The 129,217-nt window shown below is 39.8% G+C and overlaps 2 protein-coding genes across 3 annotated transcripts; one reads left to right on the forward strand and one right to left on the reverse strand.

Annotated features, from left to right (window-relative positions):
• The first annotated feature begins 16,891 nt into the window (after positions 1-16,891).
• On the forward strand, positions 16,892-84,516 carry PDZD8 (PDZ domain containing 8). 2 transcript variants are annotated; one of them, XR_013957151.1, is made up of 6 exons: positions 16,892-17,872; positions 36,259-36,381; positions 42,451-42,553; positions 71,876-72,038; positions 74,273-76,562; positions 84,425-84,516. XR_013957151.1 is itself a non-coding variant. In XM_080620624.1 (5 exons), exons 1-5 carry the CDS (start codon positions 16,992-16,994, stop codon positions 76,465-76,467), a joined length of 3,465 nt encoding a protein of 1,154 aa, XP_080476750.1. In that variant the 5' UTR covers positions 16,892-16,991; the 3' UTR covers positions 76,468-78,864. The 2 variants fall into 2 exon arrangements, 1 of the variants encoding a protein (XP_080476750.1); XM_080620624.1 differs by lacking the exon at positions 84,425-84,516 and having other exon boundaries at positions 74,273-78,864.
• Positions 80,698-109,807, reverse strand: SLC18A2 (solute carrier family 18 member A2). Its single transcript, XM_080620625.1, has 16 exons — positions 109,743-109,807; positions 109,403-109,543; positions 107,182-107,533; positions 100,555-100,613; positions 98,598-98,681; positions 95,740-95,832; positions 95,238-95,327; positions 95,080-95,123; positions 94,944-95,004; positions 90,022-90,117; positions 86,749-86,827; positions 86,468-86,519; positions 85,950-86,013; positions 85,071-85,190; positions 84,405-84,538; positions 80,698-82,317 (listed from the first exon to the last, which is right to left on the reverse strand). Exons 2-16 carry the CDS (start codon positions 109,521-109,523, stop codon positions 82,207-82,209), a joined length of 1,560 nt encoding a protein of 519 aa, XP_080476751.1. The 5' UTR covers positions 109,524-109,543; positions 109,743-109,807; the 3' UTR covers positions 80,698-82,206.
• Between the last annotated feature and the right edge of the window lie 19,410 nt (positions 109,808-129,217).

Here is a 129,217-nt window from a genome sequence, read left to right on the forward strand (position 1 = left end):
TGAACACTTTATACTGAGTAAACGTGCACTAAGAAACGCTCAGCTCTCCCTCAGAGACAATAGGCTTTTTTTAGTAAAGTGCTGACACCGCAACTCCATGAAGTAAATCCTTGGTAAAATATTGTTTCTCACTTGATCTCACTTGCAATTTAAGAAGTTAAATTTACACGCTCTCCGACAGCCTCATGCCTCTCGCTCAATTCTAATCTGAAGTGACTGCTGTGGTTCATTTCAGGGTTGGAAGAGATAATCAAGTTACTGTTGGTTGGAGGGTTACTGTGTGTTCGTTGAGGCTGGAGGGTCAACCACATGCATGCTTCTAGACCCTCACAAACACAAGGCAAAAATGCATTATCTTAAATCTTCTTTTCTTCGCTGACATTTAAATGAACACATTTTTCCTCAAATATCTCAGGGGCCAAGAGCATCTGGCTCCGCTGATGCTCAGTAACTCATTCATTACACTGCAGGGGCTCACTTAGTTTTGAGCTGTGGGCTTTGGTAATGCTCTTGCTTGGTTTATGGCACTGGTGTACTTGATTTGTGTTTGAGCTAGGGTGTTATATTTAGGTGCTTGAGCAACAAATTTTGCACAGCGATCCAAACCTTTCATTCACAGCTATGGGAAGTGCTGGAGTAAACTCCCTGCTCATTACTCATAGTTTACATTTAGAACATGGATGTTTCAAGGACTGACAAAATGCACAGAGTCTAAAAACATACGTATTGAAACTAAAAAGCAGAGGCATGTAAACCAGCCTTTAAGATCCTGCTGATGCTTAATCTGAGATACTAACTGATAAAACATCCTTCTCGTCTGTTTAGAATGCTTGCTGAGGGACATTGTGATGACTGACACTTCTGGCATGCCACTTTTTGTTTTGTGATCATCAGAATGGCTCTCATTTCTCTCCTTCCATCTCTTGTAATGCTTTTTTACTTGGTAATGCTTAGTGCTCTCTGAGGATTGAGAGATGCTAAGGCTACAAATAAGACACAGATGGCAGCAAGTTCCTATTATTTATCAGTAAAGCATCAAACATATACAACTGTTTACACACAGCTAGGACTTACAATCATATGGTAGATAGAATCATAGAATCATAGAATAGTTAGGGTTGGAAAGGACCTTAAGATCATCCATTTCCAACCTCCCTGCCATGGGCAGGGACACCTCACACTAAACCATGTCACCCAAGGCTCTGTCCAACCTGGCCTTGAGCACCGGCAGGGATGGAGCATTTACCACGTCCTTGGGCAATCCATTCCAGTGCCTCACCACCCTCACAGTAAAGAACTTCCTCCTTATATCCAATCTAATCTAAGTTTTAACCCATTACCCCTTGTCCTGTCACTACAGTCCCTGATGAAGAGTCCATCCCCAGCATCCTTGTAGGCCCCTTTCAGATACTGGAAGGCTGCTATGAGGTCTCCACGCAGCCTTCTCTTCTCCAGGCTGAACAGCCCCAACTTTCTCAGCCTGTCTTCATATGAGAGGTGCTCCAGTCCCCTATGATCATGCATAGTGATTTGTAACAGAGATTGGTATCTTCACAAAAACCCAGATTCTGCCCCTTTCAGAAAATTTTGGGATGCCCTCCCAAAAGGACTTAGTAATACTGCAGCAGTAAAACCACCACCCCTCTGCTAATGTGCTGAAGAGACCAAGAAGTTCATCATTATCTAGAAGTTGGATTCCTGCTAAGGAAACAGAAGAGGTAGTATATCTGTCTCCATAGTAGCTCGGAGATACTACCTTTGTATCCCTCTGTCATGGCAGAACGTGAAAGTTCTATGAGCCAGGAGAGAGCAAACAGATTACTACTACTACATGTCAAGATAACATCGGAGAAAAACATTAGTCTGTAAGGGAGGAGTAAAAAATGGAAAGCTTTGTGTCATTGCTGTTGGGCTGGGTGACAGAGCAGGTTAGTTGAAAGGAGAAGGGAGTAAGTGAGAATACTAGTCACTAGCAGAGTCCTTATGAGGCAGTGTGAGTCTAGCAGGGGTTAATAGAAAGTAATAGGATTAAACTTGGCTGAATTCAAAGCAAATACTGAGATTTGTTTTTTCAGAGGTTTGAGATTTGGAGGTTTGGCAGTTCACTAAGAAATGAAACCTTAAAAGGGGTGGTTGGAGGGATTATTATTATTATTATTAACCTTTCAAATCCCTGGCAGGGATATGGTCCTTAGGTGACCCACCTGCAGAAGAGGTAGTTTGTATGGAGGGTGACTGGTCACATAATGTTGCACTGTCCTGGAGTCTGGCACATTTCTGCCTGGGTGCCTTGGTCTTTCTCCAACACTTGAGACTGCCAGCACCATGGTGAAGGATTCATGACAGCTACCTGCTGCTGGAGATACAGGACATACAGATTTTTAATCTTTACTACATGTGGAAGAGGGAACTGTTTTGTTTCTATAGCCAGCAACTGTTAGCTGTGTCTCCGGTTTTATTTTTTTATTTAATTTATATTTTTAATTCCTGTGGCAAGAAATAAAGGAAATAAAGTAATGCTTACTGGCTGTCTTTTCTCTCAGCTGTCCTCTTAGGACCTCACATAGAAAAGAGTTCATTGCAGCTTTACTTATCTACTTACCTACAGGTGAAAGAACCTAACTGTAGGGTGGTAAATGTACTTGTGCTCCTCAAAAATTGTTAAGAAATGAGGGTCATGCTCACTGGTGAAGGTGACAGTTGCATTATTAGCCATAGATGACAAAAAGTAACCCAATGCTGCATAGTTTTATGCATGAGGTCATGTCTCTTTGTGCTGATTGTAGCTCAATAGGGGCTCAATCTGGGGGCAAAAAAAGGAAGAAGCTGAGAACTCTTCATTGTAACAATTCCTTGAAGTTTGCCTACACAACTACAAAGCTTTCCTGTTAACATCAATAAGCAGTACTGGAACCAACCATTTAGGCAAGCTATAATGGTATATTACTGCCTATGAAGGAATTGCACTTAGGTTTTCCAGTATTGCTCTGTTGCTAGATTTAGTATCACATTACAGGAAGCCTGACTGGACAAACCTTGGCAAGATCTAATAGTCTCGTGTTCTTTGCTGTTCTGTTTTACACACCGACGTGCAGATGCTGATCTGTTTCAGAGAAAGTATAGGCTGGCTTTGCATCTTTTGCTATTCAGAAAGAACCAAGTTCTAGAGCCCCATGTCCCAGAAGACCTGTGAGGATGAAGCTTTAGACTGTATTTTGTCTCTTATAGACAAGACTATCTCCAGAAGCAGCTGTACAAAAGATAATGTATTCTGATTGTGCTGCTTAGTCAGTAAGGCTTTTAATGCCACAGGAAACCTGAGGGATGCAGCTATGAGTTTCCATGTGGTTAACTCCTGAAGCACATAAGTAATATCATGGAATAATACATTCCACGCTTAGTTTTAATTCCCAAAACAACCAGCCAAAAAAAAAAACCTTAAAAAATACAAACCCCGGTAGGTTTTCTCCTCTCTTACTACACGAAAATGGATTTTCTTTGATTATAACCATCCTCTACGTGCTTTTTCATCCACTCGGTTGTGTTAGTCTCCAGTCTCTGTTTAGCAATAGCCTGTATGGATCTAAGTGTCCAGCAGAATCTAGCAAGTTACTCTTTGGCATCTTTATTGCGTTTACAAATAACAGGCCACATTTTTCAAGTTCTCCACCTGTTACTTCATCATAGCACACAGGAACATACACACTGTCTGCCAGACCAGTACAGGGCTTAATTTCCTTGGATAAGCTGACCACAAACAGGCTGCAGCTAAAGCAGAATGAACCAAAGCAACAGCAGAAAAGCCACTGGAAGTTTTGTTCTCAGAAAAACAGTAAGGAAAAAAAAATGCATGAGATTTCTTGAGCAAGAAATCTCCAGATGGTAAGGGTCAGATGTTGCAAATTCTCACTATCCTTCACAAACGCTGGACTAAAGAAGCGCTAAGTACATTTGTGGTGAAAGTATTAACAATTGAGTCATAGAATCACAGAATAGTTAGGGTTGGAAAGGACCTTGAGATCATCCAGTTCCAACCCCCCTGCCATGGGCAGGGACACCTCACACTAAACCATGCCACCCAAGGCCTCATCCAACCTGGCCTTGAACACCACCAAGGATGGAGCATTCACATCTTCCCTGGGCAACCCATTCCAGTGCCTCACCACCCTCTCAGTAAAGAATTTCTTCCTTAGATCCAATCTAAACTTCCCCTGTTTCAGTTTGAACCCGTTACCCCTTGTCCTGTCACTACAGTCCCTGATGAATAGTCCCTCCCCAGAGTCCCATGTGTAAGCAGTGGTCTACGGAAAGGAGATGTGTTTGCATAAAGATAAGCCTTCCTCAGAAAAGCTGTGAACCTGAACTCTTAATGGCTACCAAGAGTCATTTTTATATTGTTTACTAAACCCCAGTTCTTCTAAATGCTTCTCTATTAGAAAAGGATTATTTGGGTTGTCGATAAGTGGGATAATAAGGAAGTGTGAATGATGAGTCACCAAGCCACAGCAAAAGAAAAAGTACCATGAGCAACCGCAGCACCCTCTCACTTGCCCTGTGGTCCTTCGATAGAGCAGAACACAGTTTCCTGCAGCCGTGGCTTCCAACAAGAGTTATATTCAGCTCACTGGTGTGGATGAACATTAAGGATACTAATTCCAGCTGCCCAAGATGTGCCTACATGTCCAACTTATCTAAACAGCTTGCAATTTTAGTAAGTACATTTATCCTGATCTTATAGGTGTAACTTTAAGGCTTAAAGAGCTAAGTCCCATCTTCTCATAGGCTTTGGGTGACAACATACCTTTTGAGGACACGGAACTACTCAGCTACTGTCCGTGTTGAGAGTTAGGGTAGGAATCCTGCCATTGCTGCTTACAAGGATGTCCTCTCCATGTTTGGTATCCAAATCAATACAATACCCTTCTTGAACAGCAAGATGGGGCAGATGCAAAGCAAAACCACCCTGGAAGCTGGGCAAAGCTGAGCCCAGACACAGAATAACACAGGAGCAAAATGTTGGGCCAGAATGACAAGTAGGGAGGGAAAACAGGGCTGTGCTGCTGAATTCTGATGAAACCTGTTTCTGTACAGAACACTGGTGCCAAAAAAGCAAACCAACAACAAAATGAATGCAAAATGCAAGCCAACCACAGACCAGGATACTATTGCTAACACTACTAAACGTTGGAAGTGGAAGAAGTAGAAGGGAAAAGTCAATGGTGTGTGGTAGAGCAGCAATATCTTGGTTTTAAATCATTGCATCTGTGACCTCCTCCTTCACCTAAATTTGAGCCTGGTGCTTGCTCTTAATGGCACCTGTCTTGTGTCAAGTGAACAGTCTCCTCTGGCAAATGCATCATTCCAATAAATGATGCTAAAGAGAAAGCTACTTTGGGAAAAGCCGAGCTGACGAGATTAACTGCATGAAGAAAAGAACCTGGCCTTGTAGAAAAGCGGTATTTTCACTGTTCTGACAGGTTTTCACAAATAACTTGGCATATCCTTTGAAAACGTCCTTGGCGGTGCCCTTTTAACCAACGAGAAACCAGGCAGGCTCATGTTACAGCATCAGATATGCTGAGCAACTGGTGCGGAGGAAGTATTAATGCCCACAAATCTCCTGTGCAAAATCAAACGCAGACAATTACCTTGGTTATGAACCACACTGGTGTAACATGCTTCAGCTAGCAGCCTGTCCAGCTGCTCTTTGGCACAGATCCTGAACAGACCTTGCCGTTAGTCCTTAATCTCCAGATCCTTTCCTCTTTCCACTGCCGCTTGGCTAGTAGCTGTACTGATTACATTAAGCATTCACATAGATGCTTATGGTTGCCCTATTCCTAGAGATAGGGGCGACTTGGCCAAATTGCCATAGGGAGTCTCTCTCCCAGGCTTTCCCAGTAAAACAGCATAGAATATAAGTGAAAGGGGGATATAGTCTCGAAGAACTTCACAATCACCCTCCTTACATTCTTAACTAAAGCAATTACAGAGCTGTAATTAGCTGAAGAAATCTGTGCTCCCATCCTAACAGAAGAGAAAGAGAGGAACCCCCAAATATACTACACACCCCATGCAATTCTATTGTACAAAGGCATCTCTTTGTGTATCTCTGTCAAAGACCTTTGCCCTCCCTTGAAGAGATTTAACATGAGACAGAGCTCACTACTTTCACCTTACCCATGCCTGTTCTTGACAAAGCCTGTTGTCAAAACCCCACTCATTTTTGTCCTCGCATCCTTCTTACCATGTAATGTATACATTTACCTGTGATTCCTTTCCCCTGCCTTTGACATCCTTTCTGCCTAAACTGCTCCAGAGACAGAGCAGAGGCGTGTGTATATTAATAGAGTGGATAACAGATGAGTACACTCTCATGCTCTGTGGCTCATGCTCTGAAAACAGATCATTTCTGCATGGTACAAACAGTATTGCCAGACTATGCTTTAAGAATTTAAGGTAATGAAACAAAGATTAGCACCTCAGAAGTCTATTAACAAACCTATGAGGGTTGGTTTGTTACTTAGTAAGTGCATTTATATATTATTAATGAAACCCAAGACTGGCAGTATATCCCTCTATTCCTCCTGTACCACTCCTGTATATGGTAGTGTATAAATTATTCCTATTATTGGTCTTTGCTGCTTGTCTCTTAAGAAGTTAACAGTGAAAGGAAAGAGCTTTCTGTTCCTTCTAGGAATGAAACCCCCCTACCACCCTAAGCACTGGGCTGAGCTTAGCCCGCTTTCTACCTGTTTCAGCTGCCTGAGATCTGCATTCCCCCCTGCAAACTGCTTTAGGGGTGAGAACTCAGGGGCAAGCAACAGGACTACCCTGAGATAATGAAGGAAAATGCTGGGTACAAGGAGGTTTGTGAACCCACACCAGCCTTAACTTAGTCTTTATGCTGGCACCAGCAGGGGATGAAGCTCAGTGGAAACAGGTCTGAAGGAAGGGTATGGCAAGAAAGAAACATGTGCTCCTTCATTTCTCAGAAAAACATTATCGTCCTTCCTGCTCCTCCTCCAGAAGCACCATTTCTGATCCATGAGATAAACACAATCGTTTTCTGCTCTTCCTCTTTTAACCAAGCTCTGCTCCCGCAGTGGCTCCTCCAATGCAGTGCCTGTGGCAGCGCTCATGGGGGTTCAGGGAGATAGCTTTCCGCTTCCTCTTTCTCCTCACCACCTTACCTGCTAACTCTGCCTCCCGCAGCCCCACTCATGCATGACGTGCATCCCCCCAGCCTCTTACTTTCCATCCTTTTCCCATTGCTTCTGTGCTACCAGTTTGGGGGATCTCCAGTCATAACGTTCTCATTAGATCCTTTCTACCCCCATACCTCTTTCTCCTCCTCGCAGGAGGAGAGGGGGCTCCTACAAGTTTATTTTCCAGACCAGCTGCCTGTTGATAAAGAATTATGCAATATTTAGTGGGCATTTACTGACTGCAAAGGAAAGCAAGTGTGCAGTGATCTGCAGGAAGACAAGGCAGGGATCACTGTTTCAAGCCTTGACAAAGGAGTTTTGTTGGACAATTAGCTCACAGCAGCATCTGCAGTGGAAAGAGTTAACAGTTGCACTTAAAAAAACATGAACGTGAGATTAAGGTAGAACATTTAAAAATAACTGTTCTTAATGTTGCTACGGAGACCTTTATTATAGCCATTGTACGTGATGTGCACTGATTATATTCCATGTAGGTAACATTTCTCTCTCAGACTGGTAGATGCTGACAATACTCCCACTTGCAGGAGATGGAACGTAGGAGCATACAGGTTGTGGAACTAAACAACAGCTCAGAGGAGGTTTACTTCATTTTTCAACTCCTAAAAATTTGTAGATGTGCAGTTGTAGTACTCCATGAAGAGTTTTTACGCTTGCGGGTACCCCTCGTTGAGCACATTCTGCCATTCCTAAAGCAGAAGTGCTTAGGATCATTATAATCGGGGTGATAAACTCAGCAATACTATTACAAAAGTAAGGGCTATCATTCCTGTGGCTGGCAGTGCATGCATCTGGAGCTCTTTCAGTTAAATCCAAGTGGTTTCAACACATGGCATTCAAACAAAACCTGTATTGACTGCATTAAAGGTTTTATTTGTCTTTAAGCCTAGCTGATTAGGTCACAGTACTGAGGGCAGAATATGCATTGCTGGTGCTCGTGTAGTTACACGGGCTGCTTTCTTAAGATGCTTTTGAGAAAACTCTGATCAAAAGTGGTCAAGTCAAAATCTTGGCAAAAAACCCCTCCAAGTTTTCATTACCATATTCTAAACTTTACCCATTCCAATAAAAATAACAGTATTGGGAAACGCAGCCCTCACAGAACTTCAGTTTCGCTTTTTATATGACAGTTTTCATCTTCCTGGCTTTATTTGATTTAATACTGATTCGGATTAAATAACCTTGCATGGGTGACAAATTTTAGCAGAAATTCTTCAGGAAGCCAAGCTTCTTTAGGGCTTATTGCAGAGAAGTTTTACATTTCACATTGAAAATATTTACTTCAGTTTTTCCATTTGTTAGATGGAGAGCTCAATAAGTAAATTCAAATAGAAGTGTACGGGCTGCAGTTCAGGAGGCTGCGGTTTTAGAGACACTCTCTGAAAATTATTGGAATAACTGAGAAGCTGTAGGCTGGTAGTGGGAGGAATTCCTGATCTGCTGCAATACTGAGGACAACAGACAAATCCCTTGCTTCTTTCTAGCCTGCAGAGTAGAATTTCACCTTCTCGGTCAGTCCCGTATCCTCAGCATCACTGAGCACCTGGGAAAAAAAGAATGGAAATTGAACAGAACCAAATCTGTATGAACATCCATGAGTTTTGCTTCTGGCTTAACAAAGCTACAAGAGTAGTTTGTCCAAAAATGGGGAAATTAATTGTCCAGTTAAGGAGGATTTCAATTCTCCTCCCTGTCAGTAGTTTGTAAGTAGACATGGAGAACACTGCTTTAAATCACTGCTTCCTACCAGAGATTTGTATTTATTTTTTGTTGATAATCCAAACATTAGAACTTATATATATTTTTAAAATATAATATTTTTTCCTTATTATTTTTCTTTAATTATTTTTTATACTTGTATAGGCAGTTCACTTTACCCATTTCCCTGCAATGTTTTATGCACAAACAAGGCAGAAAGTGAGAAAAACTTATGGCCCAGACTCCTGTCAAAGGATAAGGACACATTTCTCTCTTACTACAGAGATAATACAGTTTTCCAACTTGCAAAACGTTTGTGAAACTGTAAGTTGCTTCTGTCCTTTCAAATGTCACTTTCTGAGTGTGAAACATGAGGTCGTGTTTCTGGGTGAATTTAAATCTGGCTGGTGTTTGTCTTGCTCTGAACAGACTCTGAACAGAAGCAGTACACACAGCAACAGAAGCAGCACACACAGCACAGCATGAAACCAGACTATTAAATAAACTCTAACAGGAGAAAGACAGGAATTGTAATGTTACGCTTTCTCAGCTGAAACCTGTTACTAATGGTATTTACAGAGATTTCAGTAATATAGCTATTTGTCTTACACAGCTGAACAGAGTAACTTATAAATACGTGGCCCAGATTGATATGTATTACATACACATACACATGTATATGTTACTACAAAATATAGTCTAGATATGTGTACAGTGATTATTATTTGTCATTGAACACGGTCTTTGGGCCATCTCCTAAAGAAAAGCTGCTTGAGTTTGTGCAAAAATATGTTGTGAAGGGAATAAAACTAGATGTGTAAAGATTAGCCATGGGAGTCCGCATGCATCTTTTTATTCTCTGAATATAGAAGCATCAAGCATGGAAAAACTGTTCTGAAAACCCGCTAGTAGGAAAGTACAGAAATGAGAATATGCTAGTAAGTGTTTCCATTTACCTTTATTGAGCTTCCTGCCATTACAAAAGATCACACAATGAAAAGCCAATCTACTTTTCCATGCTCAAACGGACTTGACTTTGTACAAGGAATGGAGCTGAAATGGCCAGCTTCCAGCTTTGCAGTGAGAACTGAGAAAACTGTTTCTTTACTCAGTGCTTGTCAGACTCATCTCTAGAATAGATATTTCACCCCCCTGAAGTTTATTTACATCAAGATGCCTGGTTTAGCTTTGCCTGCCTGGAGCATGCTATTTTCATTTAGTTCAAACTGTTAGGCTGGAAGGAAGAATGGCTGAATAAACAGGAGGGAAAATGAAAAGGTCTCTTCAGGCATTTGTGTTCTGCTCTGCAAACGTGTTTACATATGCTTCGAAGGACAGCTTTTATGTACAGCCCCACACAGATGCCTATAGGTACTGAGAAGCCCAAGGAGTCCCAGGACACAGGCAGACCACACTTCCTTAAAGCAAGTAGATGAGCTAACCAGCAGTAATTCCCTTTCTCTCCTTTCAGTGGCTTTATACTGGGTATGAAACTCTGAGGCGATCAGAGAGGCAAAGGTGAATAATGAAACCTCAGAATCTCCATTTTCCAAAAAACTCATGGATCTGGGATACACTTCCTGACATACTTGCTTTGGCTTGGAGAATTGGGGCAGCTTCCCTCAAATCCCCTACTGTGCCCTTATTCTTTCCAGCGGAGCATCAGAATACACAGGAGCTGCAAGCAGCTATAGAAACCCAAGACTGCCACAGCATGTCACTGATCCCAGGACTGTAGCTGGTGAAATAGGATTACTGAGTATTTGCACAAGTAAGCACTCTCCTGAGACCACAACACGGATCTCAGGCTCGGAGTGTTGAAGTGCTAGGCATTTTTTTCCCCACTCCCCCGTGCAGCCCTTTTGGCCTCCCCTTCACGGCCATAGAGACTAATAAAGAGTCTCAGCTCTGCACTGAAATGGCTGCAGCATGGACATGTGTTCAGCCCTGACCTTACCGCAGGGGTGCTAACCTCCAGCAGAAGGAAAGAAGCCTCTCTCCACGGCCTGATTTGGCTGAGCTTATCAGGAGGCTAAGGAGACAGAGCAGACAATCCTCAACCAACTGCTGCCAGAACCTGAGACAGAAATGCCAGCCCAGTAATCAGCTACCTGTGGAGTGACGCAGGGAGTTACACTTTTAATGAAGGGCAAGAGAGGCACAAAGCCTCAAGGGGACCCTCATCTGAAAAATTACATTCAACCCTGAAGTGTGTTTAGCCATTGAATCCTTCTACAAACTCAGAATCACTTTTTAATGCAGGTTCTTGAAGTCTTTCCATCAGCCAGAGGCTGCTTTGGACTAATATAGGAAATGAGCAAAGTATTAAAAAAAATATTATGGGGTGGTGAAACATCTAAACCATATTGATCATAGTGTAATTATACCTGAAATGTATTAGGGGAAGTAGCCAAAACAAACTCCACTCTGAAAAAGATGATTTGGGAGAGTGCAAAAGGGCCTCGGGCAGGCCACCTGCAATTCTTTTGAGAGATGGTAAATCTGCTCCCGAGTATGTAAGGAAAAGGTACTTGAGTGAACACTAGATGACAACTGTGATGATAACTGTCCCAAACATATCCCCTTCTAAAGCTTAAGCAAGCCCACATTTACATTAATACCAGAAATCAGCGAAGCAAATGTAGGAAGAAGCAAAATACGTGTGACAAGCCTCACTTGCGTCTGTGAATTAAAGAACAGTTTCTGCATTTAAGATGTAGCAGCAGCAAGGAATAAAAGAAATTGTCAGTTTGCCTTGGATATTCATGATATAAAAAGACTGAATTTGTTATATTTACAGTTAAAATGTCTTTTTAAATTTTAATTTAAATCTTGGAAAAGCTCTCTGAGAGCTACAGTTCCTTAGTGGAGGATCTTATTTCATGATATAATAAAAGCCAGGGTCTGGGAGAGATAGTAACAGAATCCCTGATTTAGAGGCAGGATACTTTAAGCTTGAATATGAGCCTCTTGAAGTAAGCACCCAAAGCACCTTTACACTCAGAATGTTAAGCTCTTGATTAAACAAGCAGAACACACTTTTGATGCTAATTAAAGATGAGCTTCAGTCAAAATACGGGATTTGTATTTGGGCCAAACTAAACCTTGGATGCAAACTCTCACTCTCTTTTTAACATGTTCTGATCCAAACTATGCTGGCCCTAAGCCATAAACACCAATCAACTCAAGTGCTTTACTTGTTACATGTAAGATTGCAAAGCTGTTCATAAACAATGAGAATATTCCTGTTGTGAGATGTTAGATCACCTAATTGAGGGATGAAGTTAAAAACCTCTTCTTTTTCAGAAGTGAATGTCAATTTGGAGCATCTACATCTTTGAGCAGCCAATGGCATGGGTTTTTTTTAACCCTGATGCACACAGTATTCACAATTCCAAAATAAACTCTAGTTTCTCACTAGCCCTGAAAACTGAGGCTTAGGCGTTTCAGGCAGGACTCAACCAAAGAGCAGTATTTAATATGCACTCCAATCTTGAAAACATGGATCTTAACTCATGCAGTGATTAATTTCTAGGGTAGGAATAAAACTTCCTAAAAGTCTCAGTCACCATCCGTAAAAAAAACTAACAGTTGTGGGGGGGAGGTTGGTCAGATTCTTCAATAGGATAAATGGATGCATTCAACCCAATGGATCCAACAAAGCTGACAATCTGCTGGTAGTTCTCTATGGCACCAATACAGCCTAGAGTATGATTGAGCCACCCAAACTGTATAGTTTTCCCTCCAATGCAGAGTGAAGGAACTTAGCTTGCAACAGTAAAATTTGCTGCAGGGATGTGGCAATACTGAGCCACAAGAGATTGGCCTCTGTGTGAGAAATAGGCTCAGAGGGGTCATGACAGATGAGCTCCTCCAGATGAGTTGAAATCTTCCCAAGGACCAATTGGAGGTGGGGTGAGCCCTTTGCCAGCACTAGGAGCAGACTCCTAGTGCAACCTGTCCCTCCAAAGGCAGAATTAAACCAAAAAGAGTTTAGATAGCATCAAGGGAAATCTCAAATGATCTAAAGCCTCAGTGTTTTTAAAGAGGTTCACTCCAGTAAAATGCAGGATCACATGATAATGACGTGGTGCTTGACAGAGTTCAGAACTACAACTGGAAGCAGTCCAGGTTGCTGCATTCCTTTATTTCCTAACATATCTGCAGAACTGGTCCAGCCGAGCTGCTCTTCATGCAGTGTATCCTGCCTGAAATTGTAGATGCCTGAGGACAGTCAAAAGGCCACCCCCAGCAGACCGCCACCAGTGTGCTCCACCGATCTTTGTATTTAATAGCCTTCGACGGACATTTTTCTTCCTCATGAATTTACCTAATCACTTTCTAAATTCCGTTTCATGCAGCACCATAGGAATGATAATCTAACTTTGGTCTCCAAGAGATGTAATACAAAAACAACAGGAGGCCCAGGAAAGAGCAAAATGATTTTGCCAACACATACTACAAAAGCAGGCAACGACTCCAGTCCAGTGACAAAGAAAATTACTAAAGCCACTCATTACAAAACAACCCAGCACTTCCTGCTGTGAGAAATGATCTATTCAGACTACTTCGCAGTTTGAATAAAACACCTGTAATCGCCATTCTAAGCTTGTGATATGGATGTTTCTTTCCTTGGTGCCACGATATGAACTTTAAACTGTGTCTCTTTGACTGGTCCTACTGTCTGAGGGTAACTAAAAATGCTCCTAACCCAAAAGATCCTTGGATCAGTCACAATCAGCCATTTTGGAGATCTCACAGCAGCCTTCCAATACCTGAAGGATGCCTACAAGGATGCTGGAGATGGACTCTTCATCAGGTACTGTAGTGATAAGTCAAGGGGTGATGGGTTTAAACTTAAACACAGGAAGTTTAGATTGGCTATAAGGAAGCAGTTCTTTACTGTGAGGGTGGTGAGGCACTGGAATGGGGTTGCCCAAAGAAGTGGTAAACACTCCATCCCTGGTGGTGTTCAAGGCCAGGTTGAATGGAGTCTTGGGTGACATGGTCTAGGGTGAGGCAGTCCTGCCCATGGCAGGGGGCTGGAATTAGATGAGCTTTAATTCCTTTCCAGCCCAAACCATTCTGTGATTCTGTGAATGAGGTGAATCCAGACAAATGTTTCCAGGGTTTCACTACTCTTTAGAACAGCAGAATAGGCTCAAACATGTTCCTTCTATGAATTTTTGCTGCGTGCTCTCTGTTGAATTACCTGGCTCTGTGTGTTTTGCAATCTTTGTACATTATCCCTGTTGCAATCTCCTGCAAAACATTGGGAACTGAAGTTCAACACTTACAGGTTTGTTGCCATCATGTCCTAAACTGATTTGCAAAAACAAGGAGTGTTTCCCTTGTTTAAATATAGATGAAAAATCACTTTTAATAAACTCTCCCCTAGTATTTTTAAAAAAATCAAATATAGGTACATGTAAGTGCATACACCTTTCTACTTATCCAGACTTCCAGAAAACACAAATAGCAGCTTCTAAATTGAAGCCAAAGTAAAATATGCTCTTAAAGGCCTTTTTAAATGGTATTAAAAGGAATCTTTTTTTCTCCTCTACCTGGAAAATGTAAGTAATTTTCTTTTCTCTCTTATTTCAATCCTATTTTGTTATATAACATTTTCTCCACATCCTTTGTGTATTCACATTAATGCCTTATTTCTTTTGTTCTTTCATCGTCATTGAAAATGCTAAAACACACCTGATTCTTGCTTCATAACATGTCTTTAATATAACACAGCTCCTGCTGACAACATTCCTGGGAGAGAAGAAAAGCGACTACAGAGCTGAACATTTCAGAGGCCCTGAAGCTGCCATTAGGTGCCCAAAATGTGCCAACTTTCCTCTTCTGCTTGTTTAACAGAAGAAAACACTCAAGACATCTGCACCATGACTTTTTCTCTCCTGCTGTTCCTCCTGACCCAAACCCAAGGCTGCTATTGCCTTTCTGAATATATTACTCCTTATCTGAAAAGCCATTTAGTTGCAAATCCAAACCCTTTCCGTTCTTGCTGCATATGCCTGCATTAGCCATGGTAAAAGCCCGTAACAGAGCAGTTCAAATGTTGGGTTAATGACCTCTCTGGTATTTCTACAGAAATGCTCTGTTAAACACTCAGGCATTTCAACTTTCAGTCACAAGACCTATAAAAAATTCATACTTTGCATCTCTAGTTTCAAACCACAGCACTGCATCATTAAGAGCTTTTCAATCCTCCCACCCCACACACTTTGTGAAGGAGAAGGAAGAAGAGAGCCTTTATCTTCCTACTTTTTAGTTTTCACATTTTCTTCTCCTTGTTTGCATTTCTTAGTTCTGGAGGTTGGCAAAACAAACTCCCAAACAAGCAAGTGCGAGCCTGCTTTTATTTTATTCAAATATAACATTATCTATGTGCCTTTTAGCCAGGTATTTAACCTAAAAGAGATGTAAACTCCAAGCTCCATCATTTCAGTAACTTTTGTCTTAATTGTGGCTGCCTTTCAGAAATTATAAAACTTCCAAACTGAAAGACAAGACTACCCTGACACAGGGAAGCACCTGGAAAAACACTGTGCAGCTGTCATAGTAGATTCTCCCACAGCACATACAGCTTTGATCTGGCCTTTAAAGGAGCTTGCTGGATTAGAATAACATGGCTTTTTTTTTCAAATATGTTTATATTTTGCAGTAAAAATATGGGGTTTTTATATGACCCTTCTGTAAATCAGATTTGAATAGATTGGATCTTGCAGGTTAGCATCTCAAAATGTTTAACATAGAATCATAGAATAGTTAGGTTTGGAAAGGACCTTAAGATCACCTAGTTCTAACTCCCCTGCCATGAGCAGGGACATGACCTTCTGAAGCGCCCCCACGGTGGCCCTGCCTCATGTCATGCTTCTTCTTTCTAAGCTTGTTTTATTACATCCATTCTTACCGTCGTCAGTTTGATCAGCTGCTGCTCACCCTGCTTCCTGCATGGATTAAGCTGCCTCCCCTGCAAGGGTTCTGGGTAGTCTGAAGCCCTCCTCCCCTCACCTTTCTGACTTCAAAGAAGCCACAGTCTGTCCTGCAAAACTGCTGACCGTGACTGTCAAGTGGCTCAGTCCTTCATGCAAAACAGTGATCTTACACACAGCACAGGCTGAAAGACCACGATGTGCATAGCTCTCAGCTTTCTTTTCATCTTCCTTTCCTGCGGACATTTGGTTGGGTTTTTTGTACTTCATTTATCCACTGACAGCTTTTGCTAGTATAGAGTTGGAAGAGGGTAAAAACTGATTCCTGTCTTGACAACAATAGCAGAGCCTGATAAAATGTTACCTATGCGGTATATATATAAGTTGCTAAAAGCATCTCTCACCAACAGAGAAGAGGTTCTAATATATCACAGAACTCCCGCAAATTTGTTTCTCTGCCGCTCTCCAGAGCAATTTTACAACAGTTTTAATTATTTAACAGTGTGTTTTCGAAAGGACTAAGTGTCCTCCCTCCCTCATCACTTCTCGAGCAAGACAGTACCCAACGAAACCAGTCACCACCCCGCGGGTGATGTCTCCACCACCACAACAGGCAACGGCGGCTAAGGCATCACTTACTCTCAGGTAAACCCTCACCCCGGCCTTCTGCTGCCGGAATAGCGAATCGAACCTAACCGAACCGAAGCCGCTCCTTCGGGAGTGCCTGCCTCCCCAGATCCCCGCTCCCGAGCTCCAGATACCCGCACGCTCCGCGTCTATGACCTAACAGTCCCCACTCTCCTCAGTCACCCAGCCACCACAAACCCGGGCGCAGAAACCCCCACCCCACGCATGCGCCGACCACGCGGTGACGCTACGCCGCTCAGCGCAGTGACGTACCCGGCGAAGCCTTCGCTGCTCCGCCAATGGAGACTCGCGGAGGGGAGAACAGCGTCGCTATTGGCTGGCTCCGCCACCGCCCCGCCCTCACGGAGAGGGCGGTGTGCGGACCCGGATGAGGCGGCCTCGGGTGGCCGCGGCCGTTAAACGGCGTCCTGCGGGAGCGACCCCCGGCATGGCGGCGGCGCGGTGAGGGCAGCGTGCCCGGGGTGCGGCGAGGATGCACCTGATCTACGTGATCCTGCTCTCGGCGCTGGCCGGCTGCGTCCTCACGCTCCTGTTCCAGCTGCTGCTCTTCTACTGGGGGAAGCCGGAGCCTGTCGGGGCGGCCGGAGACGCCGACAGCGTCGTCTACGCTCGTGTGGCGGCTGACCACAGCCTCAGGGACTACCTCCAGGGCTCGGAGCCGACCGGCAGCCAGGCGCCTTCAGAGCCGGCCCCTAGCCCAGCGCCGGCCAGCGCCGCGGCTCCTGCCGCCGCCCCGGGCTCGGAGCCCAGCGCCAAGCAGCAGCAGCCAGAGCCCTCTCCGGACCCCTGCCGCGAGGAGACGTGCCACTTCCTCAATGCTATCTTCCTCTTCCTCTTCAGGGAGCTCAGGGACACGGCCCTGGTCAGAAACTGGGTCACCAAGAAGATCAAGGTGGAGTTTGAGGAGCTGCTCCAGGCCAAGATGACGGGGAAGGTGCTGGAGGGGCTCAGCCTCAGGGACGTTTATCTCGGCAACGTCCTGCCTGTGTTCAAAGCTGTCAAGCTCATTCGGCCAGTGCTCTGCAACGAGGAGGGCTGCCCCGAGGAGCTGAGCTTTGAGGTAGACCTGGAGTACAATGGTGGCTTCCACTTGGCCATCGATGCTGACCTGGTCTTTGGCAAGTCGGCCTACCTCTTTGTCAAGATCTCCCGGGTGCTGGGGAAGCTGAAGCTGGTCTTCACGCGCCTGCCCTTCACTCACTGGTCTTTCTCTTTTATGGATGACCCTGTGATACTCTTTGAAGTGAAGTCTCAGTTTGAAGGGAGGCCCATGCCACAGCTCACTTCCATCATAGTGAACCAGTTCAAGAAGGTTATTAAGCGGAAGCACACCCTGCCCAATTATAAAATCAGGTAAGACATCCTGAGTCCTCAGTGTTACGTTGGGTGGCAAGCATTAAAATTGCTGCTTTGCTCATAATAGGTAAAATAGATTTCTCTTGGCACTTCCACAGTAGGGATATTTGTAGGTTGCTTGTCTGATATAAAAATCTTTCCATGAAGGTTAGCATTGTTTTCCATTTATGATAGGTGAAGAAGCCAGTGCATAGTGAGACTGACATGCCCCAAACTACATTTAAGTAAATGGCAGAATTAGTAGGTATCAGATATTTTGGAATCCTGGCAGGTGTCTAAGCATGGGATCATGGTACCTCTCTTTGGAAAAGGTAGAAGGATGGCTCTGTGGACAGCATGTGGGTTTGAGGTGCTCTCCCAGGCTTCTGCCACTGGTGAGCCACCTGGGCAAGCTCTGTCGCTTTACTTATCTATAGAGGCAAAGTGGTTGTTACTTAATGATAGGATAAAGTTCACTCCGGAGGTATGCTTGAGGTGCCAAGATAGGTGCTGGCCTCTTCCTTTTTGGCTTGCTGAATCCCTTCAGTAACTTAAGGGAAATCTAAAAGTTGAGAAAAGTATTGCTCTATTGTGATAAGTAAAACTGTACGGAAACTTTTGTGCTTTTTATTTTTTGTAATATGGCATGTTTTCTTTTATAAATGCAGACTGCATTTTATAGTTAATATGATGGAATGTTCAATGATACTTCTGTAATGGAAGTAGCAGGTGGCATCTTTACTTTGATTCCACCCTCATTTCTGATTAAAAGATACTGAGTGTCTCTTACCGCTGTTCAGGCACCATATTCCTTTTCTGTCATGTGGCTTGCCACTCTTAGGCTAGCATGTTTCCATTCTCTTTTGTTTGTTCTTCATAGGTTGTATTGTGTGTCGAGTAAGGATTTGTGTTTTGTTTACCACATTCTTCTGCAATAAGCCTTTTCCCTGAAATTCATCAGAGATGAGTAACTGAAAATGGCCTTTTGAACTCTGAAGTGTAATTAGCTTTGCAGTGATGTAAATTTTAAATCCTTCCGCAATTGGATTTATGAGTTCTCATGAAAGTGGATGTGTAAAATACCTGAGATTTGGAAAGCCCTGACAGGGCAATAAGCAGTTTCTTTGAGTAATGTGGTAGTCCTTTTAAATTTTGAGGTACTGAATTGCTGTCCAGAAGACAGCAATCCCTGGGCAGCAGGGAAGCTGTCAAAGGCAAATTTGCTTCCATTCTGTTACTGTGTTGGACAGAGTCTGAAACTGTTGACTGTGGAGAAGAGCCCAAAGGAGAGGCACCATCATGGTGTAAAGTGAGCACTCTCAGCATGCCTAGAAAGAGCAAGTAAATTGTTCTTCCCCTGAGAGATCCACCTGGGCAGAAGGATGCTCTCATTATTTAGTTAGAGGTAATGAATTTTCCACATATTTCTCAAACTTTCTGTGCCAGAAGGAATGGATGAAACGTGTGAGCCACTGTTATGCTAAAGGGACTGGAAGGGAAAATAAGGAAAGAAGCAGAGCACAGTATTTGGGACAGAAATGAGTAGAAGTGTGAGGATAGAAGGTAATTGACACTGCACACAATATAGGAAGCATAAATTATTATAGAAACAAGAATGGACTTATTTTAAAATGCTCCCTTGAAGTTCTGAGGGGTTAAGAATTTGTGAATGCTTGAGAGGCAAATAGAGTATCATAGTTGGTTTTCACACTGGATAGTAGGCTGGTAGCACAGGCTGGCAGATGGGAAACAGTGTCCAATCCTGTATATGGTGCTTCTGACCTTTAAATTTCATGCTGTGTTCTGAATATGTCATTCTGAGCCACTGGGTTGTGAAGGGGGATGGCAGGACATTAAGCTTGATGCTCAGTAATGAAACTATCTTAAGGAAGGAAGACTGGGTCACTGGCACCCTGACTGTCTAGAACTTTGCCTTCAAAGCTTCAAGTGGGAACACAGACCCCTGCTTGGAAACCTTTAGCTGTCTTTGAATTTTTAGCTGTCCACAGTGCCCAAGGTTTTGTGGAACACAGACTGAAAACTTTTATTCTCCACCAGTGTCTCAGATGAGTTTATGCAGGTAGATGCCTAGACAGCAAAACTTGGTAAGAGCTGAGTAGTAACAATACACTTTTATGTGGTGGCTTAGTTGAGAATTGAGACATTATAGTTTAGATGGTATGGAGAATTGACTTCGAAAATCAAGCCCCCTGCTGATAAGATGCAAAACAATATTTTTAATTGAATTTTTAAGAATACATTGGCTTGGGGTTATGGTATGTTAATATATTTCTTAGCAATGAATGTATAGGAAGAAGTCAGGAGAGTTGTCACAATTGCATAGTAACCTGTTACCTTACTTAAAGCTGAACAGTTCCTCCTCTACAGGGAATGTGCTTATCCTCTCCCATTTTTTCCCTATGGCCTATGTACCTTTTGTTTAAATACATAGTATTTGCTTCTGTGTATAGTTCAAAACCTTTTTGATGTCTCTTTACTCTTGCTCAAGTAACTTTGTAATTACTGCTATTCAAAGATTTATTAACAATCTTGTACACAAAAGCACTTGGAGTGTGAGGAGTTCTCTTTTCAGTTGGCTAAGAGGTGCACTTTGTTACCCTAGTGGTTTCCAGGCTGAAGTTCACAAAGGAGTTTTATCTTGAAACAGGATGTTAAGTAGCATTAAAAAATAAAATACACTGTTTTATTTGTCTTCTTGTATTAGGCAACTTCTAGAGGTTATTACTTGGTTGTAAATGACATGAGAATTTTTGCAAATAGTTGATTTTGAATGTCCTACAACTAAGTTGCGTAAAGCAGATCCCCCTTTCCTCTCTGATTTAACTAAATACTGCATTAAAAAAGTCTTGTGTGTTCATTCATGCACTACCTGTTGCTGCAGCCAAATTACTACACACATGCTTTCCAGTTATGTATAAAGCTTTATGCAGTGATTAGTAACATCTGCATTTCTTGTATCATCCATTGCTAGGAGTGACTTTGTGCTATGTGTGTAACTATAGCTTCAAAGTGGAAGAAGGCATCTTGCATTCCTGATCCACTCTTAACTGTCTTTGTGGAGAGGCCATGTAGACTAGTAAATGCATTTTAAAGTTTGCCTTGTGTGTTATGTACAGTTTTCTCCATAAAAGCAATTGTCTACTAATTGAAAAAGGAGGGATGCACTTTATGTCTAAAAGAGTAAGTAGTAGTTTGTGTGTTATTCTAATAGTGTGTAATCACTTTTGGCTCTTTAAGAAATGTGTTTGTGCTTGGTAAAACACCCTGTTTTGAAGCTGCTCCACCATTGAATGGTAATTACTATCTCATACAGTAGAATTTGCTTACATCTTTGTAATCAAGGCTGCTGGTAAAATTGAGTGAATGGCAGGTTGATTTTTGTTTTAGTCATCATTGATAAAGGATCTTTGCAATTCGGTTGATAGTAGCCAGAGTTACATTAAGATTCAAGTCAACTATAATCTAGTAGTATTACTGCTTTGTAATAGAAATGCAAACAGCTTTTCTGAAAACATTGTTGTCTGTCAGATTCTTGTTTAGATGTGGGGAAGATCTAAAATAATCCTCTTTTTTTTTTTTTTTTTTTCCCCCTGCTCCAATATACAGGAGTTCTGGTGCACTCTTGAGAAACCAGATAACTGCAAGACAAGATTTGTTTTAATAACTAGCCCTATTCTCACTAAGGTAATAAAGAACTGTAGGTATCATGTAGGTATCTGCATACTCCATAAGTCTATTTTGACTTCAATTAACTGCTTAAATTGCACTTTCTTTACTTCTAAGACAAGCTGGCCAGTGGGTGGAGCTTGAGAAGGAGCACGGAAAGCACTGACTTCCCCATTGTTTGGTTGAAATGTCAACTGTTGATGTTCTGCAGGGCAGCTGCTGACACACCAGCTGTGTCCCCAAATCCTAATGCTGGCACTCTCAGGACTACATGCAGTCAGTCTTTCTCCTTGCCATAGCTTGACTTGACACTATTACATAGGTCTCTTTTACTAGAGCAGGTGGTAGACATTAAATTATCAGCACAAAATGGAATTTATTTAGTTGCCTGAATCCGACCTTTGGTTTTTCGTTGTGTACACTCAAACAGTTCTTTAATAGTACTACTGTAGGCATTGTTCATGTTTGTTTTAACTTTCTGTATCGTGTCCTTTTAATAGTAGGATAAAGTGGTTGACATTAAGCTGTAGTTACTAGTGTTGCCAGAGTGTGTTTAGTATTTAAAGCCATGTAGTAAGGACTATTTCAGGTGTCTGTCTCCTTGCTTGTGCCATTGCAGTGGTCACTGATTCATCTCTTAGTTCTGTAATAAGCTGTGCCTTGTTCATTAATCTTTTGCCTTTGTGTGTATGTAAAGGGTGAGGAGGAAGTACTTGCAGTCTAGTCTCCATCCAGAATTTAACTTCCTGGTATTTAATAATGATGTCAAAAATCTGACAGCTACTGTTTTTTCTAAATTCAAGGTCTTGCAAGTTCATCCCTTTAGGTTCTAAGCAGATTAAGTCTTGCCTAAGCAGTGATTCAGTTCTGTATATTTTAAGAACACTTAGTTCTCAGTTTGTTACATTAAAAAGAGCTAATATTTTTTGATACTGGCCTGTTTAAGAAACTACACTGTGCTTTATTTTAGTGCATGCTACCACAGAGTGGAATAACTTTATTTTCTTTAGAAGTGATCTCACAAAGGGTTGCTTTCAGTATTTCTATTCAGTATTTAGATGACCTCCTGAGGTCCCTTCCAACATGAATTATCCTTGGGACTGATCGTTTGCAATATAGTTAGTCATGTTAAATAGTTTTATGCTGCATTTGGAAGCTGGGGTTATTTTGAATTTCACTGGGAAGAACCATTAAACAAGCCTATTTTAATTTACCATTATAGAATGCAATTTGAGAGTTACACAGCAGTTTCTTATTTTTGGCAAAACTGAAGCTGAGATACAAGTAGCTATTGATTTGAAGTGTGCTTTATAACAGAAATGACTTCATAGTATGGTAATAGAGGTATTGGGAAAAGTATAAAATAAAAAAAAGTATGTATTATTCATATGATGAAGTTATACTTGGAAATACCAGAAATAATTGTAGAGATTGGGATTGTGAGCATGTCTTAACTTCAGAGATCAGCAGCTGGTAGAGATACCTACTTTCTCTAGAGCTGCTGCAAAGGGAGATGATATGGATATTCTTTTCCTGAGTGGATTACTACTGTAGTTGATACAAGTTTCTCTTACTAGTTAAATCTGTAAGGCACATTTTGGGTTGGTTTTTTTTTGGTTTTTTTTTTTTAGTGCAATGCCTATTCTAGGTGCAAAAATCTTCCAGTATACAGAAGTATTAAGAAAGACCCCAGGATCTGAGTCCTTTTGTCTGCAGAGAGGTAAAGCTCTGAATGATGCCAGCATAGATGCTTGTTCTGCTAATGGCAAGGCAGCAGTAATTGGAATCAGTAGATCTGTCTGCAGACAGTAGCTTCATGCTTGGAAGATTATAGCGCAGGAACAAGTAGTTATTTGGACAGGACTTAGATAAATGGATCTGTAGGGAACCTGACACACGGTAAACAAAACCAAACTCTGGAATGTTAAATATTCTCATTTATTTGAGTGCTACATGGATAGAAGGAAGCTTTTTGTAGTGCAGAGGTTTTTTTATTGTCTTTATTTTGGGAATAGTCTATCTCAGACATACGTTGTGTTTGGATGGTCACTAAATACATGTTTCTTCAGATGAAATTAAAGTCTGTGGTACAAAGTATGTATCTGAATCTCCTTATGTAGATATCAAGTTTAAGATCTATTGGTTCTAGGGGTGTTGAAACTTTTTAGTCATCTTCCCCAGCTCCAGCACTTCACAGGCTTTCACACTGGAAAGCTCTAATTCTGAAAGAATGGGAGTTTGAAACTTCTTCATGATAAAGTCAGATTTAATGAATGACACGTTGGACGTTTCCCAGTATACAGATGGCACTCTTCTCAGATTTAAGAGTGAGCCTTTTCCTATGATTAGTCAGCAAATGTTACTTTTTCGTACCTGCAAGAGTGAGGATCTAATACAGCACTTGCTTGAGCTGGACTAATGAAGAAACTGGGAAAGCACAGTTGGGAACAAAAAAATAAACTCAGTTGGAGAAAGAAATGGATGAAGCCAAAAGAATAAGTTTTGATGCTTACTGTTTGCATTTGCTGCATATAGCAATCCAGTAGGGTTTAAGGTTAATTGGTCTGACTGGAAAATAAAACCTCCTTCGACTTCTCTTGCTTGAAACAATATATAAAAGATTCTTTGTCCAATAATAATGAAAATTGCCTCATTTAACACCTTTGGTATTTTGTATTTAATAGTTCCTTGCTCTTAATCCTTCAGTGAATGTCTTTCATGTGGATAGTGAATGAAGGCTCTGAAAAATCAAGATTTATTTGGTACTTCATGATGTTTTATATATACTAACATTGAGACTTCACACTGCTGTTCGTCTCAACTATGGTTTTAAACATTTAAGCCGATCTTGCTGCTCAGTGAGAACAAATACTTTTTATTCAGCTGGCATAATTTGTATAACTTTTCCAATTCTTTTAAATAAAGTATGAATTAAGCAGTAGCACTTTCTATTTTTTGAAGAGCAACTTATTTCCAAATCAGTATAGGACATACAGGAGTTAATCACTTTGCCAGACTGTGGACGTCTAGCAAGTGTTTGAGCTTGACTCTAAGCCTGTCTGGAGCAGGTAGCTGTGTTCAGATGCTAGAGCTGGAATATTCTGAGTCGCCTTCTACAGGATGTATTATAATTTTTGGTGTCTGTTAATATTCCCTGCCTGTCACACAAAGCTGAACACTGAAGTCCCCTTGAAGATTACTTCAAGGAACGGGGTGCAGAATGTACCTGTAAAAATGAGTAGCTAATACAGATGGCAGTTAAGGCTCATATGATGTTAAAACGTGCGAGTTTCTTGTAGAACTTATTTTCTATATGTTAATCATGTGAAATAGTTAATCTTTTTATTAGCAAATGATAGCTGATCAGAAAGCCCTTGAATAAGCAGTCTGGGTAAGGACAGTAGGTTTCAGTAATCAGTGTGGTAGATTGAAGTGGTGCTCCAGTGGCTCTGAGGCTTAGTCTCAGGCTGCCGATTTCACTATTGGAGAAAGTGCTTTCATGTTCCTGGGTTTCTATGGGAAACTGCTTATTCTGCATTCCTGCAGAGATTTCCTGAAGTCACCCGATATGCTCCTGTGTTTACAGTTCATGTTCACACTTGTTTTGATTTAAACCTACTTCAGCATTTGGTTATTCTTGATATTATTGTTCTTTAGAGAACAGTAGAAGACTTTAAAACTTCTTCTAGGATTAATAAGCTGTATTGCACCATTCTCTCCATGCTTATTTTAGACTTACCTATGCAGTTTGCTAATTCAATAGATAATGCCACTGCAGTCTACTAAAATTCATTAATTGTGAAACTACAAAAACCTTTGCAGGATGATCTCGAAACTGTGCTTTTGTCAAAACAAAGCAATATCCAGTATTAAAAGTGTTAGCTGGGAACAATTTGCTTTGAGCAGGTTCCATTCTGTGGCTTACATGAATATCAATATCTTTTATAATGAAGAAAAAATGCTCTGTGGAAAGTGTTTGTTTTGATGCTCAAGGGTTGAAGAGGGCTTGTTTGTAACAGTGAATAAATTCTCATTTTGGAAATGAATGTGAATGCCAGTTTGTGTGAAGGAGTTTTGGGAGTCATCATTTTATAAACATTTGTCAGCTTAATTGTGGCATACTGAGCGGAACACAGACTTTCTAAATAATTTGAGTAGTTCCTGTTTCAGTCACTGAGTTTCTGGTTAAACTGAAGAATTTATTGCTGCTCTGGTGTTCATCTCGGTTGAGAGATGCAAGTCAGAGCCACACAAGTTTTGGATGCTTTTCCTGTTGTTATTTACCTTCACTGCTTAATAAATTGCAGTTGTTTCACAAGCCAATCAAATCTAAGCCAGAATTCAGACCTCCAAAGTGGTCAATGATCCCACACAATGTATCTAGTAAATTAGTGGAAAAAATCCGTAATGAAACCTTCAGTTGACAGATACGCTTGTGTTGCAAAGAAGGTTTCTACGGTACCCTTAAAGTGCCCAATAATAGGGAAATGTTTGTGTATGCGGTTTCATATGTGCTCCTAAATTGCTATACCCAGCAAACGGGGTATGTGCTGTGTTAGGTTTGGTAACTCAGACTTGTGCATCACGTCTGTACAAAGCCATTTGAGTGTATCTGCTTCCTTAAGCACCCTTCCTTCTGGAAGGACTCTTGCTCCATGGAGCCCTGCCTGGTTTTGTAAGCCCTCTTAGGACTTGGTAGTGCATCTCTGTTTACTGCAGGACCCAACTGCAGCCCAGCACCATTTTGGACTTTTCTGTGGCCATATATAGGTAGGAAAACAGCCAAGGAGATGCTGGGTGCAGCAGAGAGGAAAAGGGGGAAAAAGCTTATTTTTTTGTGGGAGGAGAGAAAGGCAGAAAATGTTTTCAGCTCTGAAGAACTGCTTTGGTTACCCCTCTCCAGCTATTGTAATTTATTTTATTTTAGAATTTATTTTGTTTAGAATTGTAATTTATTTTGTCATTTTAGATTTTTAGCTTTAAAACTACATGGGAACAACTTGCCTTTATAATTTCTTAATTCCCCTGTTCAGCTTGTAGCTATGCTGTAGTTCAGCAGAGCAGCCTGTGAGCCCTCTCCATTAAAGCTGTTTCATGTAATGGAAAATGCAGGGATTCTATTAAAGCAGTACAGCTTCACATTTCTGAAGTCTTACCAGATGTCATAAAAAATCTGTCTGCAATGAAGACTGTATTACAGAAATGAGCTGTTGATAGAGTTAATCAGACTGTTCCACATACTCAAAGGCAGCTATTAACTACCAGATATGACTAGCATAAAATTAAATTAGGATCATCATTTGGGAATACTTCTAGCAATTTTGTTATTTAACTGTAAAACTTAGAGACAATTTGACATGTAAATTTGCAAAATTATTTCTGTCCAGTATTTTAAAATGATCTGTGGATATCTAATGGGAATCAGAACACTCATGTACTTTGTTCCTGACTTTCTTAACTTAGTCTTAATGCTAAGCTTTCAGTATATCTTACTGTATCAGTTTTATTGGCACCTGTTTGCCTGAGCTGAAATAGGAAGAGTAGGAATTGGAAGATCATAGTGTTGCAGTGGCATGACAGAAGATTTCATGGTGGTGTTTGAACCACTGCTGTGGGTGATCTGGCTTGGTGAATAATTCCTAAGTAATTAAACAGTGGAAATGGTGCAGTGTAACTTCAACAGTTTATATATATATATTTAAGAGTAACTCTTCATATTTGCTAACAAAACTTAATGCAATATGGTAGAATAAACAAAACAAATTTAATTGTTGCCAAGCTAAGAGCCCAGTGTGTTACAGGGGGAGGTGGGGTGGCAACAGCAATGTTAGTCATTGGTATTGTTTTAAAACAATACTACAGAAATGCAGATTTTTGTTCTTTTCCTGTTCCACTTAAGGGTAAATAAGAGAAAATATTCAAATTCATTGTTGGGATAGTGGAAGAAGATTATGGTAATTTTGAGCAGCTGCTGATTTCCAGTGTAATCATAAGTCGTAACTAACTTGCCATCAGCGATGCAGGATTTGCAAAGTAGAAGAATTTATCTCCTGTATTTGATTGCCAACAGTGGTGCCACAGGTCACATCCAGACTCAGCTTCTGTGTTGCTTGATCCTGTTCCTGTACAGTATGGGCTCAATTAGTGATGCTATGACTCACAAATGGTGACACCGTTGCTTGGGGGGCAAGTATGTGGTGTGTCCCCTGGTCCCCATCAGTACCCTCACCACCACTGCAGTCTGAATTGCTGAGCTGTCTAAGAAACAGATCCTTTATTATTGCTGTTTACAGCTTTAAAGTGAACTGTCAGTCGTCTCAGCTTTGAAAATGGTACTAATCCTGAGCTAGACTATCTTCACCACTTTGGAAGGCTTTAAGGGCATGAACTGGACCATCTTCTGTCTTGTCAGAAGTGACTAGATAAAAGTGGATTGAGGAGAAGGTTCTGTTGTTTGAGCATTTTTAAAACTAACTGGAGGAGTGAGGATAAACCTTGGAAAGCTGTCATGTCTAGAATTGGTATACAGCTGTCTGTTTTCAGCAGTGAGACAGTCATTTTCTGTCTAAGAGGATGTTATTAGTTTTCATATGGACATAGGCTGGTGTTCAGAGCAGAGAATTCAAACTCCTGAGCCCAGTGAATGAGTTGTGTTCAGAATTTAGACTTCTATTGGAACATCAACATCATTTTACATTGACCAGGATTGAAGGTGATGTTTGTAGAGAGATTTGAGACCTCCTTATGGGAGAATATGTTGCTGAACTGAGGAAAAGCTAGCCCTTTGCATCAGTTCCTGGAACCAGTTTCTAATCCAACTGGCTAAAGGTAGATTTTTGAGGTGGCTTGGGTTTATTTGTTTGAGGGTTTGTGGTGGGGTTTTTTTCCCCATTGCTGTTCTCCTTGAATGCCAGAAGATGGTTGCAGAACCACACCTGCCTCTTTTCCAGCTCTGTGTGAACAAGAGCATATTCTGCATCTCTGTCCCATTTGGAGCAGTGCCCCAGCGATTCAGGCTTTCTGGTTAGACAAGGAAATTTTGTCTTCATCCTGAGACTGAACCATAGCAGGATTTTTATCTTTCTCTTAATTTGAACCAATGGTTGGCTTCAGCTAGGTCATATTCAATTTTAAAAAAGGCACAGGAAAACTAGGAATCAATCAGGCATTGACTGCATTAAATAAGCTTTTCCAGTATTTATGGAATTTAAAATTTGGGAAACTAGTATTCTTTAAATGCCAAAAAAAAGTCTGTGCGCGGTTGAATTGATGTTGTTTGTGCTGATAAGAAAGTAGCTTTGATAAGCCTGATTCAAGATCTCTTTAAGAGCTGTATTTACAATGACTTGTGTCATATAAGCAGAAAAAATAAAGGTCTATATTGAAGGAGCTACTTGACTCTTAAAATTTGTTCTTTTATTTGCTTTTCTAAAGAGGTCTGAAGGTTTTAAAAGTATCTTGAGTGTCTGATTCAAGATAGACCTCGGAGGTACTGATATCACCATAAGAAAGACTACTGTAGTTTTAAGAGTCTGGAAGTGTGTGAAACATATTTGAAGGCGGGGGGGGGGGAGGGGGAACCCAACCCTGAATAATAAAATCCTTTATTTTTGTGGAGGTCTTGATTTAAAAAGTGACTGCTCATATGTTGAGAACTTATGCGTATATGAGCCTCCCACATGCCTGTGGCAGAATATCCTGTAAGACAGTGGGTGGAGTACTAAAACTGATTTGCAGTTTTCCATAAAATTTCCTAGAAAATAACACCGCTCTCTTAAAGTTTTTGGGGGTGTTTGTAAGGCAGATTTTCATGGCTGTGGGTAAAACTGAAATTAGTAGATTTCTGTACTGAGGAAGAGTATAATTTGAATTACTAAAGTCCCCTGAATATGAATACTGACACAATTCTGCAGCTCTGTTCCTTGTGAAATCGGTAGAAGCTGGTCAATTGCTTTTGCAAAATCTACAGTAGTGGTACTTTTTAAGCTACTTTAAACCAGACAAAACCCAAAACAACAACTTACGAATTCTTTTCAAAATAAGGATGAGCTCCATTTTTATATCTTCAGTGTGAAGAATAATATAAGCTATTTACATTATAATACCCAACACGAACAAGTTTAAATGTTGGCTGATAAGTCCTTTTAAAATCTTACTAATGTGGTCGTGCTATTTTAGGAGTGGGTTCTAATATTTTACTGTTTTTTTAGAAGTAAACATCTTAAATTGCACACAGAGTAGGAATAGAGGATTTTTTTTTAAATGACTTAAAGTATCTGGTGTCAATCACACTTCTTGAAGTTTATACACTTTACAAGCATATGACTTATTTTCTGTAAATCAGATAATAAAGGCAATGTAAAAATTATGAGTTCTGTTTTGTAATTAATTGAAGCTTTTGAGAACTTGAAATGAAAGTAAATTCAGCAGTTGCTCTTTCAAAAGGATTTTAGATATTAGAACCTTCAAATACAGTAGTATTGACAAAAGTAGATTGCTTTACTAAACACAGTCTGACTTTAGATTTTGATTTAATTTTAACTTAGAGTGGTAAACAAAAGTGTAAGACTTGCAATGTATTCAAAGTAACTTTATGCTAAATATACTTGCACTTTTAGCTGGCAGGCTCTTCTGAGATTTAAGGTCTCTCTCTGCCTTTTTTATTAAGATTTAAATGTTTAGTTAATGTAAATCAGTTAAAACATTCGTAAACCTGACGATGTTTAATCTTTATGACAGCAGAGTAGTGCTGGAATTCATGCAAGTGACTGATGGCCTTAAACAGATATCCAGTAATTTTAAACCACTGTTTTAGATACTAAACTTCCTTGATAAATCCAGAGAATAATTTAAAACTTTTCCCATAATTTATTATTGAAAAATATTCTTGCTTCTTAGCAAAAGCTCTGCAAAATCCGAGCTTCCTACTGCACTTACAAATAAAGCTGTAACCTCCTGCTTCTGCAAGCAGGAGGTAGAGTACAGGCAGCTTTTGAAGTTTGTTTCTGTCCTTAACAATTTGTGCTTCTGGATATTCTTAACTGACACAATGAACAGAAACACGTAAGTGCATGGTTATCTTTGGGCAGATACATTGACATTTTTGTCTCAGTTCTCAATAGATTTCCTCATGCAACTAAAAATACTGTAGTTTAGTAGGTACTAGCGGGAGCAGTTAATTTAGGTTGTAGGGTAATTAAACTAAGGTATAAAAGACTTATGTCCTCTTCTCTGTTAGAAGTTGGCTAGAGGACCAGGACAGAATTATCACAGAATACTGATTACAAATTAATGGGAATAGAGGTCAGACATTTCTAAAACTAAACCACTGAATTACAGTCTTGTTCCAAGTAGGTGAGTTCCTCTCCTACAGACCTGGCAACTGGAAGGAACAATAGCGTTATTCAGGGGCTGAAAGCACCCCAAATGAAAGGAACAAACTGGATTTGTTTGGGGGTTGTTTTTTCAGATGTAATTTTGATCTAGACATCCAGAGCGAGGTGGTGATGAGATGAGAGCAAATGAGCCACTAAAGTGACTCTGTGAAATATGGAACAAACAGAGCGTAGAAGCCTTTCGTGTGAAGGAGACATTCTGACTGCGTGCTGTGTGTCTGGAAACGCTTTTTGCTGTGCTTGGTATGTGGGAAGAGCTCAGTATTAGTCTATCTTAGAGTATAACTTTTTAATCCTGTACATTAATTGAGTAACTTTATCTTAATTATCTTTCAGTATAGTCATTAACCTAATTCCTTATGTGGAATTACTTTTCTTTTTGCTGTTTGTGTCTTGTGGTTTTCTTTGAAAAACATAACTCACTACCCAACAGCTTCTTTTAAATACTATTTCTATAGGGGTGTTTTTTTTGCGCTCACTAAAATTTCACTTGAAGTTTGATTGATGGATATTCCTCTAAGTTAAAATGGTGGCTTTTAAATAACATTTTCTTAATAGTGTGTTATTTGAATTTCAGACTTCTGGACAAATAATATGATAAATTTATGGAGGGAGGCTGATAATTTAGAAGCAAATTGAAAACACGCCATAAGCACCTCAGAGAAGGCACTTTTAAGGACTTTATTTCAATAGCATGTCCTGTCCAAGCACAGTTTTGGGGCAGTGGTATAAGGGGTCTGTTGCTCGAATAGCAATGATGTGCCTATTCTGTTCCTCTTGAGATGATGAAAAGCTTACAAAGGCTTAACAAATATGGTTTAAAGACAGTAAAATCTCTTCCCCCATAAAATCTACCTTACTTCTGGTAGTTCAGTATCACAGGTTTGGAATTGAAAAAGAGGCTTTCGGAGATACAGATTGAGTTGGTGTAATCCTGTTTGTAGGTCAAGGATTTGTGACATGAGCATGAATTTTGCCTTTTGACCTTGCTGAATAAGGAGATGGTAGCATTAGACCCCACTTGAAAGGGGTCAAATATAGATGCAATGAAAATCTGCCTTGAAGAAACTTGTAGCAGCTCAGCAGTGTATAGAATGGTACTGTATTTCTTAAAAGTACCTTTAGTAACGTTTTACTGTCTGCTGTACTGTCAGGAGCAACTCCTACATTTCCCCGCTCCATTGCCATGGCTTAAAACTTTTTTCTCTGGCTGCAGCAGCAATCTGAACAATTGCAAACCATTTGTTAAGGGCTTATTCCCCGCTGATGGGGGTCCACTAACTTTTTTGGTTACCGGTTGAAGTCAGGAAAAGGAGCTGTGAATACTGGATGAGTGCTTAAAGGTCTGGACAGCCAAATAGAAAACATTTTTTCTTGCTCAGAGTTTGCAAAGTGAAAGCCTTGAATTTACTGGAGCAACATACCAGACCTGACCAGATCCTAGGATGACTGCTGTGGGAAGGGCAGAGAGTGGCTCAGATTAACTGAGGAGTTTAGTTTGCTGTTGAAGTTTCTCTATAGACTTTTTGAATAGAGACTTGCTAGTAGGATGCACAGTCTTTTTTCTTTGTCAGTGTGATGAATTTCTCTAAAGCATTTAATGGTGGATTTTTGCTCTTCAGAGATGGATTAAACATTAGAGGGTGGCAAAATACACTGTTAAAGCTATTACGGAAGTTACAGCAAGGTTATTTACACAAGGTATTTAATAAAGCAAGTCCTACATTATTATAAGGATCCCAGGATGATAGGAAACTTACTTCTCCTTACATAGGAAAATCTGGGATAGAAAGATACTGAATCACAAAAGGTACTGTAGCCTGCCGGACTTGGGAATGAAGTTTGTATCTTGTCTCGTTCACTGAATTGTGTTACTGGCACTATCAGCTAAAAGTCTGCTTTAATTAGATGAAATACAGCTTTGCTTTCATATTAAAAGTCTGTTTTGTTTTACCTACTGTAAATGCTTTCTGAAACAAATTCACCGTTGCACTTTGCCTGGCAACATGATTGTTTTCAAGCAGGAAAATTAGATATTGCAGAGGTGGAGAGCCTGGTTTCTCCAGAGAAAACATCCATTGCTGTTCTGCTGCGTTCCTGCTAGACTGAACAAAACTGCAGCAGGGATGGCCCTGTAGGAATGCACTCACCAGAGTGCCCTTTGTTATTGGGGCTGTGTTTTCAAAAGGTAGGGGAGCTCACATGTTTTCCCTACGTGGGGAGAACCTGACTCGGGTGTGTGCGTGAATTGCAGGTTGTGGTTTTAGAACTCAGAGGAATGGAATCTGGCTTCTTACCAACTGTCTCTGTCTGGGTCTGTATTAATTCACCAGTTCCCAGTAGGAAACTCTTTCCAAATAAATTTAAGTTATCTTGTACTTATATATCTTCTGTCAGCAGTTCACTTACCTACCATGTAATTGAAATCTACTTGAAGTAGTAATTTGTTTGATAGCTAATTTTAGAAGTATGCAAGCTCTCAGTAAATTGCCTTAAATAGATAAGTGCTGCTCTGAAACCTTCAAACTTTACAACACAGCATTTAAACAGTAAAATGCATTTAATGTGGGATATTAACACTATGTACATTGCTAATGCCAATGCAAATAGGTAACGTGTAGGGTTTTTTGCAAAGGATTTTGCAAATTAGTTGCAGGGGTAAAAGAATGTGAAAATAAGCACTTGTAAATGAAAAATGTTGTGACTGCTTTTTATTCCCATATTTGTAGAAAAAGCAAGTAGGGCTGCACTAAGTCCAGCAGACACTATTAAGTATTTTGCATATTACTGTATATAACTGCATTAGTGTGCTAGGAGTTTTTCCTCTTTAATTCACTGCATTTTGAAAACAAATCGAAATTACAGTAAACTTTGTCTTAATCCTCAGAACAAGCCATTTTTCTTGGGAGATTATTTCATCTTTCCATGCCGCAGCAAAAGATTGCAGCGTGTGCTGCACTGAACACTTGGCTCTTAAGTTACTTTGATGATGTTTTTTCTTTGACTATATAGGTAGAAATGTCTGCATCCTTACTAGAATGTAATATATTTTAGCCTGTTATTTTGCTCTTTTTGTTTTGTCGTTATTTTTAATACTGAAAATAGATTTGGCTGTGTTTGTGGGTGTTAAGTGGCCTGCAGGCTGTTCTGTGGTGTATATATAAGGGAAAGAATCAGTGCTGACACTTTAAGCTAGGCATTTGCAGAAATTCAGCAAGGTGCTGGAAACCTGTGGGATCCTCTCGCCTCAGTAGCTCACTGAGGCTTCTGATGGTGCTCATAAGTTTGAGGTTCCCATTTTTTAGTAGATTTTGGGAGAAGGTATGCAGGCAGTTGCTGCTGCTAATTGAAAAGCAGTTTATTTGTGCTGGGACAAAACCCAAACCTACAAGTAATTTATTCACTTAAGACTAGGCATTATTTTCCAGTGTGCTTCCCTAAATCTTCCTTTTTTTTTTTTTTTTGCCTTACGAAATCTGAGCTAAGTCTGTATTTTGCTGAGACAAAAAGCATTCGTAAAAGGAACAGGCTCTCCTTGCCCATGCTTAAAGTGAAAAAAGTGTGGGGCGGTGTATGTTGTGGTGTGACCAGGGAGAGGTGGTCAGGCCCTGAAGAGGCAGCAAGTCTTGTAGAGTGAAAATAGCACGCGTATTATCTTGGTGGTGTTTTCCCTACCATTGTGATGCTTACTATTTATTTAATAATAAGGAAGATTGAATAAAATACCGGAGCAGATAGTACATGCACAAGGCATATTTTGAGTTCGTTCTTATAGTATACTCATAAGCCTAAACCAATAGCTTCCTATTTTTTCATACACAGACTTAAAAATAATAGAATAAACTATTTAAAATGGTATTATTTTTACTTGACTGATTTCAAAATGGTTTCCTTCCAGAAAGTTAATGAGGGAGAAACTTGGAACCAAATTAAAGTTAGAACTTGAATTGGATTTCAGGGAAATAGCTGGAGTGTTGAGTTGTATTTATTCACAAGAAGAACAAAAGAAATGTCTTTCTCATGGCTCTGTATGAGGCTGATGCTCATACAGAAACGAAGCGTCCCGAATCAGCATCGAGCTCCCTCCCAAAAAGTGTGCCGACAGTTAAAGGGTGCTTAATTATTTGTTTGAATTTCTGAAACTTCTCAGTTCAGATCCGTGTGACTGTTTCCTGAACATATTGTGATCTCTGAATGTGACAAGCAGATGCCTCTGATGGTTGAGCAAAGAGTACTTATGAAAGACTTCTTTCTCATGAAATGGCAGATACATCCTGCAGGCAGTGGTGCTCATGTCCTGCTATTTCTGTCTTCTCAACAGAAATCATCACTGGGAGGCAGCGCCAGTGACAGGAGGGAAACTGAGGCATGGGGCAGTGCTAGGAAATGAGAGCAATAAGTAAAAGCAGAAAGAAGGAATACCAAATTCAAATAGTGTATATAATGCTAGCGTAGATTCTGTGGTATCTTCCTACTTGCAGGGTTGTGGCCTTTGCTGTTAGGATTGCATGTGTGTGTCAGCCGTGTGATGGGCCAGCAGCCATGCAGCATCTCCCCCTTCTTCCTTCCCTCAGATCTTGGCCGTGTCCAACACTATCACTTAAAAATGAAACCGGTATTTATAACGTAGTATATTCTAACCAAAGAGAATTACGTGGCAAGTTAAAAGTGTGTAAAACATTTGGTATCTTGAACTGCTTTTTGTGTGAATCACATGCTGTGATGGGGGGAAATACAGCTAAAGGACAAATAGTTAGAATACCTGCATCTTTATTTTAATTCAAGAAGATTGGCTGAAAAGAGCAACCAAATGGTTTTCACAGAATGAGAGCAGTTTCATTCTCTATAGCTGTGTTTATTAGGATGCACCAGCCCTCTAAGTACAGCACTAGCATAAAAATTTATGCTTTAGGGTCATAGTGTATTTCTGCCTTTTGATACTGTTATGTTTTATGCAGATAGACTTTAAACTGTAAGATCTGGTAAGATATTTACTGCAAAAAGGCTCTTGTGTTAAATCACATCTGTAATCATGAGCGTATTCTGATTTGATCAGCTTTCCACTTTCATGAAATTATCTGCACCAGTAAACGTAACTCAAATAATCTATTCCTGTGAGGCAGTCTTTGTTTTTATATACTGCAGTTGTCTGCATTCAGAAAGCTTTAGTAGCTTCTTCCTTTGGACCAATGAATATGTAGGAATGGTAGCATTTCTCTTCAGGGGTGTTAGAGATTAAAAGTAAACATGTTAACCTGATTCCTGTGTGTTAGTGTTACTTACATCATTTGGGTTAAGATAAGAATCTTCTTTATTTTTCAGGTTCAAGCCATTTTTTCCAGTTCATGTATTGCCACCTGATGAATGTGAAGATCGAGACCTTTGTATACAGGAGCTTCTGTTGACAGAAGGTCGTCTAAGAGTCACCTTAATTGAATGTTCAAGGTATGTTGTGTGGCCTTTTGCTCATTCTTGACTCAGCAAGTACCCATGTTTCTTAAGGTTGTAGTAATTGTAGCTTAGGCCTGTTTTGATTCACAGAGTAGCAGCTTTGGTGTCATGATTGTACTCTAATCCAGAAGTGTATTTTTTAAGTAAAAAAGGAACAAATGGAAGTTGCAGTAAGTTTCTGAGGCACTTCCGTGTTCTGTGTGGGTGCATGAATTTGCCTTTCTTCTGAATTTTGCCTGGTTACAAACTAATTGTGCCTCCTGACATTTGTTTTTGTGTGTTACTTTGTTTGGTGCACCAAATTATGAATCTCTTTTCATAAATATCGTAATTATCCTATTGTATTGTGTTGTAAGCAAAGGGAAATAATTGTTTCAGTCGGTCTTACTTAGATTAATCCAAGTAACTTTTACAAGGCATTGTTTGTCCTTGTCTTGAACAAAATAATGGGAAGAAATCTACTTCATTCACTGAAGAGAAAATTAATTCTCTTTAAAGCTGGAGAAAAGGTGTGTGGGCTCTTGGTTTGTTTGGGGGTTTTTTTGTCAAACCTCTTAGTTCTTGGTTTATGTTAGATCTTATCCAAGTAGTGCTTAGGCTTTGATCTAGTCATGTGCTGTCCTGCTTTTTATGAACTAAACTCTGTTTTGCAGCAAGACTTTTAACCTGTTCTTTTTATTGCCTGTAGTACCATGTGAGCTCCTCTTTGCGCTTTTTTTTCCCTGTAGCCTTGTACAGCTCTTTGAACTGTATTTGCTGTATTAATGTGGTTTATCAGTGCTGTGAATTGCCAGAAGATATTCCACTGCTTCTAAGGATGGTATGGGCCCCAGCAGTGATTGTTTTTGGCAATACAGTTGCTGCTTACCTGTCTTCCTAGCTTTGTGGTGTTTTCTGTCAGTGATACAGGAATACTAAATGACTCTGTGCACTCCTTGGCTGCTAGGAGCGCTTTCTCTTTACCATACTCAGTCACGGAATTCATGATGTCCCTTTACAGGCAACCTCCAGTTTCAGTCCAGTACTGCATTAATTTTTATTACAAAAGGGCCCAAAATAACTCTCAAGTTGTATGCAGTTGTTACTAGTTTGGAAAGTAATCTCTTAAATAGTATGTCTTTCCTGAATCGGAAACACTGTGTAACATCACAGACATATCAGTAGTGTTGTGTTTCTTTCCATTGTATTTAGAAGCCAGATTGCTCAGTTTGACATCATCATCTCACTATTTTCAGCTGTCACAGATGCTTATCAGATGGCTGGAGAGAGGAGGCAGTTGCTGGCTTGTCAGGTCTTTTCAGCTTCAGGTCTGACTTAATCTGACTGCCTTGGAATTTCTCAACAGACACTTGAAAATGATGTCTCAACAGACACATCTCAATCTTGATGTCTGACTCTTGACACCAGAGTGATTCCCCAGACCTTGCAGGTGTCCCATCCTTTTTTGAACTAAACAAGTACAAATGTTGTCTGAAGAGTCCCCCTGTGAATAAGTACTCTTGCTTACTTTGCACCTGAAGATACTGATGAGACAGAAGCTGAAAAACACATAGAAGATTTTGTTAGTTGAAGAAGAAATGTACCAATATATATGAAAGTAGCAATGACAATATAATATGTAGGGAAGTAACAGTGGCAAAATTTCCCTTTTTTATCGCTACCGTATGCGAGCTGGTGTGAAGGTTGCCTGCTCTCAATGGCTCTTTTACAGTACAGCAGTGCATGCTGAAACACAAAGCTTTTTCACTCATGTCTGCCACTGAGACCTGAAAATTTTTCTTGGCGATCATTTTCATTCCAGAATGAAAGATCACTTTAATTTCTGTGTGTTTCAATTTTGCTCAGTGCCCCAGAAGGTTTTCATACTGTCAGTACAGTAGCTGTTCCCTGACTTCTGTACAGATTTGAAGCAGGATTCTTGACCATTGATGTTGTCCTGTATTTGGGTTTATTTACCTGATGTGCAATAAGCCAGCCTCACAAACAGAGTTTTGAGATACTGTTAAATTCATATTTGCACAAAGATGAGTGCAAGAGTAGAGTTCCACAAAGCTAGCACACTCTGTCAGCCGTCCACTTCTATATGTTTCACACAGTGAAAATTCAGTGTGTTCTCTTACTTTCTCTTGTCCCTGTTTAATGACACTATATATAATATATGTACACGTTTTGTGAGTAAGGGTCTATGTAGGCAAGGGTTTCTTATCGAGAGATACGATTCTTAGTATTACAATGAACCAAGTTCCTCTAGGAACACGGTAATCTTGTGTTTTGTTGAGCTTTTAAAAATTACTTCTGTCTTCCTAATCTTTCTGAAGTTGAGTATTACTCTTCTGATCTCGATGGTATCTCTTATCCGTCTTCTTCCTCTTCTGAGGTCTGTGAGCTTCTAGGGAAACACTGTTTTTCCTTGCTACGTGCAATTCTAAACTCAAGATTTTCAAGCTTTCACACAACAGTCCTTTACAAAACCTTAACTTCTTAATTTCTGGATAGCAGCGTTTGCATTCCATCTCCTTCGATAAGAGAGTTCTGCTGCTTCTCTTGCTTAAGTCTGAAATACAGTGGTAAATCTATAGTGATAAAACATTTAGCAAACTACTTGTACATTGTAAATGTCCAGTTTTAATTTCCCTATATTCACATGACCAAATATCTGCACTTCTTGCACTTTTTCAGTTGCAGGCTTGACCATATTAATTTCCTTGCTGTCATGCTATTGACAGAAAAATTGAATTTTCCTCATCTTTAAAATGAAATGATTCAAAGGATGGGAACTTTGGTGTAAATAATAAGGAACGTTTTGCAAATTTTTGTCTGACTTGCTGAAAATGTAAGTTTTCTTGTACAAATGCAATGCCCTTGCAGACCTGAGTCATTGCAAAAATGCTGTTATCTGTTGTTACCTTAAGGTTTTAAGGAAAAGGGAAAAACAAAGCGACATACTGTTAAATTTTAAAGGTACACTGTGAAGAAAGTCTTAAAGCCTGTAAGCTCCAATTATGTTAGTCAAGAGCACTCTTCCAAAACTGTGCCATCAAGTAGGCTTTGTAACTCAGCATTTGTTTTAATAGATAACGGTTGCAGACAAAGACTTCCCCTAGATAGTTTACTAAAATCCCACAGAGCATACCTGGGGCTGACTTGTCAAATTTGGAGTTTTATGGGTTTGTTTCCTTTTGTCTTCATTGGACTTCTGTGTGCAGCAGTGGCACCTTAAGTATGTGAATATTGAATCTGCTTTTGAGTTTCTTAAAATTTGGGAAATATTATGTTAAAATACTTACAAATTGAAAGGCCACAGTTGAAATTAAAAAATTAGGAAAGGCTTCCTTCTATGTAGCTGGTAATGACATGTTACTAAAGCTTTGTGTGTACTTTGTCCGTACCAGATTCTTTTTAGATTTGCAGTTCAGTACTTTAGCATCATCTTAGAAAAAGCAGGAAAGTTGATAGCCTTCCAGAAGGGCGAATGCCTAACATGGCTATAAAGACTTGAAGTTCTTGGCTTGCCTCAGCTCTCGAGCTGAGGTGACCACAGCCTCCATGCATTTCTGTATCAGAAGACAAACGCTTCATGTCTTGGAGTTCTTGTAGCTTTCACACTGGAAACCAGGACGGCTAGGAGCAGCTGTGTTAACTGTGTTCATATCCATAGCTACTCTGTTGAATCACTTTTGTCTGCCTCATGTTTGCTTGCTGCAGGGAGCCATCTGATTTCCAGTTGGGGAAGGAATAGAAATTCACTTTCTGTATGCATATTTAAATTACTTGGGTGGTAATTTAATCACATTTCTGTATCAATTTAATTATAATTGGGTTATAAACTTTGTTTCAGGATGTCTTTCATATGCCACTTCATAGTGATTTACAAACTTTTAATCTGTAGGGTATATATGTATCCTAACAGATGGGTGTTTTGGGTGTGTTGTGATACAGTGTCAGTCTTTATCTGCAGCTGTTACAGAATACAGAACGGGTATGATTCAGACAAAAACTTCCTTTAGTGTAGGAGCAGTTAAAATTTCCCATTTGTCTTTTTAGAACTGGAAACTGAGTTCCAAACTCCAGCATGAAGAGCTCTTTAGAATTTAAGTATGTAGTTTTGCTGTCTTGTGATATGTTTCTTCAACTTGGGTGTTGGTAACCTAAAGTGAGGTGAAATTTCAGTTCATGTTTTTCCTTGTGACTACTATCTTACAGTTCTAGCTGAAACTTATGGGCAGGAGGGTTGGAGCTAGATGATCTTAAGGTCCTTTCCAACCCTAACTGTTCTATGATGCCTGTGCTGAGCTACCTCCTGGCCTTGTTTTCTTAGTTGCCACCAGTACAGTACAGCTAAATAGCTACTGTGCTGATATTTTAGAGGGGCAGTAAGCACCTCTGGAAAATTCCTTGAGTGTGTGTCTAGGTGAACAAGAAACATACGCACCCAGTGATTAGCTGTGGAAAAGCTTTAATGATCTGAACCAATGAGACACTGAGGAAAACTTGTGATACCCAAAAGCAGCTACTGAAAGCAGAACAAAAATGCCACAGAGGGTTCCTGGTGGCTTTAAAATAAGTAAAGGAAGTTTAAGTTCATCAGTTCCAGTAACCTTTTACAAACTTAGTCTTGTCCAAAGTACCTGATCAGTTGGTTCTGGGGCTGGATTTCTGCTTACAGTAATCATATCAGTAGAGAAATAGAGAAATGAATGCTGAAAGTCAAACTGGAAATCAGATTTTGTGGTGTTTCCCTAGATCATGGGAACTGTCCCTCTGAGAATGGGTTACAGGGTACTGCCACTCTCTCTGATCCAAAACCAGTTGACGCTTGGTAAAACAGGTATGCTCGGTACCATCATCTCCCACACGAATTCATGTACTCAGCTAAAAATGAGTTAAACACCTTCTTCATAGAGAGACCTAGAAAAGAAATATTTATTCAGCTGCCCTTGCTGCAGTGCAGGCTGGAGAGCTGTCATAGCCAGAGAGGTGTTTGCCTTTAGGACTGGCTTAATTTTACCAATTCTCGTTGGTGAAAGTTGGTTTCAGTAGCTTTATTACATTTTGGTAGCGTATTTACTGTATATCTCCACATCTGGAAGGTGAGGCACTTTTTGATTGTAATATTTAACCTAGAAACACTGTTTAACAGCATGAGAATAAACAGAAAATTAACATGTTTTTCTGACAGCTTTTGTATTATCTGAAGAGTTGTATAACGCATCACAATCACAGGTAAGATACTTTGGATGAAAGCTTAAAAACTGCTCTTACCAGAAGTGTATAGAAAGTTTTTGGGGGGGAATTAGAATCTCACAGGTCTTTTGAAGTAGTGAGATTGAAGTTTCTATTCCAAGATATTTATCTGCTTCCAGCTGCTATGTACAACTTTATTGCTGTTCTGTAGGCTAAAGGTTGTTTGTTTTTCTTTTATAGTACTGACATGTACCTGAAAACCTTTATAGCCTTCTGGAATAGGGTATTGTGCATGAAGAACCAACCACTCATTTGTTACATCACAAAATATTACAGATGTGAGAGGATCTCAGTTTAGTGAAACAGGAACATAAGCGGTGGCAAATGGTGACGTTACAGTAACGCTCTTTTGAACAAAGAAGAGCTGCAGTATATTGTGAAGTTTAGGATTAGAATGGAAAACTTGTGGCTATTTTTGCTTAACCTCCCCAAACCCTCAGAATTTACACTTTTATGGAAAAAATACTAGTCTGCCGGTTGGACACTTTATTTAAGAAAAGCAAAATGGAAACACAATAGCAAAAAAAAAAAAAAAAAAAAAAAAAAAAGGAAAAAATAAAGGAAAAAAACCCCCAAACTCAACAAACAAAAAAATAGCTAAAAAATTTTAGTTATCTTTGCTATTTATAGAGTTCTTCCACTAGAGGGTGGCAGTGTCTTTCCTTTGGCACAAGACTGTGCCTGCAGTATCTTTTCAGTGTGGACTGCTCTGTGTGCACATGTTGATTAATAATAGAGTGTATAAATGAAGAATGGTGAGTTAATATATCTAGAGCATGAACAGTATTATAGTTCTTACTATAGGCTTTTCTATTTCAGGTTATTTATGTTTGGATCCTATGAAAGAGAAGCAAACGTTCATTGCACAATGGAGCTGAGCACTAATGTTTGGGAAGAAAGATCAAGAAGCTCTATTAAAACGGTAAAAAAGGGTATAATCTTTGTTTATTGCAGTATTATGCTCTAAATACATTGTATAGGAAGCGTGTATCTTTGAACAATCAAATGGGTGGTTATAGCAGAACACCCTGAAAACATAACAGACCAGTTATTTACTATTTAATTGAAAGTATTTCACTGTCCAGTTGACATGGATAACATCATGTTCAGTTATGGCAACTGTGCTTGAAAATGTACCTCGTTTGTGTATGTTGTCAGCTGTCCATCTGCATTAAAACAAATAGTATAAAATAAGCGTTTTTATAGTCCTGGTATATTTGGGTGGGGCAGTGTTTAGCAAACAGAGAGTAAGATACAGCTGTCTTTCACTGGCCAGTAGTGAAACTGGCTGGTTTCATCCCTTCTGATGGGAGTGTTGAAGGCAAACATGATCAGAAGGTATCTAATGTGATGTGACTTCCTCCTTTTCCCCTGCATTTTGTGAAAATGTAGGCAATTGACGTAGATGTCTAACTTCTTGTAGAGTGTATGAATCCTTCCTTGTCTGCTAAAGAAAAATACTTTTACAAGTGTCTGCAAATATAGAAAGTTGTGGTAATACTGTAAGTTTGTGAAATCGTAGAATGGTTTAGGACTGTAAAGCCCATCCAGTTTCAACTGTCTGCCATGGGCAGAGACACCTTCCACTAGAGCAGGTTGCTCCAAGCCCTGTCCAACCTGGCCTTTGAATACTGCCAGGGATGGGGCAGCCACAGCTTCTCTGGGCACCCTGTGCCAGCGCATCATCGCTCTCAGTAAAGAACTTGTTCCTTATAACTAATCTAAATCTTCCCTCTGGCAGGTTAAAGCCATTCCCCCTTGTCATGTCCCTACAGACCCTTCTAAAAAGCCCCTCTCCAGGAGGTTTGTTGTTGGCCCCTTCAGGCCCTGGAAGCTGCTCTAAGGTCTCCCCTAAGCCTTCTCCAGGCTGCACAAGCCCAGCTCTCTCAAGCCTGTTAATCTTTTACTAATTATCATACTTGATAACATGAGGTTAGCAACATATAGCCTATAAATTGCCCTATATGTGTGTGTGAGGATGAGACATACCTCAGGGGTTTTTTTGCTTTGTTTATCTTCAAGCAATGTATGAAAGAGAAGCTATCAGTTTCACATTAGTATGATATTGTGGTATCACATCAAATTGAATTGGGCTTATGCTGAGCAGTAAGTAATGTGCTTATTGAAAAAAATCCAAGAAGCTATAAAAAGACTTTGTTAGTTTCATGCAAAGAAATCACTGTAACAAAATCAATGTCCTGCATTTTACCCTCTGCTTAGTGCAACTGGCTTAAGCCCTGTGCCTTTGTTATATCTGACTGGAGTTGTGTTTCGACACCAGCACTATCTTTCTACTGGAGCAGCAAGAATCCAGAATTTTGCTATCTTGTTCAATCTCTGCAATTACATTCTGCTTTGCATTGTTTTTAAAACTCCTTGTGAAAAATTATATTGTTTTCAGCTTACTGCTTATTATGTTTTGCCAAAAAGAGTGTACGGCTGAGCAACAGGCAGAAAGCCTCTTTTTGTTGTTATAGCTGCTGTATTCTTAGTCAATTGAAATACTTGAAGGGGGGGTAGCAGTTTGCCTGTGCTCTGATGGGACCTGTAACACTGGCTGGCAATTAGCTTTCTGAAGTATGGCACCACCAGAGGTGATGGCAGAAAGCATTCCAGTGGTCCCAAGAGGAATTCCTGAGTTAGCTTAACTCAAGAGGTGCTAGACTTCATTGAAACGGTGGGCGGGAGGTAGATTTGAGTAATTGATTTTTGTACCTTTTTGTTTAAACTGGTTTATACAGCAGTTTTAAATTTTGTTTAACCTTTTCTGGTTTGTTTTAATCTAAAGGGTTCAGTGTCTTTGCATGATCACATAAGGATGAGGTGGGAGTAATTCAGCTTTAGTAGTCTGGCCTGTTCATAGTCTTAACCGTTTCCTAACAATAAATAGGAAACAAGCAATACTGCCAGTGTTAAAAACAAAACCAGCTATCAGCCAACACCCCCAACATCTCCCCAAACAACACAAAGCTCCCAAACCCAGCAACAACAAAAAACCCAAGCAACTTGGGATCTGGATCTGATCCTGCTAATACTTACTCATGTGAATGACCCTTTATTTGGGATAAGCTGTGTATGAAGCCAGGGTCTGCAGGCTTGATGTTCTAGCAGTGAAGGTATAAAAGTGTCAGTACACTGATTTACCATTAAACTTCTGTGGACAAATTAGTTTGTGCTTGTCTTTAGATAATTTTGAATACCAATATTGGAATAAGAGGAAAGAAAAACCACTCTGGAGACAGCGTGGCACTGGTGTGTTTGTGACAGCAGATGGCAGTAGGACTAAACTGATGGAAGGTGAATGGTTCCTTTTTAAAGCTACAGAAAATTACTCGGGGAGGCTCTCAAGAGCTCCATCTTCTATTTCAGCATCTAAAATGAAATGGCAGGTTTTAAAGAGATCTTAATGCTTAAAAATGTCTTAAAAATCTGTCCTGCAATGTACAGAAGGGTTTTCTGTGCATCTGTTGCAGCCCTTCATTAAGCATTGTTCAAACACTGCCTGCTAGTGAGCAGACACAACTTGATCTGAGTTGCTGCATTTCTTGCTCTGCTGTTGGTATGAAGAATTCTCTATGCTGAATCACCTTGAGCTTTAGACCACTAAATAGGCAAACTAATATTAAGATCCTGCTTTTGACAATGTCGATATGGTAGAATATGGAAACTGAAAATTAACAACTTGCAGAACTGTTTTTTTGCATACTCAACACATGGAGTGAAATCGTGCAGTCTCTTTTTCCTAGGAAGTCAGATTAAATATGCAAGTTAAGTTATGAAAGTGGTAGAACATCTCACTGAGTGGTAAGAGGATTGACAAAGATCCTCAACAAAATGAGTTTTGCTAATGCACTAAACACGGGATCTGAGTTAACTGTGTGAAATAGTTAAATAGGAAGCTAGAAAGAAGAACCATTGTGATATTTTTCCAAACAAAAAGTTTAATTCTATCTTTAATTGTGATTTTTAGCTCTAATGCAATTTAAGCACAAGGCAGCTGATGGCAGTATTCAGTGTCTTTCTAATATAAAGTCCTCCTTTTAAGGCTCATATGCACAATAATCATTTGAGGTGAAGTTGATAGAATGAATAACAACTTCCAAACCTACAGAGGAGAAATGATAGACTAAATTGAAGTGAAAAGTAGAAAGATGTGTTCTGGCTTAAAAGCAATTACTAAGAGTCTCACATAGGCATGACAATGCAGCCTCTGATTCAGACTGTGTTCTACAATGCTCCTGAGGAAAATTCTCATAACTTACTATACTTCCTGGCATTTTCATTCTTTTTGTTACATTAGTAGTAGTGATAACAGATTAGACAGGTTTAATACTTCATAATGAATTTTGGCGAGACTTTAATCTGATCCCATCATTTATGGAATATTAGGAGGTGTCACAATGGGTTTTGAATAAAGATGCCATGTTATTGAACGTATCTAGAGCATTATTGAAGTGTCTGTTGTGATACAAAGGTGTCTGAGGCTTCTGTTTATCAAATTAACCTGAAACACTGGTGAGACTTCAGATTTGGCACATTCCTGTGTGACGTGAACATTCTTCAATATCTCAATTAGTAGTACGTGCTGCTGGAATTCACATTAATCACTGCGTTGCTATGTAAAACTTAACTGTGTATGGATAGGATGTATTAATGAGCATTAGCAGCGTTGGATTACTAGATGTGTTCTATGGCTAAATAATTAGGTATGTCTTAATAATTAGGTATATGTTTGTAGATACTAAATGGAGGCTGTGTCATTAATGTGAATGGTTCTCGATACCAGATTGATTTCTATAAACAAAAAGAAGTGTTCTATTTTTCCTTTGGGCACATCTGTTCAGTGGGGACCTGTGGCCTTGTTACACTTGGTGAGAATCTTGCTGCGGACTTTACCTGTGCCAGCACTTCGTGTATGGTGTTGTGAAAGAAAAGCATAGTTTTTTAGCAGAAACAGGGGTTGCTCTGTGAATAAAAGGATAATAAAGTCTGTCTGTCTGAAAAGTGTCAGAAGAATGGACATTAAAATGATCTTGAAATATGACTAACAGAGACCTGAGGTAGCTTAGCAACTCTTAGTCCCCTTACATTGACTATGTAAGTGCCTTGAGTGACCTATGGGTGCTCAGCTGTCCCAAGCGTGGCAAGTGCTGGTGCTTTCCTCTGGGTCCAGCACTATAGAAAAGAATGAATCAAGAGTATAGTTGTACAGAAATGTTTCTTAGGAATTTCTCTGCGTATCTAGGTAGTCATGTTGCTTTTAGGTACTGATTTTTGTGACAGATGAAATAATTTTCTACAAGTTGCAGAAACTGTTGCAATAATAGACTGATATTTAGCATGTACAGACTCTAAACAGATTGTGCTTTTCATTGATTGTATGAATGTAAAGTAATGGGCCAGAGATGCTCAACTGCAGATCAGAATTCCAAGTTTTCTCTTAAGTTTTCTTTTTATATAAATTCAGGAGCTCAAGAAAATAATTATCAATTTTGAAATAATCAAGTTAATGTAAGAAAAACATGAGGAAACAGCTTTAAACTCTAGCATTCAACTAATACGTTGTCTGAGGTAGGAATAGCCACAGTTTCACATTCGTAAAGGTAGGAAGTGTTGAGGCTTTTCTGTTGTTGGTGGTTTTATCTATTTTTTTGGAAACCCCTTCTGTAAATACTAACTTTAGCAATACAGAAACTGCATTTCGTATTCTGCAACTAAAAATTGTCATCTAGAACATCACATCTGTTAGCCTATAGGATGTACTTTTGCAGCAGTTGTCTCAGGAACACACCAATATCCTCTGAAGTAACCTAATAATAGAAAGAGTTAAAAAATTAAGGTAAGTATCCCACCAGGTTTTTAGGAATTCTACACGGCATTTTCTACAGTTCATTCTGAACATAGTGGTCAGCACTGGAGTAACTGAAGGGGAGGACAGTATTGCACTCTAAACTTGTGCATATATACGTGTACATAGGCCATGATCTTCACTTCTTTTAGTGAGGTTATCTTGATAGATGCTGCCTTTTCCAGGTAAATGTAATGGTAACTTTAACCAACCTGCCTACAGCCTTTTTAGAACCTCTTTATAAAAAACAAAGCAATATTTCTCAGCCTTTCATAGAACTAAATTTCCTTTATCATGGATTAAGGGAAACATAAAGGTATTCCAGCACTGTAACATATGAATGTAAAATGAGAAATAATGTAAATCAAATCCAGCACCTTCTGAAATGAGTTGCCTGAAGGTACTAAACTATAATGTCAAAATTTAAAGCAACTGTGAAGCGTTAATTTGTAAATACATGGAGTTAACTGCCTTACAGTTGGCATTTCAGTGTGCTTTCTGAACAGGCTGCCATTTCAGCATTTAATCCTGTCAAAAGAAAGGAGGAGGATTAAAGCAAGAGAAGCTTTTTGAAAATGTCACTTTTTATGAAAATTCATGATCTTGTAAAATTTGATAATATTTGTAAATACAATGGGGAATAGTTCTGAGATTTGTGCCTTACATAATATTCTGTAATCCGTCTTTCAAATAAATTTGAAGGCCATGAGGATTTTTTTGGTCTCATCCTGAATGTTTAAGCTTTTTGACTTGGGGCTTCAGAAAGCTTGTCTGTGATTTAATGAGAGACCTTCTGTGCAAATGCGCTGTAGTTCTTCAGTGCTCAGGGACTATTGAATATGAACATTAAAACCCCCACTAAAGGCTTTTATTTTTTAGTGTGTGTATATTCAGGTAATTGTTTAGAACCAGATGTCATCACTCGAGTCACAGCCTGACCTGATACTTCTTGCCTGATTATAAATCATTCAGAAGCTATAATGTACTGTATCTTGGGCATGCATGCCCTCGCATGGGACAGGTAGAAAGCAGAGCTTACTACCGCTTTGTGTTTGGCAGCAGTCAGTACTAAATGCATCATGTACAATCGAGATTGCAGCTGTCTTACCTGCGCGTTCTTTCTCCTTATGTCCAGGCTTGAAGTTGTGCTCCTTCCCAGCCTCCCCTGGAGTGCTGCAGAGGTTGCCTGCTTGCAGTGAATCTGACTTGCTGAGTTTCAAATTTAGAATACCAGATGAAAAGATTAATGGGTAAAATAACTTAAGTCAGAAGAATCTGTAATGAGCAGGGTCTTAATGCTCCATGTGTGCGTGTGCTTCCCCATCCCCAACTATTCCTCTAAGAGCTGATGTCAGAACTCATCCATGGTGTTCAGACTTAAGAAGTTCTTCTGCAGGCAGATACTTGTTTCCTATAGTGAAATGTCTGTTTTGAAGCCACTTAGCTGCAGCCTAAATCTCCGTCAGATTTTGTAAGCAAGTTGTAGGGTAGGTGCCATTTGGTGATACTGTCTGATCATTTGGGGTCTTCCAAGTTGTTCTGTTGCAGTGTGGTAATGGCCTTCTCCCACAAAAGAGGCGCAAGCCTTTTAGATAGCTGAGTTGGGTGAATTCACCTTTGTAAGACCTCTCTGTATTTTGTTCTAGGACAAAAATTATATGAAACTTCAAGCTTCATCAGGGATTAGTTCTGTTGTTTAATTTTGCTTTTTACAAAGCAGATAACATTCATTTTCAATGTGTTTTGGTTTATTGTGGTTTTTTTTTCTTTGAAGGTTACTTATGTAATAACCAACCTGTAATACAGAATCTTTGAATTACATTTTAGTTGCCTATATTCCATATCCTCCTAATAGTATCTAGTTTGAATAGCAATTGTAAGCTTTTCTTGTCATCCTGTTAAACTTACAACTTTATATTTAAAATGTAAAACTATGAAGTAAACACTAAATTATGTCTTTTCCTTAAAAATGCTTGTAAAAGCTAAGAAACCCTGTCTTTATGTCACTAGATGTGGTGCTGAGGACTTGTTTTTTGTGTTCTTGTCATCTGTTCTGCTGCATGTCCAAATATTGGATGCAGAAAAGAGTTTAAGTAGTTTTTACGGCATCTGTGTTTCTCATTTGCAAAGAAATTGATTTACAGTGATAGCTGATCTTGCTAAATAAATAGATGGCTGATGCATGAGAGCTAACTTCGTTTGCATAAACAGTATGGCCTATTGTAAGAGAGATAACAGTGTTCTATTGACCAGAGTAAACAAAGTGGTTTCTGGGTAATTCAGTATATTCCTGGAATGACTTTCCTAAACCATTTTGTTACATCCTATTGCAAAGTTACATGGTCAGATGAGCCAGGAGCTCAGTTTGGAGGCTGCTGCATATGGCTGGAGTGGATGGGAGGGACTTACTTAAGCACACAATCACCTTTGGAAGGATAAGCTATTTTCATATTGGTTTGTCTTTTGTTTTCGTTTTCAGTCTTCCTGTTTACTTTTAAAATCTATTTTCTCAGAGCACTTTAAAGTTAACCTCTTCTTAACATACCGGATGTTTTCTTCTCAGCTTGAGAGATTGGGATCTGTTCCTATTAAAGATGTAGTAATTGGATTGAAAGTAATTTAGCCATTTGTATGGATTTTAGTGATGCTATAACTTGTCCTTACCAAATCAGGACGTCACCAAGTAAACTCTTGGGCATGTTGAAAACTGTCTCCTTCCACTGATAAACAGTTAAGTCTCCCAGAATAATAAAGAAGGGAGCTTGTGTTTGAATGTTTAATTACAGAACAAAAGCATGTTTTCCAGGTTGTAACAATACAAAGAAGGGTTGTGTAGAAAGCCTTGGAGAAGGGGCCCATGCCTGTGAGTAAAATACTTGTTAAGAAATAGTGAGGTGCTGGCACTTGGTGCTGCTATGCTGTCCTAAAACCTGTGTGAGGCATATAGGGTTTGACATATGACAGAGTTTTAGGGCTATTGACTTCTGACTGCAAGTTGCTCAGTGGTAACTTGCCTGCTTCCACAAGTAGTTCATCATCTGTAAGTTCATCTTGCAATTAAGGAAGAGAAAATGACATTGTAGTTTCTGCAGATTGTTGAAGGATAGGCAGGTGCTTGTATTTATTGCAGAACCACTAATACTTCTGACCACTGATGCCTTTAGCAATCTGGTATTGCCTTTGGTTCCTAGTATAAATAATTTACCTGTTTAGTGAGAAGTTGATGAAAGTAGTAAATATTCTCTTGGTTCCATGTGATTTATGCAGTTGCTCTGATTGAAAGTGACTTTGCACCTGGTAATATTTTAGATAGCTGACCCCTCTTTCAAGTGTGGTTGAACTTGGTTTAAGTCTCAAACAGAAAGGTTTTCCTGAAAATAAAGAGCTAGAGGTAGAAAGAGATGAAAATGGCATCTCCAAGGCAAACAGTGGCAGAATGCTGATGCTGAGGTATGTGGGAAGATGGTAACTCCCGACGCCACAAGTGTAGCTTGGTGTGAGCCATAGAATGTCTTCTGTCATGGAGTGTGAAGGAAAGAGGAAAGTTTCTAGGCCAAGTTGCCTTGGATGCCTTAGTTCAGCTTCTCATAAAATGTCTTTGTATAGAAACATTATCATTAGTAGAAAACTCAGCTGTTTGGTTCTGAGTCTCATTTACACTAGCTACATTACATTAGCTTAAACAAAAGCATAATGAGGTTAAATACCAGGGAGAAATCTGGAATGGACGGTTCTTAAAATATCCTTTTTTTATATATATATATATATCTCATGATAATAAATTATTAGCATTAGTGATTTAACTAATAAACCATGATTCTTAATGTATATCTTTGCCCTTCTAAAGGGACAGAAATGAATTTTCCTACACCATAAATAGTCACAAGTCAAAACAGAAATTAAATGGTTGTCTCAGTGTTACAAGTCTCTTCTAGGCCTAGTGAGGTGGAGCTCAACACCTGAAGGCAACACAGAGTGGATGAGAATGGTGTTTGGAGTATTTATATATTGCCATTACAATTTTCACTAGCTACAATACTGTGGCTATTCTATGTCTGTAGATCAGCAGGAGTGAAATCATGCTTTCTGGGCAAAAGTGCATGTGATTCTTCTTGCTTTTTCTTACGGGTGACCAAGCATTTAAAAAATACTTTCCATAATTTAAAACAGAAAAAGGTATAAGCAAGCATTTTGTAATGCAAGTGCAGTGCATGTTCTCTAAACGCACTCTAATGACAGCAGATAGAAAAGAGAAAGTAATATGAGTGGGCAGCATAGCAATTGCCGTGGCAAAGCCTTGGGGATCAAAACTGGAGTTGCCAATTCCTGTCATACAAGTAAAATGACTAAAAGGTCATTCTGGTGTATTAAGGTTAGATATAGCAGAGTGATGCTCTGCAAAGGACACCTCCATATCGGAAGTAATCGGTAGTGAGTCAGCATTAGAAAATGGAGCATTTCCCTTCATGCAGTCTTTTAAAAAGCTCCCTCCATTAAAGTTTTGGTAAGATAAATAGAATCTTTGAACTATGAATGTCTCGAAAAATCTTTTAACCAAAAGTCTGCATCTTCAGATCTCTGCTTGTGTCATCTGTTTCCATTTTTAAGCTGTGTAGTTTGGAACAAGTATCATGTCTATGCAGCATCAGATCCATTTGATATTAATTGAAGCTATAGATTTTCCCTCTCTGAAGGAAGAAAACAAAACCAAAAAAGCAGTTAGAAATCTGAAGTCAGATTTGCAGAAAGAGTTTCTTTAATTATAGAAACATAGTTTTTCATATCCAAACAAATATAGAAATATATTTTCATTTTATATGCACAATTTATATATATTTATAGTACATGCACTTTATATATAGAGTTGTGTATATAGATCTGAAAATAAAAATATCAGTTGATCTTTTTCAGTTAAATTTAAGTGGAAGTCTTGTGGATAACAAGTTGACCATGCATTAAAAAGTGTAGATACTTGTAAATACAGTAAATAACCCCTGAGAAATTGGGCTGGGCTCATCCGAAGTCTACAAGTTCTGAGGATAGACAAAACAGTCAAGAAATACAGAGATGGTGTTTATGAGGACAATTGCAGAATCTGTTTCTAGGTTCCTTGGTAGTTAAATCACACATCTGTGGGAGTATATTAAATAGGCTGTACAGCGGCTTGTAAACTGAAAATACAATCACTTTACATAACAATGTGAACTGCATGTGAAGTTAGCATGGGATTAGAGAGTTCATAATTTCATAATGCAAACAAACGTGGTCCTTCTCCACTATAATCTCTCTCCCTTTCAGACCAGTGATTTTCACTGGTCCCAAATCAAATGTACATTTGTGATGAGCAGAGGCAAAAATACTGAGGGTACATGACTGCATTAAACTTAAGTGTGTAACAAGTAACTTGCTGAAATTTATATATTGCTGGTAAGTCACATGGTATTTCTGCGAAGTGTGGAGTCAGTCTTTGAGCTATACAGCTGTTCTTGGGGAATGTGATAAACACCATGTGATAAAGGTGTTGATAAATGTTGTATGTACTCATATATGACATGCATTTAGTAATAATTTCTGCATCTGAGACCTATGTATAGACTGTAGATAAAGTTGTCTTCTCTATAGATGTGTATATATAAATAAATGGTAAATGGATGTGTGTAGCACAAAGTGTGTTGACAATAGGATGCTTAGGCTGCCACTACATTGAGTGGTACAGCCACATGGCTGAGACCATGACCTCCCCACTGTACATGTCATGGATGTTTTACTGGGGTCCGCTTCTGGTCTGGCCTCCCTTTGTGTGTTCCAGGAGCACTTTGTAATGCAAATCAAAGCGCAGTAGCTGGAGACCATGGGAGGTTCTACCTGAAGAGCATATACCTGGTATGAGCTAAAAAGCAATGTATGTTTTGAGCAACTGTTAAATTATCAGTTCCTTTTTCAGTGTTGGCTGGCTTGCTACTTCTGCTAAATGAGCTAAAAAAATACCCCTATAAAATTTACTTTGTCACTGTCTTGTATGTGGCACATAGGTCTGTCTGCAAAAGGTCATCAAGCATTTCTCTTTTTCTGTTCATGGGCTGCATAGTGAAGAAGTAACTGAGGGGATATTGAAGCTTGATTTAAACTTCCCCTCCTGTGGAGTGGCAGGGAGGGTGGGTTGCTTGGGTTTGGGTTTAGGGGGCAGTGGTGTAGGTTACGCAGTGAGGCTAATGCAGAAGTTATGTATAAAGGGCAAATAAAGCATTTCACATGTCAGCATAGGAGAAAAAAAGCTTGGAGGACTCTAGCTGCTTTGTATATTAAGTATTTGGGAGGGGGAACTGTGGGCAAGACAGGATAGATCCGATATATACAACTCAAATTCCATAAAATAGCTCAAAATGGAAAAGAAACAATAGTGATGATGAACAGGTAAATATATTCTTCTGTCTAGCTAACTTGATTTCTTGTGATACCTAAAATGAAGCACTTATGCTTGCTTTGGTAATTGTTTGTGATGTCTTTGAACTGTTGCTTTGCTTTGGAGGAGTGAAGTCTAGTGCTGAGTATTGATGCAATGAGAATTTTGAGGGTGCTCCGGAGTTTTCTTAGCTGTCATGTCTGTTAAAGTACAGCAAAGTTAAGGAATAGGTTGGAGTGAGTGTGTTTGTTGGCAGGGTTGGTTTTGTTGTTTCAAGGCTGATACGAATGTGCCTGAATTGCAGGCACACAGTTTGGACCTGAAGTCTTTCCACTTAGGGTGGGGTAAGATGTATTAGGAATGGAGTACTGCACTCTCTGTTCACTGTGGGAGCTTAGGAAGGCCAGAGCAAGAGCCCTCGTAATTAAGCATCCATGTCAGCAAGGATAAATAAGGAGTTCAGGAAAAAGGGTTCAGTTAGCTTGGAATTTCTTTGAAAGCTTCCAGTAAAGAAAATACCCTAGATGCTAAGAATTAGTTTATTTAACCAAGCCAGTTCTCTAAGAAGCTCTTAGAGATGTAATATCTGTTAATTATTAAAGGAGAGAGCAGGCACAGTGGTGAGGGAGAATAAATAATGACTTAGCTTGGTGCAGGAGACCAGGTGTGGTGATGAATAACTGCATCAGTTCAGCTGCATAAACAGAGAGCAGGGGATGTATGACAAAAGTAATACTACCAACAAAGTCGTAGCAGTAGTAAGGTCATGGGAGTAGAGCAGCTGTAAATATTTGGCTGGTGTGGGATCTTTAAAGTGTCTGATTAATGTATGTTATCAATAGGTTATAGAAACTGCCAGGAAATGTGTGGTGGTACTAGCAGAAATGTTAAACAGCTGGCTTCAGGAGGAAATTCAGCTAGATTTCAAGCATTTCTTCATATATATATATATAGATATATATATATATAAAAAATATAAATATGTAAAATAATATATAAAATGTATATATATGAAGAAAGATATATTTTATATAGATATGTATATAATTCCAAACAAGACTTAAATTATATCTACACAAGATGTCTGTTTGGTTATTAGACTAGAGTCAGAGTAATTCAGAATAGAAAGGACCTCTGGGGGTAATTGGATCCCAAGGAGGGAGGGCAGCAGAACTATCTGGACTATTTTTGACTAGTTCAATAAAAATAATTCATAAAAAGAGTGATTAAGCCATGAGACCAGTCTAGGACTGTTGCTATAGGGATGGCTTCAGATGGAGTAAAATTTCCTTGTGTTGTAGGCCGTCCAGGCAATTTTAGCCTAAAAACTCTGTAATGGAATTACATTGAGGCTGTGCCTGAGCTTACAGACCTGCTGGAGAGAGAAAATGTTATATATGTAATATTTTTGTTTCATTTATTAAACTCCTGCAGTCTGGCTACCATGGGTGTTTAGCCAAAGCATGCGAAGATCTATGATGGATTTTTATTCCTTGCAAGCAGTATTTGAGCAAAGAATTACGTTTTTATTCAAAGTTTTTTGCCAGGTTTGATTAATGTTTCTATTTCCTCTACATTTCTTGATGCTTCAGCTATTGGAAGACAATCTGAAATAATATATATTCTAAAAATATGGTTGTAATAACTGGGAACAAACTTTTGGCCGCCCTTACGAGCAAAGGCATTCAAATTCTTGCCAGCTGATGCGTAGAAGTGCGTTAGGAACCACAGTCTTGGTTACATATGATTGAGGTAACCAAGAATTGTAATGCATTCCTGAGCTTTAAAAATAGCTACTAGGAGGAAATAATTTTATGAAAGGTCATTAAAGCAGTATTCTCTAATATCTAATAATTGGAACAAAAGTAAATGAGATTTTACCAGAAAGCAATCTGATTCTAGCTAAGAACACACAATTTAGTTTTACAGAGATTAGTTTTATTTCTGGATTTGTTTTGACAGCTGGAAGTAGTAACCTATAAAGGCACTAGAAATATGTCCTGGACAGAATAAACTCTTTTCTGCACGTTCAAAAAGTAATTTAGTGGAGCAAAGAGATCTTTTTGGATATTGCCAAACCCCCAGCCCACTGTGCAACTCTTCAAATGCTGAAATAAATATTTTCAGGTTACAGTAAAAGGGAAGCAAGGAATGTTGCTGAGGCTGCGGGAAGAACAGTTCAGGGAAGGATGCTATATGGGTCTTGACTGCATCCTGGGCTGCCTCCTCAGCAAAGCAGTAGTAGAACAGGAGAGGTGCAGGCGAATTCCTTCCTCTTACTGCTCTTCTGTCTAGATCAGAAAATAAATCTTTGCTGTTGAAACGTTGCACTCTTTGTTATTTTGTACTTCTGTGTTTTACTGGGGAGTAATTTTACCAGCTTCTGAAAGGATTCTTCCTCTTCATCCTTTTGAAAGCCAGATTCATTTTCTTTTTCTTGCTATGTACTTCCTGGTGGCTGGCATCTAGCAGTCCTACAGATGATTAGGTAAGCATCAAGTGTTATATATTGTTAAATGCAAAGTGCAGGAGTATAAAATCTGTTGTCAATAGAATAGATTGATTTAATTTTTTTAAGGTGGGATTTCTCTTGAGGCAACAGCATAAACCCAGAATAGGAGAGCAATGGTTAACTCACCATTGCTGAAGAGAGATTTTGCACATAGATTAGGAACTTGGAGTGTATAGTCATCCTTTTATCTATCTATAGGTATCTTCTACATATCATTTATTAAGGACAGAATAGCAGTTGAAAATGCTGAATAAGCAGGCAGCTAGTAGCTATTACTTGGCCAGAAACACTTTAAAGCAATGCTTTCAGTGAGAGAAAGTATTGCTGATATGCAGAATGTGAATGAATGCACTGTACATGCAGATAGACTCTCAAAAAAGCCTATCACTTTACCCCTTCCCCCTAAAGATCTTTAGTTCCATTCTCTGAGTATTGTTGCCATTTGTCTTAAATACTTGGTATAACGTGACTCTTGGCTAGGGGTCATATCTAGTGTAAAGATTAATTTTTGATCAGTTACTGTTAGTATTGCAATTTCTTATTTGACAGTTCAGAAAATCATATTTAGCCTCATGTACTGAGGTAGTTATGTCAATGGGCATCACTTAAATTTGGAGGTGCAAGTTTAATATCTGTTTCAAACCCTGTATATTTTCCATGGAAGCAAGCATGTTCACTCTTCATGTAAGAAAACAGTAGCTCTTTCAGTAATTATAAGCAACATATTACTTGATTTTATTGTCATATATGTTGCCACCCTTGCATGCTGTTTTTAACCTTGAACTGCTTTGTATGCAAATACTGTTTCCACTTCAAATATGAAATGTGGCTTTGTATGAAAATGGCAAAAAATCAACGATGCTTCTGCTGAAGATACCTGAATTGCAGTTGATTTTGGTATTGGTATGATTTAGCAGTGTAGAATTACTTCACGTTTAAGTAGCTTGCAATGCTCGTGTTCAAATGGTATTAAAGAATGTAAGTCAAAGGGTATTTTTTATGAACTTTAAAGAGTTTGTCGAGAAGGGCAAACTGCATGATGAGCACACTTTTATTCATTATGATTTTATTCTGGTATTGCAGGCTAACAGACTGCCCACATGGTTTTGCTTTTTTAGCTCCCCAAATTGGCTTTTCTTTTCTCTTGCAAAAAAAGACAATTCTTCGTACGTTTCTCTGGATATATTGTAATATGCACATGTCAGTCTCTACTTAAGCATAACATTGTACACAAATAGGTAGCTTAAGCTATGGGTTTCTTCGTAGTTGATGTAGATTAATAACGTTTTAATAATCAGAAGAATGGGAAAATTGGAGTGTTTTGGCATGGTTCTGTACCTGTGGACTTGCAGAATGCAGATCTCCAATCCACATCTAACGTTTTCGATCTTCATCCTCCTTTTCCATCCTCATCTCTACATACGCTGTGTTTTATCTCTCTCTCGCCCTCCCCTCCCTGCAATTCTGTAATTTACTTTTTTTCTTAGCTTTATTCAGTTCCAGAATACAAGCAAACCATGTTTTCTTTGAGTTAACACATCTTTTGTTCTCATGAACTATGGTGGGAGTTAAGTGACTGTATAACAAACTGGGAGCAAGTTAACCATTAAATTTGTGATGTTATAACCTTAAGCTTTACTATAAGAGATTTAAGAGATTTCATGTTTTGCACTTTTTGTTTTACTGTAAGGTATTTCGGCATTCATCACACTGCACATTTCAAATGAAATATTTAAAACCACTGTAATTTAAAAGAGAAACCTCAGAATACTTAGTATTGAATGTGCCATTTATGAACAAATCAAAGAAATTAACATCTCCTGGTTTCAGAACTGATGCGGATTCTGTCCCTGTACTATGTAGAAAAGTATTTTTCACCTTACTAATATTTGCCACTTCTAAGTAAACAAGATCTACTTAAGGACATACCTGTGCTTTGACAGTGTTCTACATCCCACACCTTGTTCAGTATGACTATCATCTTAAAATATATTTATTTCTCAAGCGTTCTATGGTATTGACTAATTCTTGGTTCATGTTTAAATTAAAGGAGTTCCAAGTTCTTTGGGGAAGGAAATTGGTCGCAGGCCTGAGCAAGCCGTTTCTGGAGGGAAAGGGAAATCAATGTCATGTTGTGAAATCTGGGGAGTGTTTTTCTTATATTTCACCAACTATCAATAAGATCTGTTGCTAATTTAAAAATAATAGAGCACAAACCTAGGGTATAGGAAGTTTTATAGGGAGTGCTGAAGTTAAAGAAGAAGCTTTCAAGCTTGACATAATTTCCTGTTCATTCTTCCATTTACCTTATGATAGGGAGATGAGGAATTGGTATATATTACTTCCCTGAGCCAGAAAATACTTGGAAAAAACCCCAAACCAGTCAAAATAATTGAACTTTAACGGCCATTGCAGGCAGTGTCCCATTCATCTTGTAAATTTTACTTGTATTTATGGTTTTTTTGGCTCCTCCTGAGCTGTTTCTAGAAGAGTATTTTTCTTTTGGCACTTCTGCGTGCTTTAATGTTTGTGTTTTGGGGTTAGTTTCTGGAGAACTTGTATGTTCTGCTACCTCCACAACTGATAGGGAGAGGTAGATTTTGGGAGCGATTTGTGCCAGAGTTGTGACTAAGCCTCATAGTAATGCACAATCCCAGTCTCGGAATGTTGTGGCATTGCTAAGTGGGTTTTGTTCTGTTGCTTTTTTGGACATCTATTACAATAAAGTTTTTTCATAGTCTAGAAATAGAGGATATCCAGCTCTTTCTCTAAATAGTTATAGCAATTCTGTTTCCTTGTCATTTAGGTCTCTAGCTATATGGGAAGGGGGAAATCCTACTTTTTGTTAGCCAGTTATGATCACATCAATTACATGGACAGAAAGCTGTAACACGAAGGTCCCTTCAAAGCCGAACCTTTCTATAATTCTATGAAAACTTAAAACCTTTGGCTTTTCATGAAGTATTTATAGAAGCTAAGTTGTAAAGCTGGATAGCATGGTGATTCCAATTTACAGCTAAAGCTCAGTGTCTAAATCATTCTTCACATATATTGGGAAGTGATCTTTATGTGTGTTGGGGGTGTGGGGGGAAATAATCTAAACTATTTTTCAAGTACAAACCAAATAGAGCTGGGTATTGATTTCTTTTTCAAAGTGAACTGTCAGCGTTGACTTAGTTGGTGTAAAGATCTTTTTTGGTTTAATAGTTGTGGCAATTTTTGTAAGTGATGAGCAGTACCAGTATGAAAACCTGGCTCCTAGGTGTGCTGTTGTCTTGGTGTTACTAATTAGATGTGACATTGAGCTGCTGTTTCACTGCCTGGCAGCAACTTGTGCCCTATAACCATAAACAAATTGATGTGATGTGATGCGTTCATCAAAATAACCAGAAATAGATGTATGGTTATGGAAATCTTCACTGGTTATATACTTGTGTGTGTATGCTGCAGTGTTTTGTCCAGAAGTTAATTGAAAACAGTCCAGTGTGGTTTGGCTGCCTTTCTATGTAGAGGAGGATTATTATACACAAAACCTTGGCCTCCTTACAGCAATTATTTGGAATAAGCGAGATATAAATCCTCATCTCTTCTGGCCTTGGTAATGTAGAATTTCAGGAGAAAAGTGATCTTCTGGTTTTACGAGGCAAAGGGTGGGGTTGGGGGGTTGTATGCAACAGCAACTTTGTTTTGATACAGTTGGATCTTCTGTTTCATCTCTGAAGAGCTGTTATGATGATGAATCTTTTTAATCTATCTGCTTTAGTTCCTTTGGGTTTAGCTAGTTCTGTGGGAATGCAGGAGTCTGAGAACTGATTGGGTCACGCAGAGTATTCAGGCTTGTGCTTTTCTTGAATAGCCGTCTATCCATTAATGTTAATGAGAAATGTAACAGTTGTCAAGAAGTTTGTGCAGTGCAGAAATAACAAATTACATTCAGTTAACTCATATGATATTTCAAATTGTATAATTACATTGGTTCTAGGTATGTGTGAGGTCCCTTTTGCTTTGACTGTCTTATCAGTAAGAGTGTAATTTATATTACCCAGAATTGTAATGGTTTGGTTGTGAGAGTATGGGTGTTTTACATATTTTTAGCAGATGCTTGTATAAATAACTGCTTAAATGTGCTGCATCTTTAATAAGTCAGATAACATTGCTTGATTTCCTCAGCTTGGGTACAAAGCCTAAGCTGATGATCCTGTTAGAGCTGAGGCTAGTGTAAAGGTTCAGCTAAGCTGCAGGGCTGGGGGGAGCTGAAAAGGCCAGTGCTGTGCCTGTGGCTTTGGTCTCCCTTGGAACTCCCACTGCTCCTGCGAGCACCAAGCTCTTAGAGGAGAGCTGCAGCAGGGCTTCTGCTCCCATCTCAGATCCAGGGCTTTGTCTGAAGTTTCCCAGGCAAAGAGTATTTATGAAGCTGCTGTTCATTTCAGAAGATGCACTGTACTCCAGATGTAGCTCTGCCATTAGTGTTGCTGTTGCTCTAAAGGAAACACTTCTGCTCCAGAATAAAATCAACCTCTAACTAATGGATTTATTCTTTCCATCAACATTTTTCCATCAGAAATGAAACTTTTAAGCCCTTTCAAATGTGACTTCTAAGTCCATTAGTGAGATCTAAGAGTTATGATTTATATGCATTAGAAAGTAGTATTATGTATTTTATTTCCATAGAAACTAGCATCTGTGGTGCATGTTACTGTAACTACAGTGGATAATAACTTTTCTTGGCAATATCCATGTCAGTAATCAGGTGGGTAATGCTGCTGGGTGTGATAGTCAAAATTGCCACAAAATTCTCTGTGGGGAGAAGAAAACTTCACCATGAATATTATTTCTGTTATAAAGAACTTTTACCTGATAGTCTACTATTTTTAATTTATTACATGAAGACTAATAGCAACAGGTTTATCGCTATTAATTAGGTACTTCCAAGAGAAATATGAGCCGTTACTAACTGGTTTAGAGTATATACTTGTATACCTTTTAAAGTACACACTTGAATGTCTTCCAGTTTATTTGCTTCCATCTCAGAGATGAACAAACCCCTGGGTTGACCTCTTGCATGAGTGCATGAATTCCTATGTTATCATTAATCTTTTGTCTGTAATTTGCATTGCAGCAATTCATAACAGATTTATACGAAGAAAACTATTAACTTGGTAAACTTTTTATTGGTTTGGTGTCACACATGGTATTATTAATGAACTTAATCTGCTTTTATTTAATATCCAGTTTCAGCAACCTTAGTTCAGTATTTGCTATTAAACTACCCGAGTGATTTAGGAAATATTTGAAAGATGACAGAGTCACGCTTAAGCAACATTAAAGGAAGTCTTTTTTTCTATCAAAGACATAAATAGTAATGTAAGATTTTTTTGAGAGGGGGAAAAAAAAATCAATTTTTCAATTTTTTTCAGGGACAAAGGAAATCATCACAGTTGGGTTTAATAAAGAGTAAAAAGATGGCAGTGAATAAGAGCACTTAGGGAAGAGCTACATTGCTGTTTGTACTAAATTGCTCCCTGTAGAAGAGCTCCACATAAAGCATTTTACCTGCTTCTGACACTTTCAAGTTAAGTGCAGGTTTTCTGCTTCTTTAACTCCTCCATTCAAGTCCTGTAATTGCTGTTTAGTAAGAATGCCGCAGCAATTCACGTAATTGCTGAACAGTTTACTTTTTGCATGTCACATAACCTGTTTCACCGTACAGTTGGAAGGTTCACTTGTTTTACTAGTAGCTTAGTCAAAGAGTACCAGAACATGTCAGAAGTATGGAGGAAAATAAGATGTAGCCCTGTGTTTTGTTCAATAACTAGCCTGTTCTGGATTTTGCTGCTGTCAAATGTTTTTGGTGCTCATCAGGCAGACATGCAGATGTTTAACTTCACTATGAATTGTCACATTTATTTCAGGCAAATAGCTCATGATGGTGAAGTTAGACATGTGTGCAACGTTTGCAGTATTATGCAGCCTTAATGAATGACTACTTAAGTATGATTTTGGTCCAAATTACCATTATATTTTGTAACTTTTTTTTGGTTTATGATATATATATAACAGAGAATAAATCTTGCTATATGAGATGACAAAAAGTAAGTATGCTTCCTCATAAAAGTAAAGAAAACTGCAACCTTCATTGGAGATAGTTGTGTCTCCCCGTTCATACAGCTGGAAAAACTAACAGCAAAAAGTCTTAGCATCCTACTTCTATTTTTTTTTCCACTGTTTTATTGTCATTTAAAAGCTGTTGTTCCTAATATTCCACAAAAGGCAAAGCTGGACTTTTCCAGACATTGCTAAGAAAGAAGAGGCAGTGAATCTACTGCTTCTGAGCCCTCTTCCTCTCTGTGACACATTTAGTGTACAGACTTTTTAATTTATAATTCTATTTGATTACTTCTATGGAAAAAGTGTGTCACACTTAAATTGTTTTGTTAATATTATTATTATTATTATTATTATTAATTTGAGTCGCTGAAATGTGACCTAACCATTAATGGGAGATTCTGTCCCTTAAAAGCTGCATCCAGTGTAGCTTGAAGAAAATTGTTTTGCTTAAAGATACTTGAAAGTGATTAAAACCAGTGGCAAACAGTTAAAAAATCTTAGACACTCAAAGCAACTGAAGGTAGGTCCATACTGCAGTACAGCATTTGATATACTTGAAATAACTTGGCAGTAACAACTTATCTGTACTAAGATTTAGTGCTGTCTTAACATCAAACTCAGAAAGGGCTAATCCATCTTGTGACATTGGAATACAAACTACCAGCTTTAAAGTCATCACGTACATACCAATGTTTTAGTCACAGGAGAGGCTAAGAACCACTTACTTACTGGCCACTTCCAGATGGCAGTAAATGTAACAAGTCTTTTGAAGGCAAAAGTGTTTCATGTGTGCCTTTGGGGGGGTTTGGGGTTGTTTGGTTTTGGTTTTTACTGTTCTTGGTGAAGGTCAGAAGAAGTAGGAAAGTGGTATCTGAGTCGTGTGCTGAGTAGCAGGACAGTAACCACAGTATTTTTCTGGAGCAGAGTTTTTTCACAACTTAATAGCACTGGACCTTTTAAAGAGCTTTAGGCCTCCAGTGTTTCTTAGCTTCTCTCTGAATGCTTTATTTTCTAGTGTTTGAATTTAAACTGTACCTTTTGGAACGGCTGAGTCATTCATCTGCATTAATCAGTGGTCAGAGCTCCCTTTGGGAAGTCAGTGGCAGTCACACTAAACTTGCAGAGACACTCGTGGTGGTGGGTGAATGCCTGAGTCAATCCATTGTATTAGAAATGGGTAATTTTCTGAAGTTCCTTTCAAGGAAACATGAAAAGTCCACAAGCAAATGATTTTAGTATCTGTTCAGTGACACCCAGAAAGGCACAAAGGTGTAGCCAGTCCCATAAAGCAATGTACAGTGCAAAGATCAGTAGTGCCATTGACACCTCATTTTCCAGTTAATAATCAGCGTTTTGGTTATGTATAGTCCAATCTGCAAGTATTTGCAGCTGATACAATATAGAACACACACACATATATATAAATAAATGCAGTAATTGCAAAACAGACATTACTGAATAAAACTACACAAGGTGCAGTATATAATTTCAGATATTGTGAATATTTGTACTAGAAAAATGGCGTGAATATTAATTCTCAAGATGATCTTGAGTGTTGGCTGATTGCTTTACTGATGAAGACATTTCCAGACAGAATGTGTTGTTCAGAGAGATTTCTGGTGTTAAAGATCACTGTAGAAAGGGAGACTTCGAGTGGGTAATAGGGCAAGTGGATGGCTGCTGAGGACAGCTATGGAAAAACCTTAGTAGAGTCACAGGGTTTCAGAGCAGGATAAGAGCAGCAGTGGGAGAAAGCTGAACAGCAGGTAAAGCAAAAAGCGAGTAATTAAAACTGTCTAAAATTAGAAGGATCAGCCTGGTCCAGAACCACACTGCAAACACTGCAGTGAGCATTGGCTAGAGACATGGATGTTTTAACCCTCAAACTAAGTGGTGTAGGATGGATTAAGAGAATGCAGTTATGCACCTAAATAAAATCTGGAATATCCCTCTGGAAACAGATTTCTGACAAAACATTCATGTTTTCCTTTTCACTGGAATTCTCTCATGTTTGCCATGAAGTTTTGTGGTATCTATTTACAATAAAAACTCATTCTGCAGCTATTGGCTTTTCCAAATTTATTCTGGTTTCACATGTTAAGTTTTTTTATTGTTTTATCAAATTTAGTCTTCTTTTTCTAAGCCAAATGGGCAGAAGAATCTCTTTTTGGCCATTGCTCAGTTGTGTGCAGCAGAAATTTTCCTTTTAATTTCTTACTGAAATTTTTCTTAGTACATATTTCAAAATAGTTAAATATATTTATAAATTACTTTGAATTAACAACCAACCTTCCCCCCCCCAGTATATCTAGAACAAATACATGTTCATTCAATATATGTGTTTAATACCTTTTGGCAAAATATTAAGAAATAGAGGGGGTGGGAAAGGACATAAATCAACTTGTTTGAAAGTATTTCAATCAATGTAAACCTGGGAATGGGGGAAAAAGACATGAAGATTTTCTACCAAGCATAATATTAAAGGTCTGTCTGTCTTTGGTGTGGAGGAGGCATCGCACAGCAAGAAAGAGTGTGTCAATTATTGTTACAGAAGTCTTGACACAGACTTCGGAACAGTTACAACTTTAGATTTTGGAACTTTATCTTCAATTACAGAAACAATAGAAGTCAAGTGTTTATTCAGGCAGTCTTAGGAAATGTTGTATGAATGGTTTGAAAAAGTAATCCACAAATGAGTAAACTAATTTCCAAGTTTGTCAGTGTGTTTTCTTGTATATATTGGTTTGTTAGAATACAGCACTGCCTTTAGCCGCAATGTATATGGATGTTTCAAGTAGCTGGTATATAATCTTTTGCGTTAATTACCTTTAGCGTTTTCTTAATAGAGGTTTGTAGAATAGAATCATATGTAATTAATTAATTTATTGTAATTAATGCCTGTTCCTATTGGGCAGGAAAATAAATATTACAAAGTCAATTTTCTATGAAGAGTTAATTTTGTACAGAAATTATTTCCTTTCTTTTCATTTTGTCATGTTGTATAATCTAGTTATTCTTCTAATACAGGTTTTTATTTTACTATATTTTTTATAATCTTCTATCAGCATGTTTTCACGTGTCTGAACCTGTTAAAGGAAATAGAAGGTAAATATAGAAAAGACATATGCCTCTGTTCAATTTTGGGTATCCAGTTCCTGGGTTTGTTCTTCTTGAGTCTGTATCTGGTTTTGCTGTGTATTTGAATGCATCCTTACCACAGAGTTGCTTGAGAAGCCAAGCCTATATAACAAGTTTATGAAGCAAATCTTTAATGGATTTCTGTGCAACTGTGTGAGTGCATGTGTGTATCAGTACGCTTACATATGTGTAAGACATAATAGCGAACACAGTTTATAATTGGTAATCAGTACATACTTTGTTGATTACCAAACTATTTAAATATCCCCAGAAGAAGGCTGCTTTCAGATGCTCAGAAAACTTTCTGCTCTTTCTGTTGTTGGGGGTCTTCAGCCTGGGAAATTGAAGTGTTTCTGTCATCATGGATTTTTTGGTCAAGGCCCACATCAGACACTCACTATTTGAGATCGTTTTCCTGATGGTTTCCCCAGAACACTTCAGGGGCTGTCCTGCTGCAGGGATGGGAGAGCTGGAGCAAAGGTTGGGAAAGGCTTGCGTTACTCTGGCCCTGTAGTTTTGGGCTTTGAGCCTGTGTCACAAAAGAATAAAAATATCTACTTCTTCTCTAAAACACAGATGGAAGTCCTCTCGGAACATTATAAATTCTTTTTTTCCTGTAAGTCTAGTATTACTAAGGAGTCTGTCATGAGGTTGGTGATACCTGGTTCCTTTCACTGTCTCTAACCCATATCAATAATCTAGCAGTCGCTTCACTGTGCAGGTCATATGACTGCATCCAATAATAGGGTTGAAAAAGGCAATAATGTTGAAGTCCATATTTTAAAGATACATGCCAAAACCCCTTTTTTAGTGTACAAGTATCTGAGTCTTCAGACTAGAGGAACTGCTTCCTACTTTTTGTACTTTAATGTTTTGGGGTTTTTTTCTTACATGAAATATTCCTTCCTTTCCTCTCAGCAGGCAGGGTTCTCTAGGAGAATGTAATACTTTGCAGGCATATTCATAGGTATTATCTCTTCTTTTTCCCCAAAGCACACTAGACTGTACCTTACAAGAATTCCCAAGATCCACTCTAATAACTCTGACAGGTTGGAAAAAATAAAGCTTTTATCTACAGTGCAGCACTGACATGGTGTCAATTTGTGGATACATAGAGTGTGCTGCATACCACTGATGGGGAATAAGAAATATTTGTAAAAACATTATTTAGTTGATGTAAAATCAATGAAATAATGTTTCTTACATGCCTGGGTGATCAAGCTTTTCTTTTGTTCAGAAGAGTGCAACATCCTTACTAAATTCTAATAAAGCTTTATTATGTTAATACTTACAAATAGCAAACATGGAATATTAGAGTAAAATTGAGCTTTCCAAAAAACAATTTCCTTTTTAGTTCCTGGAAATAAGTAATTTGGTTTTAAAGCAGAAATCTTATGTTCTGATTATTATGCTCTGGCTTAATTTTGTGACTCTTTGTTTTTGTATGCACCTAGTAGTTTTTAAAGTTTAGCTGGATGATGTTGCCCTAGTGTTGAGGTTGTACATACTTTTCCAGATGCTATAATCCCCATATTTATTAATGGACATTATTTATTACATCTTGTCTTAGAAAGTGCTGTATCTCATATTAACTTACATTGTAGTTATGAGACTACTGTATTACTGGTGACATTCATACCTCTGTATTCAAAAATAACCTAACTTCATAGGTAGTTAAGCAAGTAGTAAATGGCATTACATTTGTCTGTTGCCTATAACAGTGGTGTTTGTCATCCCTTTGGTTTTACAAATTCTTTCAGACTGACAATTTAATCAAGCATTTGAAGATTAAAGCTGCCTCCTCTGTTGATGGTCACGCAACTCTTTGGCCATTTAAATGGTATTAGCAAGTTATTAAACTGAGTGATCGCTGTAGCTGTGGAATTCAGGATCAGTATGTTAAAAAAGGTTGGAAAACCTGATTTTTTTCTCCTTGACATCTGCTAAGCTTTCAAAACAACAAGGCTGAGGTAAGGAAGGGCTGTGGGCCACAATGTAATTTTCTGCTGCATTGTGTTTCCAGAGCATACTTCCAGTATTGAACTGAGAGCAGTCGTGGGGTTATGCTCTGCAGTGGCTTATGCACTGACGCATATAAATGAACTAAAGCCTGTACTGTGAAATCGATGCTTATAGACTTTGTCCTGTAGAGTCAGGCATTCGTTGCCCCACATCAAAAAGTTTTATTAATTTTAAAGTGAATGGACATCTTGTGTCCTCTTCTGGGTTTTTTCTTCAATAATAAAACACTAAGGAAATCACTTCTTTTCATTTTTCCCTAAGACAGTCATTCCTGTTGCACAGGGATTTCATATCTTGTCTGGGGTTGGTTACCTTTAGAAAAATGCTACGTTTTCCAAGTTCTGTGACACAGTTTAACTCTTTCAATACAAATTACTCTGAATGTATGCCTTTCATTGTCAAGCAAGTAGTATTATCTGCTATGTCTTGCTCCTTATTTAACTACTAAGATCTGCAGGAACAGAGCTATTAATTAGATCAAAGTAAAACAGTCTTGCTTTAATATGGTTAAAATTTCCCTTTCTCCTAGGCACAGCTTTTAATTTTTTCCCCTTGCAGCAAGCTTCCTTGGTAATAAATGTCCTTTCATTATCAGCGATTTTCTTCTAACCTCTGTCTTTTATGTGATTTTTGCCCTTCTGTTGTTTCCATCCACAAACATCAGTAGATCTTTGGTTCTCCACATGTATTATCATTCTCCACATGTTTTATCGAGTTTTGATTTGAGGTAGAGGCAAAAAGGCATACAAAGGAACTATGCTGGGTATGCAGAGATGCTTGTTGGGGTGGGTGTTGGAGAGCTTGAAACTGCGTTTACCTGTGCTGCAGCCAGCATCTGAGATATTGTGGTATTACTTGGTGAATCGTTTGAGTTGCCAGAAAATAAAATCATCTGGTTTGGGTTGATAAATAAAACCAGTTTACTTCGTGAGAAAGCTTGTGACTGTGCCAGAGTTAATAAAAAGTTGAGATGAACTTTGCTTGCTATGTTCAAAGGCACTCTCCTTCCAGAAACAGCTTTCCATCAGATACTGCTGGAATATTGGAAGTCTCCTTGCCATCAGTGAGTCATACGCGTTGTAATCTGCGGTCGGTGTCCCTGCATGGGAGCCAAATGTTCAGAGGTACCTTAGTGTCTTTGGTCCCAGCTGTCCCTTTGTGCTTTTATGTGGTCTCGCCCTCTGGGAGGAGGGAAGGGTGAAATACTGGGAATCACCTCAGAGGGTTTCTAGTCTTTCACAATAGAGAATATTTTCACTGTTAAGTCATGCCTTATTGAGATCTGCTCAAAGAAATCCTTGGGTTCAAAGGAAGCTCAAGAGGATGAGGGTCCCTACTGACAAACTCTGTAAGAAAGAGCTTTTAGTAACATTTCTTTTTGTCCTTTTTACTTCTGATTATGCCCTTTCCCTGTGTCGGCTCATCACACGGTTTGCCATGACTGCCAGTATTAGCGGTGGCTAGAGGTCATTGCTGCCTTTCTTCAAAATGCAAGGTACCCCAGTACCAGCTCTCATTTTCACGATGACATGTGCTTGCAAATAAGGCTTGCTGCTTGCTGAAGGAAGGGTCTTTACAAATCACTTCTTTGTGGCACTCTTTGAATGGATGAGAAAATAGATGGTAAAAGAAAGTAGATTTGCACAAGGTAACTCCTGTGAAAGTGTTATAATGGCCAACTTCCTTCAGGACTTGTACGTTTTTCTGATCTACTCAGTGATTGATTGCACAAGAGTTACCTCATGTTAGAGACAGTCTTACAGCAATGTTTCTTTTGCAGTGATGCAGAGCTAGCAGACTATCCGTCTTGGATGAGCCTGGACTTTAAAACATCTTGTCTTATTAATTAACTCCAGTTCTGGGCATTAAGATCCAGAACTATTTCAGAAGAAACTATGATCAAAAGGGATATGTCCCTAAAGGAGTGTAATTAAATGGCCAGAATAGCTTAGTGTTATGAGGAAAACTACCCTGTTTAGGTTTTCTTTTCCTCCATCGTTCTATCTAAGCATGCATTTATTTCCTGAAATTCTCTCAGCAAAGAGCTTCATACTTTTGTTAGTGAAATAACAAAAATTTAAGGAAAAAAAGTTGTTATAGTTTGTTTTTCAGTCCTTTGTAATATTCATGTTTATCAGCATTCCTTAAGTGGGAGTTTACTGTCTGATCTTCATTGTGATAGTTTCGTCACCTATACAAACACAAGGGTTTGGAAATAGTTTTCTACCCTTAATCACTTAAAGCAAGATTTTCAATGGAACCATCGTAGAACAATTGAGATTTGAGTACTTGGACTCTGAGGCAAATCTGAGAAATAATGGTCTCCTCATTGTTTGATAACAATATACAGTGCTTTATGGCGTAGGGGAATGATTTTTAGAAGGAGGCTTTTTTGTTGCATGTTTCCGTGCCACCACAGCAAATTCATGTCATCTGTGGTTTTGACAGGTCAAATATTAAACTAGTGTTGTTTTGAAATTGCAGTAATTGTTCATATTGTTTCCATACAGCACATGCAACAGTTGTGAATTGCTAACTCAAAGCTGTATTATATATGAAGGTCTACAGCAGAACAGATTTGTATTTTTTACTGAAGTTTTGCTATTCTTGCAGAGGTGTTTCTCATTTTTTTGTTGTTTCTTATTGCTTAAGAAGTTTTTATTTATTTTATTATGGGAACTGCCATACAGCCAAGGAGAGAGTCCTGAAGTAATCCACTTCATCTGTGGAAATCCATTGTACAAAACTAAGCAAACGAACATATCCTCAAAAAAGGAGGATCAACTCCAGACAGTTCAAACATGGACAGTTAAATAGCAACAGTTAAAGAGCAACAAAGTAAATGCAGAAGGATGGAGGGGAAGACTGTCTGCCTAAACTCAGTAAACTGAAACCAAATAGAACATTTCCTGTGGAGGTTTTCTGCAAACAGAATCTGTGTCTCTGTTCTTGGGGATCAGAAAAGCAAATTAAACTTCTGTCCTTGAAGCTGAAACAGACTATGAGTTCCCCTTTCAAACAGACAGAATATACATTGGTGGAATGGTAGCGGACAGTCATTTGAAGAGTCCAGAAAGAAGGTGCTTTGGGGAGTAGGGGTAAAATATATTTTAAGATTCATGAAGGACAGTTTATAGTAAGAAGAAAGTTGCCAAAGGGTCACACATTGAGGTGTGTAAACAATTGACCACTACCTAGATATATATTCTTCAGTAGGGACTTCCAAATTGTAAGAGGTTGGTGCATGAGTGTGCGATGAAACTCTGCTACGGAGGTTGCACCTCAGTCATTTGTATGGGTTAATTTTTCTTTTTAAAATAATGAGATATTTGAGATTATAGAGTTAAAATTTATCTTGTATTTATCTTGCAGAAAGGGTTCTGAGCCTTTAAAGAAACTTCAGGGTTATTGCTAATTTAAATTTGTTCTAAATATGCTTTAACAATGTGTAAGTTCATAATAATTTTCTCATTCCAAGCACCTTTTTGGATTTACTACTAAAGAGCTACTCATAGTAACTGGCTTTACAATGCCAATGTGGTATGTTCAAAGAGATGGATTGTACAGTGCTGCTTTTAATAAAACTAATTCCCAATAAAATGGATGATTAGGTTGTGTAGCTTTGTTAGGACTGTGGCTTTTTGTGAAGATGAGATGTTTACAAGGCCGTTTTTACAAGGGCATATAGGGATGGGGCAGGGGGGAATGGCTTTAAACTGACAGAGGAGAGATTTAGATTAGATATTAAGAAGAAATCCTTCCCTGAGAGGATGGTGAGGCACTGGCACAGGGTGCCCAGAGAAGCTGTGGCTCCCCAGTCACTGGCAGTGTTCAAGGCCAGGTTGGACAGGGCTTGGAGCAACCTGCTCTAGTGGAAGGTGTCCCTGCCCATGGCTGGGGGCTGGAACTGGGTGAGCTTTAAGGTCCTTTCTGACCCAGATCATTCTATGATTCTACATATTGCCTTTCCTGCTGATTTGTATTTACATGGGTTATTTCTGTAGTGTTATTAATTGTATATAAACTATTTCTCCAAAGATGAAAATTAGATTGGATAATGGTTAATCCATTACATGAGAATCTGTTTAATGAAGTTGGTGCATGTCCTAATGTAACTTTTTTAATAGTATCAGTTGTATAATTTTATTTGAACAATTGTTAGTAACATGTATCCTTGCAGACAACTCAGTCAACATAACTTCTTTCTCTCTAGGCAGAACTAGTGAAAGGGACTCTGCAAAGTATTGGACTTACGCTCCGCTTTGTGCAGTCCAAGGATGATGATACAGGGCACGTTGTCATTGAAACTGTGACTCCAAACTCACCGGCTGCAGCTGCTGATCTACAGAGGGGAGACAGACTTCTAGCCATTGGCAGTGAGTAATGTCAGCTTTCAATATAAGGGTTGTCTTGCAAACTGGGAGGACGTGTCTGCATACAGTTCAGTGAGACTGCCTTTCTCAACAGTTAGCTGTTATGAGTGCCAGGCATAACTTTATGGCCACTTAAGGTTATCGTTCATTTGATTCATTTTCTTCCATACTTACTCTTTACTACTTGAAAGTCAGAATAAAGCTGAATAAACATACCTTAACTGCTCTAATAGAGATGCTGTGAGGTTCTCTAGTTACTTTCTTCCAGTGATGTTATAAAATGTGCTTAGCTAAAAACAAAACCATGACGTGTACATCCCAGGCCTGCATGCTCAGCTTTGAACCTAAAGGTAGCAGAGTATGGAACAAATAGTGCAAACACACTTTTGACTAGCAGAGTAATTGTCTGAAATTATCAAAATTACCCGAGCAGATCTGCTGAATATTTGATAGTACTTTTATACTTTTAGTATCAATTTTTGGACATGCAGGAGCCTAAGTATTATTTAGAAATCTACTCTGAAGTTCTGTTTGAAGACTTTAGCCAAATTGTAGATTGCAGATAGGTGCTGCATTGAGGCAAAAAGTTACTTTAGCAGGGGAGTGCACTGTGGGTTGTTGAGGTTTTGTTGGTTTTTGGGGGTTTTGTTATTTTTTTAAAGAAAGATTCTGTTGATATCCTTGGGCATTATGAAGTAGATTGATACTATTTTATATTTTACAACTTCAAATTAGACCATCTCCAGATATTGACTGAATGCTTCTGGTTTATATGGACCCTGTCACCAACAGAGAACTAGATCATAGTCATAAACCATAACCAAAACCAGATACTGGCAATGTTACTGCTTTAAACTTGAGAATTGGAGGGGACCTACAGAACATGGCAGTGGGCTGCAGGACAAATAAACCATTAACAAGAACAGTGCCTAATCCACTTAGTGGAAGAGGCAGATAGAAACCCTGTTTGTGATCATTAAGAAATAATGCAGTGTTTTCTACTGGATGTTGTGGGACTAAATAAAAGGTTATGGTCATTGGCAGAGAAAGAAATGCAAAATGAACTGTGTAATGGTGAGTTATACATAGTATCCCAGATATCTCTGCATGTGACAGCAGACAGATTTATTCTCCAGACATTAACTGTATAAATCAGAGGTGAAGTAATTTTATATTTGATTCTGCTAAGTGATGAAGATGCTATAGAAGAGTTAGTGTGAAGATAGATGAAGATAGAACTTCATACACTTATGATATGTACTACCTAAAACTCTCTGCTAGCATAGTTGCATTATTTTTTCATATTATTTTTTATGTGAGAGGTTTTATACACCAGAGCTTAAGCACTACGATGGGTTACTGTGATTAGATACTGCCTAAATCCCCATTGCGTTACTCCAGTGGTTTAAAATGGCTTTGAATTGCTTCAAACAGGCAGTTGATGATTGTTCTAGAACAAGGGAAAAGTAATTTTTACATGACCCCCTGCATGGCTTTATTTGCACTATCTGCTCAGTAAGAAATCTTAGCTTGCATGTAATTTCCTGAATCTTACCATAGGCTGGAGATACTGTCAAATGGCTCTGGGAGTTCTCATGAGGAAGATGATTCAGTTCACTGTTCTGCATTACTGCGAATGTAACATCATGCCTATATTGTGTTAACATATTGGAATGATTTTCTTTGTTAGCCTGCTTCTGTTATAATTAAAACTGTATTTAAAGATACTCATCTCTTTTGAATCCTTCTTGAAGTGCCTGCTGCTGAGAAGTGCAAACTTACAGCAAGATCAAGGTTAAAAATAAAATATATAAATATTATTTATATATAAAAATATAATTATTTTATATAATTATATATTTATATATTAATCTATAAATATATAAATTTTTATATAAATATTTTTATAAAATATAATTATTTATAATTATTTATTATAAAATAAATATATAAATAAAAAATCAACATTACTGTAAGATCACAACATTAATGACAAACAGCAAACTGGAGTATTTATATGTTTTCCAGTTCCTGAAATAATATATTTGTATGAATAAAATGGAAAGGATCAGCCTCTTACATTTCAGTTGAGCTCTTCTGTGGTAATTGACTTCTGTTGTTGAGCAACAGAATTATTACCACTGTTAAAGATCTAAATGTTTATTAGCTATTTTTTGCCGTTTAGACTGTTATCATAATTAAAATTTAACAATTTTTCTCTTTTTTTTTTTTAATAGGTGTTAAAATCACATCAACTGTCCAAGTGTTGAAGCTCATTAGACAGGCGGGGGATAGAGTTTTAATCTTTTATGAAAGGCCTGTTGGGTGTAATCAGCACGGTTCAGCACTGCAGGATGGATTTGGTCAACTGGAAGACACTGCTTTCTTGACACAGACAGAAGATGACCAAGCTAGTATATCAGTTGATGTTGATAATAGAGATTTTGATTCAGAATTTGAGGACTTAGCTTGTGAATCACCTGAGCAAAAAGAAGATCTGCCAACAACTCTGAGTCCCAAACGTTCAGTAGTAGTACTTGCTACTAAAACCCATGGAACTATATCTCCGATTCTGAATCGAAAGCTGTATTTAGGAAGTCAGGCAACATCAAAAACACAACAAAAAGATGGAAATAAATTGGCAGTACCCAAAATTATTGAGGGTTCAGATACATCACAGCAATTAGGAAAACAATCGCAAGGATCTGGTACTAAGCCTCCTGTGCCACCAAGGCCACAAAGTAAGTCTGTTGTGCCTACCAGTGAAAATCCAAATTTGTTAGAACCTGGAGGTGTATCTTCTGAAAAACCAGAGAAGCCACCTCCATCCACAAATAATGGAGATAAATGTGCGGAGAAGGTAGTAAAGAATAATGATCAAATAGAAGACCCAGCAATATCAAAAGTAATACCAACACCAAAACAAGATGCATTAAAAGATGGACTTTCAGAAAATTCGCGTAGCTACAAAGATAGTGGAGATGATCATCAAACATGGGAATCACCAGAAATTCCTTATAAAATCCGACAAGGCCGATGGCCAAAGACGAGAGCATCCACCTGTCTGTTTGAAGTAGAAGGATACCATAGGTACCTTAATATTGCACTGTGGTGCAGAGACCCTTTCAAAGCAGGTGGTTTTATCTGCTTAGGATATGCAAGTATAAGACTTGAAGAAATTGCTTTAGATTGTCTAGCTACATCCTCAATGGAATATATTAGAACATTTAAACTGAATGCTCCTGCGCCTAAAGCTACAGTCACTAGAACAGCGTTGCGGAATTTGACAAACCATAAGGGATTCAATGAAAAATTTTGTTATGGCGATGTAACTTTACAATTCAAATACTTAATAGAAGGTGAAATAGACGATTCAAATGTTCTCCCGGAGAAAGAAATTGAATGTCAAATGGAAGAAGAAGCTCGTGCATGTCAGAAGGAGGATCCTTACTTGGGACAGATTGTTTTTACGGAGAGCAAACATAACTTTCAGGATACTCAGTTTCAGAATCCAACTTGGTGTGATTACTGCAAAAAGAAAGTATGGACTAAAGCAGCTTCGCAGTGCATGCTCTGTGCTTACGTTTGCCATAAAAAATGTCTAGAAAAATGTCTAACTGAGACACCCTTCTGTGTAGCAGCTGACAAGCGACTTGATCAAACTGCGGGAGTTTGTAGAGCAGAAGGACAGGAAACTCCCCAAGCTGCATCCTCTCGTGTTGATGCAGAATCTAAATCTGTTACCAGAACTACAGGTTTGACCAGGCATATCATCAATACAAGCACCCGCTTCTTAAACCTTCGGCAAGTCCCCAAGGCTCGCCTTTCTGAGCAAGGAGCAGAGGTGGTTGAACCTTCGCCAAAGCACACGCCAACCACTTCTGATAATGAAAGTAGTGATACTGAAATCAGTGGACCAAGCAGTCCTTCAAAACGTGCATCGAGTACTGGGATAAAGTTGGTCCGAAAGGAGGGTGGTCTAGATGACAGCGTCTTCATTGCTGTTAAAGAAATTGGACGTGATCTGTATAGAAGCTTACCCACAGAGGAGCGTTCCCAGAAACTAGAATTTATGTTGGATAAGCTGCAGAATGAAATAGACCAGGAGCTAGAAAATAACAACTCCCTTGTTAAAGAAGAAAAAGAGACAACGGATGCAAGGAAAAAAGCCCTGATTTCTGCTGCACTGGCTAAGTCAGGTGAAAGACTGCAGGCCCTGACACTGCTGATGATCCACTACAGAGCAGGCATTGAGGATATAGAGTTTTTGGAGAGCATGTCCTTAGACCGGCAGTCCAAAACCATGACTAAAGATTCAGAGGAGCCCAGTGTAGCAGAAGAAATGGATAATGAAGATGTCAGTCTGATGGAGGCCCCAACAATCAACATCATATCAGAAGAATCAGTTGATCCACCTGAATCAGTAGACTGATATTTACATATTTATCCTGAGAAGGAATGGACTAAAAGAATACTTTGCACTTCATTTACAAACACACACAAAGGAAATTAAAACACTGGTATAATGTACGTGTCCTGCTTCTCCACAGTTACTTGCCTGTGTAAGAGTACAGCTAATAATGGTTCTTCTCCAGCTACAGCACCATCATTTTTATTACACTGGCTGGGTACAATTACATTTTGGGGTTTCTATTGGAAATTTATTTTTAATAACTTATTTTTATTTTTTCTAATTACACAACCTTGCCATTTCACAAGAAGGTGTATGGTGTCCTTAATGGATTACTCGCCCTCTCTACCCTCCCACCCTCTCCCCTTTTTGTTTTGAGTCAGTGTTTTCAGCAGGAAGCTGGCAGGATTTTCAGTACATTGAGTTTTCCTTGTATGATGAAAAAATACAAGCTTGTTGCATGCCTAAGCTGATGACTAACACAGAAGTCACTGAGGGACCAGGCTTTAAAATGTTGATCACAGTTTTATGGTATGTCTGTCTACTAAATAGTTGTTTATTTTTTTGCCAAACATGTCATGAAAGCAAACAAAGGGTCTTTCATTTTATCTGTTATTAGTATTTACTGATGTTACTGTTGCATATCATTTGTTTTCCATATTTTTGTTAAACACAAGAACTTTTCATAGTTTTTAATTAATATGAAATACAGTAATGCTAATCCTCCTTAGAACTTTGGGCTGTTGTATCCTGATTGAGTACTGCTAGATATCAAAGTACATACCAGTATCTTGGAATAATTTAATTGGGAATATCTTTGAGATAAGAGGCTGGTTGCCTTGCAGAACAAAATGACATGTTTAAGTAGTGCTGTACTATCAGATAAGCTGCTAAAGGAAAACTGTTCTTGACAAGAGTTGGAGGTTTCATTGCATTCTATAAAAAAGAATGTGATGACAGTTTAAGTGATTTAAAACCAAAATATTTTGCTGCAGACTATCATTTTGGTAAGCTTAAGGTACAAAATACTTCACAAAATAGCTAAAGATGTTCTCTCAACACTTTTGAGTATCATCATAGTGGTCAGTGGCATTCAGCTTCTCAGACAGAAGAGACAGTCTGAGCAGAAGGGTGACCTTTGTCAGAAAAATGTCCTATAGTGTATATAACGTTTTATTTGAGTCCAGATACGTGTGTCCAGTAGAGATGATGACAAATGTCAGTCAGCTGCTTTTGAAAAGAACTATCTGGTCTTGTGCTATGTGTAAACTGTGGATCTTAGCATCACCTGGCTAAGGCCATTGTTCTTATTTATTTCCTGTCTTTGTTTCATCTTCTGTGTATAGAAATGCAGTGTGAAATATCATCTTTATTTTAGGTACTGTGTTAGGAACTGGTATCGTTATCACTGGTACCATGGTGGTAGGAAAGAAAAATGCCTTTGTGGAAATGGCGTTAAATCTAAGGTGGTAAAATAACTCATTTAAATTTTCAGGCAGTCTGTAATGTTTCTCTCCGTTAAATTTGCTTCTCAGTTTATTTTCTGATGGGCAAAACTAAGAAGCAATGGTTTTTACCGATGGCAAAGCATACTCAGACTTCTAAACAAAATGGTTACTTCCACTCATGCAACTACTTGCACTTCTTTGTGAGTTCTGGGCAGTTGATATTTACTTAATTGATGTATGGAAAACACTATCCATGCTAAAACAGGCATGTGACACACTTCTGGAATTAAGCTTCAGCAAATAATCGCACAAAATTAGCTTCCCTGATTGACTAAAAGTTATTTAACCTATACTTGCTTGAGATGCATATTAAGACTTCCCCACTCAGTTTTCTCAGCGGCTTACGATTGGTGGTAATCTGCATTTAATCTCCATCAGTGTTTGCTCTTATGGACTACTATAGAGCTTTTCAAATATATATCCAAGTACTTCATTTAAACCCTGGTACACACGAAGGAGCTGTGAAAACAATGCAAATGCTGATTTCAAAAACACATTTGTGGGTTTAGATTGACTTGTGTAATGCAGTGGGTAAGAAAAGCTGGATATAGTTTTCCTCCTATAGTACTGCTAACGATGATTGTAAGAGAGAAATTAAACGTAGTGCAATATTTTTAAATATGCCGAATGGGAAGAGGGCAAAATAGTTGTATTTTAGTGATAAGAAGGAAAACATACAATTCCTATCTGGCATTAATTACAATATACGGTGAATCTCAAGGGGGAAATTGTAATACTACATTCCTGATGTAATCCTTGCTTCATGCTTGACTGTAAATAGCTGAAAATAAAAGAATACCACGGAAAACAAGAATATCTTGACTTAATGATATCTGAATAGGTGGCAGCTACACACATTTGCAGAAGATCTGCCTAATATGATTTTGTTGGCTATTATTTTATCATGAGAATAAGCTTTAATAAAATAGTTTTGCTAAATTATCAACTACTTTGCATTGTGTTAATATTTTTTGTTAAATATTGGTATTGCAGTAGTTTTATCACCTAAAGCCACTACTTAAAGGAAAGCTCTTTGGGAGTAAACCACACATTTTGCAGTAAATAGAACTGCTGGTATGTGGATTAATTGGGCTTTTATGTATTCTTTCTATATGAGTACACGTTTATTTTTGTTTTCCACAGTTTAATAATAGATTTCTTGCAAAATAGTGATTCCAGTTGATTCATTGTCGAGCTAGAGGATCTTATAAAACGCTAGGGTTACTGGTGGGGGATTTCTAAGACCTCCAAGCACTGCACAGATAACAATGCAGTACTGGTGAGAGTGACTACAACTAGAGTAACATTGCACGGGGGGAAACTGTCCAAGAAAATTTCTTCTGACTTGCCCTGTCCTTCAGAAATGTTAATAGATAATAACTAAACAAATCCTCACTGTTTACTAGCTCATTTTTTATCTAATCACCTTTTCCGTATAATTCACTATCCTTGGGACTTTTTTCCTCACATTTGAAATAAAATGCATGGAAGTTTACAGCTGCAGGGGAAGACTGAATAGTGAGAGGAAATGAACTAAGTGACCTTATCACACACAAATTAAATATATATATAAGATAGAACGCAAATTACTCCAGGACAGAATGGAGGTTTTTGTATATTTTCTGTGACTTAGTTTTTTCCTGACTAAAAATGTTTGATTGCTTATTCCTTCAAAAATCCCAAATGTAAAACACCTGCTAAATATCTATTTTAGGGGCATAGAGAGCCCAAACTGAAGTGTCTGTGCAGTCCTTAATTCTGTCTTCCTCTAACTTTTGTGGGAGCAGGAGCAGGGAGGAACCAGACCGATCTCCCTGGGTCTGCTGAGCAAACCATAATAAGGCACCTTGTTTTGTGTTGCAGATTAGTGTGAAGTCTTGCTTAATTTTGATGTGCTTTAAAGTGCAAAAATCAAGCCATGAAGTAAACCATTCTATTCTTCTTTTTAACACATATAATTTGCTATGTTTGCATTACGCTTGTGAGTTTTAGCAGTAAATTGGTTAACATCCTAATTTCTTTCCCAGATGATTATATGATAATTTAGAATTCTAACATGGCCATATTAGTTTCAGATTTAATGGATTAACAACTTTATGTTGACCAAAAGAGTTTAGTAAAGCTAAATAAAATAATTTCTCTTGGGCCAAAGTATCATAGAATCATAGAATGGTTTGGGCTGGAAGGGACCTTGAAGATCATCCTGTATCAAAATGATCTACATTAAAATCTGAACCTTAATACTCCTCTGTCTGCACAATTGATACTTACTCAGTGGAGGTGAAGTATTCAGTATATGACAGTCTTAGTTTGTGCTGTATTAATGTCTGTCTCCAAACACCAATCAGCCTTGAAGGAAGGATTTCCATCTGTTACATATTCAAAGGAATGCAATTGAAAATATACCACTACAACAATCTCTAAGTGGGTTTATCAGATCAACATAGAATGTAACGCTTGGCCTTTCATGCTGTTTAAGCCTCTTAATGTTATTTTCTCAGAATCTTCACCCTTATTTAAAGAACACAGACGGGTATTCCCTCTACTACACATTTTGGGCTTATCTGTTTCCCAAAAGTCACATCTCAGCCCAGCAGCCACATGACAGACTGATTTTGGAAGCTGTTGTGGTTACTTAAGTTGCATCTGTTTATGGCCTGGAGTGAAAATACTTGTCCTGAGTTACAAATGGACTAGACCTGAAATATTTGTCAGCTTTCCCCCATCCCAGTATACAGTCAAACACACTGCATAAGGCAAATCATGAGGGGAATTCTTCCCTTGTTTAATTGTTTTTACTTTATTACAATAGATCATGAGCTTCTTTCAGATAACTTTATTTTAATGCAGTCTGAATGTGTAATTATTGACAAAGCAATACTTGGAAGTTTGATCCACTATGTTTTTTGTATTTTCTGACCATAGATAGTATATGTGCTTTACAAAACTATATGTAAACATAGTATCTATGCTGTAGTACATAAACCATCTGCAATTACATGAAAGAAGGCACATAAAGATTTTAGTTTTACGAATTAAAAGATACACCACAGTTGATAAGGACATTGGGACTGTTTTAAGATGCTTTCTTTCAAAGCCTGGTTCTTCTCAGAACTGCCTGACACAGTTCTTTGCCTGTATTAGACTGTCCCCAAATGGTAAGAGATACTGTCAACAAACTGATCATTTCTTTTTAGCAAAGTTGGTACTTAAATTCATTTTAGAACATAAATATATATTGAATTTCCACATGTATATGCAGATGCATGTAAAATAGTTCTTTTTTTGAACTTCTTAAGTTACAAGCCTACTTTTGGTGCATACTAAGACTAAATATAGTGTGATGATGCAGCTTTTCTTGAGTAGTCACTTAAGATGCACCTAAACTAAAGTTGAGATATGTTAAAAGTAAAGCTTTCAAAAGACAGAAATATAAGAAGTGTTTTCATGCTGTTCTTACTCCCTTTAAGGGAAAGGAACAGTGCACATTCATACCTACTTGTTCACCCAGTGTTGTGTGGTTTAGAGGCTTTGTATTGCACGACTGGTTAACTAATTAAAACTTCACTCAATAGTACTGACTAATAGCAATACACTCACCTGTTTAAAATACTGGTTTCCTTAACATTCCATGAATGGTTATGGGAGAGCTCATTTAAACTGGCAAAGAAGTGCCTTTTGGTTACATACATATATATATATATATATATAAAGTTATGACCTAAAATTGATGAAAAAAGCAATCATGATGTCCACACTCTGAATTCCAGCCTTCACCTCTCACTGTAATTACAAGGGTATGATTTAAAAGGGTACAACGTGAATGGGTTTTCCTTGAGCTTTGCTTTTTTTTTTCTGCCTTTCCAGTCAGTAGGAAAGACCGGAGCTCCTGACAGTAGCTTATGACTCCAAATAAAATATGAAATATTGAAATGAGTTGACTTTAAAAACCAGCTAAAATTCACATTTATACAGATCTATACTACACAATTAATAAAAATATGCTATTCAATAACATTAAATAAAATAAAGATTAACACTCTACAAATCCTCTATAAAAAGCGTCCCCAGTCCCCCCCATAAGGCGGTTAGCAGTCTGCTTTACAACCATGGGCGATGAATAATACACCTTTGGTTTTTTTGACCATTTCACTATTAAATGGACAGTACAACTGAAACCTATTTCTGGATGAGATGTTTCACATGAAACACTGCATTTTGTACACCAAAATATGTTATATGGCTTTTCATGTTATTCATCACTTTCATATTCTTCTTCTTCATCACCTGTGGGGTACGACTGGATGTTGTTCTGTGTGTACATTTTTGTTTTCACAGGACAGTTGTGATCCATTAGTATGGCCTAAAAGAAAACAAAAGTGGGAATATTAGCATTTCTGTGTAGCGCCCAGCTGAGGGCCGCAGCTGACCCCACTGGGATTCACCTCTGCTCCCTGAAAGTAGAGCCCAAACTGATTTCAGTTTGAATAAATCAGGTCCTTAGGCTGGTGTGAGGTGGGATCTTGGTCCTAAAGACATCACTAGCAAATTTGTTACTGCACTGACCAGTATTTCTGCCCATGTATTAAATAGAAATATATCGACTTGCTCTCCACTTACAGTAATTTACCTCTTCTATGATAGAATTGCAGTTCGGGTTAGAAGGGACCTTAAAGCTCATCCAGTTCCAGCCCCCCGCCATGGGCAGGGACACCTTCCACTAGAGCAGGTTGCTCCAAGCCCCTGTGTCCAACCTGGCCTTGAACACTGCCAGGGATGGGGCAGCCACAGCTTCTCTGGGCACCCTGTGCCAGCGCCTCAGCACCCTCACAGGGAAGAACTAATCTAAATTCTATGCTTAATCTCCATTTATTAAAGGCTGGATGAATGAGCAAGAGGAGTCCTACTGCCTCAAGCTGTTTCATTAATTACAGAAAGAGCACAAAGTAGGGAACCTTCCTTTTGACTCTTCAAACCCTGAAGAAATGGCACATCAGGTGTCACTTTGCACTTAAAGCTATGGTGGGGAGGCAGACCCTGGAACGTGTTTGAGCCAAGGGGGAGAGAAATCCTGTCCATTCGGTGATTACCATGTTATAAGAGAAGCTCTGTCTGTGACAAGGGAAGCACATGATAAACTTCCTATCTCTAGCAAACAACAGCAGCTGTTTTATTCCTATTCCTCAGCCTGAGTCAATGTAAAAATAATAAAGAAAAAAAATCAGTGCAGTCTGCAAAGGTCACGACAAGGGATTAACTGGAATCTCTGGGATTCTGCAGTCCAAATATGTGCAAAACAAAAGGTCTCTGGCCTCATGTACACCACTACTTCAGGAAAACCCATTTTTCCACCTTCTGTTCTGCTCTTGCTGGTACAAAGAGCATAAGCAGCATCCACAGCAGGTTCTGTTCTCACCTTGCAGAGATGTGGTGCTGCATATTAAGGCTACAGCCGCACAACATTACATTTTCTATACAACAACCAGCAACTACATTTTGGGCCCAAAACAACCTTTTTCAGCAAGTGCAAGGACAGAGCACTGGGTGGACTAGACCCACAGGTGTTGCAGCAAAGACTGGCACTTGTTTCCCAGGATTTTTCCAGCCCTGGAATCAGAACAGGGATTGTTCTGCCTCCTGACTGCACTGCCTTGTAATTCCTTTGGGAGCTTCTCATCTTCTTGCTGAGCATAGAAAACATAGTGAGCAAAGCAATGGATCCCCTCCTGCAGTAAAAAGGCTTTTGAACCTGATCTGGTATAAATCTATAGAACAGCAAGTCTTGCACCAGTGAGTAGGAGAGCAGACAAAGGGCATTATAAGAAAGGGCAAATTGAGCTATAGAAATGGGAAAGGAAGGGAGAGATTAGAACAGTATAGGAAAGGAAATGAAGGAAAAGGGCCGCCAAAACCAAAAGCAGGAATCTTTTTGGGGGTGTGACAGTCTGAGCAAGCAGTGAGAAGGGAAGGAGTGAAAGGTTCCTACATAAAAGTAGCCATTAATTTGTAAGGGCAGGTGATCTGCATGGAGGAAGAAGGAGAAGTAAAGCATATGATGCAGAATACACTGTAGAGGACCATGGAAAGAAAGAGGTTAAGGTACACAAAGGAGTAAAAGAAAATTGGTCAATGCAATTCTGGCACTTCAAGGAAAACAAAAGTGCATTTTATACTGACTCCATCACGGTGTGTGCTGCTGCAGATCAGTGTCTGCTGCAGCCTGGTTTGTGATAATCTAATTTGGGACTTTGCAACATGTAATTAATAAAAAGCTTTCCTTTATACATGTTGGACATAAAAAGAAGGGGGAGTTCATTCCAAGGACAATGCATGAGGGTGCAATAAAGTGTGCTGGTCCCATCTTGGGGAAGTTAGAGACAAAGAAGCAGACACAAGTTATTTTCTTTCATGAAAATAAAGCAAACCCCAAACCAACCATGTTACACTTACCATTTTCTCCTCTTTGGCAGGTGGGCTTCGAAGGAAAAAACACAGGGGAGCGAAGAGGATATCCACAATCCCTATAATCGTCATGAGCCATGGAAAGCCGATGGCCTTTGCAATGGCACCGCCAGCAGAGGAACCTTGTATAAATAAAACCCCTTTTCTGAGGATCCCTCAGACACAACATTTGCAGCAGTCACTTTAAGCAACAGTGATTTTATACACAAAACTCCTGCTTTACAAATTGGTTTGAGGAATGTAGAGACATGCTTGTAATTATAACATAAACCTTTCCCGGCTGGCTTTGTACTTCGTTGAAGAAGAGATGCTCTTGTGGTATTTGTACCACGCACTCAAGAAGGCAGCAGGGAGTTATTCCCCTCTCAGACTGTTGAGAGCACAGCTGTGGTGGTAGTTTTAACTGTTCCAAAGGATATCCTATTTGCATTCAGTGCCTGAGACCTTCAAGCTTCTTACAGCTAATGAAGCTGAGCACGACATTGTGGCATAGGAGAACAGATGCCAAACACAGTTCCCCCTGCTTTGATTTCTTATAGAATATAAGAGCCCTTGCTCATAAAGCCTGTGAATGCCACTGGGATTCACACCTGGCATCACAGCATATTCCCTCTTCTTAAATGTGCATTGTAGGCAGGAAAAGGTTGGACTTACCTATGGCAAAGCCCATGCAGAAGGCAACATCAGCTATTGCATACACGCTGCCATAGACTGATACGTGACGCAGATCTACAAGGTAACCCATAATTGGCATCATGGAAGAATCCACCATTCCTGGTCAGGAGGGAAGGAAAAACACTTCAGGAAAATACTGCCTTTTTTTTTTTTCCCCCTTTTAAATGTTTTGGCCAAATCTGTGCTACAAAGGGATGCAAAAGCAACTAAAAGATGCTTATTCTTCAATAAGCAGAAAGATGTGTGTAAAAGTAGACTGTATTATCCATGTTTTTTATGGTCTTTACTGTGTCTGAGGTCATGTATGGACATGCATAGACACGTATGGACATGCATAGACATGTACATGTGGCACATGTACAAATCTGCTGACCAGCCAAGCACTAAAACCCAAGCCAGGTCCCCTTCAGCCTGTGTGCTCCAGCATAAGCAGAGCTCACACATAACACTTGAAGGCTTGGGAATTCTTAGTTGATAAACACAAATTTAAGCCTGTTTTTCCTTTCTTTTTTAATATGAAAATATCTCTATAAATTCTCTTCCACAACAGGGAAGTCTGTGGGTTTCGGGCAGTGCATGGCTTCATTTCTGAAAACCATATATACATTCATGGACATTCATTTGAAAGGTCTGTGTAGGCTGATGGAGCAATTCTGGGCACACTTCAGAATCCAGCTTAACAGCAGCCTGGTTTAAACTGTCCTTTAATCCTTCTTGCTCTACCTACCAGTTTGGGCTACAGCTCAGGCTCACTATTGTCTGATCACAATGGCAACAAACCAATTTCCCATGTAGCATCATCTAAAATCAAGTTTACGCAAAAAACAGACTGTAAGAAGTCATTGTAATTTTTCTTACCAATGGCAAATCCAACTCCAAAGTTTGGTGCTATGAGCCCGTAAACGTTTTTAGCAAATGGTACCTATAAAGGAAATGTAGGCAGTTAATTATGTCACACTGCACATGCTAATGGGCTAGTTTTCTTCTTCTAAGATATATTCTCCAAGTAGTTATGGCACCCTTAGCATGGATGTGAGAGTCAGAGTCTGATCCTTGCTCTGGGCTACCATTTCAGACAGCTGTGCCATTAAACCACTGACACACTTACTATTAGGAACAACACTAATACTACTCACTACTCACACACTGTTAAGTGACAGCTCAAAAGAAAAAAGATCACCTTCTTTCAGAGCCATTCTTCCTTAAAATAATTGAAGCACTGAAATTTGAAAGCACTCAAAACCGTGATCTGGAACCTATTAACCACACATTGTTTAATAACATATCAAAAGCAAAATCTCATAGGGAAAGCACACATTTGAAGATGAACACAGGAATGCTTAGATGGTTTGAAAGATACATGATCGTCTACTTACACATAAAATACTTATTCCCACGATTAGCATCCCAAGTAAAGCACAAAGCCACCTATCAAAGAAGAAACATCACTTAGATACCGAGATGTTAGAGCTGATCTTGAATGCTTCAAAGCCATGTTTGAAGTGCCCAGTTCCACAACCAAAGCAGCAAAATGTCCCCAAAATTAATTTTGTTACTATAGAACAAAGTGTAATAATTTCCTATCACTAAACTGCCCTGGAAAACACTAGAAATGGAACAGACTGGAAGATTATTAGTGCTTTTAAATTAAGCCTACCTTCCCATTTTGTGCGCGAGTATCCCAAACAGATTAGTCCCAATAAGATAAGAGATACTAGCTGGAAGAAAAGCAACACCTGAAAAATATGAATGAGATGTTTTATCAGCAAGGATTTTAGTGAAGTGTTAGAAGAAACTAATAAATTCCAGACACTGCAATTTTGATCCGAACACATCTAATAGAGCCTTTGTGCAGAGCATGAAGAATCAAATATCCGGTTCGTTGCAGCCCTCTCATGAAATCTAAAGGCATCATCTATGAAATGTGGGAGCGACGTGACACCTTTGAAAAGGGTTTTTCAGCATCAGCTGCAAGAACTGGTATGGGAGAAAGGATGGAATAACAGAGAGATAAGTTTATGTCTAACTGCAATAAGGCTTAGGATAGGTCAAGGAAAGCGACTCTTTCACGGCTGCGTGGCTTATGGAGCATATGCTCAGCACATGCAGCAAGCCCACAAGTGTCAGGGGTGGATGAATCCCTCCCTGGAGTGGGGAGCAGCAGGGCTGCTGCTGCAGCTTGGCAAGTAATGTCCCCCTCTATGGCTGCAAATGCCACGAGGCCTTGTATTACAGGTGAGTTTGTAATGCCACGGTATGAGTAGTGATTGAAGTCAAACATATGTCAATATTGTAAAGGTGAAAAAAAACCCAAAACCATGTTTTTAACATTATTTAGCCAATGTATTTACAGTGAAAGTTAATTAAAAATAGTTATTGGCATAAATTAAAGAATCTAGTTATTTGCAATGACTTGCAGATAATAATAATAATAATAATAATAATAATAATAATAATAAATCCATTCTGGCCCTGATGGGAGGGCACCCTCCCATCTCCCTACATCCACTTGGAAAATACTGTTGGAACCAGCCATTTTTTCTAGCCTTCAGGCTTCCACAGCAGCGACTAGAGCTGAATTAAACACTGGCTGCATGATGGACAGAAACAACTCTGCTTTAAAAGCCAGTTACAGCCTGTACCTGAGGATTCATCCTCTCCCTACACCTAAGTCACAGGGCAGGAATCCAGCCGCAGGGGAGGTGTCAAAGGAAGATGTGCTAGCGGAGAGCACAGTGTGGCATTGCCTTGGCTGCACAGAGAGCACTAGGGAGGATGATGGAAGTGTGTGTGAGAGCAGGGAATGCCCTTAAGGAAAAGATATTGTATCACAACTATTCAAAGGGGCAGAGCAACAAAGGTGCTCATGCCTAATGCTGGATCCTCATGCAACAGTGTTGAACGGTTCATGTGTCTTAGAAGAAATAACACAGTAGGGTTTTTTTTTCTGGTTTTCCTGTTAAATTCCACATCATCCTAAGACAAATAGAACTGGGAAAGTCTGTCAAATTAGTGCGTGCCACAACAACTTCTATTTGGTCACCATTCAGTCAGATAATTTACATTTAGAAAGCAGCCGTGACATTACAGTACACAGTCCAACCGTTTCCTTAAAGTGTATATGCTGCTCATCTTTCACCAAGGCAACATAGATTTTCTCATTTCCTGCCTGTCCATCTTCCTGCTTATCTCTCCGATATTCATAAGTAAAAAATCAAGAGGTCATTTTTAGCAGAGCAATATCCTGTGATTGAAATCCTTGTGGGTTGCAGAAGTGACGCTGGGGAAGCATTTTCGCCTGTGTAAGCGCAGCCACTTCAGTCCTGCTTGGAGCTATCTGTCTGTAGCAAATGGTCACATAGGGTAGACTTTGACAGCTGGAAGAAAATAAAGAAATATACTACAAAGACTTGCAGGTTGGTGGGTAAGCTGTGGGATACTGAAGCAGACCTGTCATTTTCTAAGTCAGCTTTATGCACAGCAACATTAATTGATCAAATCAAGGTTCTTTACACCTTCTTCAGATCATGCTTAGGCAGCTGGGTCTCCAAATTGCATAAGACAACAATTTGCTTAGAACCCTGCAGTTAGAGATATAATTTAAGAGGCTTAAGAACTTTAATTAATGCTGTCAAATCAGACAAAGTGTGATGGAGTCAATTACTTATATCATTAAGGGGTAAAATTAGTCTTTATTTAAAGTGGATCTTTTCCTTCTAAGAACTTCTATTCCACCAAGAGATTTGTAAGTCTCATTTCTGTTGCACCAGTAATATGAAACTATCATGAGGGAGGTAGATAAGAATCTTTCTCTTTGTGAGGTTTAAAATACCTAAGTATGCGTGTTAATTTTGCTGTATTACCATGGAGTCATTACCATGTTCAATAGCAAACCTATAGCCACCCTACATCTGAGTTGCATTAATCAGAACTAAGGTTTGTGCTTTCTATATGGTGTAGGACACCCACATGAACACAGAGTAGGGATATTAGTCAAAGGCTAGCAGAACATCATTTTCAGGAAGGATTCTTCTTCTCCTTGCAAATGCCATATATTGATGTTAAAAAATACCCTCCTGAAATGCCACAGCACAGAACACCTCATTAACTTTCTCACATAGATATATGTTGTGTTTGTAATGGGAACTCCTTCCTACAAACTACTAAAAAGCTAAACATCATTCAGATCTATGCAGAGGACCAACACTATGCCAAGCGCCCCCCAAACAAGCCAGTTCACATCAACTTGGTTTCCTGAGACTGTGTCCCTGTTACAGGTTATAAGGTGGTCCAAGTTGGGTCTCTCCCATTGCTCTTTGTTGAATGTGATGACTGAAAGGGTATCAGATCCATCAAATCAGAGGGAAAGTGCTTCTCATGTCCATGGTAGCCACCTTTTAAGTAAAGGCTATCCCTCTACCACGTTACCAGAAGCATCCCTGGAAGGGGTATGTGTTGGCATGAGCGTGCTCTGCACCAAACAGAGCGCACCGCCTGCAGATTCCTGTGACTGCCTGCTCCTGGCAATTCAAAATAGGAGCTGAGGAAGGATTCCTTCTGGGAAAACCCTCAACAAAACAACCCAAACACACTGTTTTGCCCTGCTGGGCTGCCTCTGTGCTTCAACAGGTATCTCCCTGATGTGCTGCTGGGGCTCCCAAGGAAGCCTCCATATTGCAATAACATCCAGTACCTATTTTTCTTACAGACCAATGTTTGCAATTGTAACACTGAAAATTTAAAGCTGGCAAAAACCAAATTGCTACTCTGCAGCTTATAATTACAGCTAATATATATAATATTTTATATATATATTATATTATATACATATATAATATAATATATATAATATTATAACCATCATTAACAGGGCCAGAACTGAGACAGTCATTAGATAAAATAGAGATGCAAATAATATACTGTACTTTACCAAGCTGCCATTTCTCTGAACACATGGTCTCCATCATCCAGATGGGTAAAGCTGGTTCAAGCATAGCAATAGCCATGTTTGCAAAGCAGATTGATCCTTAGGGAAAGAAGGAGAGGGAAATAAAATAGTAGTAATTATTTCATTTGACTATGAACAAAAAGCCATGCAAAGAATGGATGCTTTTACATAAAACGTTGCACTTTTCACAGTTCTATTTGTTGTGCATTGGTTAACGTTAAATAGAACAGAATGTAACATCGCTGAAGACTTTTATATATATTTCTATTCTCCTAGAAATTCTACAATAAAGGTTAAGCTACTTTCATAATGTGAAAGTTTGCAGTGAGCTTGATGATATTTAGAAAGTTCATGAGGTCTGACGATTGTACAAATGATTAGCTAAAACTACAGTCTTTTGGTCTTTATCTAGTCTCTTAGGGCAAAACCAGAGCCCTGTTGTGTAAAAGGCATCAGCTCTGACCCCATGCCTCCCTCATCTGAAACAACCATCACGAGATGTGGAGGTCTTGATCCTAAAAATACCAAGAGACAACCACAGAGACATCTATCCCCTACAAACAGGAATTCTGTGTTGAGATCCCTTTTGCCCGCAGCCAGTAAATCCATGCAGCAAAACATGAGTCTGGCTGAGCTTGCCCAACCCTATGAATTTCAAATGCTTCCAAATCTCTTTTGAATCACTGGACCTTCAGTCACCCAGATGCAAAGGATAACGAGAGGCGGAAGTGCTGATTCAGTCTTGCCCCCAGCTCAGCTCTGCCCTTCATCACCGCCTGCAGATCCAGACTCCACTGGGTTTGTGTCACGTTCATCTATCCTCAGTTGTGCACTTCAGCTTTAGCACAGGGATTATTAAATCCCACGGTATTTCTTTGGATTCAAGATGTCTTTCCCACTTACTCAAAATAACCCAAGGCAGTCAAAGGCTAATGGAGGGCAACGGGACATGTCCCTTTCGCTAATCCCTTATAAAATGGCTTTGGAAGGCACTGCTACAAGTGACATCAAACCGGTGTTCCCACTTTTCTTCTTAATATATACAGCCTCTGAAATGTAGGAAAACATTCTGAACTCCCACAGTCATTTGGCATCCAAATTTTACTTTTCTTGGAGAAATTCTTCTGAGGGCAGAGAAACATTATTTTCTCCTGGAACAAGTTTCTCATCATGCAGCTCAAACCAAAATGAGCACCGATGTCATTCTTTGCTCAAACCTGTCAGAATACATTAGACTGTGTATCGACAACTCCCAAAATGAACTTGGCTCACTCCCTTCCTAGGGCAAGGAGCAACAGTTCAGCACTGCTTTACCCTAAAGAGGAAAGCTAACCTTTCCACTCCAGTGCCAGCTCCCACTAGTGCAGTGCCTGTGAGGAGCCCTGGTCAAACACCTCGGGGTTGCCCTCTTCGAAGCCAATATCAGCCATGCTCAAGCAGCTTCCTTGATGCTGGAAAACCACATTTCAGGCCACACAAAGCACAGCCAGAGGAAGCAAGGTCATTCCAACAGAGATGGATTAAATAGCAAAGGTCTTGTTCTACTCTTAACAAACTTTACAAAGAAATGAGATACAGGCGTGCATGCGCACATGAGTGACATCGACATCTCATTAGTTCAGGCAGCATCACCAGAGCTTAGCAAAGTACTCAGGTATATGGTGGCAAAGGTACTTCAGATCTTTATAGGATGTACCCCAAGAGAAAAGCAAGAGCCTGACCTGGTACCCTGAAAACTCAGAGCAAAGTCCAACGGAGGCCGTGTTACCTTAGCAAAGCTTCCCCAAAAGAAGATTACATTGGGTTTTTTTTCCTTATGTCTTGCATGGAGCTGATCTCTTTTTAAAGGGTGATCTCTCAAGGGCATAAACCCTACATCGTTTCTTCTTTAAATCAGATTAAATGTCCTGTGTTGGCCAGAAGGTGTGAAGTTGCAACCTTCCAGATGGATCCTATCTCTGTAGCCGAGAACCCACTTAGCTTTTGACAGAGTGACATAGGCATCACTGGTATTTCCCTGTGAGAAAGCATTACTCAGTGCAAAGCTGTCACACACCTTCTCAAGATCCCATGTGCTCACTATGATGTCTGTCTCAACTTTGGGGTTTGGATCTGATAGTTTCAACTAACATGTTTTTTGCCTTGCAATAGCTATATATGAGAGGTATCCAGGCATTAGGACTAGCCATACGGACTGCAATATACAGGGAGTGAATGAGAGCACTGGCCTTCTGCCTGTTGTGGCAGTCAACATTATTGACTCACAGAAAAAATGGTTTTATCAAGGGAAAAAGTTCCACTTTCAGAAAGAAGAGAGAGGAACTCCACGCTTCAGTTCAAGACACCTTGTCTTCAAGAGTAATATCATGCTATAGATAAGCCGAATTGGTCAGAAAGTGCTTGTACTTTGAGAATACAAACAATTATGACTCAAGTGCATGACGCACGCTCAGGAGATTGAATCTGAATTTGTACCATGAAATTAGTGTACCTAAATCGAGAGTGCAAGAAACACTGGAACAGCCATGCCCATTTGCAGTGTGCCTAAAGTGTCCCTGGATTTAACAGCGATTAACAAGTCAGCCCACTAGAGACGCAGTCAATTTTTAATGAGGAAGTTAACTGCCTGAAAAGCCATTCAAAACCTCTAATCTGCTGGAGCAGTACAAACCCGGTGGGACTTACAGCCTTCTCCCCTCTAATCACTGTATCTGAACATCATACACAGCATCCTTGCAAAGGAGAAGACATAGTATCCTGGCTTAGATATGAAGAAATGTGGCATGGTGCCTCAACTGACTGCCCCAAGGTGTCAGAGCATGGAGCTAACTCTGCCATCCCGAACAACTGCTTACCCACCCTTCCCTATTAGGATCAGGCTCAAGTTCCTGTCCTAGAAAATAAAGCAAGGAAAATACCAAACTCCTCGGGAGAAGAGAGAACAAATGAAACTTTCATACTCTTTTCACTGTTAAAAAGCAGCAGCTTCAGAACTAAAGCAATTAACATTTAAGCAGTATATTCCTGGAGCATCAAGAAAGCTGCATCTGGATTAATGTACTCTCATAAGCCAGATAAAAGGCTGAATTTATAGTTGGTATTTGGTGTTCATGTCTGACAAAATCATATTGGGTTTGTAAGGGAAATAAAACAGGAGGAGAAGAGGCTGAGGTTAGAGAACATCAGCATCATCCATACTGCGAAAGCACTGGGCAGTCTCCATCCTGCAAGGGGGAGACCTTGGATGCTGCACCTAACCCCACTGATAACCCATGGGAGGGACCTTCTCATATCCTAGGAGCTGATGCCTGGTAGGAACAGGACAGGTCACCCGGAGCAGGAGGGATCAGAACAGAGAGAGTCTTTATGTTTCTATCCTCTGTACATCCTTCCTTTCCCTGCCTCCTGTTGAGTCCAGCTGCACTGGATCAAAGATGGGAAAGGAAGACAGGAGGCACTGGGAATGCCTGCAAGAATGGGTAGGGAAGCAAGAGGCAAAAAGAGCCAGGGAAGTAAAGGTAAGGTCTCTGACACACACTGCCCTGATTCCAGGCTACCCATCCCTGAGTCTTCTTTACCACTTTGGGGCTCTGAGACTGCTCAACCCTGCTTTAGAGAGTGCCGAAACCACAGCTGAAACAACTTCAGAGAGGAGAAGAGCTGCAGAAATTGAATGCCATGTAAATGTGTTAGAAAATTGGAACAAACTCTATCCCTGCTCTTAGCATACATGGGACATGGTTAAAATAGTGGGATCCATGTTCCTTCGTACCTTTTCTGTTCCGTGGCTAAGGCTAAGCTCGACAGGAGTAGCTAAGTCTTGGTCAAGCAAAGTACCCCTTAAAATCAGTCCCCTTGTCATATTTCATGGTGTAAACCAAGTTCTGTCACAGATTAGACATAGGCAGGGATTTGATATCTAGAAAATAATGCTTGATGAACCTCACCTTGCCTCACCTGCTTTAACCACTGCAAGAGCCAAAGTACTGGATTAGATGAGTGATAGATCCGATTTCTCATGACAGGTACTGTGTTCTTTGCTACTCTTTCCCCTCAAATACTTTTATTCTATGGAAAGGTCTTCTAATGCCCCAAGAAGTTCTCAAACAAAAGCGTCTGTATAACTTCAGTCCCAGCTTGGCCAAGTTTCTAGTCACAGGGTTAGGGTTATTTCGCCAAGATCAAGATCAATTCCCTAAGATCACCAAGAAAGAGAGAACCCAAGAAATGCTTGGAAGGACTGTTGGATAGCAGGGTAGGCCTAAGAAACGGAACAGTGAAAATAATTAGCTGTTTCCAGGTGTTTTATCAACATTAAGAAGGGCCAGACTTCATTACAGACATCATAATAAACATGCAACAAAATGCAACACAAAAAGGCAAACTTCCCTTGAGACAGAACAACTTATTAGACAAGCAAAACATGCAATACCAAACGCCATTCCCCATTCAACCCAGACTTTTTCTGAAATAGCATCCATGCTCTAGAGACCAAATTCACTCCCTCTCTTCAAATGGAAACAAAAGTTCAGTGTTATTCCCTATGCCTGCCTGCGATATGCTGGAAAACCCTTCCTCTAAAGCCTTCATCCTATTCACTTGCCTCATAGGAAGTTTCATGGCCACATCTCATTGCCTTGGCAAGCAGCTTCAAGTCATTAGTGTCCTCTCAGCTGGATATACACCTACATTTCAAGCTTTCTGCCTATTACATATATACATATATATTACATGTATACATATACTAGTATATTCGTCCTATATTACCAACAGGTTCTTTGAGCTTCATGTAAATGAGGCCAGCAATGATAATATTAACTTATTAATATTAATAATTAATATTAAGCTTAACCTGAGGCATTCCAGGTATAACACCAATGGTTTAAACAAAAAGGATCTGGTACCTGCTGCAATAATGATATACGGGTCCTTCAAAAGTGTCAGTAACGGCGTCCCCTTCTGACTCTATGAAACAAAAGCTTGGGATTAGGAAAGGCAAAGTGTCATCCATTGCCTAGAGTGTTTTACCTTAATACTTACTTCTGCTTGTGCTCTGGATGGCTGCAGAACAAATAATTGAACAGCTGTGAAAAGAAATCAATACTGTAACATTTCTTGGGGTTTAGACAGTAGGGGTTTAGACAGTAATATGAAAGGGATGTGCTGCATGGTGATATTGACTCTCCATATTTACTGACCTCCATCTAACAGAGCTAGCACTGCCAGCACCAGGAAAGGAGAACTCTTCCCCACAAACTCATACATGACGCTCCCAAAAGGTGGACCCACTGCCAGGGAGAAAGAAAGGGCACAGCTGTGAAGCCACATCTCTGAACAAATATGCTCTACAAGCGGTTGGGCATCCTGCTATTGCCATTCAGTGGCCAAAGCGCGCAGTGTAAGAATGCCCACAAAGCTCACTGATCATGACAATAACCATATTCTTCACTCCCAAAGCACTCTTCCATGTAAACAGACCCCATACATCTCAGACATTATTGCCTGTCGTATGTATCTACATCAGAAATATGCTGCTGTGGGAGAAACTATTCGTAACATGCACCATATATCTAATGTGGAGACAGCACCATAACATTACACTCAATGAGATTCCTCTGCTGCTTTCATAGATCACAAGCACATGCTTTGGGAAGGCTGGGGGGTGGTTTCTCTTGCCAGCAGAGCCTTCGACTCACTGACCTAAGACTCCCATAGCAAGGCCTCCCAGTGCAATTCCCATTGCGTTGCCTCTCTCTTCATCATCTGTATATATACTGGCAAGCATTCCCATCCCTGAAAAGGAAAAATAACAACACAAAGGTAGGCATCTGCATACTACAATTTATGGTTATCATTTGCCAGCCCTACTAAATATTGTACAGAGGCAACAGCGGGTATTTGTGTATATATATTTTATATATATATACATAAAAACATAAATATTCCGTCCCCATAGAAATCACTTTGAAGTAAAAGAGGATTTGGCAATGTAAATGGTCTCCAAGAACATGTTCTGTTGTACAGTATTAGGTAATTCAATGATGCTCTGATTTTCTAGATTCTTTGTCCTTGTCTTTGTTGCAGAGCTTTCAGATGAGGCTTTTCAACGAGCAGAAACAAAGCTTGTGATAAGTATTCACTGTTAGTCATTCTCTGGGTGCTTCACACCAAGGTCTGGCGACCACTCACAGCTGTAACTGTGGTCACTGGTAGCTGTGCTCTGGGGCTGGGGTATTATGCAGAGCTGACTGCTTTGAAAATGAGTATTTCAAGTTCAACATCCAAAGTTAAAGGATTCTTTTGACCTTTATATTCAAGTGCCTCACTTCTGCATTTGATGATGAGCCTTCATTTCACAAAGGAAACACGAAGCTTATTTCATTTGTGGTTTTGTAAAACACTCAGACACTGTCAGCGTAAATGCTGAAGAAGAGTCCTCACAGAAATTAACAATTCTGTTTTCAAATCAAGGTTTAAGTAGGACTCAGTAAATAAGGTCCATGACTACAGAAAATGATAACAAACTATTGCACGATTGATCATTAAGTGAATACCATTCATCAAGTGCATCAAAAGAGCAGAGGTCCTGTGTGAATTAACACACTTATTCAAAGTTGTGGATGGCATCAAACTGTTTGCATGAGCAGCTGAAGAGCAAGTTAGGGAACGGCCTCAGAATTCACAATGAACTTGTGGCTTTTTGGGACATACTCTGGAAGAAACCAGTAGGCAATACAAAGAAGATAATGCAATGGTTTACATGTAGGTAGGAATGATTGTCTGCACAAATGCAGGGGGATTAACAACTGATTGGCAGCAATACTACAGAAAGCCTCCTTTGCCTATGAGATGCATGAAGAACAATCACTGCTGTTGGCCCTTGCAAGGAGTCAGAGCTGCTTCCGAGTGCTGGGTCTGGTGCAGCACAGGAAGAAAGGTACAGGTCACTGGAGACTATCCAGAGAAGGGTGAGCAAAGGCTTAGAGAAAGATCTGTGAGGGAAACTGCAGGACTTTCAATTGAAAAACAGAGAGGAGGAAAACTGATGCAAGACGTGATAATAATCTTGCAATATGAAAAAGAACCATAAAGAAATGGTTCTCCATGTTCTCTCAAGTATAGGAAGCAGAAATAGATTTACATGACAGTAAAGAGGCTTTCGATGAGACATCAGACAAAAAACTTCCTGGCAGTAAAGGTACTCCAGCACAAAGCTAGATGCGGAGGGCATTTCTGGAGGCTTCTGAGAACATGTCTGTCAAGTATGCATGAGGAACCACAGATACAGAGCTGATCCTGCCTTCAGGAAGGGGGTGCACTAGAAGGTTTCTTGGCCTTTTCTGCTCTATTTTCTTGGTTGTCTGTGAAAAAAAGTCATGTACTCATCTGTGAGCTTTATCTCAAGAAGTGCACTTGCACAGGGACTGAGTTAAAGCTGAACAATATGTTTGATTCTGGTATGTGTTGCCTTTGGAAAGTTTGCTTTGTAACCTTAACTGGTACAGGAGAAAAGATGGATTTTCTTGTGTCTGCCTCTCATGCTTCTTTGCCTTCTCCATCCCTAGCTCCTCATACCAGCACCTGCCTGTTCCCTTAATCACATCCTTACTCTTCCCACTACTTATCCAGGCTTAAATCCCTTTGCTTAACTACTGCTTGTTGCGTGGCTTCAAGCCCATCTTAAACATCAGGTGCTTTTTGCTCCCAGTTCAGATGCTCAGCCTGAGGTGTTGCATCCCCCCTGCAGCACTGCCCAGATGTGGGCTGGAGCAAAGTCCCTTCTAAAAGAACCTAGGAGGAATCCAGCTGTCAAACTCCTGCTGAGTTTCCATGGGGTGAATGTGAACCCTGCTTATAGGTTAATCCAACCTGGAGAGGGGGATTTTCCTGAGGAAACCAATATGTTCCTGACCGAACACTGTATTCACCTCCCTTCCCAAACCAAATTCATATTTCTCTTGACATTATAGGAGACTTTTCCAGAAAAAAAAGTTCAAAATATTCTAACACGACCAAAACGTATTTTCTGCAGTCTCAGCCTCAGAAAGGGTTAAACAATTTGATTTGGGCTGAGAACCCACACTCCATTTCACCTGCTCTGTTAAAACGTATAACCTTGTATTGGAAATCCAGTACAGGTAAACTGAGTCCAAACCAGCAGACAGCAAGGTAAGCCCTTGTAAACAACATTTCATAAGAGAAATCTCAGTAACAGACAGAGCTGCTATGCGTCCTATAACAAATACCAACATAAGTTCCCAATGACCTTTAAAATGGCCAAAAATGAATTTAAAATGTGGAAGACACAGATGCAGAAATCCCAGGGAGAGTGCAGTTCATTTAGTGTTCTACCTTACTGCAACCCAAATACCAAGGAAGTCTGAAAAGACATTTACTTTAGAGCTACTTTATATGAAAGGGACAGAAAAACCACAGAATTGATTTAATTGAACAGTTTTGTATTAATTATTGAAAGTACAGACAAAACACAATTCGCAAAGTGACTGAAAATGACAGAATCAGTGATTTGCACTTTATCCTATCATCTCTTCTCTTACCTGCCACCGAAGAACAAGAGGAACCCACTCCTTGAAGGGACCTGGCAATAAACAGTAATGTGTAGCTTCCAGAGAAGGCAAACACTACAGGAAAAAACAGAGGTAAATTCTTCAAATAAGGTTAACTGTAACTAGATTAAAAAGTTAGATTTCTTGAAACAACCACAAAAAATTCATACAATTTAGTCAAGTGTTTACAGTGCCGCTTTCAATGCTAACCGCATTATTTTCCCTTATTGCATTTAGAAGTGTCAGTGTTGAATGGCTCTCAGGTGTTTAAGCCTCCTGGTAACACAGAATGCAAGCGCCCAAGCAGTTTTAACTAATTACTTGGGATTTGATTACATCCAGCTCTGATTCAGCTATATACAAGAGGAGTAGTAAGACCTTTCTTTCCAGCCTTGCCTCCCCCTGCTGCTACATTTAAGGCAGCCTGAAGCTCCAGGCATTCAGGGAAAGCAGGATTTAACACACCTGCATCCATGCACCAACATTTCCTTCAGTAAGTAAATGGGTGGAGAGAGGTTTTATCCTGCTGTTGCCAGCTCCACATTAGATGTCATGCAGCACAGCTGGCTGAAGGGGCATCCAGGGAAGTCAGTTCCACCCATTCAAGGGCTGCAGGAAGGTGCTTATCCTGCCAACAGTGCAGCATCAGAGTAACTGCACCGGAGGAAGGGCCTCTCTGTCTGTCTTTGATTTAACCCCAGGTTGATTTAACCTCAGCCAGTATCTGTCTTCTGGGACACATCCCCTGGATGCTGCACTCATCAGTCTTGCTAAACTCCCCATCCACAATTCTGGAAACTAGGAATGTTCCAGAAACCCAAGCACATCTCTGCCTGTTAGAGCTTGTGTGATGCTCAGTGCCATTCAGTCTACAGTGAGGTCTTAAAACCTTTTTCAGCTCCTATCTGTTGGTCTCATAAGGAATTTTGCTGGATAAGTTGGAGCTGTGGGAAGCTGTTATGCACCAACTAAACAGTAGATCCACATGCACTTCAGCCACCTGCCCTGCAGCATTGTGCCTCCTATGCTTTCCACCAGGTCTTACAAAAATCTTTACCCACACGAACAGAGAAAAAACAAGAAAAATAAATGAAGGATGGATGTATGTCAGCAGATAACATCCCCTCTGCCATGAATCAGGCTCACTGCTCTTATCTCCATCCCAACCAGAATTTGTCTAATATGTTTCTAAAATGCAGAGTTGTCAGTGACCCTAAGACCAGCACTTCAGTCCCTGATGATACAGTTTTAAGCTTGTTATTCCTTATGTACAGTGGACACAGAAAAATGTTCCCTTCCTTTTTGTCATGGACTCTGACAGGTCTCATATCTACCTTCTGAAACAAACCTGGTTCTTTCACCACTGTCACAGGCTTCTAAGGATGCTTGTTCTCCTCCACACTCTTTCTATCTGGGCCACAGCTTTAAGTGCCATGCCAAAACCAACCATAAAACAGCAGCTGAAGCCTTATCAATGCCATTAGAGCAGACAAATTATCTCAGCTGGCTTGCAGGCTGTGCTCCTGTTTGCACATCCCGCAGTGATGTTCAGCAGCGCTATGATACTGTTGACTCATACTCTACTCATGAGCCACTGCAGCCTCATGATCTTTCTGATAAGCCCCTACTATGGCCAGTTGTTAAGGACCCTTCAAAATAGCCCTCTCACGGCTGATAGCCCTCCCGTGGCTCTCTGTTTAAAACTGTCTGAGCACCACTTCGGATTCTAAGAACCTGAAAATTCAGCTAAGGAAGAGACACATCAAGGTGGGACGGAAGGCTGTGAATTTCTTAGAGCACATTCATGAGAGCGCACTTGTCAAATCTCATCACCACCACCATCCACATAGAAATCAGTCCCTCTACATCAACGAGAAGCGATAATCATTATATATCATGTATTTAAAAGTTGCCTCTGGACGAGACTAAATAAGTTGTGGACACTTACTGATTGTTGACACAAACATGATGCAGAAGCCAGCAAACAGGGGTATTTGGTAGCCTATTCTGGAAAACAAAATGAACATTCACATTTCTGATTGCCTCACTGACATTTTGGGTTAGACTTACTCACATGAGTGCACACACCACAAAACCCCAACCTATAGTTCCTTGGTAGGCTTTGAACTATTTACTGCGGACCGCAGGATCAAATTTGTCCATGTCAGAAATGCCTTTTCATGTGGCACAGCAGATTTTACATCTGAAATCCTTGGAAGAAATCCTTCTCTCATTAGAATCTGAATGCTCTGTTCTCACTCTGCCATCATTATTCCCAATAAAGGCCCTCTGGGCCTCCATAACAGTTGCCAAGGATATGAGTAGGGAAGATCTGTCTGAGCATGCTGAACTTAGAAATAACCCAGTTGTGTTTCAATGCTCATCTGTTTCCATCCTCATGAGACAATGACTATAATGAGATAGAGTCGTTCCAATGGCTTTTTTACTGGAAAAGTTTTTCATCAGCTTTGTTGGGAGTTCTGCCTTCAGCAGCCAGGAGTGCTGGAAGAGTCCCAGAGATCTTGAGAAAAACATTTTTGCTTTCCATGGGTTTAGGAGTAAAAATGGAGTTTATAAAAGCTTTCCTCATCAGCTCGCTTCTTCTTTAGGGCTCTAAAGAGCCTGTGGAAATGCCTGGTTGCTATCAGCATTTTCAAGTTTCCAGGAAATAAAGAAATTTCTGTTTTTTAAGCACCTAAACTGAAATCTCAACTGAATCTCAAAAAGAACTAAAATATACTATTTTTCATGCCATTAAAAATAAATCTACTTTAGGATCAAAACCACTACCTGGGTAACTCTGAATACTGTGTATCTGTTGTATTCTGTTAAGCACACTTTATTCATGGCTTCTTTTTTGTAGGACGGTGCATCTCAAATGTATTTTCAAAGACATTATTTAATGGCCAAGTTCCTCAGCAACGGAGGATGCTTTTCAAAAGAGTTCTGACTGACTTCAGCTTCCAATGGTGTGATAGTATTGGGCATTTATATTGGCATTATTGGCTAAAGTAGGTTAGTCAAATAATGGCCCTTTTGATTTTTAATAATAGCAGTCACAACACAGGCAAACCAAAACAATTATTCTGAGCTTTGTTTCTTGTTAATATAGCTTTTATACAATTAAGGACCATCAATAATGCAAATCTCTCTGAAGTCCAGGGCTTGACGTTCATTACATGTCTCCCTGTAGTATTTGCTTGGGTTTTGTGAATGAACACATTTCTACATGCCACAGAAATCTCTAATAAAGAACAATTTTGCCTGAAGTATCATCACTACATTAAAATATGTCAAAAACACAGTGTGCAGATTCTTCTAGTTGAACTTTTTAAGTGGGTGTTACAAATATCCAGCAGATACTGGTTGCTCGTGTGCTACTTAACTGGGCTGCTATCTCCAAAGCAAATTAAATCCCTGGCCATTTCCTCTGTGGCCTTATGATAATCATTTTAATCTCTCAGCACCTTGATACCTGGCCTGTGAGAGAATAATACTACCTTTTTTTGTCTGCTTTGTTTAAAGTGGATGATTTTTCTAAGCCTGTCTCTTCTCTTGCTTTGTATGGTAGGTGTTATACAATGGGATGCCAATCTCCTCTTCATCAGGGACAAGGGGTGTTAGGTTAAAACTAAAACAGGGGAAGTTCAGGTTAGATATAAGGAAGAAGTTCTTTACTATGAGGCACTGGAATGGGTTGCCCAGGGAAGTTGTGAATGCTCCATCCCCAGCAGTGTTCAAGGCCAGGTTGGACAGAGCCTTGGTGACATGGTCTAGGGTGAGGTGTCCCTGCCCAAGGCAGGGGGCTTGGAACTGGATGATCTTAAGGTCCTTTCCAACCCTAACTATTCTATGATTCTATCATTCTATGCTTCTATGTACATGGGGAAATAAAAAATTACCCATTACCAATGTCTGGCCTGCCCCAGAGCTGAAGTGGGCACTTCCCTTCCCAGTGGAATGAAGGTAGAGCAGGCCACAGAGAGTTTGACCATAACAGCTTTGAATTTGAGTTCTTCAATTAAAGAAAGCACTGACAGAAGTACAGATTAAAAAGAATAATCTAAAAATCCTGCAGCTATGGCTATGAAAGCACAAGTTGAATATCCTTATGCCTTCCTCTATTGCAAAGTAGGGTTGTACCTGTCAAGGCCATCCCAGAGATATTTGGAATAGACACTGCGGGGAAGAAGTCTGATTTCAGTACAGAAATCAAGCAATTTGGCTTGACACAGGGGCCATAAGATAGCAATTTGCTTCTGCTACAAGTACACTGAATTAAAATTCAGTTATTTACTTGAAGACAAATGCCATCCAAATTGGCTCCCACATTCACATTTCCATCACTAGAACAGAGACATGAGCAGTGAGATCTCCCATAAACATTAAGGAGTTAAACAAGCAGAAGGGCTATCACACTAGTTCTAAATGATACTCTATCAAGCTAAAGCAGATTTTAACTCTTCCAGTAGGCTTCCTACACTTGGAAAGTTTCTGGTGGTTGAAGGCTGTAGGAAAACAAGTATTTTGGAAGTCACTTCTAATGTTCAGTGAAATACTGCTCAAGCATTGTTCTTAAGTTTTGCAGTCACAGATACTATTCCTCCATTATCTTAGACAAATAGGTTCACAGCAAGGTGTGAAGCAATACATACTAGAGGGTGATGAGGACAGAACTGGAGCAGAACTCAGTCCTTCTCTTACTACCCAGCAAACCATGATGCTCTTCCACACATACCTTTTCCTCCACACAGAAGTTAACCATTTCAGAACTAGACTCAGTCATTTCAACCAAAGCATGCATTGCCAGTGATCCATCATATAAGATGATGCAAAGACATACAGGTCAGCACGGGGCATGCAGTTGTACTAAACAGGTCATTATAATGCTCCTAAAAGTTGCCTGGAGCTTCAACCACAATTTGGAGATGTGTGATTCTCATGTGCTGCTCCTGCCTGAGACTTCTGGACCTCTAGAAGCTGTGGTTGCTTTTGCTCAGGAGACAGTCTTACCTACATCCAGTTGACATGTAGTTAGATATGCAGATTGTTCTTTCTTTAGCAAAACCTGCCCCTTAGCAAAGCCTGCCTCCTCCTGAAATAGCAGCACTAATTAGCTGGCAGTTGTGCAACCACAAATGTCTAAGCTGCAGCTGCATTCTCTAGTCTGTTCATCAGATACTAGACAGCACAGACTGGGAGGTTTTGCTGAACTATTACACTCTATAACACAAACCATCACAAAAAGGAGAAGCGCTACCTATAACAGCCAACTTATTCATTGACTCTGTCCTTTGGTCCTGGGCCATTGAAACCTGTGAATATGCAGTTCTGACTTCTCAGCCACGGCACGGCATATTTCATCACAGTTATCTCTACATTCTGCATGTATGATGTACAAAAGAATATTACAGCCTGTCTTCTCTCTTCTTTTTTCTTGTTACCATGCTCAAGCATGCAATTTTCTTGGGCACTCCTTTCAAAACCCTCGCAGAAGCAGAGTCTAGCATGTTTCACCAAGGCTGCCTGCAGCTAAAAGTGCTTCCTACAAGTATTACAGACCTCTGAAGCAGATGGAGTCAGTAGAAGTAGGGAGAGGAAAGGCTACCACTGATGGAGAACACCTAAATTCCTCTGTTTCAGTTCCATGTTGGCTCCACATTGCAGGACTGTTGGGAAGTGGATTATACCCAATAACAAGGTTACCCTACAATAAGACAACTGATCAATGGGTGTTGTGCAGTAGTAAAATAAAGGTTACACTGACTTAGACCTGTGAATGATTAGAGCCTAATTATCCACTCATTACAGTGCTGTGTCTTGGTCATGAACCATGGTCCTAGCCACTCTCTCATGCAAAGAAGATCAAAGCTGTAGTCAGGCTGGTGTTAAAATGATAATGAAAATATCTGCTCGTTTTTTAATGATTATTGAGGCCATTACAGAGAAGCACAAGGTTAAAATAATGCATTTTTTTCAGACTGATAAAAAAAGGGAGAGAAACATGGCAGAGGAGACATTCATTGGCTCCAGTGTGTTGTGGGGCTCACATAGCTGGGCTCACAGCCTCATTCATAGAGCTTGGGAAGAGCTGGACAAAAATAATGGAACAAATCAGTTATTTATAAAGGGCACAGCAGCCTTTTGCCTACTCTTTTCAATGGAAAGGAATAAGCAGAGCCTTCAATCTCCCCTTGCCATTCCATCCTCCTCATGAAGTGCCCTGCATCAAGTGCTGTGCTCTTTGTGTAGTTTCTTACCGATTTCACTACAAGGGAAAACATAAAAGTGCATCTGAGCCACAAAATCATATCAGCTCTTCCCTGAAGCCATGCCACGGTGGGAAGTGTGTTGCTGACATCCTAAAGCCATCCCCTAGAATTTCCTTTCCTAGGTTCTGTTAGACCAAGGGCAAACTGTGTTTGTTTTAGGAATTGTAACCCAGCTCCCTAAGCCAGGTGTGTGTTTTGTCTGATGCTCTATGGAAAGAGCTGGGCTTTAAATAAGGAACAATTTTAGCAGAACATACTTCTTGACTGAAATCAATTTGAAAATTTCCTTCTAAAAACCCACACCTCCAGTAGTTACAGAAAAGGGAAAAAAAAAAAGCCCTACAAAACTTCTAGAAAACCTAAAATGAAGCGATTATTGGCACAGACTCGTATGAATAGAACATCCTGTTGCATCCTGTGCAAACTCAAGCACTCAAATCCAGCGCCTACTGAAAGCTGGTAACTTCATACTTGATTAAAAACCTAAACCACTCTTGATGTTTTGATTCAAAAAATCAAATTTTGATTGAAAATTAGGTATTTTGATTGAAAAGAAGACCATGAGCACCGTCTGCTACCTGTTTGAAGAAGAAACTTACTGGGCACCTTAACAAACTGTCTACACTAATCTTGAACTAAGCAACAGATTCTCCTTCAGCTGTGCTATTTTGCTGAAATTTAGCTAAAGTGATAATGGCAATAACAATTCTCACTAAACAGCTTATCAGTGGTAAGGAAGAGTCATATAATGATAACTCACATATTTTCTGTTTCATTTATCATAATCACAGTTTAACTGATCATATACATTGTTATTAGGAAATGTCAACTTCAGGGGTTTTTTTGCCAATGACTTTTACAGTTAGTTGATAAATGTGCTAACTGATATTTCCCACTGAGCATTTCTCAGAAGAAAAGCAGATAGTGGAACCAAGATACAAATAATGCATGAAAGAAAAGCAGTAAACCTTAAATCTAATTTAATCTAATTTAGGGCCACTTTGCCACTAAGGCACTCATTTCTGCTGTATGAAAAAAGAGTTCATCACAGAGGACGCTGGGAAGATGCACTCCTTGATCTTTCTTCTTGCATTTGTTGGGCGTCTTAGCTTGCCAACCTGCCCCTGTATTTACAGTCACATACTCAGCCCCATGCAGCAACATGTAGGGTGTTTCCAGAAGGAAATCTCAGCTCACAGCACTGATGTTCACACCGGTGCGTTGTCAACCCTGTTGCTAAACAGCAAAGGGAGATGCTACATGAACATTTGGGGCATCCCTAAGGATGTATCACATGCGTCCTGGTAGCTTTGGCACATGCCACACCAAGCTCCAGTCCTGAGATGCTCAGGTGCACAGAGAGGCATCGGCAGGGACATGCACCGTCTTACTTAGGCAGATGTCTACCAAAGAAAGAGTGATCACATCTGCAGTATGATGTAACTGCACTGTTGAAAGTCATCAACAATGTGGAGAATATTATTGCCTTTCTCCTGATTTGGCAGGTTGTGGAAATGATGATACTGAAAATCATCAACAGGGCAATAAGTTAGACATTTAGAAAAATCTAGAAGAACACCTAAAGAACTATTATGAAAATACTCCTCGATAACTCATGTTACTTTGCCTGTAGATGGCCTATCATATCCTCACAAAACAATACAGAAATTCCAGGTAACAAAAATCTGTTTTCCTCCTCAACTTGCAGCAACGTTTGTGAAAGGGTAGTTTTGCAGTGGCGTACTTGTATCTGCATAGGTGGTATGCAGTAGAAGATAAGGTGAAATGAGACTCTCTGTCTCACAGAATCACAGAATGGTCTGGGTTGGAAGGGACCTTAAAGCTCATCCAGTTCCAACCGGAACATGGAATGTTAATCCTGCCTATAGTTTCAATATCATGTTTGACTAATCTAGGTGTAACAGATATATCATCAATTCACAGTGCTTCATAACACCTATGTTGTAGTGTCTTCTGACCCCATGTAACTGCGTTGAAGATGTTTCTACGCTACTTCAGCGAAAGTTTCTATAAAAACCTGAGGTCTCAGGAGCTGGAGGAAAAGTGTTTGATACTGAATGCATCAGATGGCTCATGTGTGGTTTACCAGTTGTTTTGGGAAAGGACACAGGTGTTAGGAAGTGTTCACCAAACCTATTTCACTAAAATATTCCTTCAGTTAAAGTGTGAAGGCCGCTAAGCCAAGGCCACAATAGAATTAAAACCACTTTGTTTGAAGTATTAGTCCAGATTAAAACATCAGTATAAAGTCCTAACCGAGTAACATAGCAGAAATTACATACCTGTTTGTCAGCGGCCCTATAAAGGGGTTAGTGATTAGCTGCACTGTTGCTTTTGAAGCAAACAAGAGACCGACTTGCACATTTTCATTCAGCAGGTCCTTATCTTCCTTCGGGCAGTCAGATGGGGAAGGAGTCACATTTACTATCATTTGTTCTGTCTGAGTAGGATGCAGCTCTGTGAGTTGTGTCTTATCAGATTCATTTCCAATGACCATCGTTGAGTTGTCATAGTAGGAGAAGATGCTCTCAAAATTGTCCATCGTTGTTGAGACTACACTAGGTTTAGTAGTCTGGATTTCTGAGGCATTTTTCTCATGTTTGATGCTGTAAAGGTAACTGGGAATTATTGGCACTGGAAAAAAAATAGAATACATTGGCATCTTATTATCAAGTTATTTGTAAAGGGAATCACCAGATTTTCTTGTTTGCTTTGCCATTTATTAGGAAACACAAGCTTTCCTACAGAGCACATTAGTAAGGGTTATGAATGGTGGAAACACAGAACTGAAATAGAAGTTTGCTCATGGGAAAAACCACACCTGTAACTCAGAAGTGCAGGTTAAAATAAGTTCTTTTATATGAATCTTTATTTTTTTGTCAGTTTTCATAAATATAAGGTTTTCTGTACAGGCATCATTCAAAAAGCAAAATGGAACAAGCATCAAAACCTGTTTGAAGAGTCTCTTTGTTGCACATGACTGCACAAATCCATTTATTAGCTTGTAAAAGTAGGAAAGATGAGAAAAGCATTGAAACTTATTAAACCAAAATAGAAAAAAGTGTAAGAAACCACATTTCTAAAATAAACCACAAACATATTGATAAGTAACAGCCATAAGAAGGAAAAGAAATGTAACACTCATATTTATTAATCACATTTAGTGTGCTGGTATTTTCATCTCATTATATATAAAAATCTTCATTGAAAAGATCATCCAGAAGAGACCTTCTCTATATGCTTTAGGAACTTAGCTGCAATTTAATTGCATTCATATGTATCTCAGGAATTAGCATTTTAGAATTTGTAAAAACAGATGTCCGGTTCGTTCAGTTTAACACTAATGACAGAATCACCCCTCCTTGTCTTACACCTTCCTGAAAAAGTCTCCTTCAGTAAGTCTGCAAACTGTAATTTCTAGTAATAATTACCCTAGTAATTTCTAGGGCTTGTAGCATACATATTACTGAATGAGTAAACCATAGAATCATAGCATCATAGAACAGTTAGGGTTGGAAAGGACCTGAAGATCATCCAGTTCCAACCCTCCTGCCATAGCCATGGATGCCTCGCACCAATGTTAATAACTTTAGAACAAAGTATATTCATACAGAAAAAAATCCAAAATCAACTTGCTACAAATATGTATGTTTTTAGCCAAGGTCTGTTTATGGCATCAGCTTTTCAGCTGAAGTCCCCCAAGAAATCCAGGTTCAGAAGCTGACAGTGCAGCATCATCTGAGAGCTGGCTCTGCACAACCCCATCCACTTCTGAGAGACACATGTGCATCCATGTGTGCACGTGTGCACTCATGAACCATGAGCTTCTCCGAGCCCTTTTCTTTAAATTCACATAAACATTGGAACATGAGGACTTCTAAAACAACAACAGTGAAGAATATTCAAGCACTTTATTTGGCTAGATTCTTGATGCCATGACACCGAAGCCAGTAAAAGTTGCATCTTCAACTTCGATCAAAACTGAGATTTTATTAAACCAACTCACAGAAGTGCTTTGCTTAAACCCCAGCCCTATAGTTTTCTTGTTAACCTTGCATTTAAAGACCAAAGGGGGGGGGGGGGGGGGGCGAAGAGAAATTATCTCAAGGAAACAGGCATCTCCAGTGTTATCTAGCCTGTTGTTTCAGTTGAATGACCACAGGAGAAAAAAACGATGATGAGCTAAAAATACTGTTATCTGTCGTTCTGTGAAGTATTAGTGGCATTTAGTAGGAAGAAAAAGAATTATGAAGACCTTTTGTACAGCATTCATTATCCTGCAATTAACAGTGAAATAAAGCCAGACTTTGGTGTGTGACAGTGTTTGCAATGCCTAGAATGTAATTCGTGCTTAAAAAAAAACAAACAATCAGTGCTTGGAAATGTTTGGTTTGGGAGCATTAATCATGCATGCGGGGTATACATCTGTCACTGGAGAGTATTTCTGGCATAATCCGGAGGGGAGGAAAATAAAAGCAAACAACCCAAACCCTTTCTACCTACCGACTACCGTAAGCAGCATGTTGTCCAGCAGCAGGGCGATGAACACGATGAGCAGGATGAGTTTCCTGGACTGCCGGCTCTCCCGGAGCCACCGGAGGAGGCTGAGCTCGCCCCAAGCCATGGTGCTGCCGCTCCGGCTGCCTGCAGACAAAGGCCGTCAGGGTCCAGGGGGACTGTGGAAGGGGGACCCCGCCGGCAGCTCCGCGGTGCGGGTGGCTCGGGGGAGCAGGAGCCCCGCTCCGCACCGCGCCCGGCGCAGGTCCCCGTCCAGCCGCACGCTGCGGGCAGGGCAGGAGCGGGGAGGAAGAGGAGGAGGAGGAGGCAGAGGAGGAGGCGGCACCTCTGATCCCTGTGTGAGCCCGGGGAGCGCTGGAAGCGGCGCAGGGGGGTCTCTCCTGCTCTGCCCCCCCCTCCTCGGCAGCGATGCTCCGGGGCGAGCAGCGGGCTGTGGCTGGAGGCCACGAATAGAGGGGGAAAGTCCCTCCTCAGACGCTTAAACACGCGAGCAGTGTGCCCTGTTGTAGAGCCGAAGTGAAATAGTGCCACTGAGTGATCCTTTTCCGAGAGTAAGGGATTTTCACCGTTTGGCATTTAAATCGCCCATCTTGCTTGTCTCCACCGAAGTCCAAGCGTTGTACCTAGCCTCTGACACTCTGTCCTTATCATCATGAGTTTCTTTTCTTCTCAATCCAGGTTAGAAAAGAGATTAACTGTGTTGAACTGCTCAAAAAACACCTTTTAACAGAAATTTGCATTTTATTAAAACGTTTTCTTTCATATCACATAAAACATCACTTGCTTTTAGTCACCCAGGACTGAACTTTGTGAACTGTTCTTTGCTTCACTGTCTCCACTGGGCTTCCCTTTTGGTAAAGCCCACTAGATGGGAGGGAAGTCTCTTAATGACTTTAATTGTCCCAGAACCAAACATCAGAGTGAAGCTGATGCACATCACATGTTTCTTTAACTACATTCCCTGCTGTGTATGTTAACCAGCTTATAATCATAGTATCATAGAATCGTGGAGTGGTTTGGGTTGGAAGGGACTTTAAAGCTCATCCAGTTCCAGCCCCCTGCCACGGGCAGGGACACCTTCCACTAGAGCAGGTTGCTCCAAGCCCCTTGATTCTTGGATGAAGACTTATAAATGGTTTTTCTTTCCCAAAGTTTTTAACCAGCAGCTTCAGGAGTTGGGTGCATTCGTGTTTGAAGCTGAATTTCCAAAACAGAGCTTCTGTTGCACTGTACTCAGAGGAAATAGGGAAGTAGAATCTACTGGACTGGATTGGACTGAGGGGAAATGTTTCACCTTCTGAGTATCAGACCCTGAAGGCACTTAGACAGCAAGTGACAGCGTTTAGTTGACGGCTTGCGTAGAGTGCAGTAGAAGGGGAACATGAGCTCTGGTAAGCAGCAGAAGCAGTGTTAACATGGGGTGCTTGTCAGTGAAATGTCAATAACAATATTATACCGGGAAAATATGAGGTTGGGTATTTTGTATTCCCAGCAGGAAAGCTCACAGGAGAGTTAACTGACAGCAGTGCTGCTGTTCCTGTTACCGGTCAGAAAGCAGATGTGGAGAGAAAGAGGATGCTTTTCCAGACATTTCTGATGAGGGACATGATTGTAGAAGCAGCTTTCTTCTCTCTCTGTATCATGTATGTGACAAGGGGACCTTCCCCTTCTCCTTAGCTCCCCTTTCGTTATTTTCTTACAGAATGCTTCTCTTCATCTATCTATCACTGCAGAGCTGACACTCACTGACAGCATCAGGCCACTTTGCTTTGCTGGACTTCACATCACTCTTTTCTGCTGTCCTGGTTTCTCTTGCCTTCAGCTAATTGGTTGTTTGATAGATAATCCTGAAATATATATGCAAACCATGCCTGCACTCTTAGGACAGATAAGCATGAAAGTATTTGAATACCTTTATTTACATGTAAAGATGCTTATGTGTGCACAGACACCATTGCTTTACTAATCCAGCTTTTGTGGTTACTTCTGGGAAGTGAGCAGGTCAGGAACCAGTGAGGTTTGCTGCTCTGTGGATGTAAACTGTATTCAGGCAGATACTGATTCCTTCACTTATATTTATTTATCTTTAATTAGTAATGTTTATGTCACTGAGGAACAAGCAGAAAAGGAATAGGACCCCAGCCAAATCAGCAGTTACTGTGGAGAAACTGTCAAGGATTTGGTTTTCCTATTGAACTTTTTACTATGATATGATTTTTAAATGAGATTGGTCAAAAAGGGGGGAAGAAAAGCCACGGGAGGTTTTTTTCCAGTCATTATTTGAGCTTTCAACAGAACAGTTGAGCAAAATTTCATGCTTTGGAAAATGCTGGTCAGCTCCACCTCTTTTGTTAAGTCTCTACCTTTTGCTCTAACTATCCTTTAAAGTATGCACTTTAAAGTAGGCCCTTAAAGTATCCTTTAAAGTGATTATTATACCCAGAGTTAATAACATTATCACTTTATAAATTCTTAGTAAGAAGTAATTATAAACTCTGAAATGAGTTCCAGAAACATATATTAATTTAGCAATCAAAATTCTGAGGACTTATAAATCCTCCCCTCTGAGTGAAGCACCGCTAACACCATTAGGGCATAGGCTTAAAGGCACGGATCATCATAAAGTTCGTGATGAAAAAAGATGTTTTAATGTGGTATCTGACTCTTAGGCTTTGACAGACTGAATGGAAGCATCTCCTGAATCACCTCTGTGGTGCCACAGAGCCTGTGTAGCCAAGTGAGTTATGCAGATAAACAAAATAGCCATAAACCCACAGGCAATGATACTGCAAATGATGGCCAGTCTGGAAATGATGTTGGAAAATACTTAATAGCAGTCCAAATTCTGACCGCAGCTGAAATTCCTCTGTGGCAGGATGTCCTGGATGCTGTCCTGGGAAGTGGCACAATGTCATTACAAGCACCATGGAGAAGTGACATTTGGTGGTTTGCCTACAGGTTCCTTAAATGCTGATATTCAGAAAAAAATCACTTCTGGTTCTCACCATCCAGGCTGAAAAATGCACTACCTTGATGGCTTCTTTGGGGAAAATAATCCCTTTTAAAGCTGTCTCTCTTTAAGATTTACATTCATTTTTAGTGCTTGGAGTTTAATTTGCAGTAATTCATAATTATCTTAGCTTTCTGTATGAATTAATCACTTGCAGTTATTGCTGTTGGGGAAAATTCCAGCTATAAATAATTCTTACGATTTAAGTTAGAAGCCGTACCTGGCAGCTTAGGTTTTACTCATAACAAGGAATATACTCAGTCAGCTTTTTGAACCTTTGTAGCTCTTTCAAGACTTTTTCCTTTGTGCCCCACAGTCATGCTACTAATTACTCTGTAGTAAGACTGTGTGGTAGTTAGTTCCACTGAATAATGCATCACCTCTTCTCCAGGCATTGAGGATATGCATTGCCTTAAATCTTCTGCCATATAACCTAGAGTAAGTGTGGATTTGAATGTTTGTATGTGTCTGTGTCTATGTCTGTGCCTATGTCTGTGTCTGTGTCTATGTCTGTGTCTATGTCTATGTCTGTGTCTATGTCTATGTCTGTGTCTATGTCTGTGTCTGTCTATGTCTAGGTCTGTGTCTATGTCTATATCTGCATCTGTGTCTATGTCTGTGTCTATGTCTATGTCTGATTGGTCACTGTGGCCTGCAGTGTTCAGAGGAGAGAGAAAAAAAGCAGAAACTTTGCTTTTAAGAGGGTCACTTACCAATCTGTAATGCTAAACATTTATCAGCTGAATATCTTTGTGTGTGATGACCAGGTCTGAGACTACAAAGGGTTCAGTTTTAAAGCTAGACAGGCTCAGGGTGGAGAAAGGATGTGGGAGAGAAGAAGAGATATTACAAGGTAATAAAAAGAAGTAAAACATCACTGGCTCCTCTGTACGCAGAAACAACAATCTTAATGTGTACAACGGCTGTAGTGGAAGGGGAGTAGGAGGGATGAAGAGAAATAGGTGATGCTTTGTTGTGAATGTTCATGGGAAGTGATAGATGTCTCAAGACATACAGATGTGTCATGGAGAAAATCCTGCACTACCGTACATGACAACATAGGCTATCTCCATGCAGTAAATAAATTAACCTGTTAAAAAGTAAAGCGTTTCAAGTTAGGGCACTTATAAAATGATGTTCACACATAGTCTTGACACAAGGAGCAGCAGCAGCCTGAGGTGCAGTCCCTTCAGGTTTTCTCTGCACCATTCATATGGAAAATCAAAACCAAGCAAAAGCTGATGTGGCTGGGAAACAGTATTATAAGAGGTTCAATGAGGGTTTGAAACTTTCCAAGTGTTTCAGAACTAGGAAATTTCATTCTACAGCACAAAATTCCTCCTCTAAAAGTCACTTCTGAAACTATTTTGCTATTCACTTCAGAAAAAACATTCAGCTATTCTGGAGTTGGGGAAGTGGTCGAGTAGAAAATCACTGCTTACCCTGCTCCTTGTGCAAGCCCCTGAAGAAAACACATAGCCCGTAATACTTAAGCTAGCACATTATAACATTAAAACAATATTTAGCTATATATGGGAAAATATTCACCTACATATTGTGTACTGTGGCTAAAGTAACGGTGGAATAAATGCCAGCAATGCTTGATAAGCTCAATGGTTTCCTGGTGCATATCCTCGCCTGCTAGACTTGCTTGAAATTTAGCCTAAAGTAATCTTAAACTGATGAAGGAGGGGTCAGATATCAGTACTGGTCCTGATGTCTCCTCTTGTCTTCCAGTACTATGCTACTATTGCCTGTCTGCAACAGAAGGGCAGTCTCCTTCAGTTCCACACAAACATTATTGTTCCTCTGCTGCCTCTTTGCACCCAGAATATGTTTCCTTGAGAGTGAACACAAGCAAGAGCTGTGTGATGCTGAGGATTTAATGAGACTGTCCTTGGATCCGTCATCCGTTGGGAGAGCCATTGTGCTCCAAGATGGCCAGGGAAGCTATTTTTAGTGTTGTCTGTGGCAGGCTTTGTCTAACTACTCTGGTATTACTGACCACAGGTTAGTGATGGTGAGGTCTAGCTCATACACGTTTCATTGCTCTGACAAGAAAAGAGGGTCTGCCAGGAACATTAAAAGCTGGAAAATAATGAGGCTAAATAACACTTTGTTTTATATGTTCTTTCCAAGCTGGTATTCTGTTTGTAATGAACACAACCCCGAGGGCAGCTCGCTGTTAGCTCCATGATCAATGGGAAGACATGCTGGCCTCAGTTTTACAAACCTAATTATTTTCTTCAGAAATCTGTCTGCAGCTAAAAGGCATCTGACAAGAAATCTTTCCTACCCCTGAAGCTTAGAGGAATTCAGTCATTGCATGTAAATTGTGTTTATATTGACCTCTTACATGTCTTTTGAAACTGGTGCCTTTTAGGTGGCTTTGCAGGAGAACACAGTCCCCTCGGGGCACAAACTGTGAGCTCCACATATTAAGAAATATGGTTAGTAAAAAGAACGTAGCTTTTCTTTGTATTTATACACACAGACATATGCATGTAAATGGTTCATGTGTGTATGTGTGCCTGCTTTTATATGTGCATGTCTGCCAAGTACCACTGTGCATCAGTTATTCAGGTAATGGTGCACAAGCCGCAGACCTTGAGAAGTCTGAATGCAAAGCAGGGGGTGAGCAGGTTGTAGGGAAGGGAAGCAATAGCTTTTCCTTCGGTGGCTGCACTTCAGAGGCAAATACATTCCTGCTTTTTCAGCCCAGGCATCAGCTTGTGAAGTAACACAGAGCATACAGGAAGACTTCAGGTCAATTTGGTTTAAGTAGTTGTTCACCTTTAACATTTGTCAACTTGTTGAAAGATTAGCCAGCTTTCACGCACATCTTAAGCCCTTTGCCACAACATAGCTCTACATCAGAAAGTGGTTTCAACCTCTTCTTTGTGCTGGTATGTAACAAGTTGCCTGTATTGGCACTGATCAGCTTTGCAGAACTGGCCAAGGCTGAGTGTATGAGTGCAGGGGTCTCCTGAGCAAAAGACATCCCAAAAGTGAGGTAAGGCAAGCTTGAAGTATGACATGCATTCACCATGAGCTGTGGTGTTGGTAGAAGAAAGGAAATGCTCAGAGGGAGCAAAAGTCACGAAGCCAAAAAAGTTCACTAAGCAGAACTGTAGGGGTGAAAACGTAGAACTCAGGGCTGTTGAGCAGCAAAATAGTTTTGCCAGGTCTTGAATCAGGTGTAGGGAATATCGTGCTTGAATTCAAACCAAGTATCTCTGTACTTTCCAGGCATAACTCAAGAGTCAGTGAAGGGGGTTATGTGGAATGTTTGCCTCCAACAGGAGGAAATAGCTGATGGCCAGGGCAGGCTCTCCTCTTTCTGCATACCTTAGAAAATGCCAGGAGTAAAGAGATGGCTCCATACCTCCCATAGATCTGCAGAACTTCTTTTGCACAAAGAAAGATGTGCAAACAAGGAAAGAAAGATGAGTAAAACATATGAAGAAGCACTTCTACCTCCTGATTGCATTTCAGCTCACCTGCATTGTAACCAGGATGAACTATTTCAGAACCTACTGGCTGGCTCAGCCATATCTGTGCACCACTGTAAAGGGACTTCCAGTTCCCATGGGTTGGGTGAGTATTGTTGGCACCTGATGACACATCACATCACAAGGGCACAGCAGCCAGGTCAGGGCTGCCACACAAATGGTGGGATGCTTGGGACTTCTTGTGGAGTCATTCCTCATTCTTTAACACAGTTCAGTGCAGCTGACTTCTGCTTGTGTAAAAAGGTTAAACCAACCTGTAACTTTGTCCTTCTAAAGGACGAGTTGAATAGCAATAGAATAAAACAAGTTTTCCCTTGCCATGTTTAAGAATTACGATATTATAGTATAATCCCCCAAAAACACAGTCATCATTAGTGGAAGTGGCTCCAAAAATTGGCCTTGTTCATTAATGTTTAAGAATAAATCCCGTCCATTGTGGAAAGTGAATCCCCTCTAAAACCCTTGCATTGCCTGCCAGACCTACATCTAGATATATTACCGCAGATTAAACCCTGTGGAAAATTCATAATGAAAAACAAGCGAGCCACACAGAGCAGGTGTGACATGCAGGCTGCTGAATACTGTGATTGCTTCCCATAGATTACAGTTTTAGCAACACCTGGGCTGAATGTGCTGTGCTGATGCAACAGCCTTATGCATCTTGATGAAAGAATTATGGGATAAGAACACAAAGAAACGTGCAGTTTGCAAGAAAATAAACAAATGTAATGCAGGAACAAAGATACCAGATTAGCTGGGAGATGAAAAGCTTTTGTGTGGCCTTATTTATACTGCTGGCATAAACAAAATCTCTTCAGACCTGTGTGTAATCTGTTACATATAAATGCAGTCAATGAGAAATGTTAACAGCCTCATGTGGAGGGAGTTGTTATAGCTTTGTAGAAGGAGAAGGGCTTAGATAAAATATTCCGGTCATATAATAAAGTCAAGATGGCAGAAAGAGAGGTTTGTGGCACCTTCCCTTCTGGGCTTTTTGAGAGCTCGGGGAAATGCAAAGAGCACTTTCAGAGGGCGTATGCCCTTGCTGCAGTCTGAACTGCCCTCTGTGACTGCCTCTCTGTACATTAACTCATATAACTTGGGACAAGTCATAAAACCACAACATAAACACTTGTTGCATCAATATAATGTGAGTAAATGCTCTTTACCTATCCTCCAGTAGCTTACACAGCATTTTGGGTTAACATACATGTTTGAAATTCTTCCATGAAAGAACAAGTTCTTCCCTGTGAGGGTGCTGAGGCGCTGGCAAAGGGTGCTAAGAGGAGCTGTGGCTGCCCCATCCCTGACAGTGTTCAAGGCCAGGTTGGACACAGGGGCTTGGAGCACCCTGCTCTAGTGGAAGGTGTCCCTGCCCATGGCAGGGGTTGGAACTGGATGAGCTTTAAGGTCCCTTCCAACACAAACCACTCTGTGATCCTATATCACTGAATAAAAAGCTTATTTGAAGCTTTTATTTGAAACTATCTGGCCACAAACACAACAAAAAGTTTCTAATAAATAAGGCAAAAAGAAGGGAAATGCAACTTTGTAAGTAGGAGCAACGTGGCTCTCCCAGACAAACCTACAAAGTTGATGGGATTCCCTTTTGAAAGCTCGTAGAGGTCAGGTTGAAAGATACATTGAGCAAAGGTACCAATAAATAAATACATTCAAATTAAATACACACAGCTGTCTCTGAAAGCTGTGAAGGTTAAAAATCTGCATTTAACAGCTCCAAATTCATGCAAGGTTTGGTTCTGAGTTTGTTCTGGATAATGCAGTAAAATACCAGTGAAATGTGGGGTGCACAAGCATTATCTCTCAGCTACATGTGTGACTCAGGATCTCCTTAAACACCTGGAACAAAACCTTGGCAGTTGTAGGGCATCTAAAGTATCATAAGCACATCCGTGGGTTTATTCCCTCACCCATTGCTAATGGATGAAATCCAAAGATTTCTACTCTAATACTTTGTCATCCCTAGCAGTTACTCACATGTATAATCCCTGAATTCTAAGCAATGTTTTTTTGTGTAACCTTTTAAGAGAAATTATATTTCTCTGGAACGTCTGTTCTATAATCAAGTAAATAGGAGCAAACTAAGTTTATGTCGTATATGAGCTTGTTGAGTTATATTTCTTAACACAGAGAAACTTGATTTATGATTTAGAATGATTGAAATCCTTTGCTTCATTAAATCTGTCATACTCTTTTAGATACCTGCATATACTACTGGAAATGCTGGAGTAAATTACTTCAGCCAAATTTCTTATTAAAAATCTGATTTGATTTTGTTCCACCAAGAGTGTTTGTGTGTTTGCATTTGTTTTCAACAGGATATTTTTTGTCCCTTGGATCATACAATCTTCACGTGAGTCTAAATGTACTTGGAAAAATAGGAAGGACTGCCTGGGAATATAAATTGCACCGCCGTGCTTAGTCACAAATGGCTGAGTGCAATGAGATTTTACAATAAACCAGAAATGTCTGTGTTTTGTTGTGTCAATAAATGTTCCAGTGATGCTCTTAAAGACAATAAATTACTGGTAATGGAACACTGTTCTCAGCATGTAGAAGTCATTTTCCACTTCCAGACATTCTCAGATTAGGTTAAAATTGCTATTAGAGAATCCTAAATGTGTTTGTTTGCAGAAAATCTTTTTAATGCCTAGAAATAATCCAGCGGTGGCTGGTTAGAGCAGAGTTAGCTGGCGTATTCCTGGGGAGCACAGTTTACACATTTGGAAGGGAGCTCAGCTCCAACAGATCCTTACCCTTAGAGGGAACAATACAGAGTTTTCACAGCCTGTAATTTGTAGCAGCTGCTTGATGGTACCGCTCAGCCAAGAGAAAACATGTGAGTTTGCTGAGGAAATCATCCTGAGAGTCTGAGTTTATAACATGGGTATAAGACGTGATCCTAAGTCTGGGCTGCAATTGGCAGAGGGCACCTTTGTCATGGTTGTTCATAGAAAGCCTTTATGGTAGCAGAAGTAAAGAACAGCCATTGCAAGTTGGGGGGGATAGGAGGTGAATAGGGAGAAAGGAAGAAGCAATAAGAGAAGGAAACAGCAGAAAGCAGGACTCTGGTTTACAACCATTAGCTCTTTTGTAAGTAGAGCTGTTGGATTCTCTGAAGATCCACTGAAATCCAGGGTGTTCTCATCACCAGGTTAATGTTCTTGGTGGTGCTTACAGCCAGGACCTGAAGGTACTAATACTGGGGTTCTTACACACCCTCTTTTCTTCAGCATTGACTTTAGCAACAGAACAACAAAGCAGGACAAACCATTTTCTTATTAATGACAGCAATACTAAAGATCAGAATACCATATATATATACAAGCGTAACGAGCTGCGAATAAGCTACAAGACTGGTCCCACACTGAAAAATAAAGAGTGAACTGGAGATGTGAAGCATTAATTGGAACTTTTATATTGATTTTCTGAGTTTTTTAAGAAAGAAATCCGCAAGGAATGGAGCTGGAATTTCAGAGGGGCTAATTAGCTTCATGCTGTATGAGAACCATCACCGGCAAACTTAGACTGTGCTGGATTGCTCTGCACTATCTTACAGTTCTGTGTGAACAAAGCCAATCACATATGAAATACCTGGAGCCAGCTCTTCCATGGTTGTAAATCAATCTAATTCCTCTACTTTCCATGGCAGCTCTCTGCAATTGAACTTTAGATCCAGTGAAGGTTAGTTGATCACTGAAAAGTTTAAATGTTTTAGAGGAGGGAAGTTTATAGTTAGATATTCATATCTGATGGAAGTTTAGCATCGTGATACATGAGATGTGAGTGGATATCACATACCTTTCCACATCAGCATCACTGGGTGTCCCACCTGCTTAAAAGCCTGCCAGCACCATGTTACTAGAGGCATGGGGCAGCATCCCTGTCCCTCTTCTACTCTAGGATCTGATGTGCCAGGATCAACCTGCAAGCCATCTGTAGCTGACATGGTTGCTGGAGCAAGAGCCAGGCAGCAGCAGCAGCTTCCTGCAGATGTGTGGGACATGGGTATAACATCAAAGTGGTGTGGCGTGGGGTCAAGAGGCTTGATCTCACACACAGCATGTGACGCTGGCCAGGTTGTGTATTAGATTAAGCATCCACATTTTCCAGTCACCAGATTTTCCCTGCAGGAAGAGTCAGTCATTGTCAATATTTATAAAGCCTGATGAGACCTTCTCACTGAAGGGCAGAAGGAACGAAGTGTTTCGTCATTACGAGTTTCCAGCTCTTCAGTGACATTTGATGAAATCATATTAAGCATAATTACATTTGAGGGGAGCACGTCTAAGTTCTAATGAGCCTTTATAGTTATTCATTATCTGATTTCCCAATTTTCATTTTCCAAAGGTTTGTTTGCTTCACTCAGTTAAATTAACGGAGAGGCATTTTCATAACCTCTCCCCTTCAACTTTCAGCTCCTTTACTGAGCTTTATGGCTGTATGCTGATCAATATTTGCACCCACTTGCTTGATTTTTAGCTTCTAGGCAGTCCCACCATATACGTGAGGTTATGGACAAGAATAGCTTTATGTATAAGGACTTGCAGGTTTACAGGCTACATTTGTTTGGTTTTTATCAAAGGAAATTGTTACATAAAGAAAGCAGGCTATTCTTTTTCAGACATGACTACAGTTAGTGGGATGAAATCCAGGTACTTCAGGTGCTTCACACAAGAATTTATATGCAGATTTGAAACATAAATCTCATGAGGCACTGGAACTGGATGATCTTCAGGTCCTTTCCAACCCTAACTATTCTATGATTCTATGATTTTTGTCCATTTTGAAGGTATACTTTGGATTTAAATAGAAGTGCACAGAGCAACACATTGATTTGTACTAAAGATGACTGTTTATCTTTGCCAGACTGGTCTAGTTCATTATTTAAGTCCCTGACATGAAGGGAAGAAAGGTTCTGGCTTTTAACAGGGTGCCATATCTTCAGTCATGTTTTTCCTTTTTTTTCTGTTCCTTTTTCGTGAAGAATCCAGGTTAAATACATCCACTGAAAGCTGCAAACTGTATCTGCGATTTTAATTATAATTATAATGAACTATCCAGATTGCTCACAGTAAAGAAGGTGAAGAACTGATGAAGGTGTTAACTGATTTCTGTGTAATGATGTGTTTGCCAATAACTTTTCCTGGTAGTCTCATTAAAAATCCTTTTTTGGGAAATGAAGGATGCTCGAAATAGTACATCGTGAATAAACACTGTCAGAAAAAGCTTCTGATAAAAAACACAAATGGAACATAGTTGTTCAACATCGTGTGTTTGTAACTGGTAGATTTCTAAAGTTAAATATGGAATTGTAAAATACAGCTTTCATTTTTCCTACATCTGTGTTTATATCTCCAGAAGTTCCCCTACCCACTTTCCTATCTGCTGCACACCTCTGATTGTCTACTACAGATCTAGAGCAGACGAAACCTGAAGTAGCCTGATTTCTGAAGAGGCTTTCCTCTTTTTCTAGAGGACCATAGATCAGGCCTGGATGAACACTGGAATTTCCTTCCCTCCTTGTAGCTGCAAGAGGCCTCACATCCTTCTGCTATATTTTGTGTTAAATATTAAACAACAAACTGTCAACCATCTGGCTGCAGTGAGATAGTATTTGTTTGGATTGCCCTTGTTCAGTTGCAAGCCTGGTAGTTCAATGCAGTCTTCTGAATGCAAAATTATCTCATGGAGCACTGCATCTTCTCTTTCATTAACCTCGTGCGTACACCTCTGTTACCCTAGAAACTTTATGTTCTGTCAGTATCTTCTTCAATTGTCATATAAGTGTGTTGTGGTAGATCCCAAATACTTCCAGAGAAGAAGTACTTTCTCGACCCGAATCAAGATTCTGAGAATCAAGCTCCTACAGACTTCAGGAGTTCTGGAAATTCAAAACTCATATCTAGTTATTTGTAAATAGCCTTTGGTTTTGTTATGAGCTGGACATCATCTGAATTCTGGACTGTTCCCAGTCTCACCCTGAATCCAAACTAGCTCGAACATCTCTCTAATTTCACCTGTAGTTAAAGACTCTATGCTTTGCTTCCCTTGTGCTTTGTCTTTGCCAAAATAATCAAGTACTCCAATGTCCACTTTCTGCAAAAGATGACCTCTAATTTAGTTCTGCTGAAGCCTGCATCTACATGAAAGGCACTTCCAATAGGCTGCTTCCATCTCCTGTATTTTCAAATCACAGTATTTGCATGGGCTCTCTCTTCACAGGAATAAATAAAAGAAAGAAAGCAGAATAATAAAGGGGAAAATCAAGGATAAAAGAAATAATTTGCAATCCAAGTTAAGGCAAAGCATCCTGCTACAGCTTTGTTTTTCAGATGACCTAAACCAACTTCAAAGTTGGACTCTAAAGGCAGGATCAATGTCCATAGCAACTAATTGCATTTACTGCACCTGCTGGAAAGTGTAGTGGCCATGAATACCAAACACTGCTACAGACAAACACAGAGCCTGCCTGGAGGTGTGTCTTTGGGTGCTTCTGTGCTACCAGGATGCTTCCACTCTGCTGATGTTGCTTACTTTGTTATGTTTGTAAGAAATACCTTTCTTTTCCTGCTGTTATTCTTGACACCGAAAGCATTCCCCAAAGGAGAATTAAATAAACTTTGTTGTCCTCCTTCAGCCCATGATGAGAACCAAAATCTTGGCAAGCAGATGGACAGCTGGCAGGTAGAAATTGCTACCTGCTTGATCATTAAATGATGCCATTTTCCTGCTTGTGCTGCTTAAAGCAGCTCTCCCTGCCCCTCTTCTGTTTGATGTAGATTATATGCTACTTGCAGGCATTACCTTTATATTATTTAATTATGCAGGCATAGAATAAAGGGCTTGTCATGCTGGACTGGAACTACGAGCTACCTCCATACACATACTAATACATCAATAGGGATTTATTAACACCCTTTATCAGACAGCACTGAGCTGAGCAGTTTGTTCCACTGCAAACTGACACAGCTACCAAACAGCACTTCTGTTAACCATGTAGCCATGCTGTATTTAAAATGGTTGCAAAGCAGAAGCAATAATTCTGCATCTGGAACTTCTCGGTGTGGGTATTGCACAAGCAGAGCACACCTTGGCATTTATTAAATATTGCAATTAATTTGAATTTCTTTATGAGACAACAAGCCATTCAGTGCAAATGGCCGATAATATTAGAAACACTTTCCTATGTGATTTAGTTCTATTTGATTACACAGATAAAGTGCTTCTGTTTCTATTTGTCAGTTCTATGTACAGAACTTGTAGGACGGGGACTGAAAGATATGGAGGAGATTAATAAATGGAAACAAAGAAATCTTTTCAATATTAAACATTTTCTTTCTGGGTCACATAAGCCCTGCCAGGAATTGTCTATGGATATATGATGCTATTTAAAGCATGACGCTTTGATGATAGGTGTTCAAATGGTACCTTTGGGGAACAGATCCTGCTCTTTTTAAAATCTCTGTTTGTCCAGAAGAAATTAATTAACAAAAGTTGACAAATGCTCACCCAAAATCTTTTCCTTGCTCCCGTATAACTCTTGAGGATTTTGTTCATGATTTCCAGTCATTCTTTTCTAATAAAAGAAGCAACAGTCATGGGGCAGATGGCAAAATTAATACTCATTTTCTGTACATGTACAGCCGCCATCTCCCTCAGTGGATGAGCTGCACTTCTGTTTTCTCTTACTCTTATCTGACAATAACCACCGCCTGGGAAAATATGGCCTGTTGCTGCTCCAAGTCACGTAGTCACAGATGCGCAAGCTTCAGTGGTGTCCTGGTTTAGCAGTAGCAGTCATTTTTTCTACTGGTGCAGTGCTGTGTTTTGACTTTCGACCTGGGAATAATACTGATAAAGCCGATGTTTTCAGTTGTGGGTCAGAATGTTTACCCTGACCAAGGTCTTTGTGAGTCTCATGCTCTGCCAGGGAGGAGGAGAAGCCAGGAGGAAGCAGGGACAGGACACCTGACCCAAACTAGCCAAAGAAGTATTCCATACCACAGCACGTCATGCCCAGGATGTAGAACGGAGAGTTCCCGGAAGGGCTGGATCATGGCAGGGTGGGGGTGAGGTACCGGTTGGTGAGCGGTTGTATTCTCTTGCTTGTTATTTCCTTTATCATTATTACTATTAGTGGTAGCAGTAGTGATTTGTGTTACACCTTAGTTATTAAACTGTTCTTATCTCAACCCGTGGGAGCTGCATTCTTTTGATTCTCCTCCCCATCCCTCCAGAAGCGGAGGGAAGAAAGGTGGGGGGGGAAGTGGACTGCGTGGTTCTGATTTACGGCCTGGGCTTAAACCACGACAAGGGGGGACATTGACAAAGCCCAGAGCGATAAATATGTGTCAGGGAGGTGAATTTGGGTCAGTTTTCACCCTTACGTGCAGCCCGGGATCTGCACAGCAGCCCAGTCAGCAGAGTGCTCACACTGCCCTTGTCTCTGCTGCCCTTTTCCTCTCTTTGAAGCCTTCATTGGAAAGTTCATGCTGCTCTAAGCAACATTAATTCCTGCCCAGGTTTCTATCTGAACCGATGTGAGACTTGCTCTGGGGGAGGCGGGGGAAGACGGAAGAAGATAGATGGATGATGACCATGGTGTTTGCTCTGCACGCTCAGCATCTGCCCTGTTCCCTCCTTCCAAAGCAAACACTGAGAAACCCCTGTTCCATGCAGCACTGGCAGGCTGTGGGGAAGGTGGAAGAGGCAGCACAGGGCCATCAGCAGAGATCTGTGCCCTTTTCTCCCCCTCCTCACAGAAAGGTACCCTAAAGTCGCACGCTGTACTCCATGGCCTGGGAATGATGCTTAGGAGCATGTCGCCTCCCATTAACATCTCCTTTTCCTTCCCAGTTTCAACAGAGTCATCCACAATGTATTTATTGCCATTGCTGGCAGCCATTATATTTCGTCATTAATCTTATTTCCTCCTGCATTCAGGGCAGGGATAGTTCAGTGGCCAGAGCAGCATTTAAAGGGGTGATGAGGTCAGTGTTATTCCAGGATGGGGCTGTGGAGCAGGAGCTGACATTTTGTATATTTACATCAGATCTGCCTTATGCAGTTATAATCAGCCGTGCTGCCAAGACTATAGGCTGGAAATATTCAAGCCTCATGGCCTCTACCATTACAACTTAAATTCCCCTAAAAATAGCAATGAGAAGAGAAACTGGCGACATTTAAGCAGAAGTCTGCGCTGAGTATGAACAAGGTTGGAAGAGAACAAGCAAAAGATTATCTGTCCTTTCAAACACCCACCTTCTTGCCAATTCAAATATTGACTGGCTACAGAATAGGAAAATCACTGCGTGCAGGGGGATGGAAATGGCTGGGTTTGCTTCAGAGATAACCCATGAAGGAAAAATGATGTTTGGAGGCTTCCCATAAAGGCCAGGACTCCAAAGCAGGAGAACGGTACTGTGTGCATTGAGGGGCTATCTCAAGGGTCTTATTTCAGTGTGAAATCTGAGTGGAGGTGTACCATACCACCCCAGGCTGCTATGTGACATTTGGAAGTGCTCATTAGTGACACCAGCTTTAAAGAGTGGTTTTGAGAACGTCATCCCCCCAAGCTGTTTTCATGGGCACGGTGTGAAATGGATGGGGGATCTGATCTGACTTGTGCATTAAGGATATTGTTCAAATGGATCATTTCTCTAATCCTGTTCCTGGCTTGGCCACACAAGCAAAAGTGCCATGAACAGTGTGGGGTAGCATGGAACACAGATGGACTGGAAGGGCCATGGGCTGGAAAGAAAAGGAAGGACAAAACATGGAAGATGAAGGCAAGACCATGCATGCCATGGTACCAATGCTCACCACTTCACAACATCAAATCACAGTCTCAGCATAGCTGGTCGCTAAAATGCATGCACAGAAATGTCTCATATAGTTTCATCATTAAGAAGGAAGATGTCCAGATTCACACCCTCATCTGTGCTGAGAGGCGTGTTGGAAATGCCAGTTTCTGTCCTCTGACCACAAAGCAGGTTGTGACATCACTCAGACTGCATCCTCTGTCTGTCTCCAGTCACTCCAGTTAGGCAGTAATCACCTTCAGGGATAGTTTCCTGGACCTCACCTCCAACAGGATTCATCATTGGTTACTGCATGTCTATGCTAGCAACTAAAGCAGCATAATAGGAGCAGACCTGCAGGGTGTGCAGCTGGCAGTGGGGACTCCTGCCCACACTGTCTATGTTTCAGGGAGTTTACTTTGGATTAGGTCCAGTTTGCTGCTGTCAACCCAGCAGCCATCAGGAATGGAAGTGATTCAGGCACGTTGCTGGTGAGCATGCAGGCATATATGTTGAGTTTCTAATGCTAGAAAGGCCTGAAGAGATCAACTCTGAAAACAAAGAATTAGAATCTAGTCTCTCCTCTGGTGTTAATTAAATCTTTTATCCTATACTGAACAGAGAGCATATTAGGCTTTGCCACAGTCCTCAAAGGTACTATTACCAGACTTCAATGGATGAGGGGAAATGAAGCCAAGGAAGACTGTAAGTACTTTAAGTCATTCAGCCAAAGCCAAAAACAGAGCAGAACATGCCCAATTCAACATCATCTTCACTTGCCATTAGCCAGTGCTTCTCAGTAGTGAGGCGCAATGCTATGTGGACAGTGTTTGTACCGCTCTTAGCCTTCCTCCTACATGAGCAATGTTTGCAAAGGCCTCAGTTTTCAGTGGCTGCCTCCCATATTGGTTTGCTTGGGTCTGGATTAGGAACTGGCACTTTGTCACCTCCTCTGTCCCTGCTTTGGGCAGTAATCTTCGTGTTTCACTAGAGAAAACTCTTTATTGCCATAGTTAGGAAATCTGAGATGTTTCAATACATCCTATGTATTTTTGTCTAAGAAAAAGGGTGAAAGAATCCTAAAATCTATGCTCTTTCTATGTAGATAAATGTAAGGCATCACGCTAAATTTCTATGGTCCTCTCTTGCTTCAAAACTAATAACAGATGGATTTTTCTATGTAAAGTTTAAGTATTTTGTTATTCTTTCCTTCTTAAACTCTATTCATCTGCATCTCCTGAAGTCCCGGCTTACAAATGCCAGTATTCGTATGCAAAGAAACTTGCCCTTAACGTTGCATAAAATTTCTCTGGTTACCAAAGCAGGCGACCGTTAGCAGCGCAGGACCAGATCCCGAGGCAGTTTCAAATGGCTGTCAGAATTAGATGAAATGGAAAGATCGACTCAAGCCATTTCCACGCATCTCTTGAGCTCTCCACCGTGCCATCTGGTGGTAGTTGGCTTCTCGAAGGAACGAGGTCTAGTTGCACCATCTAGTGGCTTAAAATAACCGAACTAAAGGGATTTTCTGTTCACAGCCCAGTATATAATCATATATTCTTTTTTATTTCATATTATCACCGTTAGAAATACTGAAATCAGAACTCATAAGAAGGATAATGAGAAGGAAGGTTCTTCCACAGTAAAACAAAAAAAGGCATCAGTCCAACCTCACTTCCAAGGATGAGATTAAGGAGGTCACTCCACAACTGTTATCGCACATCCTTCATTTTGCAGTTGCTTAAGAACAGCTTTACTTTCCTCCAGAGAGAAGTAGAGCTGTGAAAGTGATGCTACGCAGAGCGTATCTTATCGCTCTCTCTGAGTAAAAAATGGGAAGAAAGGGACATTTCTAGGAAGAAATGTTACAGAAAAGATAATTTTCTATGAATATATTTTTACTGGGTTTTTTAGTGGCAAACATAATACTGAAAAACGTAATCCAAACCCAGGATGCCTTGTGTTGGGATCAAATAACTTGTGGGTTTTTTTTCCTGAGTATTCCCAGGAGTAAATACCTCTGAGCCATTCACTTTTATTTCTGCAGCTTCATAGGCCGAGGTCTAAATCTTCAGCTATATTCAGACAGGGAGAGTATGACCTGGCAAAGCATAGCAGTACAGCAATATTCAGCAAGACCTGGTATCAGTATGACCACTGGTGCTGTATGGACCAGCCCTACTCCAAGGAGACGAGTTTTTTGTGTGGTAGGAAGCAGCAACCCATGTGTCACTTCAGTGGTTAACCCCCACCATGAAGTTGTCTGAAAATCTGAGCATTAGGAGAGGTGTTCTGGCTGGCTGAGCTCGTTCCATTGGACTCCTCAAGCCATTTTAGACTGCTCTGCTCCTTCGAAGTCTGCTGCTGTGATGGGAGATACCATCACACAAGCACAGCTGGCCTTGTAACGCCACGTAAAGTCAAGCATCTGGTACAAATATGGGGCATTTGCCCATCCTAAGTGTGCTGTTACAGTGTGAAAATTTCTGCATTTACTGACATCAGTGCTTGCTTCACACCTTGCTCATCCCAGTGTACCAAAAAGAAGCAGCAAAGAGATAGGTTTAATAGTGGCACAAGCCCTGAGAGGTGCAGATGGTCAAAACAAAAATGCTAAAGACAGTCTTCAGCATCAGGAAACAACTTGATCTCTGAACCAAAGTGCTAGAGCAAGCTTAAGTGTGGAGAATTATGCCCTGTTTCTCTTCTCACCTTCCCTTGGATTCATTTCTGTTGCCCAGGAAATCCAAGGCAGAGAGCAAGAGGTCTGCCCAGGAGCAGAGCTGCTCTACTCATGGTGGGTAGCTCCGTGACACCTAGACTCATGCATGAATGTGCCTGGTTCTCCTCTTGTGAAGATGGGGACAAAGACTTGGTGGAATGCCCTGGTCTCAGGAAAGCAGCTTGATTCTCAGCATCCTCTGCATTTCTTATTCATCTCTGATTCAACTCAATGAAAGATGACTTCTCTTTACCCTCCCTTCTTTCTTCCAGCCTTGCTGAGGATAGGGAACAGAAATGTTAACTAAGAACCCCTGATTCCAGAACTAAGCAGGACTAAACTATAAATTTCATAAGATTAAGTACTTCTGATCAAGGACTGGAAGGCCAGAGCTGGCAGATTATGGGACCCTGCAGTGGGTGACCTCAGGCGTGTTTCTTCCCTTTTCCACATCCCTCTTCACCCCACGTCATAAAATAATTATAACCATTCAGCTTTGGGGAAGGTTTAGAAATACACTTAGAATCATAGAATCATAGAATAGTTAGGGTTGGAAGGGACCTTAAGATCATCCAGTTCCAAGCCCCCTGCCATGGGCAGGAACACCCCACACTAAACCATGGCACCCAAGGCCTCATCCAACCTGGTCTTGAACACCGCTAGGGATGGAGAATTCACAACCTCCCTGGGCAACCCATTCCAGTGCCTCACCACCCTCTCAGTAAAGAATTT

This window comes from Psittacula echo (genome assembly GCF_963264785.1).
Source record: "Psittacula echo genome assembly, chromosome: 6".
Lineage (NCBI taxonomy): Eukaryota > Metazoa > Chordata > Aves > Psittaciformes > Psittacidae > Psittacula > Psittacula echo.

Excerpts from the sequence above, each read along its gene's own strand:
- PDZD8 (XM_080620624.1), top strand. The coding sequence starts at position 16,992 with ATGCACCTGATCTACGTGATCCTGCTCTCGGCGCTGGCCGGCTGCGTC. Across the intron at positions 17,873-36,258 it reads CTGCCCAATTATAAAATCAG|GTTCAAGCCATTTTTTCCAG; the intron begins GTAAGACATCCT and ends TTTATTTTTCAG. Across the intron at positions 42,554-71,875 it reads CAAGAAGCTCTATTAAAACG|GCAGAACTAGTGAAAGGGAC; the intron begins GTAAAAAAGGGT and ends CTTTCTCTCTAG.
- SLC18A2 (XM_080620625.1), bottom strand. The coding sequence starts at position 109,523 with ATGGCTTGGGGCGAGCTCAGCCTCCTCCGGTGGCTCCGGGAGAGCCGG. Across the intron at positions 98,682-100,554 it reads CATGTTTGTGTCAACAATCA|TGTTTGCCTTCTCTGGAAGC; the intron begins GTAAGTGTCCAC and ends TTTTTCCTGTAG. Across the intron at positions 90,118-94,943 it reads GTATATCATTATTGCAGCAG|GATCAATCTGCTTTGCAAAC; the intron begins GTACCAGATCCT and ends TCTTTCCCTAAG.